This window comes from Dreissena polymorpha, chromosome 7 (assembly GCF_020536995.1).
Source record: "Dreissena polymorpha isolate Duluth1 chromosome 7, UMN_Dpol_1.0, whole genome shotgun sequence".
NCBI lineage: Eukaryota > Metazoa > Mollusca > Bivalvia > Myida > Dreissenidae > Dreissena > Dreissena polymorpha.
The window spans coordinates 33728555-33872733 of NC_068361.1; the positions used below are offsets into that span (position 1 = coordinate 33728555).

The window sequence follows — 144179 nt, forward strand, 5'->3', positions numbered from 1 at the left end:
CATACTTCGTCAAGATGTTAACGGACGACTTATGACCCAGTGATCAGGGAAAAACTGTAAAGCGCCTTTGAACGCACATCCCGAGTATGAAAAGGGCGCTATATAAATGTGGTATAAAGAAAGTACTGGTTCTAGGCCGAAAAACGGACTCTAGAGCGTTTAAAATAAGTACAGGCTAATCAGGGACGACACATTCTGCCTTAACTGGATTTTTGCAAACAAGAGACTTTCTTTATACAAAAAATACCATAAAAGCGGAATTTGTTGTCCCTGATGAGCCTGTGTGGACTGCACAGGCTTATCTGGGACGACACTTTACGTACATGCATTAAACCCCCATTTCACAGAGCATGGCTCACATGTATGTTGGAGATCTATATATTCCTTAAATATTTTTGTATTGATATATGATTTTAGAATGTGTTTGGCAATGTAATACTTATGTCCGCGGTATCTTTGGCACTCGTGTTTAAAGGGATCTTTTCACGGTTTTGTAAATTGACAAAATTGAAAAAAGTTGTTTCAGATTCGCAAATTTTCGGTTTAGTTATGATATTTGTAAGGAAACAGTATTACTGAACATTTGCCATGGTCTAATATAGCCATTATATGCATCTTTTGACGATTTCAAAACCTAAAAATTATAAAGCGTTGCAACGCGAAACGATTTAATAATTTGGAGAGCTCTGTAGTTGTCTTTTAAATTTGTGAAACTGCGAAATTGCTTATATAACGTATAAAATACGCTTTTTATGTATGCTTGGCAGGATAGCTCAGTTGGATAATGCGATTTTACTTCAGGATTCCGGGGGTCGCTGGTTCGAGCCCTGCTGCGGGCTACGTTTTTTTTTCCTTTTTTAAATCTTTTTTTTTACTTTTTACTGGAGCTTTTAAAATTTAATGTTTACATTTATTAATATAAAGCATTTAATGACAAACTTCAAAACATGCCAAAATCTGTGAAAAGGCCCCTTTAATTCTTAATAAAATGTTAACATTTATTATCTGTTACGTTAACATTCTTGTAATTCGTAACGGTCTGAAATCATTGTTGATATAATATCTTTCCATGAAAACGTTCCTAATTCTGATCGATTAACACAGTCAAACACATACACACATTCACCGACCCCGAGGTTTATCAGTCCACCTGCCTGATATATTTAAAATGACACGCGTGGTTTTACCGCGGAATTTCAAGATATTCAACCAAATAATTAGTGTCATACTGACATGGGTTATTCAACTTGACTGCAATCCTCCAACGTGAAGTTGACATTTGTATGAGAAGAGCTTCATTTACATGCAACACTTCTTAAAATGTCATAAGTCTACCAAATTACGGGTTTTTAACAAGAACGTTTTCTTCCTTGTCCTTTGGTAAATATCATGTTACGAAATGTCTTTTTCTCATACTTTTACAAAAACGATAAGTTAGTAGATAATGCATAGCTTTCAGCAAACTCGATGAACTTTATGACTTTGTCATCATTCTTTTAAAAATCGACATTATAATAAGGCCAAAAAATGTCATTTGTTTCCACGAACATCGTCAAAAAAGGAAGGTACGTCGAACAAAGTGTTCTCGTGGAATGTTTCATTATACATTTTGTGTTAACTTGTAATAAGCGCATGCGACGGAATGCATTAATCTTCCAATCTTTATTGAACATTTTCCCTTAGGTACTTTATACTTTATTTAGCGAAAACGACCATATACAGCAATCAGGATCGCAAACTTAATAGTAAATTTAGCGCATATGATGTAAGATAGCAAAAATCGAGAACGCAACCTGAAAAAAGGGTTTGTGGTCAACACAAATTATAGTCGATCTAGGTTAGTAGAAAAAAAACTATTTGCTTTACGTTTTAATTCCCATATATGTTACAAATATGTGACGTGTACTGTTAGTAATTTCATACGCAATCTCCACGCAGAGTTTCGTTCCATGCTCTCGCATACACACTCTGCCATCACAAGAAAATCTTTCCAGATATGAAAGGATTTTTTTGTTTTAAGTATTATACTATGAAAAGTGGTATCATTTTATTTATATTTTGAAAAAAAGTGTAGAAGTTTAGGTTCATAATTAAACAAATAAATTACTTAAATTAAAAAAAAAGTAAAAATAACTTGAAAAATTATTGTACCACTTGACTCGGCTATCATCACGTGGTTGGTTATATCGGCAAAGATTTGATTCAGCTAAGCTCACTCCCGCTGAACTACGTTACAATGAGAGGTGCGTCTGTACGACAACGCGATACGGCGTCATAACTACAACGGTTACGGCTTCTTCCCACAGTTTGTTGACGATACGGGACGTTGTTTAAATAAATGGTAAATAACGGTGATTTTGAATAGTTTTTGTATGTGTAAGCCAATGTTTATTTCAATACGGATATTGTGTTCCTCTTTCATAGCTTGCCATGTAATTTATTCCTATGTTATCGATAAAGTGGAAGTTTTACAGACCTGTACAGACAACTCATAAAATCATTGGAATATAATTCAAAGTCTGATATTAAACAGAAGAAAATGCAAACAAACGTAAGCAAGAACGAATATTGAATCAATATTATCCAGATCTGCCTCAAAATTAACTGCATGTAAGTGTAACGAGATCAATTTTGATGAATTAAAATGTTACGGCGTCTTACAGAGAGTGTTACAGTGCATTTACTACAACATGTTTAAGGTTACGGTATAGTATCGACGGGTACTGGAGGTTTCGGTAAATAACAAATTCGGTAAATTGTATTTATATAGTAAATGTTGTGGAGGTTTCGGTAAAATAAATCTTTATAGAGGTATACCTACAATGAGGTGTGAAGGACACCTTTTATTGGCTTACATTAGGGGCATATATTTGCAAACTGATTAATTGTTAATTGATAAATTAATTCAATGCCTACAGTAAAGAATTTAGGGGCATGAATGAGCTACCACTGAACTTTTTAAAAAGAATAATTTTTGGTACCAAACCAAAAAATGTAGATTGAATTTCAAATGTAACTTTATTGACAGTACATTTACGATTTAAATAAATCAGTACTATTTTTTTTTAAGATTTGGTGCATTTATTTAAAAAAATTAGTTCTTTACATTCTTTACAGTAATTGAGGTAATTAGTAACTAAGTAATTATGTTAATGATTTACTCAATTTACTCAATTGAAGGAATGCACTTTTTACAAATTGTGCATGAAAGAAATAAACTCATGCTATTTGTTTTATTCTTTCATTTAATTTTTATTCATACATATTTACATTTACATAATTTACAACATGCAATATATAACAGTGAAGATACATTTCAATAATATCAGTCAGTTTTTATTATGTTATTTAATTTTTATACATATATACATTTACATAACACAATACAAGCAGATTTTAAACATACAAGTACATGAAGAAACTCATCACATTATTCACTGTCACACAGAGTTCAGTTCAAAATCATTTAAAAGTTCATTCGTCGTCGTCAAACATGGTGCACCGCAGTTGATGGTCCCAGGGCGTTGATGTGACTGATGATCCTCAGTAGGTCTGTTGTCGACAGTTTTTCCTCTTCATAATCGTCCCAGGCTTGGTGAAGTCTCCCATGTATTTCCACAAATTTCTTCCTCCTGATCTTAAAGATTGCCCCTAGAGTTTGTATTATACGGACAACTGGGGCATGAGAACAGATATCCCTTCTGTTTTGTGGCAATATGCGTCGATGTACACGGTCGGGGTTTTCCCTTAGGCACTTCGTTGTTGTTGCAATCAATGATGACCTCCATACTCACGTCCAAAATGCTACTATCGTGAAACGAAATCTCCATAGTTGTAAATTTGACTTCCTGCAGGCGCTGTAACGCTGTAAAGAAGGCACCGTAACATGTCTTAGTCGTAAGAGAAGATACCGTAACATGTACACGGAGTTGACATGCAACAAATATTTTGCAAAATCGGATAGAAATCACCAATAATAGTATACACATGGGCATCACATGTTTGTAAAAGAGTGAACTTGATGCAAATCATTGAAAATAAATATCGTGACAGAAACTGCAAGCCAGAAAGAACGAATTAATTGGATTTCTTTTGTTTAGAGCTTGAACTTCTTTCTTTTATCATGATTTCACGCTAGAAAATGTCTCGATAGCTTAGGTAGCTAGTAAAGAAACATTAATAAATGAAAATAAATGCCATATCCCGTTTTACGTGTAAGTTTAAACAAAGAATGTACCTGTATAAACGCGTGTGTATGTCTAACTGTCAAGACGCTTAACCATTGTAGTTATGACGCCGTATCGCGTTGTCGTACAGACGCACCTCTCATTGTAACGTAGTTCAGCGGGAGTGAAGCTGGTTTCAGTAAAATACTAGCATGTTTTTGTTATTGTTAAAACCTTACACATCGGCGAATGTATCCGACGTCAACTTGCGTAGACGAACTGATGAAAAGCCATTCGTACCGATCAGTAGTGTACATTCTATGTACATCGTTGGTTCGTGACCTTATGCGAAAAAATGTAATGTGTTCAAACTTATTTTGAAAATAAATTTTGTGTTGAGCATTGGTTGGAACGCGTTTCAATAATTTAACAAATTGGCACGTCTGCTCTTAGCTTTCGACAACTGGCGCTTAGAGCAGGCAATCTATCGGTTTGACAACTTGCGCTTAGAACAGGCAATCTATCGGTTTGACAACTTGCGCTTAGAGCAGGCAATCTATCGGTTTGACAACTTGCGCTTAGAGCAGGCAATCTATCGGTTTGAAAACTGGCGCTTAGAGCAGGCAATCTATCGGTTTGAGAACTCAGATCAGCTTGTTTGCATATTTTTGCAAATCAGACCAACGAATCTTTACGAACTTGTACGACATGTATTAAATATTAGCACATTTCATGTTTTTGAAACATAAGTTCATTATGTATGAAAGCTAATTGCAACGATTGGTTTAGAAAACGAATGACAAAGAGCTGTATACAAATCGAAACGAAGGGTAACTGACATACTGTACGTTAATCAGGGTAACTGACATACTGTACGTTAATCAACGAAGGGTAACTGACTTACTGTACGTTAAAAAGGGTAACTGACATACTGTACGTTAATCAACGAAGGGTAACTGACATACTGTACGTTAATCAACGAAGGGTAACTGACATACTGTACGTTAATCAACGAAGGGTAACTGACATACTGTACGTTAATCAAGGGTAACTGACATACTGTACGTTAATTAAGGGTAACTGACATACTGTACGTTAATCAGGGTAACTGACATACTGTACGTTAATCAAGGGTAGCTGACATACTGTACGTTAATCAAGGGTAACTGACATACTGTACGTTAATCAAGCGTAACTGACATACTGTACGTTAATCAAGGGAAACTGACATACTGTACGTTAATCAAGGGTAACTGACATACTGTACGTTAATCAAGGGTAACTGACATACTGTACGTTAATCAGGGTAACTGACATACTGTACGTTAATCAAGGGTAACTGACATACTGTACGTTAATCAACAAAGGGTAACTTACATACTGTACGTTAATCAGGGTAACTGACATACTGTACGTTAATCAAGGGTAACTGACATACTGTACGTTAATCAACGAAGGGTAACTGACATACTGTGCGTTAATCAGGGTAACTGACATACTGTACGTTAATCAAGGGTAACTGACATACTGTACGTTAATCAAGGGTAACTGACATACTGTACGTTAATCAAGGGTAACTGACATACTGTACGTTAATCAAGGGTAACTGACATATTGTACGTTAATCAAGGGTAACTGACATACTGTACGTTAATCAAGGGTAACTGACATACTGTACGTTAATCAGGGTAACTGACATACTGTACGTTAATCAGGGTAACTGACATACTGTACGTTAATCAAGGGTAACTGACATACTGTACGTTAATCAAGGGTAACTGACATACTGAACGTTAATCAAGGGTAACTGACATACTGTACGTTAATCAAGGATAACTGACATACTGTACGTTAATCAAGGGTAATTGACACACTGAACGTTAATCAAGGGTAACTGACATACTGTACGTTAATCAAGGGTAACTGACATACTGTACGTAGGGTAACTGACATACTGTACGTTAATCAACTCGAATCCTAACGCACCTAAATTTTTGTAAATTGATGATAAATTCAGAAATATAAAAGGGGGATTTTCCCCTGATAATAAGATTCTCCTTTGTCGAAATTAACTACAAACCATGCCCTTGATGTGGTATGTGGCTGCTATCGCCCACTAAGGCAAAACATTTATAAAAAGTAAGTACTTGTACTTATGATTTATGAAGATATCACTGTACAAATTGATGAAATGAGGCGAACTTATAAGGTTTAATCGCATTAAAAACGCGAATAACGCACGATATGAGAAAATGTTTAATATACTGTATGAGCCTCGTTAAGGAAAACCGATGCTTAATGCATGAGCATAAAGTGTCATCCAGATTAGCATGTGAAGTCCTCAAAGATTAATCAGGGACGAAACTTCCCGCTTTTATGCAATATTTCTTTTAGAGGAGGTCGACCCGAAATTCGACTTTAGGCGGAGATGGTCTTCCTGGATGAGCCTCTGCGGACTGCACAGGCTAATATGCATGGGACGAAAATGTACGCACATTAATCATTGATTAAGCCCAGTTTTCCAAGAACGAGGCACGTGCTATTAGACCATCTGTAGTTTATCTTGACCATAATCGCGTCTCTGACCTCGTTTTCAACGCTAATCTTTTATGGACCCGACAGATGTCAGACCTGTCTATTTTGTTGAATGAGGCCGTCATTTGCAATCATGCTGTACACGGGGATATTCCTGTCGATTCTCTGTCTACACCAAACATATGGTAAATATATTTGATCCGTGCTCTGTGAAAAGGGGGTTTAATGCGTGTGCATAAAGTGCCGCCACAGATTAGCTTTTGCAGTCCTCTCCGGCTAATCAGGGACGACACTTTCCGCTTTTATGGTATTTTTCGTTTAAAGAAAGTCTCTTCTTAGCAAAAATCTAGTTTAGGCGGAAAGTGTCGTCCCAGATTAGCCTATGCGGACTGCACAGGCTAATCTTGAACGACACTTCGCAGATGCATTAAACACCTTTTCAAAGAGAACGGTCCAATTTATAAATTATTATAGTTCATAAATTATATTGTATGTTTAATGAAGTATAATATTTGTATATCGTTAATACTTGTAGCTCAGACGTTTAATTGTCCTATCAAACCATGTATGAAGGCACGATGAAATTTACCCGTATTAACACAGCAGAGTTAATGCATTTTATGTGAAAGGGAATATTTGCGCAACTCTCGGAAATATTAATTTATCTGATCAGTCGTCAATTAAGATTAACAAATATATATCAAACCACAAATGCCTTCTTTGCAATACATGTTTCTATCTAAAACTCTGACCATGAATAGAATATTAATATCGTTTTATATCGGCCAATAACTGTTTATTAGCCGACACACGATGATACATCGGATCTTATACGTGTTGATGTTAAGTTATACAGTGTATACAAAATAGCTGAGCCTCGTTATAGGAAAACGGGGCAAAATGCATGTGCGTATGCCATATGAGTTATTACAGCCCGAACAGGCAAATCAGGGACGACACTCTCCGCCTAAACTAGATTTTCGCGAAGAAGACTTAAAAAAAACTCATAAAAGCGAAAAGTGTCGTCCCTGATTTGCCTCAGCGAAATGTACAGGATAATCTGGAGCGACACTTAAGCGCACATGATGTTTTTCCAGAGCAGCGCTCATTTGGTTTACTCTTTTCAACACAGGGGCACAGAAGCGACAGTTCACTCCAGGAGGTCTAGGGGGCGCGTCCTTCAATGCCAACGAGCTGAACGCTAACCTTATGGGAAGCTTCAATCCAGGCGCCATGAATGGTGGAATGGGAAACTTCGGTTCCGGCGGCTTTGGAATGACCGGAAGTGGTACATCCGGAACCGGTGGAACTGGAGGAACAGGGTCGTCTAGCGGGTTTGGAATGACGGGTGGGACCAGCAGCGGCTTTGGGAATTTCGGTTCTGGTGGAACTGGTAGCGGATCTTCTTCTGGTATGAGTGGGGGCAGCACATCAGGTATGGCAGGCGGGTCGAGCGGATCCGGAAGCAGCAGTACAGGCGGGACTTCGACTAGTGGAGGTTCTGCATTGAATACAAATGGAGGACAAGATTTTGGTAACAGCGGCTTCGGTGCTAGTGGCAGCACATTCGGGTCTGGGACGACAGGCTTTGGCGGAGCAAACGGTTCAAGTTCAACATCAAACTGGGATGGTCACTATACCGATCCAAACAGTGGCGGTGGAAGCAGTAGTGGTGGCGGTCTTGCTGGGGCCGTTTCCGGTTTGACTGGGGGAGGCAGTGGTGGATTGACGAGCGCTTTGGGCGGAGGCGGAAGTACTGGAGGCACTAGCGCCGGAAGTGGTGGCTCGAGTACCGGTACCGCTGGTTCAGGGTTTGGCGATGCATCAGGTTTTGGGGGATCGTTTGGAGGCTCCAGTTCAGGTTTTGGTGGTGACTTTGGATCTGGAAACGCATTTGGTGGCAATTTTGGATCCGGTTCCGGTTCTTCTGGTGCTGGTTTCGGAGGAACAACTAGCGGTTCGGGGACAGGAAGTACAGGATCAACTTCCGGTGCAGGGTCGAGTTTGCTCACCGGTGGCGGCAGTTCAGGCGGCGGGATAGGCGGGGCAATAAGTGGCGCTCTTGGTGGCGGAACCGGCGGCAGCGGAAAGTACGGCCGAAAGTCTTACTCCGGGCGGGTTTGGCGGCTCGAACGCCACGACGGACGGATTTGGCGGAACATTCGGCAGCACCATGGGAGGTCAGAGCGCCAGCGGCCAGCAGCAGTTTGGGATGGGAGGCGACGGTCAGGCCGGTCAGTTCTATGGCAACCAAAATGGCGGTACAGGCGGCACAGGCGGTCAAGTCGCGTCCGCTATAGGTATCAGTATGATTTGGTTCCCGTTTACGATTATTTTATAACTGTTGTTAATATTGTCGAGTTTCATTTCGCATATTTCTGTCTAACAGTTTATGCCTATCGTTTGTTCGATCTTCGAATCAATTTAACCCATTTATGCCTAGCGTCTAAAAAAGGGGCCTTTGCAAACAGCGTAGACCCAGATGAGACGCCGCATGGTGCGGCGTCTCATCTGGGTCTGCGCTGTTTGCCCTAAAGGAATTTCTGTAAGAAATATTATAAATATAGAAATAAATATACTAGACATCCCTAATTTTAGAAATGCATGTAAATGATCCAATTTATAAGGATGGGAGAGTTCACTAGGCATAAATGGGTAAATATCCGTTCGGGTTGTCAATCGATGATACTATAGCGTGACTAGAGATGATGTTGCTTATTAATTACTTGTTAAATTCGTGTTAATAAAAAGTGCATGTGTACATGATTGGTATAAGCGTAAGAAAATCATTAGGTCAAATATGAAATGAAGTGAAACTTATCTTGCATTAATAAAAGCATATCATTCATGAATTGATCAAAAGAAAATACTTGAACGCATTACTGGCGGTTGCTTGTCAATTGTACAAACCGCTAATGTCGTCTCAGGGTCGGTTGTTGGTGGCGGCAGCGGAAGCGGAAGTGGTCAGGCCAATATCGATCCCATGAAGTCTGGAGTCCTGAACGTAGGCGGTAATGTTCTTACTGCCCTAGACCTATATACGTGAAGCTGCTGAAATTACTTGTTGATATTTTGTAAATAATAAATAATTATGTAAAGTTATGTTTAACTAATAGCGATTAAACCCGATTTACTTTATTAATATTAATTACAAAAAAATTTTGGTCAATTTCTAAAATCTTTTCTAAGCGAAATGACATGGCCGAAATCCAGCTGAAGATGAAAGTAATAACAAAAAAAAACAACACGTAAGACATGCACGTAGCTGAAAATAATAATAGACATATAGGTACGATGTCAGACATAAAATGTTTTCACTGGTCACGTGCACCTGTCACTTTACTGGTCACGTGCACCTGTTTCTAGGCGGTGACATGGTTAACAACCAGGGAGGATTCGACAAGGAGACCGGAAGTTACAAGCCCGCCGCCGGCTCGCAACCCACTTCCGGGAAGTACAACAACGCCGGTTTCACTCCGGACCAAATCGATGGATGGAAAGGTAATCGAACGTGTGCATGTATACAAATTACGTTGTATCTTTCGAAAATCCACGAAAGCGGTCATTGGTTTTACACGCATGAAATGTGTCTGCAATAACGTTATATAACAATACAACGCTTACTTTACAAATTAAAATATCGATTGTGTTAGTGTTATTTGACGCACCAAAAGGATATTGGAGTTTCTTCTTATTCGTGTATAAATTTAAAAATGCAGTTGTAACCTTAATCTCAACATAATGTGCCAATATCAAACTATTGGAGAAACGAAATTATTGCATGTTTACTATAACGAATTGCAAATATTTCCTTTAAGAGAAACTTTGTGTACAATACGCCAACTCTGTTGTCTGTGCACGTACTAAATAAAGACATGCATGTTTTTTTTTGGTATTCCTCAAATGAGATTGACATAATGATGTTATTTTTATGTAGTTGTCGATGCCTTACTATTGCAGTATGAAATGAATCACTTATGAAAACTTCCCAAATTAAGGATAAAAATAAAATTTAACTTAAGATGCTTCTGGAATACCACCCCTGATATATATCAGGCAATATTTACAGGTCGTGACGGCGACATGAACAACGGTGTGGGTGGATGCTGCGAGGGCTACGGCAACGACTCATCCAGCAGCTCAACAGGTAGCCACAGGAAATGACGTCACACTGAACATATCAAAATTGTTGCGTCACTTTGTACACGACATGACAGTAGCGTCATCTTTTTACATGACATCATAATAGCGTCACGTTGGGAGGTCATTGCAGTCGATAAACTATTTACATTTAGTTTAAGTTGTCAAGCTGTACAGATAATCACATAAGCGTAACGTTGTACACGTATAAATAGCAGCGCATGTTGTAAACGTCAATATAAGAGCGTCATGTTGTACACGTCATATAACTGCGTCATTTTGCAGAGGTCAATATAGCAGCGTCACGTTTTACATTTCAATATAGCTGCGTCTTGTTGTACACGTCAATATAGCGGCGTCATGTTGTACACGTCAATATTGCAGCGTAACGTTGTACACGTAAATATAGCAGCGTCATGTTGTAAACGTCAATATTGCAGCGTCATGTTGTACACGTCAATATAGCAGCGTAATGTTGTACACGTCAATATAGCAGCGTAATGTTGTACACGTAAATATAGCAGCGTCGTGTTCTCGTATAAATAGCAGCGTCATGTTGTACACGTCAATATAGCAGCGTCATGTTATATACTTCAATATTTCACATATCGTTACTATAAATAGTAACAAAATGACGTCGCGATAGGGCCGTTATTCGTATCTAGCGGGCCAATATAAATTACATCAGTCCGCAGAGCCGGGCCGATTTTTCATATCAGAAAAGAATGGAATCGCGCGACTGAACAAAATGGCGTCCACATTCAGCCTTAGCCAACGGTGATCAATAAAATTGAGCTACAACTCAACGAGAGAATCGAACATGATTATAATGACACACGTAGCACACAATTTGGATAATTTAATACAAATATCGATTGAAACTGAACATCATCTGTACCTTAAATTGATGCCTCTATTTGTGTTTAACCAGCATTTGTCAAACACTGTGAAACAGCAAACTTTATAGAAAAAGACACACATACCTCAATGACAACTTAAATCCGGTTCTTATAATAATAAAATAACAAAGATTTGTAATTCCATTTTCTGTTATTCCATCTGTTTATCTACTTTGATTTTAAATCACACTTTTAAACGATTGCATCGAAAGCTTAACACTGTCACCATAAACACGGTTTACGAAATCGAATGTCGAAGCGATTATAATAATTCTATTTCTATCGAAGCTCCCAATTATGAATGTCAAACACAAAATCCGAAATACGTTTTGGAATCGTTCGATGCTTAAACAATATTTAATTGTTAAAGTCTAGGTAATTTCGTCATTACGTCACATGAGATACGTCATCAATTGCGTAATCAATTGAATGAAAATAAAAGTACGGAAGGCTGTTTCTGCTTAAATTTTAGTGAAGGACCAAAATAGTATGATATGTGATATAAACGATAACACACGGCAGAGCTGGGCCGGACGTCAAAAATCGGCCCTAGCCGCATAATGGCCCTCGGGCCACAGGCCCTCGGGCCGTTATGTAGGCAGCGGGCCGATTATAGACGCCCGGCTCAGCTCTGCCGTGTGTTATTGTCTAAATAGCAGCGTCAGGTTGAAGAAGTCAATATAGCAGCGTCATGTTGTACACGTCAATATAGGAGCGTCGTGTTGTTCACGTATAAATAGCAGCGTCATTTTGTACACGTCAATATAGCGGCATCGTGTTGTTCACGTATAAATAGCAGCATCATGATGTACACGTCAATATAGCAGCGTCGTGTTTTTCACGTATAAATAGCAGCGTCCTGTTGTACACGTCAATATAGCAGCATCGTGTTGCTCACGTATAAATAGCAGCGTCATTTTGTACATGTCATGATAGCAGCGTCATGTTGTACACGTCATACTAGCAGCGTAATGTTGAACACGTCAATATAGCAGCGTCATGTTGTACACGTCAATATAGCAGCGTAGCTTTGTACACGTCAATATAGCAGCGTCGTGTTGAACACGTCAATATAGCAGCGTCATGTTGTACACGTCAATATAGCAGCGTCATGTTGTACACGTCAATATAGCAGCGTCATGTTGTAAACGTCAATATAGCAGCGTAGCTTTGTACACGTCAATATAGCAGCGTCGTGTTGTACACGTCAATATAGCAGCGTCATGTTGTACACGTCAATATAGCAGCGTCATGTTGTACACGTCAATATAGCAGCATCGTGTTGTTCACGTATAAACAGCAGCGTCATTTGGTTCACGTCAATATAGCAGCGTCATGTTGTACACATCAATATAGCAGCGTCATGTTGTACACGTCAATATAGCAGCGTCATGTTGTACACGTCAATATAGCAGCGTCATGTTGTACACATCAATATAGCAGCGTCATGTTGTACACGTCAATATAGCAGCGTCATGTTATACACATCAATATAGAAGCGTAACGTTGTACACGTCAATATAGCAGCTTAACATTGTACACGTCAATATAGCAGCGTCATGTTATACACGTCAATAAAGCAGCGTAATGTTATACACGTCAATATAGCAGCATAACGTTGTACACGTCAATATAGCAGCGTCTTGTTGTACACGTCAATATAGCAGCGTCATGATGTACACTTCAATATAGCAGCGTCTTGTTGTACACGTCAATATAGCAGCGTCATGTTATACACGTCAATATAGCAGCGTAATGTTATACACGTCAATATAGCAGCGTCTTGTTGTACACGTCAATATAGCAGCGTCATGTTGTACACGTCAATATAGCAGCGTTGTGTTGTTCACGTCAATATAGCAGCGTCATGTTATACACGTCAATATAGCAGCGTCTTGTTGTACACGTCAATATAGCAGCGTCATGTTGTACACGTCATACTAGCAGCGTAATGTTGAACACGTCAATATAGCAGCGTCATGTTGTACACGTCAATATAGCAGCGTAGCTTTGTACACGTCAATATAGCAGCGTCGTGTTGTACACGTCAATATAGCAGCGTCATGTTGTACACGTCAATATAGCAGCGTCATGTTGTAAACGTCAATATAGCAGCGTCATGTTGTACACGTCAATATAGCAGGGTAACGTTGTACACGTCAATATAGCAGCGTCTTGTTGTACACGTCAATATAGCAGTGTCATGTTGCACACGTCATAATAGCAGCGTAATGTTGAACACGTCAATATAGCAGCGCCATGTTGTACACGTCAGTATAGCTGCGTTGTGTTGTACATTTCCCTGTGGAAAATAGACATGTGAAAAAGCATTTGGAACATTTGATAATGCGTGTAAACATATTTATTAAAGCTCGATTACATCGAGAGCCTCACGCATATTTTAAACGCTCTCGAGTCTGTATCCTGGGCCTAGAACAAGTACTTGGTATCTTTAAAAGAGGTCTAAAGAACGCCCCCACAGTGGGGATCGAACCCGTGACTCTCGGTCGCAAGGCGGAAATCATTTCCATTACGCTACAGCAACATTTGATTATTAATCATGACAATATTAAAAGTGCAATTATCGATATTCACAAATACAAATTGGGGATGATTTCCGTGTGTTTAATGTGCGGCGTGAAACCCTACTTATGTGAAGGGTTATATACATGTACTTGACTTTTAAGTAAGTCACCATATATAAAACTACGATAAAAGTCAAACGAAACTAAGTGAAATACACACTTTTTATATGTAACTGACATTATCTGCTATACAATTGTATATAACCAATGTATTCTAGACTGAACCGTAGACAAATATTAAACATTTACATACACGTAGTAAATAACTGTGTAGGTTACACAACTTCCAGAAATGAAGCTATGCAAATGTTCACAGGCGTTCCATTTCTTTCTTTTTTTATTTAAATTATTGAAAATTCAAGCATCGATGACGTAATTCAATGATTAATCAGGTGATTGTATTCTTCGCTGTCAGCTCAAAACATGGGCTGGTCGTCCGGAAACACGAGTAACATCATGGGCTGGGCCGGAAGTAACGGAAACACGTCGTCGAATTCCCACGGGTGGGTTGACGAAAAAACCGGATCCAGCGGGTCTTCTTCCGGTGGCGTAGGAGCCGCTGCGGGCCAGGCGGTTTCCACTGCAGTCGACATGGTAGCGGAGGCGGCGAAAGCGGAAGGTAGCATGTTAGTTTATAAGTGCTAGTTTGATACAAGCAAGATCAATCCATTCTGTATCCTGCAGTTATTAGATATAGGCCGGCGAGTTAATGATAAGAGAAATAATTAAAGTAAAAGAACCTCGAGTTTAAGCCCCAAATTACTTTAACCCTTTCCCACTCAGAAGCAAAGTTAAAATGACAAACAACATAAAACCAGAACAGCCTGCGAGTAACTCGCAGTCTGTTCAGGTTTTATGCTGTTTGCTGCTCATCAGTGTCTAAGACTTGGGAATGAAGCCTTTAAAACTGGAATCTAGTAAGAAAAGTATTTAAATAAATTAAACTTGCTGAGGGACTTCAAATGCATCACAATAGGTATCTAAATCGTTTAATAAACCGTTCTAAGGTTGTGACCAATAATATGTAGTCCTTAATTGTGTGGGCTATTTGACACATGCTGTTAATAGGTTCACCGTTTCTATATTAATTGTAGAACTAGAGGTTAGCTGTTGATAGGGACCCAGATTTTCGTTTGTTTGAAAAATGTCATCAAATGAATTAACTAACAGCGCTATACTATTTTGAATAGATTCTACTAATTTAAAAAAGAAGGATCCAGGCTCGTAAGAAGAAAAGGCTAACATGCTACAACTGACTTCTAAGACTTATGAATTTGAATGGTAGTTTAAACACTATGTGGATAATCAACGTTTGCTTATTTTCGATAAAAGCATTAAACAATGATATGCTATTGTTTTTCAATTCAATTGATGAGTATCAATAAACAAATTTTTCTTAGTCAGAAGTAGTATCGTGATTGTTTAAATATAAGTCCCTTTAACGATTGCGCTTGTAAGAATAGGTAAATGGTGTCCAGTGCGTATTTTGCACAACACGATTGATTAACGTTTAACTTTTACAATTTCGACCCGTGTTAACGCTCCCTCTTCAAAAATGTCTTCCGATTGTCAATAACCTTCGTTTCTTAATAAAGTTTAACTGATTCCGGGTTACCGGTACTACTAGAACTGACCAATCGGTGAACTAAATGCGAAGAAGCGTCTTTGTTGCCAAATCGTAACACGTGCCATCGGTAACACGACGCGTTTATGTAGTGAATTGCAACCTACTCCCCAATTCTCTCCGTAGTGAAGGCTCTAGCGAACTGTTTCAACCCGGTTGGAATGGCAATGGCGGGCGAGATCCTGGTGGACCCCCGCATTACCCTGGCACAGCAGCACGCCGACAACCACACGGACAAGGCGACGGCCTTCCAGGCGACCCTGGACTGGGTGAAGATGCTGCTGCCGCCTAACCCGCCCCAGATCCCACAGCGTTCTAGGTGGGTCACGTGATGTACGCATGTACATGTACAACATAACTACGAAAGCTCTTCACACAGGACTCTCGTCGGAAATAGTGTGCTTCTTAATTTATTTGCATTATTGTCCTTGCGAATTTAGCCATAACGAACTACCGGTAGTTATAAGAAACGCATCTTAAACTTCTTATATATTAGACTTGGAGTCAACTAAATCCAGCATCGTTATTATTTTCTAATCACTAAAAAAACTGAGCTCGTGTTTAATTACGTGGAAATACAGGTTATAATGAGTTATTCAAGTATTGCACGCGAAAATCAAAACACCTACTTGTATGGAGTAACATAAATAAAACATAGTGAATATTTAAAAAAACGTCGAACTTTTTAAGCATGCGTTGACATTTCAAGGGAAAAAGTTATTTTTGCTAAAATAACCATATTATCTATTTCAGGTAAAGTAATGCATTATTTTCATCAAATGCCCAACTATACATCGCTTCAAACTATTTTCTCACTGTTATCATATATCATTTCCAGCTATTCCTGTCCCGACCGCTGCCCGATCCCCGCCCCCGGGCTGTACGGTTGTCCGAGTGTTACCGTCCTAAAATACATCATCAAGCTGGCGGAGAATGGACCAATCACGGTGAGTAATGTTTACCACAAAGCAATATATGACGTCTACAAAGTCATGCCAACATGGTCACTGTTTGACGAATGTTTTTCCCATTTCAACCTAGTCTTGTAAGGTCCTACCAAATCATCGTCAACGTGCCTGAATATTGACTAATCTTACTGTTCAGGTGAACGACTTCTGTGGTGGTTGTCATGACTGCAATTCGCCGCACTACGCCGGGGACGCCGTTGACCTGAAGAAGGATATGATTCGCACGAGCGAGTTCTGGGTGGAGTGCCAAAAGATGGGAGGCTGGTTCTTTGACGAGGGCGAGAGTCTTCATTGCGACTTCCGGGCGAAAAAGAACTGAACAAAGCTGAGCGCGCGCTTGTGTTGAAATTGCTCTCCGAATTCTCAACGACATGTTGGCAGTTTATTGTGCGATTGTTTTTTTTCCTAACAGTGACAAAGTATAGTGATATAATATATTATAAATGTGACTGGATTTGTTTTTCATTTGTCTTTCATTTGTATAGGGTGTGTGTTGGGTTGTTCAGTGTAGAGATAGTTCTGTGTCGCTTGGCAGCAGCTCCCTCGGGAGGACAGACACAGCTGCTTCTCACCTGACACTCAACTCTCACTTGTGGTTTCGGGACCTTTACCCAACAGCAATATGGTAACCGCCTTTTTTGTGGTAGAAAAGACGTGGGCGCCTATTGTACGACCAGCTGTAAGTTTTTGGAGAGGAGACGGGCGCCGTCAAGATTATCTCAAGCCCACTTCAAGGAAATGAAATAGAATCAGTCGGGGCCCGGAATAACAACAACCGTGTACTCCACCACAAGTCTCTATGGAGGATGCGAGTTAGCATGCGCATACGGGATGGAGGTCAGCACGAAAAAGTCGAACATCATGGTGAACAGCACGAACAGCACCACTGCAGACATCACCATGAACGGCAAGACACTGGAAGGGGTGACGAGCTGCATGTACTTGGGAAACACGAACCCCTGCGGTCCGAATAAGAATTGCCAGCGTAGGCCATATTGATTTGGTTATGAATAAGCAGCTCCATCAGCTTTCCCACCGATCACAGGCTCTACAAGCCGTTTGAAGTCTCCATCCTACTTTACGTCTGCGAGACCTGGACACTTCACACTGACAAAGAACGCAGGATACATGCCTGTGAACACAGGTGTCTACGAAGACTGATACGCAGCTCCCACATACAACATAAGACCAACCAGTATGTACGGAACATGACAGTAGCACTTGTTGGCCCACAAGATCCCCTCCTGGCGTCCATCAAACAGAAAAAATTGGCTAGGTTTGGACACGTCACCATGCACGACTCTCTGTACAAGAGCGAGCTCCAGGGCACGCTAGAAGGAGGTCGCTGTTGAGGCCGTCATAAAAAATCCCTCCCCATGGATGAGCTACTCCCAGCAGCCCACAACCGACCTGAACGGCGGGGGGTCTCCGTGTCGTTGTTTCTCATTTTCTCCCTACACCCAGACCAGTCAAGGTATTGATGATGATGGTGATGATGATGATGAGAGCTTATATGGACCACCACCATGCACCTACATGTACCAACTTTGATTCAAACTAACCCAACGGTACAATCAATCAACAAAGTGGACTGTCGGATTAACTGTTTTTATATTGCCGTAATGCACTTGTATCAAGAACCACCTTGTAATGGAGGTTCAACATGACCAGTGGGATAGAATGGAACTATATGGCACATGTTTTCCATTAAATCGTTTCCGTGATATTATTTGAAAAAAAAAACCGCAAGCTCTTATCACGTTCAAATTACAGTATGTTGCCTGTCACTTAACTGGAATTAAAGTGTGTTTTTTTGTCAACTACACATACCTATCCTTATTTTTTTCGCCGACCTTTTCTTACTAACTTAACATTAAATTAACTAAAATTAATTACGGAAATGATATTAAAGCGAGATTTTGAATATTTCTGTAATAATGTAGATGCATATTCTTCTTTAATCGGTTATCGTCAAAAAGATTTTATAAAAGTAAAGCCTACCTAAACCTACCCACGTTTTTGGCGATGTAAAAGGAAAAACATGACGTTTTTGTCCTTGACGTTTGTCGCGTTCCTGATTATACTGGGTTCAAAAATTAAAGACCTGATTTACTTTAAGTAACTAATTTACACATATCACAACCCCAATTTTTGGACTAAAATGCGCCATTTTAATTAAATGGTACACTCAACAGTACACTTTATTTGAAATGTATAAATGTTGAGTAAATTAATTAAAAAAGCTGTTCGTTTATAATGAAAAAAGTGTGAGTTCTTCTAAGAAAACGTAAAGAGTGAGTTTAACGGGGTCCAATATCGTCGATTTAACAAACACTTTAAACTTAAGGTTAACGATTACAGCAGATAAGCGAGAATTATTAGTGTTGTGTAACCTAAAAGATCAGTTTTGTCCCCTTGTTATAACTTCAACATTATATTAAATGTAAACAATACGTTGTGAAGTGCAAGTTGAAGGTAGATCCATCTGACATATGTTATTAAGTTTAAAGTTGAATTTATGATTCTTGGTAATGTTAAATTATGTGTATATTATAATTGAAGATAACATGAATTGATAAAATACGTTGCCTTCCAAACAGACGTGTACGGTTTAACTTTGTAATTTGAGTGTTGCCAACAATGTTGACCCATCATTAATGATAATATAATTTGTATATTTATAAATGTCTGGTCCTTGTCATAGTATAGGATAAAGAAGAGACAGCACACATCTTTATAAGTCATAAGAATTCTAAATGCAAGAGGTGTGATGAAATCTGAGCGAGCTTTGGGAAGTGGACTCCTGTTAGCCACTGGAGTTGTGTTCATCTACTACACGCTCTGGGTCATTGTACTGGTCAGTTATTTCTTCAGTTGTATTATGTGAGCCTCATTAAGGGAAAACTGGGCTTAATGGATGTGCGTTAAGTGTTGTCCGCACAGGCTAATGAGGGACAACACTTTCCACCTAAACTAGATTTCTGTTTAGAAGCAACTTTCTTTAAACGAAAAAACACCATGAAAGCGGAAAGTGTCTTCCCTGATTGTCTTTTGAAGACAACACGGTCTAATCTGGGACAAAACATAAGGCACATGCATTAAGCCCAGTTAATTAGAACGCAATTCAGGCATTTGGAAATACTCGTGCAAATTGGCTTGCTCTATGGAAATAACAAGAGTTATGCACTGTTTTAACCATAAAAATGTGTTCTATTGTAAAAGCTGTTTAAACTGCATTTAAGCTTACTGGATCATAATTTGTTTTTTAAACAATAAAAATTAGTGCATACTTAAGGTTGATGTCGCACTCACATGTTGTATATCTAAAAACATTCTTGAGGTACTGCAGACAATACAGTATTTTATTGCAGCCGTTTGTGGATGAAGATCAAGTAGTCATTCAAAATTTGTTTCCTGATCGTTCGTACGCATTGGGCATTCCACTTCTGGTGGGTGTGATAGGCCTGGCTTTGATAGGTGAGTTGAATGTAGCCAATTTTTTTTGGTACAAGATACAAGAATCTTTATTTTACGTCGGATATGAATAACAGTAAACATTAGCTCATGAGCTATTTTCCGACAAACAAATGTATATATCGTAACAAGTGTACATGAGCTAAAAAGAAAGATTAAGCATATTATATTAAGCATATTATATAAGTATTTAAAGTATAAAGACATAGTTAAAGCACATAAATGATAAAACACAAATTAAGTGCAAATGTACATAAAGAGCATACAATGTTGCATGTTACAAACACATACATATAAGACAAAGGGTAAGATACCTAAAACTACATTAAATAAAGTTTTTTTGCTTTGTTCAAATATTAACGCATATATTATACATATTTTAACACTTAAGACAAAGCATAGCATACCTATTATAAATTAAAGATATTAAAGCAAGAAAAGCACATAAGAACATGTTTAAAAGCATATTAAAGCACATGAATAACAACTACAGGGCTTTTTTTCATAGGTTGGGGATGGGGCCTTTTGCTCTTGCCGTGGGGAAAAATAGCGCAGTATTTTTTGCAAAAGGGGAAGAAAAAAAACCTTGATGTAACTTTGATTTATGGGGAAAACTGCATGATTTTAAAGTATTTTCCAGATGGAAAGGCGCCTGTGAAAGGCCCCTGTTAAAGAAGGAAAAAAAGCCCTGTTGACTGAAATGTAATCAAATTTTATTCATTACCAACGGTAACTTTCATGGTGTACTCCAAAGTGTATTTGCACGGAATACTATTAAATGTCCCTGGTTGCACATGACAATAGGCTAAGAACTGCCAGGGCCCTCTCTTACCGCCAGGGGAAGCCACCCACATCTCTCATGAGGGGGAATTTTCGCGCCGATAACCTTTGATGGGGGATTTTTTTGGCTCTCAGAGTCTCTCCTTACTTAATTTTTCTCTACATGTTTGCACTTCATTCATTGTTAACCAGGTTTTCCGAAGGAAAAAACTGGTTATTAGATTGGCGAATGCGGGCGGGCTGGCTGGCTGGCTGGCGGGCGGGCGGAACAAGCTTGTCCGGGCCATAACTATGTCGTTCATTGTCAGATTTTAAAATCATTTGGCACATTTGTTCACCATCATTGGACGGTGTGTCGCGCGAAATAATTACATCGATATCTCCAAGGTCAAGGTCACACTTTTAGTTCAAAGGTCAAAAATGGCCATAAATGAGCTTGTCCTGGCCATAACTATGTCATTCATTGTGAGATTTTAAAATCATTTGGCACATTTGTTCACCATCATGGGACGGTGTGTCGCACGAAAGAATCACGTCAATATCTCCAATGTCAAGGTCGCCACGACTAAAAATATATTTTTTTTAAAAACAAACTTACAAAGGGGGTTAATTTTGTTTGTTCATTTCAAAAGTTCAGTTTGAGTTTTCTCCCTTTATCAGATTTTTTTTTCACAATTGAAACCTGGTTTTGTGACAATTTTGTCCCTTGTTTTTTTTATAATTTAGTATATTTTACACTCATATAAGCCTATACTGTAATGATGTATTATAAAGTGAATGTCAATATAATAAAGAGGTGAAACTTCTGTTGTTCCAGCAGTATTTCTCCTATATTACCCACATACATGGTCCTTTATTTATGGCAAGTTACCATTATCGAAGGTTAGTAGCACAATACCAGCTGGCAACACTGGCAACATAGGTATAAAAGTAAAAAAAAAAAAATTTTTTTGGAGGGGGGAATTTTTTGCTGAAAAAGGGGTAAAAAGTATACTTTTTTCATGGGGGAAGCCGCCGATATTTGGCGGGAAAAAGTGCAAAACGAAGGCCCTGACTGCCTACTGTATAATAGGGTTATCAAACAGTTCCATGTCACAATTACAAGAGGAAAGAATGCATGATTGAAACCATTAATTTAACAATGGTATGGAACAAATTTCATTTCATTTTGCACTGATATCATTGGTAGGATGGACTGTGGTGGGTGACAAAGTTCAGCATGTCTTTTGTTATTGTATATTTGTCTGTGTAGTTAATTGTTTTTGGCACTCTCAACAGTTTGATATTGGTTCTTACTTAGTTGATGTCATAGTGATTTAAACTGGCAGTTATTTTTCAGTCCCATTGTTGCCCTGCGTAATATTATGGTCTATGTTTTGTTCCGAACAATCTTATGACATGCATCTTGTTGTGTTTAATTCACACTTGCTTTTTGTCAACCATCTTGTTTCTTTCTGCCTGCCAATGATGTGCAGTCGTTTTGACAGTTGGTACTAGTGAAAAGTATGGTTAGTTTTCAGAGTTGAAATACGGCTGAAATAAATATATTTCATTAAAATTTCTTAGAACAAAAGAAAAAGCACTGAGAGAGTTGTTGTACACTCTTTCTTATGAACAGATGCAGTTAAAATCCAGCTTAAATACCGAAATTTTAATGACATTTAGAGCACGTTTTATTTTTAGAGACATCTGGCCTACACATGCCCCAAACACAGGGTCAAAATAAAACAAATAAGATTAATTAATACATAAAAGAGGTCTGAAAGGTGTAGTTTTTATTAGCTTGGCTGTTTTCTGAGAAAATCCGAGGTATTGTTATAGCCAGCTCGTCCTGTCGTGTTGTCCGCGTCGTGCTAAAAACTTAACATTTTGTTAACCTTTTGAACATTGGTTCTAAAATGAAAGTGCTTCCACCTACAACATTGAAACTTCATATGTAGCTGCACCTAAGCGAGTTCTACATGCCACACCCATTTTTGGGTCACTAGGTCAAAGGTCACTGTGACCTCTAAAAAAAATAAAAAAATCTGACAATCTTTCATTTTATATTCAAAACTGCATCCACAGCCGAGCGATGGCACCCATAATGCGCTGCTCTTGTTTTCATTATTACGGTTATCAAGCAAATAAACACATCACAACTTAGATAATTTGTGGTGCTTAAAGTATGTACATGTCATAATGGCAGACATGTTTAAGTTTGTATAAATTCTTTAATTATTGTAAGGGCTTGCAAATTAAAGCAGTTTTTCTCCCCTAAATGCCTGAACATGGTCCATTTTGCCCGATCTTCTACTTCAGGGAGCCACACTTCGCTCATTTTTTTAGACAATTTGTCAGGATTTTTTCTACATGTAGGCCAATACCTTTGTTATCAATGTTATTTCACAGTTGTTTCAAATTGGACTTTGATTTTTTTTAATTTTTCCAATTTACTTACCCTATGTAAATTCATGCGAAAATACACAGCACTGCTCGATTGGTTTTACGCTGCTCACCAGGTTTCGGGTTTCCTGGGGTGGTATTTATTGTTCAGGTGTTTAATGTTTGCGAGATATTAACATTGTCCGATAGTTTTGAGATATCAAAATTATCTGACAGTTGATAGTAAGTTGGCAGCTGCTCATTTGTAGGTAAAGCATTAATATATTTGTAAATGGCCTATGACTGTGCATCAAAATGTTCTTGAGTGACTCAATGAAATAAACATAGTTTCTCAAATAATTTCTTACAGGGACTTGTTAACACATGCCTGTATTTTGAAAAAAAGTAATTAAATAAATTTATTACGGTACACAATAAATATGTTTGGTATGTATGAAACATATTGCTTTTCCAACGATTTAAACCTGTGAATTCTGATGTAAAAGCCAACTCGCTACCATTGCACAATTCAGGCTTGTGACATGAGCTAATTATAAATGCTATGTAAAGTAATAGAACCCAAATTATCAGTGAAAGCATTTCAAAAGCTTTCTTATTTTATTGATTTCTAATGATGATTATTCATAAATGAACCAATATTTTTACTTTGATCTTTGAGAGGTCAATAAGAGGAGTGCTGTTTTGTTTGTTTAAATATAATTTATTGATTCTTTTGAATCTGTTATAATAAGTGTTGTTTTAAATGCTATTTTGCTGGATTTTGAATAAGTCCCTTTTATGAATCTATTTTAAGAATTGTTGTTTAAATTGTCATTTTTCCGGACTTTGAACAAGTCCCTTTTATAAGTATGTCTTATTAATTCAATGCTCAAACAGTATTGTCTTTTTTCAGGTTGTTTTGTGGCAGTTGTCCAGCTGGGACAAAAGGAGAAAAGGAGTTGATAATTTAATGTTGTATATATCCAATAAAATTCAAATGATAATCAAAGCATTAAATCTGCAGTTCAGTTATCATTTTAGTGATTTAACAAAGAATAATTATTTTAATATTATGATTTGAACAATCATAGTAATTTTTATTCTAATGGAAACATAAAGACAATTATATAAACACCCTTCTTGTTTTTGTTTGGTACATGTACATATCCTTCTCGCTCTCAATGCATGTATCCCAGGCCAGCACCAAAACAACAAGCAAATTCGTTGAATTGATATTCCCCTCCAATATGCTTCTGGACACTCATACCAAGTTTCAATGAAATCCGCCAAAGCACTTCCAAGATATGGCTCCCGACACACAAAAAAGCATTTTTTCAAGATACAAAGGGCCATAACTCTGTTACTAACAGATGGTGTATGATGCCATTTGGCATGCATCATCCTATTATCCATATATAAATTCATACCAAGTTTCAATGAAATCCGCCAATGCACTTTCAAGATATGGCTCTGGACGGACAGCCCCAAAACAATATCCCTCCTCCTATGGCGGGGGATAACAATTACAAATGAGCCTTGCTCTGGGACAAAAGTGTTTTATTATTGTGCGCAGTGTGATTGCTTAGCCTGTGCAGTGTTTTATTATTGTGCGCAGCGCGATTGCTTAGCCTGTGCAGGCTAATCAGGGACAACACTTTCCGCCTGAACTGGATTTTTTCACTATGAAGAGAGAGACCTTCTTTTAACTAATAACAAAAAAGTGGGAGGTGTTGCCCGTGATTAGCCTGCGCAAATTAAACAGGCTAATCTGGGATGACAGGTTAAATTACACCATTAAAGGGGCCTTTTCACAGATTTTGGCATTTTTTTAACTTATTCATTAAATGCTTTATATTGATAAATGTAAACATTGGATCATAAAAGCTCCAGTAAAAAATCAAGAAAAAAATTAAAAAAAGGAAAAGAACATTGCCCGGAGCAGGTTTCGAACCAGTGACCCCTGGAGTCCTGCCAGAGTCCTGAAGTAAAAATGCTTTAGCCTACTGAGCTATTCCGCCGAGTACACATTCATGACGTATTTTATACATTATATAAGCAATTTTCGTAGTTTCACAAAATTTAACGACAAAAACAGAACTCTCCAAATTATTCAATCGTTTCGCGTTGCAACGCTTTATAATTTTTAGGTTTTAAAATCGTCAAAAGATGCATATAATGGCTATATTAGAGCATGGTTAATGTTCAGTATTACTGTTTCCTCACAAATATCATAACTAAAAAGAAAACTTACGAATCTGAAACAACTTTTTTCAATTTTGTCAATTTACCAAAGCGTGAAAAGATCCCTTTAAACCAGAGCGTTGTCTCAAAGGGGGGATCATATTATTTGCTGTACAGTAATTAAAACTAGAAAATGTCACCTAAACTTTTCACAAACCTATGTGACTTAAACCCATACACCACTTTGTCAAGGGCAAACTTGTGTGTGAATAACTTGGTCATGAGAAGTATCCTACACTTTGACACTTCATGCTGATGACATATTTGAAGTTTGCATTAACCATTGGGGAATGTGGAAGGAGTTTGCTCAACAAATTTATAACATTTTAAGCTACTGCTTATTTCAAGGGCACATAACTCACGAATGTGGAAGTTATAGGGTATGGTAAATCTTGAACATCTGCATTTAATGGGGACGATGTAAAAGAAGTTGCAATTTTATCACTTTAGAAATGTGGAAGTCTCATTAGAAAATTGTATGGAGACAAGCAGATTGACTCGCTGAGTGACTATATTCTCATACAGTTGCATCAGGTAGATGTCAACTATACCCTTAATCGTTTCTTTGGAAGTAATAAAGCTACTTAAAAAATTAAGATTTGTGTATCTAACAGTCACGACGCATTTAATGTCTACAATAATATTTGATCTGGTTTTGAAAACCACACTAAATGAATGTTGAATTGTTTCTTTGAAAAAAGTCTCTTATAAACGAACCTCCAGTCTAGACGTAGTGTCTGTGCTGATTGCCCATGCTAATCTGGGACAATACTTACACGCACATGCATTAAGCTCTGTTTTTGCAGAGCACAGCTTATTTATTTTTAAGTAGGTACTTTAAGATACATGTTTGAATTTATTGCCTGAAAGATTCATCTTATATTTGCAAGAATACCCGTTTGAGCTAGTGTCATCACCTTGGCGTCGGCGTCCGGTTAAGTTTGCATTTAGGTCCTTTTTTCTCATAAAGTATCAATGCTATTGCATTCAAACTTTGTACACTTACTTACTATCATGAGGGGACTGGGCAGGCAAAGTAAGATAACTCTGGCTTGCATTTTGACAAAATTATGTGCCCTTTTTATACTTAGAAAATTGAAAATTTGGTTAAGTTTTGTGTTTAGGTCCATTTTATTCCTTAAGCCTCAAAGCTATTGCTTTCATACTTGCAACACTTACTAACTATCGTAAGGGGACTGTGCAGGCAAAGTTCTGTAACTCTGACTGGCATTTTGACGGAATTATGGGCCCTTTATACTTGAAAATTTGGTTAAGTTTTGTGTTTTGGTCCACTTTACCCCTAAGTATCATAGCTATTGCTTTCATACTTGGAACACTGGCAAACTATCATAAGGGGACAGTAAAGAACAAGTTGCATAACTCTTGTTGTCATTTGTACGAAATTATGGCCCTTTTTTGACTAAGTAACTTTGAATATATGGTTACATTTTGTGTTTAGATCCACTTTACTTCTAAAGTACCAAGGCTATTGCTTTTAAACTTTAAATACTTTCATGCTATCATGAGGGTACTGTACCTGGCAAGTTGAATTTTACATTGACCTTTGAATGACCTTGACTCTCAAGGTCAAATTATTAAATTTTGCTAAAATTGCCATAACTTCTTTATTTATGATTAGATTCGATTGATACTTTGACAAAACAACTCTTACTTGACATACCACAATAGACTCCACCCAAACCATCCCCCATGCCCCCCCGTATTATCTTTTATGTTTAATTAAAATCATCTAATAAATGACCACCACACCCTCACACTATACCCCCCCCCACCCCCAAAAAATAATTTGTATGCCCCCGGTAGGGTGGCATATAGCAGTTGAACTGTCCGTCAGTATGTCCGTCCGTCTGAAAAAAACTTTAACATTGGCCATTACTTTTTCACTTTTGAAGATAGCAACTTGATATTTGGCGTGCATGTGTATCTCATGGAGCTGCACATTTTGAGTGGTGAAAGGTCAAGGTCATCCTTTAAGGTCAAATGTCAAATTTATGGTGTCTGTCCGTCCAAAAACTTTAACATTGGCCATAACTTTTTCAATATTGAAGATAGCAACTTAATATTTTGCATGCATGTGTATCTCATGGAGCTTAACATTTTGAGCGGTGAAAGGTGAAGGTCATCCTTCAAGGTCAAATGTCAAATATATGGCGTCTGTCAGTCCGAAAACTTTAATATTGGCTATAACTTTTTTAATATTGGAAATAGCAACTTGATATTTGGCATGCATGTGTATCTCATGAAGCTGCACATTTTGAGTGGTGGAAGTTCAAGGTCATCCTTCAAGGTCAAGGTCATCCTTCAAGGTAAAAAAATAAATAAATTCAAAGCGGCGTTCTCATGAAGCTGCACATTTTGAGTGGTGGAAGTTAAAGGTCGAGGTCATTCTTCAAGATCAAGGTCATCCTTTAAGGTCAAAGGTAACAATTTTTTTTTTCCAAAGCGGCATTATCATGAAGCTGCACATTTTGAGTGGTGGAAGTTCAAGGTCATCCTTCAAGATCAAAGGTAAAAAAAAAATCAAATCAAAGCCGCGTTATCATGAAGCTGCACATTTTGAGTGGTGGAAGTTCAAGGTCATCCTTCAAGGTCAAAAAAATAAAATAATTTCAAAGCGGTGTTCTCATGAAGATGCACATTTTGAGTGGTGGAAATTCAAGGTCAAGGTCATCCTTCAAGATCAAGGTCATCCTTCAAGGTCAAAGGTCAATTATTTTTTTCAATTTCAAAGCGGCGTTCTCATGAAGCTGCACATTTTGAGTGGTGGAAGTTCAAGGTCAAGGTCATTCTTCAAGGTCAAGGTCATCCTTCAAGGTCAAAACAATATATTTCAAAGCGGCGTTATCATGAATCTGCACATTATGAGTGTTGGAAGTTCAAGGTCATCCTTCACGGTCAAGGTCATCCTTCAAGGTAATTTTTTTTATTTCAAAGCGGCGTTCTCATAAACCTGCACATTTGAGTGGTGGAAGTTATAGGTCAAGGTCATCCTTCAAGGTCCAAGTGGCACAATAGGCGGCATTGTGTTTCTGACAAACACATCTCTTGTTTTTTTCTTGTTTTTTTTCAAACATGGTTAATAAACACAAATATTTATTTTTATTATTTTATTTTTGAAATACCGTCCAACCATCCCACCCGAGAATCCCCCCTCCCCCCAATGTTTTTTTGGGCATTTTTGGAATATAATGTAATAAATGACCACACCCCACACTATACACCCCTCTCCACTCCACCCCTCTCTCCTTTGCGATTGAAATTGAGAAAGGTCCCTACACCTTTAAAATGAAAAATAGATGAGCGGTCTGCACCTGCAAGGCGGTGCTCTTGTTTAAAATTTGTTATGAATACACTACAGAAAATATTAACACCACAATTTCTTTTACTTTACTTTCACTTATAAAAGGTAATTAATCATATACATTCCCAACATTTCTAATAAATAAAGCTACATGTTAAAGTTAAAATTAATTAAAAAGTGTATTCTATAATAATATTATTTATCTAATAATTATATAGTACTTGTGCATTTACTTTATTGTAAGAGAGTACACTTTCCCATCAAATGAAATAAAATACGATATTAAAAAACAACAACAAATTAAATATATTTTCAAACTTTCTTTTTTAAACTTTTTATGCTGTAATATTTTTTTGCAAATGCAATGGGATTTTGTCCCGAAAAATTAAATTTGTTTCATTGGTGGAAACAGATGTATATAAGAATGTTATTTAAACTGAAAATTATACTAATTTTTACAGGAAAGCTTAACACTTAATCAGCATTTCCACAGTAAAATAATTTACACTGGCATTGTTCAGCATATAAATGCATTTTTTCCTCAAGTCCAGTATTTTTGTTCAAAAGTAGTACCTTAATATTAATATTATAACTACAAATCTAAAACATACTAATTATAAACAACATAGTTAATTTTATTTGTCACATATACACGTTCATTTATAAGACTGGCCGCAGGTCCGTATTTACAGCCCTCCTCAACTCCTTGTGTCAGGGTGAGGGAAACTCTATGAGGTTCTCAATATGGTGTCGAGGGCTTGACATCGACCTGCTATCGTCACCTAAAATACATCAAATGAACCTCTTGTGTGGTTGCTTAATGTATAAATATGATTACAACGGGACAGAAAGCTCAGCTAGTAGAGGCCGTAATCAACCCTTTACCACTTAGATACATATTTTGATGCATTTGTAGCCCCCTTAGAAAGTTAAATTTCATTAAAGACTTCTTACTAGATTCAAGTTTTAAATGCTTCATTTCCATCCCTTAGATACTGATGAGCAGCAAACAGTATAAAGGCAACATAACACGAGTCTGGAATTCTTTATACAGCCATCCCCCTCTTTCTGATTTATGTACAGCAATAGTTAGTAGCTGGCTTAAATATTTCCACATATCCACTTAATACTGGTATACCAGGAGGGGGGGGGGGGGGTGAAAGGAAACAAAATCACATAATCAAAATTAGCCTTTTTAGAATGAAACATGCAGTTACAGCTCATTTATCGTACATGGTGTTATCTTAATGTTGCAGACTAACAAGGGGATAAAATGCAACCTTAAATATGGAGTATTATTTAACTAAAGCGACAATTGACAACTTACGTAGGAGTTTTGAGTGTATCTCGTCCATTCGTTTGTTCAGCAAGGCTTGGGACTGCTTCATACTGTGGATGTTCTCACGGTGTTGGTGTAGCTGTCATGCAGATTAACAAACATAGAATAATAATATGACTAACTATATGAGCCTTGTTCAGGAAATACTGTGCTTTATGCATGTGAGTAAAGTGTTGTCACTGTGCTTTATGCATGTGAGTAAAGTGTTGTCACTGTGCTTTATGCATGTGAGTAAAGTGTCGTCACAGTGCTTTATGCATGTGAGTAAAGTGTTGTCACTGTGCTTTATGCATGTGAGTAAAGTGTCGTCACAGTGCTTTATGCATGTGAGTAAAGTGTCGTCACTGTGCTTTATGCATGTGAGTAAAGTGTTGTCACTGTGCTTTATGCATGTGAGTGAAGTGATGTCACAGTGCTTTATGCATGTGAGTAAAGTGTTGTCACAGTGCTTTATGCATGTGAGTAAAGTGTCGTCACAGTGCTTTATGCATGTGAGTAAAGTGTTGTCACAGTGCTTTATGCATGTGAGTAAAGTGTTGTCACAGTGCTTTATGCATGTGAGTAAAGTGTCGTCACAGTGCTTTATGCATGCGAGTAAAGTGTCGTCACAGTGCTTTATGCATGTGAGTAAAGTGTCGTCACAGTGCTTTATGCATGTGAGTAAAGTGTCGTCACAGTGCTTTATGCATGTGAGTAAAGTGTCATCACAGTGCTTTATGCATGTGAGTAAAGTGTCGTCACAGTGCTTTATGCATGTGAGTAAAATGTTGTCACTGTGCTCTATGCATGTGAGTAAAGTGTCGTCACAGTGCTTTATGCATGTGAGTAAAGTGTCGTCACAGTGCTTTATGCATGTGAGTAAAGTGTCATCACAGTGCTTTATGCATGTGAGTAAAGTGTCGTCACAGTGCTTTATGCATGTGAGTAAAGTGTCGTCACAGTGCTTTATGCATGTGAGTAAAATGTTGTCACTGTGCTCTATGCATGTGAGTAAAGTGTCGTCACAGTGCTTTATGCATGTGAGTAAAGTGTTGTCACAGTGCTTTATGCATGTGAGTAAAGTGTCGTCACAGTGCTTTATGCATGTGAGTAAAGTGTTGTCACAGTGCTTTATGCATGTGAGTAAAGTGTCGTCACAGTGCTTTATGCATGTGAGTAAAGTGTCGTCACAGTGCTTTATGCATGTGAGTAAAGTGTCGTCACAGTGCTTTATGCATGTGAGTAAAGTGTCGTCACAGTGCTTTATGCATGTGAGTAAAGTGTCGTCACAGTGCTTTATGCATGTGAGTAAAGTGTTGTCACAGTGCTTTATGCATGTGAGTAAAGTGTCGTCACAGTGCTTTATGCATGTGAGTGAAGTGTTGTCACAGTGCTTTATGCATGTGAGTAAAGTGTCGTCACAGTGCTTTATGCATGTGAGTAAAGTGTTGTCACAGTGCTTTATGCATGTGAGTAAAGTGTCGTCACAGTGCTTTATGCATGTGAGTAAAGTGTTGTCACAGTGCTTTATGCATGTGAGTAAAGTGTCGTCACAGTGCTTTATGCATGTGAGTAAAGTGTCGTCACAGTGCTTTATGCATGTGAGTGAAGTGTTGTCACAGTGCTTTATGCATGTGAGTAAAGTGTCGTCACAGTGCTTTATGCATGTGAGTAAAGTGTTGTCACAGTGCTTTATGCATGTGAGTAAAGTGTCGTCACAGTGCTTTATGCATGTGAGTAAAGTGTCGTCACAGTGCTTTATGCATGTGAGTGAAGTGTTGTCACAGTGCTTTATGCATGTGAGTAAAGTGTCGTCACAGTGCTTTATGCATGTGAGTAAAGTGTTGTCACTGTGCTTTATGCATGTGAGTAAAGTGTTGTCACTGTGCTTTATGCATGTGAGTGAAGTGTTGTCACAGTGCTTTATGCATGTGAGTAAAGTGTTGTCACAGTGCTTTATGCATGTGAGTAAAGTGTTGTCACTGTGCTTTATGCATGTGAGTAAAGTGTTGTCACAGTGCTTTATGCATGTGAGTAAAGTGTTGTCACTGTGCTTTATGCATGTGAGTAAAGTGTTGTCACTGTGCTTTATGCATGTGAGTAAAGTGTTGTCACTGTGCTTTATGCATGTGAGTAAAGTGTTGTCACTGTGCTTTATGCATGTGAGTAAAGTGTTGTCACTGTGCTTTATGCATGTGAGTAAAGTGTTGTCACAGTGCTTTATGCATGTGAGTAAAGTGTTGTCACAGTGCTTTATGCATGTGAGTAAAGTGTTGTCACAGTGCTTTATGCATGTGAGTAAAGTGTTGTCACAGTGCTTTATGCATGTGAGTAAAATGTTGTCACTGTGCTTTATGCATGTGAGTAAAGTGTTGTCACTGTGCTTTATGCATGTGAGTAAAGTGTTGTCACTGTGCTTTATGCATGTGAGTAAAGTGTTGTCACTGTGCTTTATGCATGTGAGTAAAGTGTTGTCACAGTGCTTTATGCATGTGAGTAAAGTGTTGTCACAGTGCTGCCTGTGCAGTCTGAATAGGCTAATCAAAGACTTTTCGCTAAGACTGGATTTTCATTAAGAAGAGACTCACTTAATTGAAAATTCTATATAGCAGAACGTATCATCCCTGATTAGCCTGTCTAACAAGTACGAAACTTGACGCACATGCATTAAGTCACATTTTTGCAGAGCATTCAATGCATAATCTTCGCTATATCAAGTGACAGGTATGTATTCAATCTCCTTTACAGAAAGTGGACATTGCGTAGGACTTATTAAAGGAAGTGAAGATATTGGCAGCTCTGTGCCAGCAGGCTGAATCATTGACTAAACTTCAGACTCACATCAAGAGATTTTAATGATCCAATTTCAAGGACGGCAAGCTTTGAAACTAATTTAATTTTCATTATTTTGCATTTTTTTTTCTTAAATTTAGGCTTAACATAACAGTTGGAGCAAACTGGGTCCAAGTGAAGTCACTGTTTCTAAAAATTTATAACAAGTTTGCATTCAGTTACTTCAGTTAGGATGGAGCCATTGTTCTAAAATGTGGGTGTAGTTATCTGAATAGGACTGAAATGTGTATGCCAATTACAGATCATGTACCAATCTACATATCAAGTTTCCATGCCCATCTAAATATAAGGTTTTCTACCCTTCTACATTTCAGGTTTCATACACATCTACATATCAAGTTTCCATTCCCATATACATATCAGGTTTCATACACATCTACATATCAAGTTTCCATACCCATACACATATCAGGTTTCATACCCATCTACATATCACGTTTCCATACCCATCTACATATAAGGTTTCTATACCCATCTAAATATCAGGTTTCCATACACATCTACATATCAGGTTTCCCTACCCATCTACATTTCAGGTTTCAATACCCATCTACATATCAGGTTTCCACACCCATCTACATTTCAGTTTTCTATACGCATCTTCATATAAGGTTTCAATACACATCTACACATCAGGTTCCCATACCCATCTACATATCAGGTTTCCACACCTATCTACATATAAGGTTTCCACACCCATCTACATATCAGGTTTCCCTACCCATCTACATAGCAGGTTTCCATACCCATCTACATATCGGTTTTCCATGCCCATCTACATATAAGGTTTCCACACTCATCTACATATCAGGTTTCCTTACCCATCTACATATCAGGTTTCTTTACCCATCTACATATCAGGTTTCCCTACCCATCTACATATCTGGTTTCCATACCCATCTACATATCTGGTTTCCATACCAATCTACATATCAGGTTTCCACACCCATCTACATTTCAGGTTTCCATACACATCTTCATATAAGGTTTCAATACCCATCTACACATCAGGTTTCCATACCCATCTGCATATCAGGTTTCCCTACCCATCTACACATCAGGTTTCCATACCCATCTACATATCTGGTTTCCAAATCCATCTAAATATAAGGTTTCCATACCCATCTACATATCAGGTTTCCCTACCCATCTACACATCAGGTTTCCATACCCATCTACATATCTGGTTTCCATACCCATCTACACATCTGGTTTCAATACCCGTCTACATATAAGGTTTCCTAACCCATCTACATATCTGGTTTCCATACCCATCCATGGCACATATAAGGTTTCCATAACCACCTACACATCAGGTTTCCATACCCATCTAAATACCAGGTTTCCATACCCATCCACATATAAGGTTTCCATACCCATCTAAATACCAGGTTTCCAAACCCATCTAGATATCAGGTTTCCCTACCCATCTACATATTGGGTTTCCCTACCCTACATATCAGGTGTTCACACCCATCTAAATACCAGGTTTCCATACCCATCTGCATATCAGGTTTCCCTACCCATCTACATATCAGGTCTCCATACCCATCTACATATCAGGTTTCCATGCCCATCTACATATCAGGTTTCCATACCCATCTATATATAAGGGTTGAAAATCCCCATGGACCTACATTGTTAAAGTTTTGTTTTCTGGCCATCTCTGCCTGTTGAGCCACCTGCCTCAGGTCTGTCAATGAAGGCAGGTAGGCGTCGGCCAGTTGACGCTGCGTGGAGCTGAGGTCTGAAGACTGAATCACAGGACATTCTGCCTTTCTGGAACAGACCAGGAACCTCTCTTGTTAAACATCATACAACAAATCGCCCTATTGGTGCCTTTTTGCACCCAGGGGGCGCAATTTAAGTTAAGATGCTATTTTGTTTTACAAAAGTAAATGTTTGTAACAATTTATCTGATTATACAAATTTCCAGCAATTCTATTAATCTTTATTTCTTTAATTCAAGCAAAATATTTATCATAAATGGATATAAGAACTTAGCCAAACTTAACAAATGCATGTGGGGCCTGAAAAGGAAAGAGTGACTTCTTTCATGTACAACAAGACCTGCATTTGTGAAACACTGCACTTTGAAGCTGAACAGCATTTGTTTTAGAGAAAATTGTTAAGTCAAAGGCCCATAACTTTGCCAAATATCAATGTACCAGAACAAAACTCATCAGCTCAATATCTGAAAGAGTTGCATAAGGGACCTCCGGAAAGTGTCATATAGAGAACATTTCTAAGTCCAAAGTCTATAACTATGCCAAAAATCAATGGAACAGAACAAAACTCACACTTCATCTGTAAGTCATGTCGATAGACTCACATACCAAAATTTAGATTATTATCTGAAAGTGTTTCTTAACAAGAGGGCCAAGATGGCCCTAGTTCGCTCACCTGAGAGGAGTCGGTTCATTCAATCTTTACCAAATGTCAAACTTGACCTAGATATTGTCCAGACAAACATCCTGGTCAAGTTTCATAATTATTTCATCTGCGAGTCATGATGAAGTTTCATGATCCTAGGCGTAAGCATTCTTGAGTTATCATCAGGAAACCATATTTCTAAGTTGAGTCACCGTGACCTTGACAGCCATTGTGTGAATACGTTTTTTGGCACTGTGACCTTAACCTAGTGACCTGATAATCAATAGGGGTCATCTGCGAGTCATGATCAATATACCTATGAAGTTTCATGAACCTAGGCATAAGCGTTCTTGAGTTATCATCCAGAAACCATTTTTCTATTTCAGGTCACCGTGACCTTGACCTATGACCTGGTGACCTGAAAATCAATAGGGGTCATCTGCGAGTCATGATCATTGTACCTATGAAGTTTATTGATCCTAGGCATAAGCGTTCTTGAGTTATCATCCAGAAACTATTTTACTATTTCAGGTCACCGTGACCTTGACCTAGTGACCTGAAAATCAATAGGGGTCATCTTCGAGTCATGATCAATGTACCTATGAAGTTTCATTATCCTAGGCATAAGCATTCTTGAGTTATCATCTGGAAACCATTTTACTATTTCGGGTCACCGTGACCTTGACCTTTGACCTAGTGACCTGAAACTCACTAGGGGTCATCTGCGAGTCATGATTAATGTACATGTGAAGTTTCATGATCCTAGGCATAAGCGTTCTTGAGTTATCATCCGGAAACCATAAGCGTTCTTGAGTTATCATCCGGAAACCAATTTACTATTTCGGGTCATCTTGACCTTGACCTTTGACCTAGTGACCTGAAAATCAATAAGGGTTATCTGCGAGTCATGATCAATGTATCTATGAAGTTTCATGATCCTAGGCAAAAGCGTTCTTGAGTTATCATCCGGAAACCATTTTACTGCTTTGGGTCACCGTGACCTTGACCTTTGACCTAGTGACCTGAAAATCAATAGGGGTCATCTGCGAGTCATGATCAATGTATCTATGAAGTTTTATGATCCTAGGCATAAGCGTTCTTGAGTTATCATCCGGAAACCATTTTACTATTTCGGGTCATCGTGACCTTGACCTTTGACCTGGTGACCTGAAAATCAATAAGGGTTATCTGCGAGTCATGATCAATGTATCTATGAAGTTTCATGATCCTAGGCATAAGCGTTCTTGAAAATCAATAAGGGTTATCTGCGAGTCATGATCAATGTATCTATGAAGTTTCATGATCCTAGGCATAAGCGTTCTTGAGTTATCATCCGGAAACCATTTTACTGCTTTGGGTCACCGTGACCTTGACCTTTGACCTAGTGACCTGAAAATCAATAGGGGTCATCTGCGAGTCATGATCAATGTATCTATGAAGTTTTATGATCCTAGGCATAAGCGTTCTTGAGTTATCATCCGGAAACCATTTTACTATTTCGGGTCATCGTGACCTTGACCTTTGACCTAGTGACCTGAAAATCAATAAGGGTTATCTGCGAGTCATGATCAATGTATCTATGAAGTTTCATGATCCTCGGCATAAGCGTTCTTGAGTTATCATCTGGAAACCATTTTACTGCTTTGGGTCACCGTGACCTTGACCTTTGACCTAGTGACCTGAAAATCAATAGGGGTCATCTGCGAGTCATCAGTGATTTTTTTTTCTTTAATTTGTTACAGCCTGTGCCTTTTGAATTGGGAAAATAAGTGCGATAAACCGTGAAATTGGGAAAAATAGCACGATAAACCATGAAATTGGGAAAAATTAAGCATTATAAATAGGATTATAAGTAACAGAAGTGATATTGTTTTTAAGTGCATATTCAGGGAGTTTTCTAGAAAAGGAGTCTGGTCAAATTGTTTTTTTTTTAAACAATAAAAGTGGCAAGTTTGGGAATGATTTATGGACAAAAATGACTAAATTCAAGTTATATATTTTGTAAGATGTTTAAAAAATAAAGTTGAGACCTAGATTTAAGAAATCATAATTAAGTTATATGAGACTTCTTTCTAAAAAAAAAAAAAAAAAAAAAAAAAAATTTTTTTTTTTTTTTTTTTTTTGGAAGTTGGGCTTTTTTTGGGAAATTTTGGTCAGAATTTTGGGAAAAAACGTGTAATTTTGCGATTGGGAAGCAGCCGAAATTCGGCTGTAAATTTGAGCAAAAAAAATCACTGGTCATGATCAATGTATCTATGAAGTTTCATGATCCTAGGCATAAGCGTTCTTGAGTTATCATCCGGAAACCATTTTACTATTTCGGGTCATCGTGACCTTGACCTTTGACCTAGTGACCTGAAAATCAATAGGGGTCATCTGCGAGTCATGATCAATGTACCTATGAAGTTTCATGATCCTTGGCATAAGCGCTCTTGAGTTATCATCCGGAAACCATCTGGTGGACGGACGGACCGACATGAGCAAAACTATATACCCCCTCTTCTTCGAAAGGGGGGGGGGGGGGGGCATAATGAGAAAACTGCCCCCCTCCCAGCAGCCATGTTATTCAAAGGACCGGAACCATTTTTAAACTCAACTCTCGTATCAAGGAAACAAATGTTCTGAGCAAATTTCATGAAAATTGGGCCAAAAATGTGACTTCTACTGTGTTCACATGTTTTCACGTTATATATATATAGAGAGAAAAATGCCCCGCCCACTGGCGGCCATGTTTTTTCACCGATTCAGACCATTTTCAAACTTGTCCGAGATATCAATAAAACCAATGTTTCGACCAACTTTCATGATGATTGGGCAAAAATTGTGACTTCTAGAGTGTTTACAAGGTTTCTCTATAGCCAAATAGGGAAAACTGCCACTATATACATATAGAGAAAAATGCCCCGCCTACTGGCGGCCATGTTTTTTCACCGATCTCGACCATTTTCGAACTCGTCCAAGACATCAATTGAACCAATGTTTTGACCAACTTTCATGATATTGGGCAAAAATTGTGACCTCTAGAGTGTTTACAAGGTTTCTCTATAGCCAAATAAGGAAAACTGCCCCGCCCACTGGCGGCCATGTTTTTCAACAGATCGAAACCACTTTTGAACTCAACCAAGATATCATTAAGACAAACATTTTGACAAAGTAACATGGTTTGGGCATGAAATGTGACTTCTACAGTGTTTACAAGGTTTTTCTTTTTTTTGACCTAGTGACCTATTTTTTGACCGGCACAACCCAGTTTCGATCTCGGCCGAGACTTCATTGGGACAAAGCTTCTGACCAAGTTTCATGAAGATGGGACAAGAAATGTGGCCTCTAGAGTGTTTACGAGCAAATGTTAACGGACAGACATACGACGGACAAAGACCGGTCACAAAAAAAAATCTTCGTAAAACTGAAATGTTTTAAAGTCCAAGGCCCATTACTTCTCAAAAAATAAATTGACTGAAACGAACTTCACACTTCTGTTCATCTGTAAGTCATGTAGGTAGACTCACACACCAAATATCATACATGTAGCAATATCTAAAAGTGTTTCTGAAAAAAATCCGGAAATTGGAATGCTGGATGGACCGACAGACAAACAGTTCCACTGCTATATGCCAGCCTACCTGGGACATAATAAAAAAGGTTTACTTTGTAGATTGTAAGTAACCTAAAGGTGCTGTTTCCACGTAAGTACTATATTTGAGTATTAATTCAAAATATAATCCCTGAGGAATGTTCTTTATTAAAAATAATTTTATGATAATACCAAGTCCTACTGTATTTTACTCAATAAATTCCTCAATAGGCAATCAAACACTATGGGTGGATCTGTACAAACCAAGACTTTGACAAATGAAAGAGGGACACAAAAGAGACACACATATTCAAAGGTGGGGAATAAACATTAAAGGGGGGCAACATATTTTAAAACAGTTGGGCATATAAAAGGAAGGAAAGCCCCCATGCTAATTCCCTTTAGCTAGATCCCTATAATATATTTGTTGAGAGCTTAAAGTTTGTGTTAACAAGGTTTTACTATAGCCATAAAAGGAAAAATGTTTTGCAACCAACCGGCATCATTTTCGAACTCGTCCAAGATATTATTAGGATAAATCTTCTGACCAAGTTTCAGACGATAAATGTGGCCTCTAGAGTGTTAACAAGATTTTACTATAGCCATATAAGGAAAAATGCCCCGCCCCTTGGCAGCTATGTTTTTCAAGCAAACGTAACCATTTTGGAACTCATCCAAGATATCAATGAGACAAATCTTCTGACCAAGTTTCATGAAAATCGGAAAATAAATGTGACCTCTAGAGTGTTAACAAGGTTTTACTATAGCCATATAAGGAAAAATGCCCCGCCCCTGTGGTGGCCATGTTTTTCAACCAACCGCCATAATTTTTGAACTCGTCCAAGATATTATTGGGATGAATCTTCTGACCGAGTTTCATGAAGATCAGACTATAAATGTGGCCTCTAGAGTGTTAACAAGGTTTTACTAAAGCCATATATAGCCTTACATGGAAAAATGCCCCGCCCCCTGGTGGCCATGTTTTTAAAGAAACCAAAACCATTTTCGAACTCATCCAAGATATCATTGGGACAAATCTTCTGACCAAGTTTCATGAAGATTGGAAAATAAATGTGGCCTCTAGAGTGTTAACAAGGTTTTACTATAGCCATAAATGGAAAAATGCCCCGCCCCCTGGCGGCTATGTTTTTTAACCAACGGGCATCATTTTTGTACTCGTCCAAGATATTATTGGGATGAATCTTCTGACCAAGTTTCATGAAGATTTGACGATAAATGTGGCCTCTAGAGTGTTAACAAGATTGTTTTTCAAGCAAACGTAACCATTTTCAAACTCATGGCCAGTCATCATAGACTAGAGACATATAGGAAGGACAAGAACTTGAACATCATACTGACATGTACAATCTGCTCATTTCAGTGCCATTACTCTGAGAAAAAAATAATTTAAGTAGAATGGACAGGTAGTATGCAAAGCTCTTCATAATGAAATTTTCAATTACGTTTACAGCACTTTAGCGATGAGTACTGACATTAATTTGGCAGAAATTCGGCTTTCTAATCAAAATTTTACATATTTATATAAGCATTTTAATTAAAGCTAATTAAAAATAATAAGCTTAATAAATTTTACTTTTGTGATTTTAAAGTGAAAAATCCTACACATAGTTATACATGCAGTAAGATGGACTAGATTACTTCTATTATACAGAGATAATCAAAATGTTGATTGTTTTTTTTTCTATCTGAAAACAAAAACAACAAATAAATGTTCATGTAGTTAGAAAAACTTAAGTGAATCTATTTGACTTTTTTAAATTTGTACAATTTAACATTCAGTAATCTTAGAGCTTTTGTCACATAAAATTGGGTTTACCTACCATTCACTAATCTGTAATCTACTCAAGATCTTATTACAACATTGTGAGCAGTGATTTCAAAATAAAAACAAGAGCACCGCCTTGCGGGTGCAGACCGCTCATCTATTTTCTTTTTAAAGGTGAAGGGACTCTCATTTTCAATCACAAAGGAGGGAGGAGTGGAGTGAAGAGGGGTGTATAGTGTGGGGTTGTGGACATTTATTACATTATCTTCCAAAAAAGCGAAAAAAAAAAAAAATAATAAAAAAATCGGGGGGGGGGGGGGTATAGTGTGAGGGTGTGGTGATAATTTGTGAGATGATCTTAAAAAAAAAAAAAAAAAAAAAAAAAAAATCAAAAAAAAAATTTGGGGGGGGGGGGGTGGGGTGGGGGGGGTGGGGTGGGGGTATAGTGTGAGGGTGTGGTGGTCATTTGTGAGATGATCTTATAAAAAAAAAAAAAAAAAAAAAAAAATAGGGGGGGGGGAGGGGGGGGAGGGGGGGGGAGGGCACGGGGGATGGTTTGGGTGAAGTCTATTGTGGTATGTCAGGTAAGAGTAGTTTCATCAAAGTATCAATCAAATCTAATCATAAATAAAGAAGTTATGGCAATTTTAGCAAAATTTAATAATTTGACCTTGAGAGTCAAGGTCATTCAAAGGTCAAAGTAAAATTCAAGTTGCCAGGTACAGTAACCTCATGATAGCATGTAAGTATTTGAAGCTTGAAAGCAATAGCCTTGATACTTCGAGTGGATCGAAACACAAAATTTAACCATATATTAAAAGTTACTAAGTCAAAAAAGGGCCATAATTCCGTAACAATGACAACCAGAGTTATGCAACTTGTCCTTTTACTGTACCCTTATGATAGTTTGTGAGTGTTCCAAGTATGAAAGCAATATCTATGATACTTTAGGGGTAAAGTGACCAAAACATAAATCTTAACCAAATTTTCAATTTTCTAAGTATAAAGGGCCCATAATTCCGTCCAAATGCCAGTCAGAGTTACATAACTTTGCCTGCACCGTCCCCTTATGATAGTTCATAAATCTTGCAAGTATGAAAGCAATAGCTTTGATACTGTAGGAATAAAGTGGACCTAAACACAAAACTTAATCAAATTTTCAATTTTCTAAGTATAAAAAGGGCACATAATTCTGTCAAAATGCCAGTCAGAGTTACATTACTTTGCCTGCACAGTCCCCTTATGATAGTTAGTAAGTGTTGCAAGTATGAAAGCAATAGCTTTGATGCTTAAGGAATAAAATGGACCTAAACACAAAACTTAACCAAAATTGTCAATTTTCTAAGTATAAAAAGGGCACATAATTCTGTCAAAATGCATGCCAGAGTTATCTAACTTTGCCTGCCCAGTCCCCTCATGATAGTAAGTAAGTGTACCAAGTTTGAATGCAATAGCATTGATACTTACTGAGAAAAGTGGAACTAAACGCAAAACTTAACCAAAATTTTCAATTTTTTAAGTATAAAAAGGGCACATAATTCTGTCAAAATGCACGCCAGAGTTATCTAACTTTGCCTGCCTAGTCCCCTCATGATAGTAAGTAAGTGTACCAAGTTTGAATGCAATAGCATTGATACTTTCTGAGAAAAGTGGACCTAAACGCAAAACTTAACCGGACGCCGACGCCAACGCCGACGCCGACGCCGACGCCGACGCCAAGGTGATGACAATAGCTCATAATTTTTTTTCAAAAAATAGATGAGCTAACAATTGCAATGTAAACACTCAACCCTCAAACTTGTCCTTACCTTTGGATTAGTCGCTTAAAATGCTTTTGAAGTTCAGAAACACAAATGCAGTACACATGTTCATCAATTGAATGGCTAATATTTCCAATAATTGTTTGTACAGGCACATTCAAGCCTTATGTTTATTGATTATCTTGTTTGTGTAGGTAACTACATACCTTGGGTTATAATTCCTTGTAGATTAACTGCAACTATCAATTTATTATTGATACAGCGGTGTAAAAGTCACATGGAAGTGGATAAAATGTACATATTATAGTTAAACTTGTTTTAAAACTTAAAAAAGAAAAGAAACTTCTACTTATATTTCCTAATCAATAACATAACTGAACTGCTTGAATTGCTTTAAATGGACTGGTAGATTTGAAAAGATTGTTCAGTGGATTTTATACATATTTAAAACAAGCATTGCACCAAACTGAGTTGGATTAACTATTATGTTTAACATTTAAACCGGACCTCTAAAAGTGCTGACTTTAGTGAAGCTAAAAACATAATAAGTGCAACAATTATTAGAGTGACAATATAAGCAAAGTCCAGTGATTTTAATTATTTCTTTAAATGGTATAGGGCTCCTACAAGCTTGAAGCCAACAGATGTCATATTGAATATTTCACCACTGAAAGCTGATAGTGCTGACTATATAGGAGGTTCACTACATGTCCAGCATGTCAACCTTTGATTGGGACTGAGTAAGACATGGGATCAGGTGTAACTGTCATGAAACACAGGTAGGAACTTCTATGTTTCTAGAAAATCATCTGGTAAATGGACAATACAACACATTTTGTGTTGGTTCAATTTTCATTTACAAAGCATTGGTCTGAATGACAAACCTAGAAGAGATTTTTTTTATATGAAACTAAATGAAACAAACTAACATCAAAACAAGGAACATGTATGCCATATTTGTGCATTGTTTAACACTTCTTGATATACATGTTCTTTGTAAATCTCAAAGTTTACACAATATGGCCTCATCAGCATGTTTCACCTGTGACATTTTCCTACATTGAAATCACTTTTATTTCTTGCCTTGTTCAAAACAGGCTGCACGAAGCTCTAATGGAGTGTGTTAACACTAACTTTGATAACTTTTAAACTTAAGCTATACTGGTTGTGTACGTAATTCCGGCCTGTACGTAAAAAATCGGCCACCAGTGTTAAATCATTTTCATGATCTTAGCATACACATTTTGCTGATTTTTATTAAAATCAACTTGAAAACCAACCCTTTTCTCAATATTTTGCAAATTAAAGAAGCATATCACTGTAAACTTTTATATCAAAATGTCACAATTGTTGGACGATGTTTTTGTCATGTGGGAAAAGTGACATCATCAATATTAGAATTACTTATATTTATATAAGAAACAAATATATTTGTTAAAATTGTTATTATTTTTTATCTAATAAACTTTAACTAAGGTATTTTCAATTAATTGTATAAAAACATATATCAAAACATAAAAATTAGGACCTAATATATACTTTTTTAATATATGAATTACCTCCCTTGATTAGAATAATAATAGGTTATTTGTTGTAAAATTAAATACAAGCATTTACTAAAAATCGACAATGAACTCAACGTTTTATACAAAATGTGTTTAATTTCTTAGCTATATTAATTTTTTTTGATAAAACATATTAAAACAAATAGTTTTTAGGAATTTGCAGTTGCCAATTGACAGTGCTTGTTTACTATATTTATTAAGATAGGTAGGGGGAGTAACTGGTATATAATGTAGCATATATTTTAAGTTTCAAGTGAAAAAAACTTGTTTGTGTAAACCTATATTAATACTCCTAAAATGAGGACATTTGTCTAAAGATATTGCTTTGTAATTTTACCTGCAGATTAAACTAAAAGGTGGCCGATTTTTTAGGTACAATTGCCCTATGAAAATTGATAGTTTATATGTCATTAATTTCTGTTCATAAAAGTAACATACACTGTTCTAATTCTATTGAAATTTTCATGCTAGATGAGTTTTGAACCCAGGATTATATATGTGAAGTTTAGTTTCAACCAGTTGCCTAAAACAAAAGATTTTGTTAAAATAGTCCCAAAAGTGGCCGGAATTACGTACACGACCAGTAGAATTGAAATGTATTATTACAACAACAACATAATTTATACGCATATGTGTACAGTGAATATTTAATATGAATCAGATTTGGTTTTTCATTATGTTTCTAAAGTTAAATTTGTGATCACAGTTTGGTTTTAATGCAATTGTATAAACTTTTATATAAACATAAGATTTCATTGGTCGAGCAAACTCAATTCCAGACTGGCATGTTTTGAAAGGTTGTTGGACTGAATATCCAATGGAATTTTCTGGAGTTTTTGGAGAGCATGTTTTTTCAGAAGCTATGTATACTATATATATAGTTTAAAGTATAATATATAGTATAGAAAAAATCCCCATTCTTAAAATGGAATCAGCCTTGGACTTCAACATTAAAGCTAACCCTTAAGTAAAGGTGGTTTGTAAGCACTGAACACAAATAAACAAGGGCTATTTGTAAAACATGCATGCCCCCCATATGGGTTGTCCGTTGTACTGGCAGCCATTGTGTGAATACGACTTTTGTCACTGTGACCTTGACCTAGTGACCTGAAAATCAATAGGGGTCATCTGCAAGTCACGATCAATGTACCTATGAAGTGTCATGATCCTATGCAAAAGCGTTCTCGAGTTATCATCCGAAAATCATTTTACTATTTCGGGTCACCGTGACCTTGACCTTGTGACCTCAAAATCAATAGGGGTCATCTGCGAGTCATGATCAATCTACCTATGAAGTTTCATGATCCTAGGCATATGCGTTCTTGAGTTTTCATCCAAAAATCATTTTACTATTTCGGGTCACCGCGACCTTGACCTTTGACCTAGTGACCTGAAAATCAATAGGGGTCATCTGCGAGTCATGATCAATCTACCTATAAAGTTTCATGATCCTAGGCATATGCGTTCTTGAATTATTATCCGAAAATCATTTTACTATTTCGGGTCACCGTGACCTTGACCTTTGACCAAGTGACCTCAAAATCAATAGGGGTCATCTGCGAGTCATGATCAATCTACCCATGAAGTTTCATGATCCTAGGCGTATGCGTTCTTGAGTTTTCATCCAGAAACCATTTTACTATTTCGGGTCACCGTGACCTTGACCTTTGACCTAGTGACCTCAAAATCAATAGGGGTCATCTCAAGTCATGATCAATCTACCCATGAAGTTTCATGATCCTAGCCGTATGCGTTCTTGAGTAATCATCCGGAAACCATTTTACTATTTCGGGTCACCGTGACCTTGACCTTTGACCTAGTGACCTCAAAATCAAAAGGGGTCATCTGCGAGTCATGATCAATGTACCAATGAAGTTTCATGATCCTAGGCCCAAGCGTTCTTGAGTTATCGTCTGATAACCACCTGGTGGACGGACCGACCGACTGACAGACCTACCGACAGACCGACATGAGCAAAGCAATATACCCCCTCTTCTTCGAAGGGGGGCATAATAAATTACAATTAATACCAAAGAAGTTAGTAGCAACGGGAATTGCAGCTGGAAATTTGTATGACTCAAATCCACAAGTCCAGAAAAAACAAACAACCAAACATCATTTTTCTACATTTTAATTTACTTATTGTGCAATATAGGGAGCTTTCACTTGGAAAACTAACTACCTGTCAATAATACCCGCAAGGGGAGTAAGACAGTATAGATAGATAGATAGATAGATAGATAGATAGATAGATAGATAGATAGATAGATAGATAGATAGATAGATAGATAGATAGATAGATAGATAGATAGATAGATAGAAAATATTAAAATGTTTTGTGTCAATTTTTAACAAATCAAGAGATAATTACACCATTCTCTATGAATTTAACCAAAACACGTCCTTTTTAAATATTTACAAAATAGATTCGACATGCAAAATTTGACAGATTAACAGAGCAATAATATATATGCAAGGTTTATATTAACAGAATCATACAACCCCTCCTGAATAAATCACATTAAACAAAGAAGGGTTTTTGTAGAATGCTTTTTAGTTTTGTTCTACTGGTCATTAGATACCAGGAATGTGTGTCAAATATTATTCAACATGATTGTGTAACCTACATTTATAAAACAGACAGTAGTCTGCTGAAAAAAACACTGAAATTGGCAAAAGACATCATACAAGATTGTGAATGATTGGAACTTTACCAGGCCTTGCACTGGCCCCTTTTTTTTAGCCTGCCAGTTTTCGAATTTCAGTGTGCGAAAACTGGTTTTCAAATAATAATATATACTATGGACTTTTTTATATTTCTTTTTATGACAACAAGCACATATAACATATCATAATAAAACATACAGTTTGAAATCTAGTAAATAATGATTATGGTTCTTGTTCAAGTACAAACATCATTTACTTAGTTTATACATGTACATGTACATTTATCAGGGGTGTCAATTGTCCCAAATTTAAAATCCGGAAAAATTAGATCGAAGTCTGGGACCACAGGAACCCAACGGGGATAAAAAGTAGAGCCCCCCCACCCCACCCAGAGCCCTTACTAATTTTTTTTTAGCCTTTCTAATTGCAATGTCTGATAAAATATTAGAGACCAGACACTCCGTATCACCGCATATATATTCCTCATTCGATTTTTTCTTATTTATTTAAGTTCAATCACATAATTTGACTAAAATAAATCAATTTACCGCATAATAAATGTGAGATAATAATATACAACTACTGATCCGTGATAAAAAATGATATCTTAAAACATAGTGTTTTGTTGGTGGAACTTTTTTTAATTTTTAAAGAAAAAGCAGTGTTTGAAGATACTGAGTAATCTCCCTTGCAGATACACATGTATGGAGTAATTTCCCTTGAAGATATTGAGTTATCTTCCTTGTTTATTAGATTCAATATAAGCTATAAATATTCATAATGACGTGAAATCATTAGGACTTGCTGTACAAACATGGAAACTAAGCATTTTATTAACTAAGGTAAGTTTCCATAAGAGTTAAGGATTTAAGTTAATTTTTTTTATTAAATGAGAATTAAAAGACTAAATATTTTTATACACCAAAGAAACATGCAGGTTACATTAGCAAAAGTGTCATATAATTTGGACAAAGAAGTTTTATTATATGTTAGACCTAGGAAGAAATTTTATTATACATGTAGGTATTTAATAACTTTCAAATTCATTTTTATAGAAATAAATGTTGATTGGTTGAGTAATATTTGTATGAATGGCAAACTTTTCATCTGCTTTCAGACTAACATGCATGATGTGAAAAATATAAGGACAGCTAATAAAGGACAATTCAAGCCCCTAATCATTAATAATAATTGGTAATTCTACAAACAAACTTCCCCTGCAGTCTGCACAGGCTAATAAGGGACAACACTTTCCGCCTAATCTGTTTTTTTGCTTAGAAGATACTTTCTTTAAACGAAAAATATAAAAGCGGAAAGTGCGCACATGCATTAAACCCCCTTTTCATAGAGCGAGGCTCATATATACATTTGCAACACGTTCAGCACTTTTACAGTGTTCAATAAAACACACTTAAACACAGTATCTGTAGTTCACAAATTTTTCACATGAAAGACACTTCATCTTACTATGAAAGTTTGTTTTGTTTCACCATTTATATCCTGGGTTGTTTTAAGCCATTACATTTACATTTTTGAGTAACTCATTTTTCAAAATTTTATGAGATTTGTTTCTTCTTTAGATAATCTTCGTTTTCTTCAGAACGTCATTGGCAAGTGCAAACAAATCAACAAAGAAATAATGAACACATTTTGAAGACTGATTTTACTGAAAGATAGGGAAAAAACAGCCAATTAAATCACTTGTCACAAAACGCTATCCATGCAGTTGGGTCAGGGGCTACACTGCCTGCTGTAAAGTAACGCAAAGTTTCGTGGTCCCATTAGCGCACAGGGTAGATTCCTGACCAGACTAAGCCGGCCACATATTGTATAAAATCCATTTTTGCATCACGCGAGACAAATGCATCAAGTTTCAATTCAATTGCTTTAATAAATGTGGAAGTAGTGTAGTGTGCCACTTTCATGCTAATGGCAAAATTTTAGGACAGATGACTCCAAATATGTGTAGCATTGTCCACAAAAAGTGTCTTGGCATTAAAACTTAAATTGCTTGAGAAAGGTGGAAGAGGTTTGGTTACTAAACTTATACTTTTTTTTGCAGTCAAACAGACCTACTAACCCAATGACATGCATGACCTCAAACAAAACCTATCTATGAGTGTAAAATGATTAAGTGGATTGCAACAAGAATGAGAACAAAGAGCGGCACTCTGGGAAAACTGGGCTTAATGAATGTGTTTTAAGTATCGTCACAGATTAGCCTTTCGCCCTTAACTGGATTTTTGAAAAGAAGAGTCTTCCTTTAATATACCATTAAAGCAGAAAGTGTCTTCCTGGAAGCCTGTGCAGACTGCACAGGCTAATCTGGTATGACAATTTGTTCACATGCATTAAGACTCATTTTCCCAGAACGAGGCTCAGACTGGTCTAGACAAACTCCTACATTCCTACTAGCACAACACCTACCTCTCCATATTCTGTGTTGCCACAGTCAGTTCCTCCAGGTACTCCTTCCACATAGCCTCTTCATTACCCAGTCTGGAAAATCAGTTTACATCACTTCTAGCGCACATACAGTACAGGCAAATATACTGATAGAAATTTAAACATAATTATACAGATTGGAGGCACACAAACAGTACAGGCAATTATACTGATAGAAATGTACACATAATGAAACTAATTGGACCTTTTTAATGACTACTGATTGGAACTTGCTTATTTTTATCTTAATAGGAACTTATTTTTTCATACTAATAGGTACTTACACAATTTAAAGAACTAATCATTCTGATTGGAACTTACTCATAAATATACAAATTGCATCTTACAGATATTATATTGAAAGGAAATTACATTTTTAATACCAATAGGAACTAACTTACATTGATACTGATAGGGTCCTGCACTTGGGGGCTCATACCTATTTATTATCTCTCATTTATTCCCTCTCCCAGCCGTTTATCCCCTCTCATACTCTTCTACCTGTTTATTCTGGCTCATACCTGTTTATTGTATCATGCCTGTTTATTCTCTCTAATGCCTGTTTATTCTTTCTGATGCCCGTTTTATTATTTCTCATTCCTATTTATTCTCTCACACCTGTTTATCCCCTCTTATACATGTTTATTCTCTCTCACACCTGTTTATCCCCTCTTATACACGTTTATTCTCTCTCACACTCGTTTATCCCCTAATATACCTGTTAATTATCTCATACCTGCTTATTCTCTTCCATACCCATTTAATCTCTTTCATACCTGAGTATTTTTTTGGCATTTTGCTTTGCCTACTTGTTGTTAATTTTATTGTGAATTTATGTTGTCCTCATGTGCCTTCTATGGCATATTGGATAGAAATAAACACCTACCACTATTCTTTCTAATACCTGATTATTCTCATACCTGTGAATTCTCTTTCATATCTGTTAATTTTCTCTCATACCTTTTTATTCTCCTCAATACCTGTTCATTCTCTCTCATACCTGATTATTCTCTCCCATACCTATTTATTCTCTCTTCACACCTGTTTATTCTCTCCCATACCTGTTTATTTTCTCTCACACTTGTTTATTCTCTCCCCATACCTGTTTATTCTCTCCTCACACATGTTTATTCTCTCTCACACCTGTTTATTCTCTCACACACATGTTTATTCTCTTTCATACCTGATTATTCTCTCCTCACACCTGTTTATTCTCTCATCATACCTGTTTATTCTCTCTCACACCTGTTTATTCCATCTCACACCTGTTTATTCTCTCTCATACCTGTTTATTCTCTCCTCCAGCATGTGTATAGTCTCATCCATCTCCTCATTGTCTGGGTTGGGCAGAAGTCTGAAAGTAAAGATGAACAAAAATGGATGCATACATCTGTCACTTGTACATGTAATCAGCTTATAACATTTTGACATATATCTGAGCCTTGCTTTGGAAAAACTGGGATTAATGCATGTGCATAATGTGTCGTCCCAGATAAGTTTGTGCAATACGCATATGCTAATCAGGTACAACACTGTCTGGTTTTTTGTAGTTTTAGTTTTAATGAAGTCTCTCCTAAACAAAAATACAGTCAAGGCTTTGAGTATCTTTTCTGATAAGCTGGCAGACTGCAAAGGCTAATCTAGGACAACACTTTACACACAAACCCTGAGCATTGCTCATATTAAATATTTTATTTATTTCACTTATCTTTGTTTTGTTATCACCCGCTATAGATTGACAGGTCAAGTGTGTGTTGATTGTATACATTGTTGAATCCATGCAACACCATAAAAAAAGTCTTCAAATTTGACAAAGATATTTTTCTTTCCCTACATCTTCCTTCCTTTCCAAGCAACCACCTTGCCAATTAAAAGGACTGTTTGTTAAATTTGGTCCTCTCCTTATGGCATGAAAACCAGGTTGTCCACGGACACACGATCCTACCAACCAACAGACAGGTATAAAGCAATAGACCTCCCTCTTCATGGAACTAGGCATAGTTAATAGGGGGTGTCATCAAATTGATAATTTGACCTGCCTTATATTGAGGATTGTTCGTTGAGAGCTGAATTATATGACCCAACCTTCTATATCACTGATTATTGAGATCAAAATACAATGCAGTTCATTATTGAATACCTGTTGTCTAGAGCTGATTTGTTCATTCTACTCATTCTTATTCCTGCAAAGGATTTGTAGTTACAGCAGACCACCAATTTGGAAGCCATCATTTCCAAGCTTAAGGGCTTGTCCTAATAAGATAGTACTCCCCTGTATCAAACTTATGGGCTTTTTCTAATAAAGGGTGTTTATTTAAAGCACAGCCCATAATGCCCCACCTGTCAGAGTTGCATGCCCCACCCACCTGTCAGAGTTGCATGCCCCACCCACCTGTCATAATTGCAGGCCCTACCCACCTGTCACAGTTGCAGACCCCACCCACCTGTCACAGTTGCAGGCCCCACCCAGCTATTACAGTTGCAGGCCCCACCCACTTGTTACAGTTGCAGGCCCCACCCAGCTATTACAGTTGCAGGCCCCACCCACCTGTCACAGTTGCAGGCCCCACCCACCTGCCAAAGTTGCAGGCCCCACTAATCTGTCACAGTTGCAGACCCCAACATCCTGTCACAGTTGCAGGCCCCACCCACCTGTCACAGTTGCAGGCCCCACCCACCTGTCAAAATTGCAGGCCCCACCCACCTGTCACAGTTGCAGGCCCCACCCACCTGTCACAGTTGCAGGCCCCGGCTATGAGTTCCCTGGCCTCAGCAGTGTTTACTATGGCTTGAACATCTGGAATGAGGGTTCTCATGAGGTCCTTTGTCTCCTCTGACACCACACCATCAATGTACCGGTCCATGCCATGCTGATAGGGGGGGGAGAAAAACAACACATGTACATAAAGAATATCACACACAAAGCTAATTACTGACATTAAAACAAGAGACAGATACAAGTCATATATTCAGTGGTTGTTATTTCATTCAAATTTGGATCCGGAAGGGGGACCATTCTCAAAAGTAAAAACTATAACTTTTTCCTGAAAATTCTCAAATGAAGGTTTAAAAAAAAAAAAAAAATAATCTTTTTTAAGAGTCTCAATTACTTAATTTTTAATCCAGTTCTATATGTTAAACCCTAGTAACTGTTTACATTGAAATCACATTTATTCACAATTTAACAGTATATTTTAGCAAAACAAAACAAAAACACTAATTTCTCAATTTCATTCAAAACAATGCACTTTTTTCACAATCCAAAGGGACCTGTGCCCATTCCCAGAATGGTGCAAAATAAACTAGACATTGATTGTGAAACAAGTTCAAATTTCTTCTGTACTTGAATATAAAATACTTAAACAGCTAAACAATTGTCAAAAATGCACAATAAGATAAAATTGCAGATGACATAAAATCCAGTGTAGGCGTAAAAAGAATCCCTGATAGGCCTGAGCAGACTGAACAGGCTAATCTGGGAAGACATTTTACGCACTTGCATTAAGCCCCATTTTCCCAGAGCGAGGCTCATGTCCAACCTTGATAGCCAGTTTGGAGAGTTCTGCAAGCCGGGCTTCATCCGGAAGACGGCCATCCACAATCTTGTGCAAGCCTAGAATACATGTGTAATGTGGTGCATGTAACAGTTTTTGACCATTTAGTATAACCACATTCTTTGATATTATTATTGTATAAACTATGCAACTTAAACTGAATTCAAACAAATTATCAACATCTTTGAAAACCTCTGCATGGAATTCTGCTTACTTTGAAAAGAAAGATAAACATGTAAATTTTCTTTCAAATTGTTTGTATTTATTATTAAATATTGTAAAAAGAGTGATATACATGTACCAGTACCAATAAACAAACACAAAATGCACTAAACATACATATATTTATGCATCTACAAGCGTTTGGCTAACGGAAAAATAATTTATTCTATCCTACATTTTATACTGCAATTCATTGGTTATATATTTGTTAATAATATACCTTTGCCTGTCTCCAATGTAAGATCAAAATGAATTCTCGCTGCTGCCAGACTTGATCGTCTTCGGCCTTTCTTTCTGTCAGACATCTCTATGTCTCTAATTTCTAAAATCAGAGGCGTACAAATAGTAACAAATAACACCCATTGTGAACTTTGTGTAAGTTATGGGCAATTTAAGGTATTTATTAGTGCTGCAACAATACGCCTAAAACCGTATTGCAATATATTGTCAGTTCAAAAACACGTATTGCAATATATTGCAATATATTGCTTACTTGTACCAGAATTATAACTCGCCAGCTAATCACCAAAACCAACTTAATTACATAAACATAACATTTGTATTGTATGTTTAGGCTTTAGTTATATCCTATTGGCAATTCTAGCCTTTTTTACAAAATGCATTATAAACACAATCAACTCATATTTTGGCTTTACAAAGAATTTTGTTATAAATGAAAGATAAGTATTGTCATTTTGTCCATTGGATATTCCCATTAAACATTAAAAATGCTGCGCAATTGTGTGCTGTATACTGTATAGTGTATACAAAAAATCTCTGGGACATTAACATTAATTGATTATTAATATGCTACAAGTACAATATGACCAAGTCATTACTGTTTTATTCAAACTGGTAAAGCATAGTTATTGCTCAGTTTACAAAATTTTGTGGTGCCGCTCAAGAGTCAAGTGCAAGAACAAATTTGATGTTCCGCCACCACATTTGACACAATCCTTACACCGCTTACACTATTCTACCCCTTCCTCGATCTCATTCGTTTCTCTCTTCCTTTTAAGACTTAAACATGCCCAAAAACAACACCTTTTCCATTGGAATTGTCTATAAAGTCAAACTTGGCGTTCGTTTCGTCTGCCATTTTAAGAACTATTACAAAAGTCGACAAGAAGATTAATAACCCGAAAGAAAATTGTGGATGTTTAAAAGCCAGTCGTGTAACTTATCAGAATACTGTTATGTAATTTGTTTCGGATCATTATTACTTCTGTTTATAATAACATTAATTAACATTTTTATTATGTAATTAATTGTGTTTTGTATCGTATTTACATAAGCTTCATCTTGAATACATGTATAACAGTATGACACGCAAAAGCAGATCTTACGGACTCCCATGTAACAACGCTACTCCGTATACTAGACTTTTAAGAATGCTAGTTTTATGTTACACATTTATTTTTTCTTGTTTTGTTTACTTTGATATCATTATTTCGGATGGCTTTTCTGGGCGAAATGTGGATGATTTTTTGCAGAATTTTCATACCGGTATGATGAAAATCGTATCGCAATACAATATGTGGATTGCGTATTGCGATATATACCGATATACCGGTATATTGTTGCAGCACTAGTATTTATGATTCATTCCTTTACATCTATGTTTCAAGTTTGGAACTTAATCAGCCATTCAATTTTCTTTTTTTTAAACGGTCATTTTAAGAGTTTTTGTTAATATAGGCCCCTTAACAACCTACATGTACGGGGTGCAGGTATTATAGGCCCTTTCAAAATAAAAATGCAGGGCATTTCCCAGGCTGTTTTAAAGCAATGGTCCCTAGGCAATTTCAGTGCATGTCATGTGACTTTTAATGTACTATGTAATTGCACGGTGTATTTTCAGTAACAAAAAAGTTGTTCTCTCTATTTTGATTTGCAAACTCAATTGTCAAGAATAAACATTGACACACATGAGTTTGATTTTCTTCAACAAATCAAGTAATTAAAAATTATTGATTTATCACGAGACATAAATATTCCACCACTCTGGTGGACTTTTGATACAGGGAAATTGTTAGCTTCAGCAAAATAACCTCCAGTGACCTTTATCTGGGGACAGAGGTGAGAGTGACCTTGACCTTTGACCTAGTGACCCCCAAAAAAAGGGTGTGGCATGTAGAACTCATCAAGGTGCAGCTACATACATGTATGAAGTTTCAAAGTTGTAGGTTAAAGCACTTTGATTTTAGAGCCAATGTTCAAAACCTTGACAAAATGTTTAGGTTTTAGCACGATGCGGACGACAATGGACACGATGAGCTGGCTATGACAATACCTCGGATTTTCTCCAAAAACAACCGACCTAATAACTGAACAAGCGCTATCAATCTAATAACAAACATTTCACCTTCAAAGAAGGTTTAGGCACACAAAAGATGCAATTGTCATAAAAAATGTAATAGCGTAGCCATTAGCGATTTACACGGATGACCTAATTCCACCAATCCGGTGCCTACACACCAAAGGGAGATTATTCTATTTCTTTTGGCAATAAACTTGTTGTATTTATACCAGTGGGGTTGTAAGCTTCCATTTGCATATATGTGGGGGACTGGTAGAATGAATTGAATTGACAGTTGAAGTGGACCAATAGAATGATAAAATGTATAGCATATGGATAAATTAAGAATATATAAGGCAAAGAAAGATTTTGAAACGTAGTTGAACATGTTTAACCTCATTTTCGATTTTTGGTTTAATTTAATTAAAATTATTCGTGAAACTGTAACAGGCCTAGCCTCATTTACTTTAGCCATGTTATTCCCGGGATTTAATAAAAATGAAACAATCATTCGCCATGATATTTATTATTTTTCATGAATTAAAATAGAGGCCATGCCTTAACTTGAGACAAAAAATTAATAAAAAAAACATGATAAACAAGAGCTGTCTCCATAGGATGACATATGTCCCTGATAAACACTTTGAAAAAAGTAATGAGCATTTTTCGAAACCTAAACGCAGATTTCGAAACCTAAACCGGGACCCTAAGTTCAAGGTCAAGGGGGTCAAAATTTGTGTGTCCATGGAAAGGCCTTGTCCACATACACATACATACCAAATATGAAGGTTACATCTGAAGCAACATAGAACTTATGCAAAAGCATTTTTTGAAACCTAAACGCAAAGTGTGACGGACAGACAGACCGACAGACAGTGCGATCACTATATGCCCTCCTTCGGGGGCACAACAATTTACAACATCAACTAAAATTAATGAATGAATGAGCCTCCAAGTGGTGATCAGTAAACATCATGAAATCCACGCGGAATAAATGCACAGTTGTTTAATGTAGATCAAAATAGACTGGTGCCAAGGCTTCACAAACAAGTTAGACACAGGATAATTATTCATAAAAACAAATTCTGTAGTAATTAAGAAATAAATCATTGCTGTTACAAAACAACAAGATTCTCTCTCTCAGTGTAAACAAATATCACTAAGGTCTCCACCAGAAGTACTTAGGTCCCCAAAGGATACCATACTTGCTATGTGGTGCATTAAAATATACTAAATTGACTGCCAAATAAACTACATTCAAGGGTTTTTATCTGATTTTGGGGGAAAAGTCTTAAATAATAAATTTATCATATTTTACTGTTTCTAAAACAAATTCCATGCATCAGATAATTTACTTATGCAATATTTTTCTATTTTTGACACTGGATCAGGTTAACTTATATAATTAAATGTTTCAAAAAACAAAAAGACTTTTTATTTTATATTTTAGATATCATTGTTTTGGGGAAAATCTGTGTATAAAAAGGGGAAAATTTCGTCAAGGGGAAGGGCCTATATTCGGCGGGTCTCAAAGAAGGAAAAAACCCTGACATTGGTTGTTTTTTTTCCCCCCAAAAGCTTAAAACAAAAACAATTTCCTGCTTTCTTGAATGTCACTGAATTGGTAGTTCTTCTTGAATGCTCTGAGCTTTTATAAGTACATACGTACAGCTCAGAGTTCTCCCTTGTAACCCATTTTTTAATGTAAAAAAATTATGTCTCATGTATGTCTATAAAACGAGTTTAATCAACCTAATACATCGTTACAAACACAATACCTGTTATTACCGATATCAATTTGCGAGTGAATTGTGCAGAAATACTCAAAACAAAGACTTTATACAAAAACCGTTATCAAACCGAAAACCGAAGTTTTGAATTGACGATTCGATCTATCTTACGGATGTTCCGGAGATAGTCCGTATATTACGATTGGTAGATTAGACACGAGATCTATCTCGCTGAGGATTCCGGAGATGGCCTGTAGCGTATTTTCGAATTCGGAATTACTCGGAATACTTGGCTTTACCCATTGCAAAAACATATACATTTAAAAGAACCGTTGACATGTTTTAAACTTTGGATTAATATCAATTTTATGCGAGCTTTACATATCATGTAAAGTGTTTTTATTTGCGCATTATGGATATATTTACGATCTATTTGTATTTATATATGCCAGAAATTAGTGTATGTGGCTAATATTTCAGATTAAACTGCCGCCTGGATTCTGGGCGGGGGACTTGACATGGAAAATGCCGTAAGCAGTTGCAACTCCCAGCAACCGGGAGGGTCAATAGCTGGGAGTTGCATTATTACGACTACTGAGAAAATCTTGATAATTCATGCATCTGTCACCCAATCCAGAGCGAACATACAAATAAGGTGACAGTCCCTTGATCAGGTGACAATTACAAGCTACTTTTCTTTTCTCTGATGGATACTTTTACGTTTAAGTCTCTTGTTTGGGTGACAGTCATCCGATATGATGACTTTCTCCTTTTCAGTGAATGTCTCTACACTGGCTGAAGTTCATTTAACAACTTTATTATGAATCAATGCGATAAGTTAAAGTTAAAATATAAACATTGACATTGTCCTAGTGCTTAAACTACGTATGTCACGAATTTTGTCGTTGGTCGGTAAAATTTACCCTGCTAATAAGTTAATGTGCTGTGAAATGTCAAGGGAGGAAACATCTTGGGAACGAAACGAACTGTCAATGAATGAGTTACATTTGGACACTTAACAAGTGTTTATAACTAATAAATTCATGTTGTTGGTAATCATATGATATTTTATCTTAACATAAAGAATGCAGCGACTCTGATATCTTACCAAAAACGCTTCTGTTTCGCGAATAGAAAGGTTTGTTTTTGTTTTTCCCGCTTAAATAAGTATCGAATGGCATATCGTTGTCAGCTGAAATACGTTCACTATCGTGAAAATCGATAACAGCAGAAAGACTCCTTTTAAGGCCTGAGTTTTTAAACATAAAATTATACTTTAAATATATATTAAATTAACTGAGTATATGAGTGTGTAATAAATAATAAATTTTTAGACTTTCGCTTTCGGCACCGACCTACACATTCGTACGAGTTTCGACTTTACCACAGGAAGTTTAGTTTCTTTTTATTTTGCAATTTGACATTTGTCATAAATGATAGAGCTGGCTATTTGTAGTATGACGAATCTGTGTCAGGTAAACGGACCCTGTTATGTTACACCTGAATATAAGAAACTGTTTATGTAAAGTAATGAATTAAATTAATATCAAAGTATGCTGTCCTTGAATTAGGAAATGTTTATCTCTTGACGTGAGTCTGAAGTTCAGTCTTCTGGTACAGAACTGCCATTATCTTTAGACTCTACTTCCTTAAATAACTCACAAGCCATGTCCACTGTCTGTAAAGGTGGCCATTTAGATAAAATACATAGCTATTACTTGAAAGAGCGTAGAGCACTTGTCCTTACAACGAGATCTCGTGTCTTGTGCAAGCATCATACACCAGTCTTTCCGAAACATCGTCGGTGATGTCTGGTAAAATGCTTGTCGGTCGGTCAGATTTTCTGTCTATGATGGACAAAATGTCCGGTAAATATTTGATCCACATAGAAATTAATATTTCATCCGATAACACGTTCAAAACAGTTTACATATTCTCCTACAAAACATTTTTCCTTCAACACAAAATATTGGAAAAACATCAATTTTAAAATAGTGCAGCAAACTTATGAACATTCATGCAGTTGTCTACTCTCATAGTCTCGCGAGATTATTATGTCAATAGTGAGGCTATGAAGTGCGCGTTAATTGATCCGATAAGAAAATCAGCTCATCTGGTTCCCTACATTCGTTATTTTTGGTCGCCAAAGCGGGAAAACATTTGCCGCGCTGTGTTTTGACCTCTTATCAAGGACTCTGTGCAAATGTAACAACAGTGGATTAACCCTGTCCCCCATAAGAAGCAAAGTGAAAATGGCTTTTGCAACCATCATAAAACCAGATCAGCCTGCGAGTACATTTGTAACTCGCAGTCTGTTCAGGTTGTATGCTGTTTGCTGCTCATCAGTATCTTAGGGTTAGAAATGAGGACTTTCAAATTTTAATCTAGAAAGAAAGGTATTTAATTAAATGTTACTTTCTAAGGGACTACACATGTGTCAAAATACGTATCTAAGTGGTAAAGGGTTAACGAAATTTGCCCAATATGCCTTGTTTGGTTAATTGTTTTTTCCGTCAGGTAAAATGTTTTTCGGTCTTGTAAAATGTCAAAGTTTACCAAACCGAATGTCCTGTAAAATGTTGGCAGCTTTCGGAAAGACTGCATACACCACAGCCCATTAAAATGGACAAAGGTATTTCTAAATAGAACCTGACATAAGCTTCGTATACAATATATTTACACTATTGTGTGACTCAAATTCAATGACAGGTGTGAGTTATAGAGTTATGCCCAAGGAATCGCGCTCATGACGTCACCACTTGGCAATTAATTGATCAAATAATCCATGAACAATCTTTTTTTTCCATACTTTTCTCTGAAAATAGAAGTAGGCCATTTTTTCAAAGTGCCTGTGACAAATTTTTGCTGCCTTGTTACCATTGTGCATCATACTGACCAAGAAAGACAATTATTTTATTTTATTTTTTATGCCCCCGGTAGGGTGGCATATATAGCAGTTGAACTGTCCGTCAGTCAGTATGTCAGTCTGACCGTCCGTCCGAAAAAACTTTAACATTGGCCATAACTTTTTAAATATTGAAGATAGCACCTTGATATTTGGCATGCATGTGTATCTCATGGAGCTGCACATTTTGAGTGGTAAAATTTCAAGGTTTACATCATCCTTCAAGGTCTAGGGTCGAAAAAACAAAGTCAAGGGAAGTAATAAGCTTTAAATGGACATAGTTATCTGACCTGCCCACGTATATATTTTTGTTAAATAAATCAAAGTGGCGCAGTAGGCGGCATTGTGTTTCTGACAAACACATTGTGGTAAATGGTCAAGGTCATCCTTTACGATCTACGGTAAAAAATACAGATTTAAGGGAAGTAATAAGCTTTAAAAGGGAGAAAATTATTCAATATTGAACATAGCCACTTTATATATTTGGCATGCATGTGTATCTCATGGAGCTGCACATTTTGAGTGGTGAATCTACAGTCACGGTAGTGGCTTTTAATTATTTGCTACTAAAAATAGAGATTTGTTACAGACAATTATTTTCAAGGGAAGTAATATATATAATTATAAATCTCATATTATATATTTCCTTACCAAGAATTGAAGTTCTTTTCACAGTTATTTTACAGATTTATTATTTTGATTATTTATAACCCAAATGATTGATTTTTCAAATTTTTTTTTTGAATGATATAATTATAATTTCTTTCATGTTCATTACATACCTGTGGACTTATGTCCATATATGCATGATCAACTCTGGCTATGATCTCTTTTAAACCATCAAGGGAAGTAATAACCTTTAAAGGGAGATGATTTCTATACCTGCCAAATGATAAATAGGAATTTTATTTCAATGCAACGCAGTAGGGGGCATTGTGTTTCAAACACATCTTTTGTTGAAGTCACATTTTCCACACTGGAACTGTGCATAATTTATAAATCTTCCAGGAATTTCTTGAAGTCTTAAGTTCCGTCATAATAATGTCAATTATTTTACGCAGGAAAGATTTGTATATACATGTATTTTAACATTTTTTAGATGTATTCCCCTTTCATATGAATGTTTGAATTCTTTTGTTTTTCTTCATGTTCCAAGCACAGATTAATTCACAACCATTTCTTAATTTACCGACATACATTTGTCTTATATAAACAATAATGTTTATTTTTTGCAGTGAAATGGAAGACTGGCCAATCATTGGTGTAGTAGTGGTTGCAGATATAAACAAATGTCCTGCTGGTTTCACTACAGTATGTTTCTTTAGTTGCTTAAATTAGTTATGCTTAAATCACTTGACAAAGGTTAACATCAATGAATAATTCCAGGGCTGGCACTTTTGTGTAACCTCAGTGTTTTTTTATATATATTTTTGAAGAGTGCATACAATTTAGAATTCCTCTCTCAATGTAAGCTTTATTTTCATAACAATTTACTAAATTTGGACAACAATTGAAAAGGTTAGAAGCTTTTGTACATGTTCCCTGCTAATTTTATCGAACTAAGTTTTAGCCTCATGTAATTCATCCTTTGTTTCAAAGTATTATCATGCTTATCAGCAAGAATATAATTACGCTTTCATGTCAATATTCACTGTTTGAAGGACCTAGGTACTTTTCCCTGAAATTCAATTCAACCAAAGAACCCAAAGTTGAGTCTGTGTTACCGACATGTTCTATCCAAATTGTTTGCAACAGTCTGAACAAAAGTTCCAGTTAAATATTATTATAAAGCAATAAAAGGCTACTTATAGATTAATTGACCTCTTGATGATGCTTTCCCGTGTACATGGAAATTAATCGTTACAGATCGACCGGACATATGACCGCACTGAGGAAGCAGACCTGTGGAGAGATGGGCTGTTTGGTCGGAGAGTGTGCCGGTACCTGTGTGTACAGAGATCCGCACCACAGCCGGTAGTCAATTGTTTTGCAGGAATTTAAGAAAGAAAATTACCTATTTATTTAAAATCTATAGGGTAGAACCAGTACTTGCTGTTTTTCATTGAGCTACACCATATCCACTACATAATGGTGCCCTCGAATAAAAGACTACACCCCCTGATAGTTATTAATGATCACCAGCATATTGTTATGTGCAAAAAATGCTTATGGTCACATCTTGCTTTAAGGGTACACATTACAGTAAGAATATTTCTGTGGTGTAAAATAAAACATTTTATTATATACCTGCTTTATGTTCCCAAAAAATACAAGTTTTATCTATTGGTAAAATACAACTGCACAGAAATAATTCTCTTATTATGCTACTCCCTAGTTTTCCAATTCCGTATAACCATATTAGCCGGACTACTTTTAATGAAGTCACTTTGAATGCAGAAAATTATAAGAGAATTCTAGGTTAATTATAAAAGCTAAAACTCATTTTTTAACTTAAATGATTCAAAGTTGTATAAAATAAAAGGAATATTACGCAAGTCAATTGTTACAAGTGTTTGTATCAGTCTGGTGGCTTGCGCTATTTCGTATCACACTCGAGGCGGAGATACGTCATCACACAAGCTACTTGACTGATACAAACACATGGAACAATTGACTAGCGTATTATTCCTTATGTATCTACTAACTGGACCTTATTTTTTTGTACCAGATTAACCCATTTATGCCTAGGGTCTTGAAAAAAGGCCTTGGCAAACAGCGTAGACCCAGATGAGACACCGCATGATGCGTGCGACGTCTCATCAGGGTCTGCGCTGTTTGCTTAAAGGAATCTCTGTAAAAAAAAAATTCTAAATATAGAAATAAATATACTAGACATCCCTAATTTTGGAAATAAATTGATCCAATTTAGAAGGATGGGAGAATCCACTAGGAATAAATGGGTTAAAAAACATTTGGTAGCTAGGTTGAGTTTTTGACAATTTTTTCTGCTTTCGATCATAATGTAATAACAAAATTAACTTTTACAAAATCAAGAAATATATGTCGTTAAGAGATTGAACATCCTTTTGCAAGTTGGAACTGACTTAATTAAAGAGTAAAAATTGAAACAAGAGAGGAAATGATTGACCGACCTATGTACCCTGTGCTTTTAGATGTTAGTGGAAACAAAACTCTTATTCTTTTGGTCATATATGTAAGGATTTTGGGATAATTTCATTTATTGCAGACTCCAAGAAACATGTCAGACTCATCTGACAAAGAACTATGTACCCATATGTTTGTGAGGCACAAAGTCTGTCTAGAAATTTGAATAGTCCATTAGGTGCAAGCATGATTGGCTGGAAGATGGACTAAGTGTCTGACAAGATTTCATTCTCATAAAACTATATAAATGACTGGTGATTTAAAGGTTTTGCTGTTTGCAAATCTTATAAGAAATAATCATTTTCTGATATTTTGTCTTTTTTGTTAATTTTCTGTGTTGTTTCAACTATGATAAAAGAGGTCAAGTGAAAATCCAAATGAGCCTCAGTCTGGGAAAACAGGGCTTAAAGTGTAGTCCCAGCTAGCCTGTGCAGTCTGCACACACTAATCAGGGATGCCATCAAAGAGAAAATGTGTTGTTCCTGATTAGCCTGTGCAAACTAAACAGGCTTATTTGGGCCAACACTTAATGCAATGCATTAAGCCCTGTTTTCCCAGAATGCAGCTGAAATATATATATATATATTACCTCTGCAGGGTAGAGAGGTTTTAGTGGACATCAGCATCATCACAGAGAAGGAACAGGTGCCGGCTGGGTTCACCACCCTGGAGTTAACACATGACACACGTAAGTAGACTTATGTTGTACCAGGGGATGAAACATGCCCCATTGCATAGATCTGTAATTTAGTAATGCCATTCACCTCTCTGGCAGAACTTCTGTAATATGTATACAGCAGTTAAAAAACGAGGCATAGTATGGGAACAGTAGTGGCAGGTGGCATCCAGGAAAACCATGTCCTCTCAATATCTCAAAAAGTGTTATGAATTTATATGGGCATACTGTCATAATGTCATGTTCTGTAACCAGACAGATGGCACAAAGCCTAACAGAATTATGGCCCTTGAAAAAAATCAAAAGGAATGCTGTCTTTTCTCCAAATCAAATAGTCTGTATCATATCATCATCAAACTTGGTGACAATATTTATGGTCATTATATCTAGCACATGATATGGAGTCAGATCACCTGAAGCACTTATGAGTTATTGCCCTTGTGTTATAACAAATTTGCAAATGTCATGTGTTATCTACTTTGTTATAGGTTGTTGCAGTATATAGTTTTGGTTTGCATAAACCAATGTGGATGACGCTACAGATATAGAAAGTTAAAATGGATACCTGGCATGTGATTGTATTTGGGACTAGCCACATCACTGTTACTAAAAGAACGGTTTCTCCGCAATAATTTCAATTTGGATGGGGGTAGGGCATTCACATTTTGTTTGATTTAATTTTTCATGTAGATCTTCCTTGGGATTGCATTTGGGTTGGTCTGTTCAAGGTCAAGGTCACTGTTACAAAAAAATGTAATAACTGAAAAAAATGTAAAAACTGAGGACATTTATGTAGCTTACCTTCAGATATAGCTTTAGATTGCATTTGGTGTCAGTCATGTTCATTTCAAGGTTACTGTTACAAAAATCTGATTTTTACCAGAATTACCATTTGATTGGATAATCAGCTATGAGAAACAATTATAGCTAGCGATAAAATATGATATTGTGGATCAGTGCACAGAGTGCAATATTGCATTAGGGGTCAGACATTACATTAATTAGGCCCATTAATTGTACACAAAACATGTACACCATTACACAAAAGTGTTGATTGTGAAGATTTGCCAAAAAAATGATGGACATATGAGTGCATAAGTTTAAATAAAAGGGTAAAACCACATTTAAATATGAGGATGATTGCTAGAATTTCAAATGCTTTATTTAAACATGAGGATGCTTGCTTGAATTACATTGCCTTGTTAAAATATGAGGTTGATTACTAGATTGTACAATACCATGTTTAAATACAAGGATGATTTCTAGACTGTACAGTGCTATGTTTATATACAAGGATGATTTCTAGACTGTACAGTGCTATGTTTATATACAAGGATGATTTCTAGACTGTACAGTGCTATGTTTATATACAAGGATGATTTCTAGACTGTACAGTGCTATGTTTATATACAAGGGTGATTGCTAGAATTAACAATGCCATGTATAAATATGAGGATTGCTACAGGTGAAAAGGCGACAAAGAAGAAGGTGATTTGTGTACGCTGGATGAACGCCAGTATTACTACCAGCGCCCTATCTGAGCTCATCTTCATGGGTCGTGGGAGCAAGAAACCACCCCAGGGCTACACACTGGTCGGGTACGTAATGGGAATTGATAATAAGAGTTTGTTATGTTTGGAATATCTAGAGTTAGAAATAATCCCCCCCCCCCACTCCGGCTTTCAAGGGTACATGCTAAACATGGTATTTTCTGAAAAGATTTCAACTTGTTTGGAAGGCTGAATACAGCTAGAATTTGGGCCGTGGCTGCAAGAGATATTCACAAATGTAGCAAATATATGAAACAAGTAGGTTTTTAGACTGTTGTTGAGTATTTTGTAATCGAAGAATCTAATCAGATAGTAGCAACTAAAACAGCTGTATGATCACAATGAGAATGTGGAAACCTTTGTTTGATGATTATATAAAATATATATAAATGAATAAGATTGGGTTCATGAAGACTGGCCCTATATTGCGAGCAATACTGTCAAAGCCTTGGTTTTATGGGAATGAAGTTGCATATATGACTAGCTTATTTATATGCAAGGACATTAGAAATCACCATCGTTTGCTAGTTTTCAAACAAAGAAAAATTGAATTGAATTAAAGTGATGCGTTTTTAACAAATGTTTGTATTTATAAGATATAATTTGCTTTTGTATTTTCAGTGAATTGAACAACTTGATGCTTTGCTACAAAATGTCGCCAATCAAAACTGTGTCAGCAATTAGCTCCCATAACAGCGTAGAATCATCCCTTAATAACATGTAAGTCTGCCTTTATTCTTGAAACAGGTGGAGCACTGCTGGGCCAAACTGGGCATAATGTATATGTGTAAAGTGTCGTGTCTGATTAGCCTGTGAAGACTGCTCTCTCCGCCTAAACTGTATCTTTGCTAAGTAAAGACTTCCTTCATATGAAAAATACCATAAAAGCGGATTGTTGTTCCTAATTAGCCTGTGCAGATTGCACAAATGCATTAAGCCCCATTTTCCCAGAGAGTGGCTCATGGGATAATCACCTGTTATAACAAGTGAAAGTGCTTAAAACTCAAACTTGTAAATTGTAATAGTGTATTTTTGCTAATCCTGTCTGGAACTGGATGGCACTGGTGTTATATTTTAGGGTGGTTGCAATATATATATATATGTTATATATGCGCTCTGCAAGAAAACATGGATCACTATCCAAGGTTAATAGTTCATGTTTTCTAAGCCTTGCTAAATAAACTTTTATGTATGTAACCTAGTACTCTCTCTGTATTCTTGCAGGTCGAACTTGTCCAACAACTTGCCCTACGCCCTCCACCCGGCCACCACCCAGGGTTATACACAAGGTCAAAGTGCCCCCTATACACAAGGTCAAAGCGCCCCCTATACACAAGGTCACAGCGCTCCCTACCCGGTCCCGCGCCAACTCTCTCACGCCTTTGGACCCCCAGAGAGGGGCTACACCAGTCTAGGGGTCACAGTTGCACGTACGTGTACATGTTTTGTTCTGTTCAATATTTTTTATCGTTGATACGTGTGATAGGGTAGATGGCATCCCGCTTAACACCCTACAGAGTTTACAAGGAATGTAATATCATTCACATTTGATACATTCACTTTTAATAGCTCATACATTAGAACATAATCAATTTTTGTTAAATAAAATAATTGAAAGGCCCTTAACACAACTACTGGAAAAGAGTTAAAAATACTTTTCATTCTTTACTTGGTGCAAATCATTTAAATTCTAAAGTTCGTTAAGTACTTTGAATGCAATGACAGGTTCTATTTTGTATATGTAAATGTTGACTCATACAGTAATTGTAGTGTACAGCATGCCTGGGTCTCTTCAAAAATATGTTTTAAACATTTATTGACTTATTAGGACCTGATCTGAAAGACCATGTTATTTAAACCTTTCCCGCTCAGAAGCAAGGTGAAGAAGCAATGGTTATGTGCAAGCAGCATAAAACCAGAACAGCCTGTGAGTAACTCACAGCCTGTTCAGGTTTTATGCTGTTTGCTGCTCATCTGTATCTAAGGGTTGGAAATGATGCCTTTAAAACTTGAATGTAATAAAGGTCTTAAATTACATTTAACTGTCTAAGGGACTACAAATGCGTTAAAATACGTATCTAAGTGGTAAAGGGTTAAGTCAGGGGCTCAGGGCTTGTTTTGGTCTGCGGTAGCTCTGATATACGCAGTTATTAAGATTATTTTGTCTTCGAAAGTATTGGTACAACATTTGTCACCTCTGTGGAACCTTATCTTGAATACCATTGTAATAAAGTCAGTGTTGCTTTAGCCTGATATGGCTGATGTACTCAATGATTGAGATTCTTTCATAATTTCTACACTATAGTGAAGGCTTACCGGGCTGATGTACCGGTACTCAATGATTGAGATTCTTTCATAATTTCTTCACTATAGTGAAGGCTTACAGGTACTCTTCCATTTGCCATGTTAGTCAATAGCTACAGAATGAAATTATTTAGCTGTCGAAAATTAAATTAAATTTGGCCAAAGCTTTTTTTATAAAGCCCCATAAAACAACCAAAATGAGTTGTTGTTTTTTATGCTCAACTGAAAATTTGAAGACATACATTTTTAGCCAGAAAATCAATATGTATGTTTTCTATTTGCAGCTCTGTCGGGAGTCCCATGGCAATTGAGCTCCAAACTGCAGGCTCTGTCCAGTCTAAAACAAGTAAGTGACACTTAACCTTTCCCTCTCTGATACACAATTTGATGTGTTTTAAGTCCATAACAAAATCAAAACAAATTAAAGACCTTTCTTACTTTATTTAAGTTTTAAAGGCTTCATTTTCAACCCTAAGATACTGATGAGCAGCAAACAGCATAAAACCTGAACAGACTGTGAGTTACCCTTAGGCTGTTCTAGTTGTATGCTGGTTGCCATTTTCACTTTGCTTTTGTTAGGGAAAGGGTTTAGGGTTTATGTTGCCAGTAAGTCTATATTTATTGTATCCCTGCAAATGAATTTTATAGCCCCAGATATGGATTGGATATGATTTGGAGTCAAGATAGCATTGATTTGTTTGAACACATATTATGTTCTTAGTTTGTGAGGCAAACTGCTTCAAAATGTCTCAATCCATTAACCCTTTCAGTGCGGGAACCAAATTTTGAAGGCCTTTGCAAACAGTTTGGATCCAGATGAGACGCCACAGAACGTGGCGTCTCATCTGGATCCAAACTGTTTGCTATTCTGATAGTATTTTTTTTTTTTTAAATGGAAGAAATGCTTATTGTAGAAATTCAGCAGACAACATTTTAGCAGACGACAAATTTCCCAGCATGCAAAGGGTTAAATTGTGACTTAAAATATGTCAGCTCTCTGAAGTGTACATGCTCAATACATGTTTACGCAATTATCCACAGGTTTCTTAATTATTGCAGGTGCTTAAAATGTGCGCAGCAAACTTCTTCCACATTTTTTAAGAGATTAAATTGAAACTAGAAATATTTCATCACCAGGAAGTTTATTTGTGCGTAACACAATGTTCACAATAATCATGCTCCTTATTTATGTCCTCTTGAACTTAGGCGTGGGTATGGTTGCCATACAATATGTTATAAGTTTGTGGAGTAAAGTTCTTCCATAATTCTTAAGCGATTTCATTGACACTTGTAATATGTCATCACCATGAGGTTTATGTGGGCATGACTCTTATTGAATGTCCAGTGATCGAGTGGATGAGTTATATGTCCTTGAATCTTTATTGATGCTGAAATATAAAAACATGGTCTTCTTGAAAATGTATTGTGGGTTTCTGTTTTGTTGTGATCAAATGTTAACATCCCTTTCCATTGTTTGATGTTAGTTTAAGTTAATTTTTTTCACCAATTTTCTCTTACACTGATGTGTTTTTAATTTAAAATAAATGAATACTACTGATAGTAGTTAAGTATATTGATATTACTTTCTTAAATTGTAAAAGTTTGTAATTAAGATTATTGTAAATTCTTTGTTTCAGATCCAGATACCCACAATACGATACAAAAGTTATAAAGATATAGAAAATGAAGTAAGTTCTGTGTCATAGACAATAACTGCAACAACTCTTGTGGCTGTCAGCGCCTTTTTTTAACCCATTTATGCCCAGTGGACTCTCCCATCCTTCTAAATTGGATCAAGTTATTTTCAAAATTAGGGATATCTGGTATATTTATTTCTATTTTTAGAATATTTCTAACAGAATTTTGTTTAAGCAAACAGTGTAGACCACATCTGGGTCTACGCTGTTTGCAATGCCCTTTTTTCAGGACGCTAGGCATGAATGGGTTAAAAACAGATTCTTGTCTGTGAGCAACATTATTAGACTGTTGATGCTTGATACCCTACATGTATAATGCAATCCAAATACATTGTACTGTTTGGAACAGCAACCAGTCAATTATTGCGATGGGTAGGGTCTAGGTAATATTCACATAACCAGCTTTCATTTTACCACTCAATATTTTAGCAGCATGGCTTTACCACTTAATTTGAGAAACTAAATCTTACAAAGGAGGACTGCAAAGAAAGAAAAGTCAACATTATTTTGTCAGCTGGGAGCTTTGCAGGGCAAATAGCTTCTTAAATATTTTACACCCCTGGTACGTTGTGTCTTTCCTTATGTGAGTCTCTAAGTCACGTACTCCCAATCATAGCCTGTAACAGTTTCATCAGTTGGTGGAGGGTTGGACTATAAGTCAGGTGAATACAAAGACACGAGATTAAAATAGGGGCATCATAAATATACCAGCATTGGTAATAAAACTGATACTTGAATGTGACATTAGTTACTGATTTACCAGCACCTGTGTATGTTTGATCTAAATATATCAACACATGTGTATATTTGATCTAAATATATCAACACATGTGTATGTTTGATTTAACTATACCAACACATGTGTATATTTGATCTAACTATATCAACACATGTGTATGTTTGATCGAACTATACCAACACATGTGAATATTTGATCTAACTATATCAACACCTGTGTATGTTTGATCTAACTATATCAACACCGGTGTATGTTTTATCTAAATATATCAACACCGGTGTATGTTTTATCTAAATATATCAACACATGTGTATGTTTGATCTAACTATATCAACACATGTGTATGTTTGATCTAAATATATCAACGCATGTGTATGTTTGATCTAAATATATCAACACATGTGTATGTTTGATCTAAATATATATTAACACATGTGTATGTTTGATCTAAATATATCAACACATGTGTGTATTTGATTTAACTGTATCAACATATGTGTATGTTTGATCTAACTATACCAACACATGTGTATGTTTGCTCTAAATACATCAACACATGTGTGTATTTGATCTAAATCTATCAACACATGTGTATGTTTGATCTAAATATATCAACACATGTTTATGTTTGATCTAAATATATCAACACATGTGTATGTTTGATCTAACTATACCAACACATGTGTATATTTGATTTAACTATACCAACACATGTGTATGTTTGATCTAACTATACCAACACATGTGTATATTTGATTTAACTATACCAACACATGTGTATGTTTGATCTAACTATACCAACACAATCATGTGTATGTTTGATCTAACTATACCAACACATGTGTATGTTTGATCTAACTATACCAACACATGTGTATGTTTGATCTAATTATACCAACACAAGTGTATGTTTGATCTAACTATACCAACACATGTGTATGTTTGATCGAACTATACCAACACATGTGCATGTTTGTTGTTGCCAGTGTAGTTTTGGATCCAGCATAGCTTTATAAACTTTATTTTTGTATGCTTTCAAATGGGCATTTTTAAAATTTAAATGTTTTATTTCTTTTCATATTATAATAGTGCCAGTCAGTTACATTTTTAAGGGCAACAGTGTTTGTTTATTTAAACAACCACTAATAATGATTTTGTGTCTTTCAGTATTGCTACCAGTTTGATGTTGAACGGACTGCAAAAGCAAACAGTGGATAAGTCAAATAATGTATACAGTGTTTCTACTACCTGTACTACAAGTACTTTCAGACCAAAGACAGTAGAAATCATGCCAACACTTGTATCATGTCGTCCCTCTATATGTACAATACTATCAATGAAGAAATGCTCAACACAAGGGATAACAAGTCAAGGTCGCATTGACTCCTTTTATTTTTAAAGGATTCTTGACCTTGACAGGTGACCTTTGATTCATGATTTTTAAACATGAACTCTAGACTGTAGCATTTGCATGGACTGGTTGTTAGCAAATTACATTTTTGACTACTTATAATGTCTATTGAACTTGATATATGTCATACGAAGATTTTGGCAGTGAGAGTTGATATTGCAATTACCTGATATTTAATATTTTGTTTGTTTGTAGGTTGTGCTCCTGGTGGCATTTGTATTTTTATATTGTACAGAAAACATTTATAACAATAGATAAGAATTACTTATGTAAACTATTTACTTTAAACTAAATATGAAGCACTATTATATTCATGTAACTTAAATACTAGATTTTAATGATTTGTTTTTGTAAACCTGGTGTTCCCCAGGTTCATTATACAAAAAAAAGCTTATGTAAACATAATATCGTGTACATACATAGTGCAAATAATCCATAATATGGTGACATGACAGTTTAATGCTCTACTTGAATTTCTGTGATTAATAAAATTTTCGTGCATTTTATTAAAAATGTAAGCTTTACTTGCAGTATTCGCTTCAGTGTACATGGTCACATAGACACTATGTTTGGTCTTTGAAAAGGGGGTTTAATGAATGTGCGTAAAGTGTCCTTCCAGATTAGCCTGTGCAGTTATGATATTTTTGGTTTACATAAAGTCATTTCTTAGCACGAATCAAGTTTAGGTGGAAAGTGACTGTGCGGACTGCACAGGCTTATCAGGGACGACACTTTAAGCACATTCATTAAACCCCCTTTTGACATAGTATGGAGGAATTATGTTTGTTTTGTTTACGTGGATTGTTCGTCGATTTCAACAGTATTTCAGTCATATAACAGGTAATATCACATTCGGTCTGTTGACCAACTCACACTTTTCCTGGGATAGCTGGTATACCAGCACTGAGTGTGCATATTTATGCCAGTAACTGCCATCTGCACAACTTGAAACAGACATAGTAGGCAAATAGCCATAGAAAAGATTGCATGACCAATCTCGACCAAACTTTTGTTGCTGGGCCGGGGATCGAACCCGCCATGATTGGATTTGTGTTTAAGTGATCTACCATCTGAACAAGCCGGAATGTCGAAATGTATCAAAGAAGAATGTTCGTTAGTGTAGTATAAATTTGTTTATGTTATTTATGTTTGAAAACACATTTTTATAAATGTGATATTAAGCCCATCTTCATTTGTATGCAATAAACGATCATCAGGCAATTCAATTCTGTGTTTATTTTATTTCAACTCCTAACATTATAGACCACATAACTCCTTTATGGCATTCACAAATGAATCATAGACAACGTGTAGCAGGGTTGAGTTTAAGAGAACTTATACTGAGCTATATGAGTTAGCTTTTATAGCGACGCGGTAGAGTGCCTGCCTGATTTGGAACCCGGAGTTCCCGGGTTTGTTCCTCCTTGTTGTAAGGAATTTTTATGGCTGGGTTACAAACGCAATAAACTCAATGTTATACCACACAACTATTTGACAGACCTTACAACTCAATTATAGACAACACAAAATTTTGATAGACCTTACACTTCAATATACGATCGCATAACTAAGCAAACAGCCTTGCGATAGGCCGAGAACTCTGCAATAGACCGCACAGCCTTGCGAAAGACCGAAAAATTTGGCGATAGACCGCACAGCCTTGCAATAGTCCGGAGAACTGATAGGTCAGAGAATTCGGCGATAGACCACACAGCCTTGCGATAGGCCTCAGAACTTGGTGATAGACCACAACACCTAGCGATTGGCTGGAGAACTCGGCAATAGACTTCACAGCCTTGCGAAGGACAGGAGAATTCGGCTATAGACCACACATCCTTGCGATAGGCCGGAGAACTCAGCAATAGACCGCACACCCTGGCGAAAGACCGGATAACTCAACGATCGACCACAGCCTTGCAATAGGCCGGAGATCTCGGAGATAGACCACACAGCCTTGCGAAGACCGGAGAATTCGGCGATCGAACACACAGCCTTGCGATAGGCTGGATAACTCTGCGATAGACCACACAGCCTTTTGATAGGCCGCAGACCTCGGATATAGACCACACAGCCTAGTGATAGGCCGCAGACCTTGGCGATAGACCACACAGCCTAGTGATAGGCCGCAGACCTCGGCGATAGACCACACAGCCTAGTGATAGGCCGCAGACCTCGGCGATAGACCACACAGCCTAGTGATAGGCTGCAGAACTTGGCGATAGACCACACAGCCTAGTGATAGGCCATAGACCTCGGGGATAGACCACGCAGCCTAGTGATAGGCCGCAGAACTCGGCGATAGACCTCACAGCCTAGTGATAGGCCGCAGAACTCGGCGATAGACCGCACAACTTTGCGATAGGCTTTATCGGCAAAAGACCGCACAGCTTTGTGATAAGCCGCAGAACTGGGCAATAAACTACACAGCCTTGCGATAGGCCGGAGAACTCGGCGATAGACCGGAGAACTCGGCGATAGACCACACAGCCTTGCGATAGGCCGGAGAACTCTGCGATAGGCCGGAGAACTCGGCGATAGACTACGCAGCCTTGCGATAGGCTCTATCGGCGAAATACCGCACAGCTTTGTGATAAGCCGCAGAACTGGGCGATAGACTACACAGACTTGCGATAGGCCGGAGAACATGGCGATAGACCAGAGAACTCGGCGATAGACCACACAGCCTTGCGATAGGCCGGAGAACTTGGCGATGGACCACACAGCCTAGTGATAGGCCACAGAACTCGGCGATAGACCGCACAACCTTGCGATAGGCTCTATCGGCAAAAGACCGCACAGCTTTGTGATAAGCTGCAGAACTGTGCGAAAGACTACACAGCCTTGCGATAGGCCGGAGAACTCGGCGATAGACCGGAGAACTCGGCGATAGACCACACAGCCTAGTGATAGGCCGCAGACCTCGGCGATAGACCACACAGCCTATCCGGTCAGAAGGTGTTTAATGATTGGATGTTAATCGGAATCAAGTATGAAGCCATACATGTCAGTAGAAACAAACTATTTGGACCGTGTTATGTGAAAACGGGGTAAAATTCATTTTGTTAAGTGTCGTTAAAGATTAGCCTGTGCAGTTCGCACAGGCTAATCAGGGACGACACTTACTGCTTTATGGTATTTTTCGTTTACAGAAAGTCTATTCTTTGCAAAAAGCCAGTTAAGGCGGAAAGTGTCGTCCCTGATTAGCCTGTTCTGACTGCACAGGCTATTCTGGGACGACACTTTACGCACATGCATTAAACCCCTTTTTCAAAGAGCGCGGCTCATTTGATACCATGATGTATGATGTTAAGACACAAACAGCAACAAAAACAGCAAAAACCTATTTTACAAATATTAATTACAAGTGCTCATTATATCATGATCAACACGTCAAGCGTCAAACAACATAATTATTCCCGCTCAAAATGCAGAGTCTCAGAGAATACGTACCATTATTTGTGTAAACCTGTGTGAAAAGAGGTATGCTAAAAAGGAAAACATGTTGCTGCCCTATTGTTTCGTAACGTAACAGGTTCGGTACGAATAAAAAAGGACTCAGTAATCCTCGCGGTAGCTTACTATTAGCCTGATATATTATAAAACGGCAGGGCAGTATCCTGTCATTCTCTGTGAAACGGTTGTAGAATAATAGCAGCATGATTAATGCTTTTGCACTAGCGCAGAGATGTTGGTGAAAAAGATTGCGACTGGGAAGATTAGGATGAAGTAACTCGAAAGTAGAATAATAATAGAGCAGTTAATAATAATAGAGCAGTTAATAATAATAGAGCAGTTAATAATAATAGAGCAGTTAAGGACCGGGTGAGACACTTATTCTGTGCTGTTTGGTGCCGATTACACTGGTCAAACGCATACCGTCAAACAGTGTGGTAGAAATCTGTAGCAAAATAGCGAACGCTATGGTCTTCCATTCAACTGAATACATTTTTTAGAACATCGCGGGTAGAATGTGTGTACAGTACGCATGAATATGCAGGATAATAGCGCCACGGGGTAACATTTAGAGGCATCGGCTGGACGTCCTTCTTCATATTGAAATTGTGCAATATTAAAAACAGTTATGGAGAACTAGTAGTTAACAGCGTATATATATTCTGTCCTTTTAAACCTTATCGATTAACGAAACACACTGTTTAAAAATATGCGTTCCTAAAGAAAAGAACAAACATGACCGATACCCGCTTCGTTCCACTCGACAGGACACGCGCCTAAGGCTATTAGCTGTTCGATAAAGTTGTTATAGTTGAAGTACTCCTCGGATATGGCGAACGTATTCCAAATAGTGTTTTGTGTTGGACTTTACGTGGTTCTTTCTGCCGCGCAAGGTCCCTCTGTCACCACGTCTTATGGGGAAATTCGTGGCGTCTACGGCGAGGTAGTGTACACAAATCCGGCGATGATCACAGTACACAGGTACCTCGGGATTCCTTTCGCAAATCCGCCGGTCGGGGATCTGAGATTCCGCAAGCCAGAGCGTCTGACGATGCTCAAGACACCGTACAATGCGAGCGCCTTCGGATTTACGTGTCCACAGTTAGGAGACGCTTTACCAAAGACGCCGTTGGAAAGTCAGTCTGAGGATTGCTTGTTTCTGAACGTCGTTGTGCCCGACAGATCGCCGGCACCTGACAAGGATCATGCCGTCATGGTGTTCTTCTACGGTGGCGGGTTCACCACTGGGTCATCGACGACTTACGACGCGCAGTTTTTGGCGGCCTACGGCAACGTAATCATCGTCACTGCAAACTATCGCGTTGGCCCGTTCGGTTTTATGTCGACCGAAGACGAGAACTGCCCGGGAAACTTCGGGCTTTGGGACCAACAGCTGGCTCTGCAATGGGTGAGCTCCAACATTGCTTCGTTCGGGGGTGACCCCAAACGAGTTACCATCTTCGGCGAGTCCGCTGGCGCAATCAGCTGCAGCTACCAAGCCATGTATCCGCCCAATCGTGGGCTTTTCCAAAATGTAATCACTCAAAGTGGAACGTTTGCAAACACTTTATCGGTGCCAGTCCCCAATGCTAGAAAGTACGCACTTAGGTTGGCGAACCAATTAGGGTGCGCTTCAGACAACACGCTACACGCAATGGAATGTCTTCGGAAAGTCGCCTGGAAGGATCTGAACGACGCCCTTGTGCTCTTAGGAAAGACCGACCCCACATTCACGATGTTCTCGCCCGCGGTGGACGGCGATATAGTGAAAGGGCACCCGTTACAGCTGCTGGCTATGCACCAGAATAAATACATGGAGGAAGTTGAGTTCTTCAGGTCTCTGCACTACTTGAATGGAGTCAACCAGTTCGAGGGCGCGTTCATGTTTCCTATCTTAGGCAATCCCGCGGCTAAAAATCTGGAGGAATCGTTGTCCACTTTTTTCTATGCTATTGGCGTCTCACCGGCGCGCAAGGCTCTAGTTGCAGCGGTGGTCCACGAGTACAAAAACTGGAACCGGCCGTTTAATACCCAGGAGGTACCACTGCAGACGGTGAGGATCTTTGGAGATTCTACATTTGGTGCGTCGGCTGTTGAGGCATTACTCATGCACGAAGGTGCGGTATACTGCGTATTGCACGCTCATTATAAGTACCCGTGTGTATATCGCTTTAAAGAACGTAATAATCTTTAAGCAGTATTTTTAAATTTGCAATAAATGTAATTATTCAGCAGAGCATTAATCCGAAAGGGTGCGATCCAAACTCTTTAAAAGATCAGACAATTCCAGTTGTTTAGTCCCGATTTCCCTTTTGGCAGAGTAGGCAACTGCCTTTTGGCCCCATGGCTTTTAAGGTCCCCATGAGACCGTGAATACACAGACTATAGTGATCGTTTTCTTTAATTCTTAATCTAATAATTACAGTTTCGTATTAGTATTACGGTTGTATAATGCCATGTTAATTATAAAAGGTTTGGCACTGTTAAGCTAAGTTAAACGTTCTTGTAAACGGGACCTGGAGGGGATGGGCACCAAACGCTTCCTTGCCTATGGGCCTCCGCGGTGCTAATCCGGCACTTCAGGTGTTCCTTGCACCCCGATCGTAATAATGATGTATTGTAATATAGACAATAGCAGGCTGTCCTGTATTTATATTCCAATAAGGCACATGGTAAAACACATGTGTGTAATTAGGCCATTGGATTTCCTATTGATAAATATACTAAGGGAATATACTTGCCATCGGACTGAGAGTGATACCAAACGGTATCGCATTTAACATTCCGAATTTTTCGACCCGGGTAATATAGATTCTATTATATTGGTATAGATAAGACTTAGGGGTCATTGGAAGGGCATATAGCCTACTCCGTTTCGGAAATCTAGATACATGCGCTTTGTTCTGGTTAGGATTTGTGTTAGGCGTCATTAAAACCAATGATAAAATATAGCATCAAATTCGATCCCTGGAGCCAGCATGTCCCTTCTTTCCACTAACTGGAGTAAATATAAGACACCGATCCTAGAATAGTACCAATAATATTAATTCACTCATAATACATAAATTTAGTCTTCTAATAATGCCATCATCAAGCCGACATCGGGCCGACATGAACATATTTGATCGGGACTTTGATGTTGTTGCTTAAATATAGTTTAATGTTCAAGCGGGTCCTGCGAACTCCTACGCCTACCGATTCATGCCCAGACCCAGTGTAAACATCATGGGCACACCAGACTGGGTGCCAGGAGCCAACCACGCGGACGAGTTGGGCTTCGTGTTTGCCTTGGGGATGCTCCTTCAGCAGCCCTGGGAGGTACAAATGGCCACACACCTGGTCACCTACTGGTCAAACTTCGCAAAGACTGGGTAAGGTAGTGAGCATAATCTATTGTTTTAAGATGTCGTTTGTGCATGTTGACATGTACTAGTCATGTATTCATAAAGTGTACGTGGTAAGCGTAAAGAAAATTACATATAACAAAGTCAACATGTGGTTATTCTCACAGGAATCCTAATACCCAAGCCACCCCTTCTGTAATGTGGCCTGTATATAACAAAGTCAACATGTGGTTATTTTCACAGGAATCCCAATACCCCATCCACTCCTTCTGTAATGTGGCCTGTATATAACAAAGTCAACATGCGGTTATTTTCACAGGAATCCCAATACCCCATCCACCCCTTCTGCCACGTGGCATGTCAATAACAAAGTCAAAATGTGGTAATTTTCACAGGAATCCCAAAACCCCATCCACCCCGTCTGTCACGTGGCATGTCAATAACAAAGTCAAAATGTGGTTATTTTCACACAGGAATCCCAATACCCCATCCACTCCTTCTGTAATGTGGCCTGTATATAACAAAGTCAACATGTGGTTATTTTCACACAGGAATCCCAATACCCCATCCACTCCTTCTGTAATGTGGCCTGTCTATAACAAAGTCAACATGACCTACATAGAGCTGGACAAAGACGCTGTCACCGCCAAACATTACTTTTTGGTGAGTACACAATGTCTTATATGGTATACGTTGTAAATTGCAATAGACCGACTTTTGCGTAGAGGTTTACACAATAATTATTATGCTAACAAAACATATTTGTAACATTTGCAAAATAAGATTTAACTAGAGAACCATTTGTTATGTGCGTTAAAGTATGAACATATTTAGCCTGCATGCTTATAATCAATGAATCTCTATTCTATTTCTATTTAAGGTATTTGTTTAAGTAAATCATAAACATTCACTCAGTATTAACATAAGACGGGTACACAACTGTATATATTAGACAGCTGATCATTATCTGTTAAGCCATTACATGTAGTAAGTATTTTGTTGCTTTAAGGCGAAAGAGCACCACTTCTGGAACAACGTCATGGCACTCAACATGGAAAGTATGGATTCAAATAAGTGTGACATACCTGTGGCGGCTGCTGCGTCATTGATGACGTCATTTGTCTCCAAGATGGTCGCTGGGGTCGCGATGCTGTTCGCTGCATTATTGTTTAAGGCATTCTAAAATGGATGTCAACTGACGATCGAAGATGGATGTCATCTGACAATTTAAGGATACAAAATGAATGTCACACTTTTTCGGATTAGTTTGAACACGCTATTCTATTTGTTATTAATGGTTTCGTCGTGGTGTATTGTGTCTACTGTAATAAAACTAGAACTTTGACACGAACACATGATTCGGATAACAATTTTTCGGATTTGGAGGAACATCTTGCCTGTACTTGCTATACATTCGTTCTATTGGGTTATTGTGTTAGCTGTATTAATTTGAATTTTTCGTTTAACTGTGTGCATTTATTATTTTACATTTGAAATGCATTCTTCAGAAATTAAAATCTTCATTGCAAAATATTTGACATTTAAATGTAAGTATTGTTGATAAGAAAGTATATAAAAGTTGCTTCAAATAATTATATTTTTGAGAGCTTTTTACACCTTATTTTTTAAATCTCAAATTAAATGTGTGGCTGAAAAGAGTAAGATTTGTATCGGTGTTGTCGGTCACATAAAATTTATAAACATCGGTTTCTTAAAATGTTTCCAATGAATTGTATTTTATAGTAATGTTTCCTTTCAGTCCATTTTTATAGCTGAAGTAAAGCTTCCTACCTTTATTTCATCAGCCCAGTAAATTAAGCAGTTTTAATGGAAAAAGTGCATGTTGAAGAATTGCAAATGAAATCAAAACAAGGCCCAGCGTTTTCATAAGGAGGCGGCCGGCGGCCGATTTGACCGCCTCAAATGTTATTTGGGCCGGCTCAAATTCGGAAAAAAAATCGGCAAATGCTCAGGGCTTCCGCTGCCGTTTGCCAGATTCGCCAATGGCGAAAATTAAGCAAATTCGGCGAATAAAATAATCGTTTGGCGAAAACGTACGGCGAACGATTTTTGTCAGGAAAAAAATCGTTTGCTGGCATTTTTGCCAAACAATTATTTTCCTGACAAATGCCATTCCAGATAGTAAACTCTTTCAGCTTTAGACTGTGCTTCAATACATCGCCGTATTATTGACCCGCAAAATTGATTCGCAGTCTGCATTTACACCTGTCAGAAACCGGATATCGAGACAAAGGAAACTAACTGGTGTAACCGTCGATCTTATCAGCTTAAATAAACAATAACATCTGATTAAAGATTGCTGCCGATTTCAATAAATTTGAGTAAAAGCCGTTAGCGAATTATCAACTTAGTCACACAATGAACGTAAGTAAAGAAGTTAATAATTGATTTTAATTTCGAGAAGTTCGTAATGTTTGTAATGATTAAAGGCTTAATGCGTTACAATTGTGAATGACGATAGATGAAGGGGTATAAAACCCTTGACATTTACGGCGAAGGTGTCGGAAATTGTGACTGCCATAATGGCGACCATAGGAAATAAGCGTCCTTTGGACTCTGACGAATCTAATGACCCGGTCTCAAAAAAAAAAATCTGATAATAGATCATTTAAAGATGTTTGGCTTTAGGAATTCATGTGGTTAGATTATAATGCAAAATCAAAAACGATGTATTGCAAAATATGCATACAGTTTCAAAAATCAAATTCATTCACTTCTGGGTGTATTATGTTGAAAAAAGACAACATTTCAAAACACGAACAATCTTAATGTAATAAAACAGAATGACAATCATTAATATTAAAATGTATATACATGAATATTTTTATATTATTAATAATATATTAAAAATAACAATAATAATTTATGTTCATAATAAATATATATTGACACTTTTCGAAATGAGCTTTTTGTTTTGAAATTTAGCATATTTGATTTTGTTTATTTCAGATCACAAAGAGGCCTCAGAAGCGTCTAGTCTGAAAACATCCATGACAAATGCGCAGGCTGCAGCAATATCCAAAAGTAAAGCGGCTGTAGTGTCGGCTATGACTAATGTGTACTTTGATGCACAACTGTGTTTCTTTTGTTATGCACACATGATGATTATAGTAATAAACATATTAAAGCTTCTTTGTTAAGTTTCTTCTTTTTCACTACTGTAGCCTGTACTTACAACAGGCGGTTCCGAATGCTTTGCTAATACTTTGGCTACAGTTTCTAAAATTTGGCTACAAAAAAATCCATTTAGCTAAAATGTTGGCTACAGAAATTTTTGGGCCAGGGGGAGCCCTGAATGCTCACGACGATGACAAGATATTAAGTATTCGTTTATAAACTAACTGTCTGAAATTGAAGTAAACAACCGTAACCGATATATGTTAACTGTGTTCTCATTGATCGTTTTGGTATAATTGTCCAATTGCGAAGCGGGAAACATGAGTGTACGACTTTGATTAAAGGTTACAAATTGACAATGTCAACATGTCTAAAAAAATATAAAAAATGACTTTTTCTTTTGTGTTTCGAGTAAGAACGATAGTTCGCTGTTGAAGTTATTTTGTTCCAGTTTTGTTAACTTTTATCATTTACCGGCACCTCCGGATGAATGCACTTTCCTGTTACATTTCGATTTTATTTTCGACAAATTTCGTTGATGGTTCCGATCATGCCGATGTTTGGTTTCTCGCAGAGTTTTTAACCTCCGAATGGTAAGTGGATTTATTTATAACCACATTTTACAGGAGAAGAGTCTTTCATTAGGATAAATGAAAATCTCGAGCCCTAAACTCTCCTGATATTGTCATGATTACGGTTGGAGTTTGCTAATTATATTGAATTGGCACTGAAATGTTTAGCTATGTCCAAATTTGTATTGGAAAATATTGACTAAAAGAAGCTTCCTCTGCGACATATTTAAATCCTACGATTGCCTAAGCTGGGGCAACCTATGCTCGATTTTTTTTTGGGGGGGGGGGAAATCTGCATTGCCAAACTGTCAAATCTTTCTTAAAATTGCTATGCGAGGAGAACCTATGCCCAATTTTTATGCATCTTTTCCAGAGGGCTTCTGACAAAATATTAATGTCATCCATGGTCTTGCACATTGTCTTCTATAGTAAATGGGCCATTTATACTCTTCTTTAAAAACAAATAAAGTTCAAAAGTAAAATTTAATCTGAATTGAAGTTCAAAAGTTAATTTCAATCTAAAAAAACCTGCTACATTTCCATATTATTTCAGCAGTCAAGCTGTGGCTTGACATAAAATAGAGGCGGAAAATTCCCCCGAAGCAGCCAAGGGCCTCAGCATCAGCACCAGTTCTTACTCTTGTGGATGCTGGGGTCCAAACCGATATTACTGAGGGGAATGATGAGATGAGCCTGATTCAGACAGCTGTTGATATAGCCATACAAAAACTTAACCTGGCATCAAAGAAATATGACCCAGAATCAGATTAGAATTACATCAAACTCTGTTTTATTTGTAAAATTAATTATTAAAAGTCGAATTGGTGTTACTTTTTTAATGTTTTTTATACATTTATATCTGTTTTTATTAAAATCTTGATAATTGCAGAGTTGATGTAAACTGAGGACTTTATGTTTTCTTTGCCATTCACATAAATATCCTCTATTTTAAATGAGCAAAATCATGTACATTATGTGCCCAAAATCGCTCAGAGGCCATGATTTGGCACCTTTATTTAACAAAAATTCAGGGGAGCATGCCCCCGGACCCCCTAGCAACTCGCACCTTCGGTGCTCGCTCAAGTTGGCCTCCTCAAATAACTCAAAAGCCTGCTACAAAAAATCCTAATGAAAACGCTGAATTTTAGGCCGGTGACTTTTTTTTTTCAAAATATATTTTTATGCATTATCCGTAACAAAAGATTATCTAAAAAATCTATTACTGTCAGAAAATCACCTACAATGGCGCAACAACCCTTAAAACACACGCGAAATAGACACACCAAGCACAATTACAAAAGGAACTGAACGTCAAATGGTGGGTGAAATGGGCGGCAAGTATATTTAACTGTTCTTAATCAACACACTGGACTTGTAAATAACATGAAAATGGATTGCGACATTTCGCAAACTCTCTTTGTGCTTTAAATAGATTGCACTATTATGTTACAGACTATTTCAAAACATTCTCAATTTGCAAATAACATGAAAATGGATTTCGACATTTCGCAAACTCTCTTTGTGCTTTAAATAGATTGCACTGTTATGTTACAGACTATTTCAAAACATTCTCAATATTTGTAAAGGAGATTGAATGGTGGGCGTGTACTAGTTTATGAACTAAATAAAAAGTGAACAATCAAGTTATTTAAAACAAAATTATGTTGGTTGCGGGTTATTCTTATGGCTAGGGTTAAATAATTGCCTGTGAAAAATGTTCAATCTATTAACTCGTGGTGGTTTTGTATGTGAGAGGTTTCAGACCACTTAGACAATCTTTTTTATGGCTAAGCTATGTTCATTGTCCGTAGAAAGTGTAGATACGACCAAGTGTTTAACTAAACACATGTTGGTGGTATTCTAATATTGTCCATGGCTGATTATAATGGGTGTGTGTAAGCATTACGATATTACGTTCCCTTAAGTTATTAAATAATGATGGTGGTGGTGTTTTATAATTCGAAAATCTAAATACGTGAATTAAAATGTCATTTTGGTGGTACTTTTAAGTCACGTAAGAAAATTCAAGCAGTTCAAAACAGAGTCATAAAATAAATTGAAGAAAACACAAACAACAAAAACACAATTTGAACATGAATTAAATGCGTGTCATATATTTGATATTATGCACTATTCATTTTTTTCAATAATTATAATTATAAAATTAATTATAAAATTAATATTCGATAAATCGGTCAAAATAAATCTGACGTTTTTTTATACCTAAGTGTTAACATTGCTTAGCATACGTGCCAACATCTATGTTTTCCAATATAATAGGGAACAGGTTGCAGGTTCACGTTACTGTGCAGGGTTAAATGTTTACGTTTAAAACGTTAATGGATGTAAACACACCGTTAAGTGTTTTTTTTTTCAAGAACATTTTAAAACAAATTTTATTACGAATTTCAAAAAGTGCATAAAAGACAGATTTTTATGCTGCTTATGACAAATTCAAATACATCACAATTACTATATTTAATAAGCCTGTGTTCTTGTTCAAAAATGCCAGGTGTACTGCACAATTATGCTTCACGCAACGTGAAATTTTGTCATCGATTTCAGACGTATTCAATGATTGATTCTTATACCTAGAAGGGACTTTTCCACAGATTTTGGCATGCATGGAATATTGTCATTAAATGCTTTAGATTAATACATTTAAACATTGGATCTAAAATGCTCCATTAAAATCAAGAATACAAATAAACAAAGAAAAAAAGTAACCTTCAACTTGGCTCGAACTAGTGACTCCTGGAGAAAAAGTTTAACGCTTAGACCACTCGGCAATCCGTGTTCATACATTGAATGATTTATTTTATACTTTATATAAGCAATCCTCGTAGTGTCAAAATATATCGACAGCAACAGAACTCGCCAAATTATTCAATCGTTGCGCGCTGCAGCGCATTATAATTTTAAGTTTTTTTTAATCGTCAACAGATGCCTATAATGGTTATTTTAGAACATGGTAAATGTTCAATATTGTTCCTCCCAAGTATCAGAACCATAATTAAAATTTGCGAATCTGAAACATTTTTTTTTATTTTGTCAATTTGCCAAAACGTGAAAAGGTCCCTTTAAGATATCGGCAAAAAGTTTTTTTATGCACAAAAGATGTTAGCAAATGTATTACAATAACTTGAGATATTTGAAAAAATAAGGTTCATAACAGTGTGTTTACATTCTATCAAGCCCGTGTGTAAACCCCTGAAAACCCCGTCGATACTGCGTCATGGGGTATTCACGCTTTTACAAATCTCACGTTTGAACTTTTGTGTGTGCACAGTTAACGACACTCGGATGGGGTCAATTCGCTTTTTGAGCATCCGATTTTCTTTAAAAAAAATTAACAATAGGGTATCTCATAAAGATGGATTCAAGTTGAACCACAATTATCGGAAATTTGACCTCGTGACTTAGTGTTTTACGTCATGTGACTCAGTTGAAATTTTGGCAAAGATATGACGAAGACAAAAAAATTAATTTAAGCGACTCGATCACAGATTTTTGCAGTTGTATAAGTTCGTCATTAAATGTTTTAACTTAGTATATATATATATATATATATATATATATATATATATATATATATATATATATATATATATATATATATATATATATATATATATATATATATATATATATATATATATATATATATATATACATCGAACCTAAAGTATATAACAATAAAAGAATATAAAAAGTAAAACAAAGAAGTTTTCACGTCATTTGGATTCGAAAAACTGACCTTTGGGTTCAAATGCTATCGCCTCAACATCTCGGCCATCCGAGCTACTTCATGCTTTGTACACTCTATATGAGCAATCCCCAAATAGTCATAACATAATGGATAATGGTTACGTGCTATTTAACAATGGTTTAAAAGTAATTACGCAATAACAATAGTTAAAGGTAGCCCACTCGAATGCTGCAGCGGCTACATAACCGCGAAAACAATCGTTTATTTCCCCCCAGGCGGAGAATTAAAAAGACCAATAAATAACAAATCGGTTATTTCATTCTAGCTAGGTGCTAAGTTTCGTTTGCTGAACTAGCTGTTTACTATGCTACCACGCTGGTCTATAATCTTGTACGTTTCAGCTGTAAGTAAATGTACATGGTGGTAAAATTAAACCGTATTTTGAACATGTTTTAAATTTGGATTTGTCGTTAACGTTGGTGTTCACACCGGCTGGACAGAATGAAAACCGACCGTTAAGAGCTTTATTTTTGCAAATATCTCAAGTGATTGAAATACGCTTTCAAAAATCTTAAGTGCATAAAAGACAGTTTTTCTTTGGTTTTAAGTACTCATACACGTTATAAATTTAAAACAATTTAAATACATGCAATACAGCGGTTCCACGTGACCAATTTACAGTCAATTTTAACGTTTTAGTATTCATATTAGTTGTTGAATTAAAGGAAAACGAAAAGTAAATCAAACTTATTAAACAAATCTATAGATGCTTTCAGACACACCACAGTACGCAGGTTGAGGTTAATGATCAAGAGCCAGAGGCGTAGCTAGCATTTTTTTAGCTGTAGACAAATGGGGGGTCCGGGGGTCCTCCCCCTGAAAGTTTTTAAATCCTATAACGACTGTGGTGAGATTAAAAGCACATCTAGACAAATAATAAGATTAGAAAAAATCAGACTTTGGTCTGTTTTTCTTTGAAAATTTACTGTTTCATCTAAATGTCAACATTTTAATGCGGTTTTCGAAGTTGAAGCATTTATATTTTTTAATGTTTCAAAAGAAATTGTAGGCCCGGGCCTGCTGTGCCTAATAGCAGCTACGCCACTGAGAGCTATTATTGCAGAGAACCGATGTTAACATGGGAGTCGAATCATTTCTAGCTGTCCCCTTTGTTCAAAAGATCCTCGTAAGAAACTCGGTTGTTAACTGGTAGGGTCTCTGCTTACGTAACTTGTATTGTCTTTCTGTTTCGCCTCGAAGTCGGTTTACAAAATAATTCGAAGTCAGACCCTCCTCATTTGCAGATGTTTTCACGAGTCATGTCTCACACTTTTTGTATAACTTCTGTAGTTAAGAACTATTTATTGTAAACGCTATATAGAATAATCCACAGGCGCTTGATTGAATTCGCTATTTTAGTTTAAAAAAAATCTAATTATTTAATGACATTCGAAACAACGTTATTTATTGATATCTTGAATATATAACATTATAATTCCAACAATTGATTAATATTTATGTTGTTCTTGTTGCAATTGTTATTGACTTGCGAATCACATGTAATAATAAATGCGTCAGTATGGACTGACATTGTTGTCAATTATAAGTAGTCATATGGTAGTGAAAGAAAGCTGGAAGTATTTAAAAGAGCACTTATAACGCACTTAATAGAAACGGTTGCAATATCTTTATTTCAAGAATATCAGTTGGAAATATCTGCCATGGTTGTTTCAATATAGGTGCATATGTTCATACCAAAATATTGCAAGCAAATACAAACACATAGTATTTACGTGGCGAATGCGAATTTGAAACCCTGAAGCCTTTTATGATCAGTGGTGTGTTATAATTTTAGCTAGTATGAATCTATACAATTCGTTTTGATATATAGGTCAGAAAAGTCCACAATCATTACCAAGCGCGTTTAAGGACAGCAAACGCCATGAAGGTATTCACTCCTAAGCCCACTAAAAATGCTATTGCCCGGCTCGGTTGGGGAATGGCGTTCAGATAGATGACCGTGTGCAAAAGCCGGGAGCCGGCAAATATCCGAAACAGCAGGACCGCAGTTGCTACATCCGGGCCAGTGAGCACGTAGAGCAGCCCAATCAGAACGAAGGGAATCACGTTCTCAAGATCGTTCTGGTGGCAGCTGTAAAACAACCACAAAATTATTTGCTACCCAACTGTGCATGGCAAACAATTGGCTTACTTACAGCTAAAAAAGAAATAAAAGAAAGATGAGATTGATTAAATATGTATGAAATTGTGGCCAAGCTCATTTAATCATTATTTTAAGAGAATGGAAATGAAAAGCGTGTTTTTCATCTTCAGCTAAAATAGCTATTTTCATAAGAAGAAACATAAACTAAAACAACAACTCATGTTTTACATAGTTTACTCAAATAGATAAAGCACTGAAGGCACTGCAGTTGTTCTACATTGTGTAAACAGATAGCAGATTAACAGTGCACTTTGTTTGTAAAACCAACGTTGGTATTCAAAACCAAAGTGCATCCGCTTTTAGTAAACACCACAGTGCGTTGAAGTAGTGCATATATATGGGCCGTGCTCTGTGAAAAGGGGGTTAATACATGTGCGTAAAGTGTCGTCCAAGATGAGCCTGTGCAATCCAGTCCGCACAGGCTAATCAGGGACAACACTTTCCGCTGATACTAGATTTCGACTAAGAAGAGACTATCTTTAAACGGAAATAACTTAAAAGCGGAAAGTGGCGTCCCTGATTAGCCTGTGCGGACTGCACAGGCTAATCTGGGACGACACTTTACGCATACCGGTATACATTAAACCACATTTTCACAGAGCGCGGCTCATATTGTGAAACGAAACGCACTTTAGCTGTGCCTAGTACATCAATATTTTGACAGTTCAATCATCATTATGATAGTCGTCGTCATCCTCTTCATCATCGATGCCTTAAGTTGACATTATGATAATTAACATGATGTTAGGGTTGTGTTTTGCTGTTGCTGTTGTTGTTGATGATGATTGTGATGTTCTACGGATGATGATGATGATGAGGAGGAGGATAAGGGTGAGGATAAAACTGGAAAATGTTGAGGAGATGGATTATGTACCACTGCAATACACTTTTACGTTATGACCACTAACAACAAACAGCGAACACAATTTACGGTGTTCATACCAAAAGTAGTGCTGACAGCAAAGTGAATTCCTACTTTGGAGTTGAACACCAATGTTAGGTTGACGCCACAGTGTGGTGCAAAAGGAAACAACTCATTTGTTTACAATTTGTGAAGATTAATTCAATAATTCTATAAGTTAAGGAGTGTTTTATCAATCAATTGAGGTTTCGTACTTTTGATTTAAGTTCACTTTGAACATGTTTTATTCTAACCCGGCACGTGCCAAATTTCATATAAACAAAGAAGAAAATGGTCTATGGGTTATTCTGCTATAATTATGGGTGGAAGCACGCGCTGTAACTAAACCAAACATGCCGATACATTTTCCACCAGCGTAATAATCCGGTATATTATGAATGAAAGTTATTAAGGGCGGAGATCCGATCGATTAAACAGCCGAAAATATTTTTATGGTCGAAATTATTCGTGTATGTTATAGTTTGTTGTCGAATAAGCCACGGCCGGAAGTTAAGATGCGTGGTTTCAAATCACTCGTGCTTCGCACTCGTGATTTAATCCCTATGCATCTAAACTTCCGGCCGTGGCTTATTAGACAACAAACTATAACGTCCACGGATTATTCCTTTAATAAAACACATCGTTTATATATCTAATAAATTTACTACTAGAATCGCCTATATTGTAAAATAATGTTCACTTATAACAGGCGTAATAAAATATGATTTAACAGTGTTGCTAAACTGAATTGATTGCTATTCGTGTGCAACTGTGAACATGCAGTAAAAAGCAATCGTTTTCATGTGTTAAAATATGTACAAATGTGTTAATCCACATGTACACAGAAGCGGCATGTCATGTGTCAAATAATTATTCATTTTCCCCCAATTATTGATTACTACACGTCAACCACACATTCACCGACTTTAGGATTGTCATAAAAAAGCGCCTTTGAACGTGCACACTTGCATGAAAAGGCCGCTATATAAATCCGGTATAATAATAATAAAAAAAGAAATTTAACCCATTTATTCCTAGTGGACTCTCCCATTCTTCTAAGTTGGATCAATTTATTTCCAAAATAAGGGATGTCTGGTATACTTATTTCTATATTTAGATCAATTCTTACAGAAATTCCTTTAAGCAAACAGCGTTGACCCAGATGAGACGCCGGATCATGCGGCGTCTCATCTGGGTTTACGCTGTTTGCAATGTCCTTTTTTCAGGACGCTAGGCATGAATGGGTTAAGAACTGTTAACATCGTATATCGGCCCGTCTACAGAGAGGTGGTTGATTTTAACCCATTCATGCCTAGCGTCCTGAAAAAAGGACATTGCAAACAGCGTAGACCCAGATGAGACGCCGCATGATGCGGCGTCTCATCTGGGTCTGCGCTGTTTGCTTTAAGGAATTTCAGTAAGTAATATTCTAAATATAGAAATAAATATACTAGACATCCCTAATTTTGGAAATAAATTGATCCAATTCAGAAGTATGGGAGAGTCCACTAGGAATAAATGGGTTAAGCATAACGCGCTGTTCACAGCCATGGGAGTTTATCGCTGAGGGTAGCTTCATCTTGACAGACCTATTTATCAGGGTGCATGATCGCGTGACTTTGTGGGGTTTCCAATTCCAATTAAACGTTAACCCATTCATGCCTAGCGTCCTGAAAAAAGGACATTGCAAACAGCGTAAACCCAGATGAGACGCCGCATGATGCGGCGTCTCATCTTGGTCTACGCTGTTTGCTTAAAGGAATTTCTGTAAGAAATATTCTAAATATAGAAATAAATATACTAGACATCCCTAATGGAAATAAATTGATCCAACTTAGAAGGATCGGAGAATCCACTAGGCATAAATGGGTTAATGGATGTAAACACACCGGTAAGTGGTGCTTTTTGTCCAATAACTTAAAAAAAACAATTTTAAGAATTTAAACTAGTGCATAACAGACAGATTTTTATGCTGCTTATGGTCAAGTAAAATTCATCACAATTAATTTATAAATTAATTAATAAGCCTGTTTTCTTGTTAAAACATTCGGCATCAACTGCATTCATCGTACACCGTTAAGCTTCACGCAATTTTTTTTCACCGATTTCAGACGTATCCAAGTATTTATTCTTATATCCTAAGATATAGGTACAAACTGCAAGAAAAACTGTCTGCATTAATTTTTTTGCAAATGTATTTCAATAACTTGAGATATTTGCAAAAATAAAGTTCTTAACGGTGTGTTTACATTCTGTCCAGTCCGTGTGTAAAACCCGGGAAATCTCGTTGATTCTGCGCCTTGTTAAAGCCTCAGATTCGTCATGACTACACGTGCTTCGTAACTTGCGTATTTCTTTCGTTAGATATCAATCCCGATCAAATGAACAGATTTGAGACTAACATTGTAAAATCAACTTTAATTAATCGATAAATGAGCGAAGTAATCACAAGAACGAAAAACATTCTACCACGCTCTCGCCGATGAATTTATCCTTTATTCAATGGACGATCTCTGCATACTGTCCTACTTTCCTTCACTTTCGTTATGACTCAAAAATTGATAATGCAAAGAAAGAAAAAGAAAGACCTTTTTACTTTGAAATAGTTTTCAATATATCATGTGCTAATAAACTTCGTCATCATAACGATTGATGCGTTTTCCAAATTATTTATCATTCTAAAACGGCACTTCTTTTTGTCGCCTATAAGAAACGGTGCGATTGCAATATTCGTTGACAGTTTGACCATGTGTCTATGATGTATGGTATAGCACTATTTTGCATTTATGTATTCCTTCACAACAAAGTGCATAAGTATTTTATGTTTTAATTGTGTGTTTTGTTAGTTAAGGACATTATATTCTTTAAATTCTACTTAACAGCTTATTCATCATCGGAATGTACAACTTAGACAATCAAAACTCACTTAACAAGGTGCAGAATCAACGTTTTTTTAGGGATTTACGCACGGGCTGGACAGAATGTAAACACAACGGTAAGAACTTTATTTTTGCAAATATCTCAAGTTATTAAAATACACTTGCAAAAATCTTTCGTGCATAAAAAACAGATTTTTCCTGCAGTTTTTGCCGATATTTTAAGGTATAAGAATAAATCGTTGCATACGTCTGAAATCAGTGAAAAACGTTAACGTAGCGTGAAGCAAAATCGTGCAGTATACATGGAAGTTTTAAACAAGAACACACGCTAATTAAATAGTATAATTCTGACGTATTTCAAATTGCTATAAGCCTAAAACACTGTATTTAATGCACTAGTTGAATTTCTTAAGAAAAATTGTTTTAAAATGTTATTTAAAAAAATAGCAGCACTTACCGGTGTGTTTACCTCCATTAATCGGGAACCCATCAAAGTCACGTGATCCTGCACCCTGTTAAAACGGAACTTCTTTCTCGAAGCGAATGCGTATTGAGTATGAAATCATGGCTTCTCTCGATGACGTATAAACAGAAACAGCATTTTGCAAGCAACCATCGATTTGTGTGTGATTTGGTGAATCGTAGAAAATCCATACTATGGCCTTAATGTTTTTGATAAAGACATTTGTTGTTCGCAAGCGAATACATAGAAACGTATGAAACGCTCTCTGCAAAGTAATTGTAAATGTTCGCGTTGAAGCTTACTCACCTTCTGACCCTTTCAATGTGCGGGTCCTGCTTGCCTGACGCAGGACCTTTCCCGAAGGCAACATAGTCCTCAGCAGACGCGAACACCTGGAAGAAAAACATTCGGTTTGAAATTACATGTTTTATAAATCAAGACATAAGTACACAATTAAATCACTTCTTTTTTCTTATTTAAAAAATAACAATGCACATCTAACCTTATGCTCTAAGGATATTCTTTGAAAACGGATGCATTAACATTATCTGACATGTTAATTATAAACCGTTAAACCATGCATTAATATACATGTACCAGGCCGTGTACCAGACCATGTTTTAAACGTCAGGTAATAGAGATAATATAATCTAGAACGTACAATGCAACATACTGGTTATGAATATGATATACCAGACTCGGACATGATCGCGAAAGATTATGCATATGGTATTGAAGATCATGCTATGCTACCGATGTATAATGTATGCAACATACCAGAAAGGCCCATGCTACCAACAAATTATGCATTTGATATATCAGTTCTGGCTTTGCAACCGCTATGTTATGGATATGATGAACCAGACCGGGCTATGCTACCAAAAGATTATGTATGTGATATATCATAGCTGGCTTTGCAACCGCCATGTTATGTATAGGATGAACCAACCCGCCCTATGCTACCAACATATTGCGTATATGATATATCAGAGCTGGCTATGCAACCGCCATGTTATGGATATGATGAACCAGGCCGGGCAATACTACAAACAGATTATGTATATGATATATCAGAGCTGGCAATGTAACCGCTATGTTATGGATATGATGAACCAGACCGGGCTATGAAACCGAACTTCAATACCGGTAAATTATGTACCATGAATATAACATGCCATAGCCGGCAGATTATGTATATGATAACCGAGCCGGGCTAAACGAACAAAAGATTATGCATATGATATATCATGCAAACAGGGCTTTAATACCTCTAGATTAATTTTAATGTCATGTCATCATATGTTAAATAATAGTTGGTTTAAATGGAAATATAATGAAGTTATTCTTACTACGTTTGTAAAAAAGTAATTAACACCTGTGCTTACACTGGCCAATTGATGATGCATTGCGCATGTACTAAAGGGTTAAACTTTAAAACGATATAAGCAACGTTTGGTTCTGAGTATAGGTCATACAATTCGACTCTGGGTTCACGGAATATTCGAAAAATATAGTCGTTGTATCAAGATTGTTCGAATCCCTGCCGTCATAACGCACCATCGTTATGTAATATTGATGGTTTTATGTATTTAAAAAAATTATATTCTGGAATGATTTTACCTCTTACGACAGTAGTAACCGACTGAAGTATAAGGGAGGTAACCTCTGCGAGAAATTTAGGCAACAAGACAGTACGAGTCGCAATTTGTACGCCGACGCTAATTGAGTCGCGTTCTGAGAAAACTGGGCAAAATGCATGTGCGTAAAGTGTCGTCCCAGATTAGCCTGCTAATCAGGGACGACACTTTCCGCCTAAAAGTGATTTTCGGTAAGGAGGGATTCCTAAAAACTAAAAATACCATGAAAGCAGATAGTGTCGTCCCTGATTAGCCTGTGCGGACTGCACAGGTAAATCTGGGATGACACTTTACGCACATGCATTAAACCCAGTTTTCTCAGAACTCAATTGACTATTTGTCTGTCTTTTCTACCTTTATTATGAGCGATAACATTTAACAACATACGCTAAACTAACATGAATCTTATATGCCCATGCGATAATAGGTTAAGATTCACCCTTAGATTGTTTTTGAAATTGAGTCTCGCTCTGAGAAAACGGGGTTTAATGCATGCGCGTAAAGTGTCGTCCCAGATTAACCTGTGAAATCGGAACAGGCAAATCAGGGACGAAACGATGCACTTGTATGGTATATTTCGTTTAATGAAAGTCTCTTACTAGCGAATTGCAGTTTAGTCGGAAAGTGTCGTTCATGATTAGCCTGTGCGGACTGCACAAGCTAATCTAGGACGACATTTTACTCACATGCATTTAGCGCCACTCTCCCAGAGCGATGCGTCTTAAATCGTCTTACCTTGCGCCGGATCCTATGTACGGTAGTCCACGGGCTCATCAACATCGTCTTCAGCAGCACCACCCCGGCGTAAAACGCAAACTTGCTGAACACTTCATTGTCAAAACTCAGCCCTGCAGCCATTATGTACCCGATCCTACTTGTAAAAACAGTTTATGAAACAGGTTTTGTAGTATTGTTAAGTAATGCTATTTATTTAAACAACTGACAATTTGTTATCGAGTCAAAATAATTATGTTCCGCGTTATGCATCCGGGTTGTGTTTCACCTGACACAGAGTATATTGCGCGGTCTCACTGTAAATGTCAATGCCCCGTGTATACAATTATACCACAAGGTTTATTCTGAATACACCAGTGTTTTGGTGAAGTGGATGAAGTTACACTGTGCTAATTGAAGCATGGTGTTTAGGTTTTAGAATTTAAACCTTTAATGAACTATGTGCAAGATCGACTTATTTCGTTCATTTCCGTAACCATGAACGGTCTCCGAGTATTTGTCGTCGTGGTTTAGACGTACATCATACCGAGGGGTTAGAGCCAGAACGTGGTAAGTGCACTTTTGATCAAAAATCATTTTTTTGCACGTTTAGAAAGCTATTCCAATACTCTTCAATTTGTACTATTCCCTGGATCATATCTTTTATACAACATAGTATATCCGACAGAACCCAAGGTGCACTAAGTGCTTATCGACAAATCCCTTGTATGCCAGAATGCTTTATATCCTTTTCATGACTGCAAGAAAGCTTTAATAGCACTTAAGTCTTTTTGGCACAATATGTTTTAATACATATTGAGAGGGAATACATGTGCCAAAAGGATTTAAGTGCACTTAAATCATTTTAACATAAGCCAGTTGTGCCCCTTACTCAAGGTAAAAAATAAAATATGAAGCCCTAACCTTGTAAAGGAGTTACTGTATCTGGTTTATATCAACAGGAAACACAAACTATTGTGCTAAGGGGTAATTAGATGGGGAGAAATATGACTTTATCGGTGTTTATGTTGATAAAAGACACTGTTCTCCCACTAAGATGGTAAAATAATATAATTGTTTCAACACCTTTCTCATTGAAAGTTCTTTCTTATAGAAAGAAGATGTTTTCTAAGAAAACTACTTTTACAGTAAAAGGTATGATTCTTAGGTAATATATTTGTGTGTAAAAAGATGTCTATTATAATTAAAATACTAAAATGTTTCAAGTTTGGACTTGAAAGGCAGGAAGAAATTAATGCTTATCTTTCTTTAGATTTTGAAGTAATTAATTTTATACTTGTATTACAGGTATATGTCTCTCTGACTTCAGTGCCATTTGATATGTTCACTATAGACAGGCTTTATTGCAGATGTATACTTTTATGGTTATAGCTTTCAAGCAGTTCATTACACATTGAAAGTTTGAAAAGCATGTTAAAAGCTGTGCGTCTATTATCTTATTTTCAAATAAATGTTTAACTTTCCAAAGTTGTGCTTATATTTTTACAAAGAGTTCATATCAACGTCAGAAGAACGTCTTATGTTCAAACATAACGGCATAGGGTGCTACGACTGCTCTGATTCGACGTTTCACTTTTAACGTGAAGAATGCGGAAAACCTAATTGGTAAATATTCCAGTGATCATAAATTGGAGAAATGGTAAGTGTGCGAAAATGAGACCTCCTTAAAATAATTGATTCCACAGTATGACGTCATTGGAATGTGCGTTTAAAAGCGTCAATTGTTATGTTTAAAAGTATAAACTGGTGGAAAATACTTGTCATAGTATTCGCATCGTTATAAAAAAAATTCTAATGATTTATGATAAACACATATTTGTGGATATTCTGAAGACATAGAAAAATATAATCATTGTTCTTATATGTAGTGAATAACATAATATCTTTAAATTTTTCATTGAAAATTAAGAAGTGAAACTCCATGTGCTGGAGCAGTATTGCATGTTAGTGACATGCAATTAGTTGGTAATTAATTTAAGGCAAGTGACCAATTGCCATATAGTACAACACAGCACAATACAAAACAACATAAACATATATAAAGAATAAAGCTTGGGTCACCGCCTTGGAACGGTCAACCTCACACTTGGCCCAGCAATATTCATGATACATATAAGTGTGAATACAATTTAACCTCATAGCATTGCAACTCAAATTACAATGGTAGGGAGGAGACCAGAGCAACAGAGTTACAAACTTTTGAGGAACGATGAAATGAAATTACGAACAAGTGTCAACTACATTCCTTTTTTTTAGAAAAAAAGATTTGAGAATATAGCAAACCAATTTTTATTTGAATAACATGAATCTTTACTCAAATTAAAATATATAAGGCGTAGGTTAAAACTAAACCCATACATTCCAGAGTAGGTAAGCAGCTAGAAATTCTCGCATGATTTCTTGGCTTCCTCAACTGACTTTTTTTCTCCTGGCAGTATTTGATGTAACATTATGCAGTCAATTTGTTTACTTAAAAGGACGAACACATTTTTTATAGAAAATGTTTAAAGATATATTCATGTTCTGTCATCAAATCCCTTATCATATAAAACAAGGCAACACTTTTTCCCCATACATGTTGCAATCTGACACAGATTGAGCAATATTTAAAGGACACGTTCTTGATCGCTCTTGTTGATGCCCTGTGTTAGTGTCATTTTCTTTACATATAAAGATGGAACAATAATACATAAATTGGTTAAAAAGTTCGCAATTTATTTTAACAAATATTATTAAAGCGAGGCTTTACGATTTTTGTATGTGTTTAATTGTAATATATTGATTAAAATATGTTACAATAACGCAAAATAGGCAAGAAAAATATACATTGTAGACGAATTTCATAAAATGCAGCAAAGACAAATTAGCGCCCCGAGCCGATTGTGACGAATATATTTCGTACATATTTTCCTACAATAACCGAAGCATTCATCTTTTTATTAGGTTCGGAGATAGTGTTCGTGTGTCGTATGATTATATATCGTTGCAGGAATTTAAAATGATCCGTAAAACAAAATTTAGATTCACATCGTACATGCATGATATACATGCTGGCGAACTCGACTGTACAGACATTGTCGACTTCAGAATTAAATATCAGGCTTATTTCGCATTTTTCGACACATGTCCTTCTTAACTTTTATTTTAATTTGTATTGAAATATATGTATAATAAGTTTTTACACGTTTTATATAAATTCATAAATATTTGAAAAAATCGTACAGTCTCGGTTTAAAACGGAAATAATACAGTTTATGAAATGACATAAAATAAATATTAAACAAAGATACGCATGTCTATTAAAACATGCCTACTTAAAATAATATACAGATTAAAAAAACAGTAAAAGCATATTACGATACCATACAATATGTACTGCTATATATTTGTATAATTTGTAGTTACCGGTATATGTCTGTTTTTGTTTAATTTAAATTTGTTGCTGTATTAATTTCTTTTAGTTTTATCACTGACTTATGTCAGTCAACCTTCTCACAAAATATGTGAACAAGTCCCTTCAAAATCTTACACTTTCTTCCTTCCATGACCACCCCAGCCCATATGACAATAAAAATGACCCACAGGTCAGTACAGGGGCAAGATTGGGGCCATCCTTAACATGGTTAGAAGAGGCAGAATAAAAAAAAACAATGAACAATTATTCAAAGCAAACTTAAATATATCAATATGCCTAAATGTATTTTCAAACGAATATAACTAGTTTATATTAAATGATTGAGAATAAACTAAATTTATACAGACATGTTTGCATTCATATTTAGATGTACAGTGGTATAGAGATGACATTTACTCCTCTTTTTTATAAACTGTACTCCTCTTTTTTCTATCTCGTATGCATTAACTATGTCGTGGGAATGATTTATTAAGTGGAGAGAACCAGATACAAAAAAGAGTAGTGCAAAACTAAATAAATGAAGAGTGCAATGAAAAAAGAGCAGTGCATTAAATAAAGGAGAAGTGCATTAAACACTAAACTGCACCGCTCTTTGTTTCGTTGCACTCCTCTTTTATTTAGTTTTGCACTCTTTTTTTTCTATCTCGATCGTTCCCTTAACTTAGTAAGTTGTCCCACAACATAGCTTACTCGTTGCCACGAGTTAGTAAGTCGTTCCCTTGAGATACTTTAAATGCTCTCTTCTTTTGTTTAATGCACCCCTCATATATTTACTGCACCGCTCTTTTTTGATTACACGCCTCTTTCATTTTAAATATGCACTCCTGTTTTTTTCTATATCGTTCACTCGACTTAGCTGACTGTTCCCTCGAGTTCGAGTAAGTAGGTCGTTCTCTCAAGTAAGTATGTCGTTGGAACGAGATAGAAAATACAGGAGTGCAATGTAAAAAAAAGAGGAGTGATTAACAAAAAGGAGTGAATGTCACCTATATGCGACCGTACTACTGATGATCAATACATGCATCTTTCTGGAACAGTTTGAAGAACTTTGATAGAGGATCACCCATTGATCATTTATGTGAAGGTTTGTTCGAATCTTCCCAGTGGTTGAAGTGGAGATTTGAAGCTGATTGTAGACAACACAAAGAGAAGCCAATAACCACGTTAGCTAACTCTCAGTAGAGGACCATAATACAAGATGCAAGGCAAATACTAAAGCACAGAAGATTTAACAGTATGCAGTCGATAAAATTGTGATCAACCTTCAACTAAGGTAAGTCTCGGTTAATCTCTTAATTTTGTTATACAAATTATGTGAACCTCGTTTTGTGACCAGCTTTTACCACTCTATTCACATTTAAACAACTGCGTTAGAGAATCACCATGCATTTACAACATAGGCATCAATTTACATAACCTAAGTGACAAGGCGGTTCAGAATATAATAAGTTATAAGTAGTTTTTGGTTTATCGATGTGTTTAAAAGGATGTTGTCCCTGGAGTGCGGAATGTGAAGACTCCAGGATCATAATTAACAAGGATGTTAGTCAATATATATAATATGAAACCTATTGGCATTGCATTTTGAATGCGCTGATGTTGAATATTATGTTGATATTTATAAAATCTATATAACCCATGCGACCCTTAACCATTCAGGCTATATTTCATTTGACTAAGTTAAAACAATCAAAGCATTTATAGTTTTTTTCTTATAAGCTTTTTCTTATATTTGACATGGTAACCTAAGTTTTGAATACACTTTACTTAGATTTTATCTTTGTTGTGATATTGTGATGATACAAAATTCTTACCAAATGTGTTCAGCATTTAGTCATAAGGGTAGCTTCTACAGTTGTTACAATTTTAGCATAATCTTTAACCTGTTGACCAGTTTTTTTTATATCAATTGGCCCAAATTTTACTTTGATTTAAATATTGTCGACATAAACATTTTTACTTTTACATTTTATTTGGCCTTAACGTAAAATCGGAGTTTGCTTTATTAGATCTGTACTGTAACTTTGCTCTACTATGCTGTAGACTATGTCATGAACTGTAATGACATCCTTGTAGGTCCCGAATTTGATGGCATGAAAGTATTAAACTTTGCATGTTTTGTTGATTTACCAAGACAAAATGGACATGAGTTAATTAGAAGCGAATTAATAATTGTCTTCGTGAGGTAATCACCAACGGTTTGGAGTTCCGATGAATAGGAATTAATTACAAGCATCAGAATAACAAACCGTTGGTTATTACCTTAACAAACAACGTAAGCTATATATAATTTTAAATCTAACATGATTGTTTATACATAATATGCCCTTTTTCCACAAAAAATACATACATTTGTTTTCATGACGACAACAATCTTAAATTATAATAACTTTTGTCAGGTTCATTAAGATTATTTGAGGAAATTACATTCAATAACAATATTAAGCTAATCATGCAAAATGTATACCAAGGCAACAGGTTTGGTAACTTATGTATGAACATTTTACTACTTAAATGTGGTTTCACTTGGCCGAATGCAGAAATGATATGTTTGTCAAACGTCTCCTATATCACATATTTAAGCATATTTAAGGAGGCATATTTTACTGAACTGAACATCTGGGAATTTCTTGAATTACCATGACAATAGATGGCTCTCTTTCCTTTTTTGTGAAGTAAAAGTAAGACGCTCAATTTATTTGAAGAAAAAAATCCCAAAAATTTCAAACTTGTAAGAAATTTAGTCACAAACTCCTCAAAATTTTACAAACAATATTCACATACTTGTAGAAATTGTAAAATGATGATTTTTATGCATAGGCATAGTAAAATCTTTTCATTGGCTGGACACTTTTTCTTTCGAAAAATAAAATCATACATCATATGAGCAACTAAATTCTGACAGGTTTAACTGTATCTTCAATGATCCATAGTCAATACTTTTACACAAACATTAAAATGTTTGTCTATGTGATTTCTGTTGTGTGGCTAGACACATTAGTTATACATTGAATTTTAGTTCCCGTGTGAGAAATGTAAGCCATATAATTTTTCCAAGTTTAAAACCTTTGTCAATAACAATTGTGCCATGTCACATGCGCATAGGATTCCCTATAAATCATACATATTAACAATATTTGACATTAAAATGCATTTCATGAAAATGCAATTTAATCTATTTGAAAAGAAATTATTCAAGCTTTAAAGAATATTTACACATATAAACGGATAAGAATACGAAAATCTACTCCATATTGCTACCCTTTCCTCGCTCTCTGCCAGTACTACATTACTCAAGTGTTTTCACTTTCGCCACATGATCTTTCTTATTCAAGGTATTACCGTTGTAAAAGTGCATGCTTAAATCTTACTGTGATATCTTTAAAGTGACTCCTCATTCAAACAAATCTGGATCCCCATGCTGACTTTTTAAACAAAAGATCTCAAGTTTTACTATACAATTTACTGACGGTCCAATATACTGGTGTGGTTTTTTAGCCGAACTAACGTTACAACACTGGTTTCACCAGTTTCATACTTGTAATTCCCTAACAACAAGCAAATTGATATCCCCCTTCTCCTCATTTATATATAGACACCTATGAAGTTTCATGTTAAAAAACTTAAATAGTTTCTGAGATATAGCTCTAAAAAGTTTGTGACAGACAGACGGATGAATTGTACTTTTGAATATAAAATGTCTGTTAAATGTCAAACAACTTACAAAGGCTGGTTTTGTAAAATAGTGTGGATATATTAGATTTGTGAAATGCTTGCATCAAAACTGTGAGATGGCTGACCCAGGCCACACGCAAAGAAGGAAAAAAGCCCTACAACATTTACAGGTTTTGATAGCAGAATAACTCCATAATGTATTGCAGTATAACCACATGATTTGTCGCAAAATAACCTTTAATTTCAAACTCTGTCTACATAAAATAGGTAAGGGTGGTGGAAGAATGATAATTCATTAAAGCAAAGTTAAAAATGATTCTGTAAATTGCAGTGGAATTGTAAACTTGTTAAAATCCATTTTATACTGCAATTTGAACCAAAATGTTTGCTCATGCCATTTTAATAAGGCAAAAGAAAATTATTACTTATATTGAGGTATAAAAACCATTGAAAACAAATGATTAAAATTTATATGCAGAAATATGCAAGTACTATACTGCCATAGATGATATAGGAGATAACATAGCACATGTATGTATTCTATATGATTAAACTATACATGTCAGTCAATTTCAAATAATTTGCAAAGTATCTTGTGGAGCTTGCTTAAAATGGTATAATAAGTGTACGAACTGATGTTCTAAAAACAAACCTTTTTAACCATTGGTGGGTTTTCATACTCATACTTTTTCCAAGTATATAATCACAATGATGGTATTGTTAAGTTGAGTGTGTCTTTTAAAAAACACTTTAAGTTTCAATTAAACTTTTCTCATTATGAATAAAATCTTCCTTGTTGAGGAGAACACTTCTTTTTATTAACTAGTGGTTGAAGTATGCATTCATGACTCTGTATTGAACCACTTGAGAACAATCTACCATTCATCCTTCTCCAGTCTGAATGTTAAATGCTTAAAAGTGTTTTTGGAAGAGAGCATAACAAAATTGCCAACTAAAATGTTTTTTATAGATTAAACAATGTCTAGCATTAATATTTCATATACAGTAAATTGTGGCCTTCAATGGTTTACGTAAAATCTACTTAAGTTTACGTGGAAGGCAGATTGTTTGCGTGAAATCTACTAATGCTGACATGGGAGGAAGATGCACATAGGATGAACATACAAAAAACATGAACATGTGCGCAATTATATCTGCCATCAATTTTCTCGCTGCATACAAGTATGGAAAGGAATATAGGTCAAAACCTCTGGATAAGACAGCTACAGTAAAACAAGAAGGTCAACACACACCCTTGTTGACTGTGAGTACTTAAATAGTGGATGGCTGGAAATAGCAATTAATAAAAATTGCATCCGTTTTCTGAATTAGTGGCTCTTGACTGACTTCATAGAAATACATGTTGAATGATATTAAGCACGAATCTTTCCCCACTGCCATGTCTTGATAAAGATACATTATTATGTATATTGGGCACCTATTATACATATTTCCATGTGAGCTGGTAGGGTGTTGGTAGTGAAATTCTGTCTAAAAAAGGACTTTAAAAACACATGATGAGATAGCATACTTTGCACAAGAAACAGATTTTAAGAAACGATGTATAGATCAGTATTGTTAAGTCAGTAATAAGTCACTAGCCTTAAAGGGGCAGTCAACCAGATTGACGAAAAATTAAAAGTTCTAAAATACCGTTCTAACTCTAACCCTGCGAGTAACTCGCAGACTGTTCAGGTGTTTATGCTTTTCGCTGCTAATCAGTATCTAAGGGTTGAAAATGAGGCCTTTACAACTTGCATCTTGTTAAATAGGAATTTAATTTAATATTATTTTGTAAGAGACTACACATGTGTACAAATATGTATCTTAGTGGAAAAGGGTTAAACAAGAGATTGGACTCTGCATTAGTCTGAACAAAATGTAGGTCAGCGTCAACAGCAACATGAGGTAAGGTTAGAGTAGGTGTGTTGATAGTGTTCAAGGAAAACATCCATGCAAGTATGAAAGCTTTGTAGGAAACATAATTGATATTCTATGGAATGTGTCATTTTGTGTTAACCATGTAGAGATGGAAGGATGAGTCAATCATTATATACCTTTCAGTCAGTCAATGCCGGTGCATACACAATATTTTCGGATTGGGTCTACTTTTTAATATATTACTGTAAGTACCACATACAATTTGGTGTCACAATCAAGATCAACGGAAATAACTACTTGTGAGGAGCGGCAAGCAGATCTGGTAAACGAAAGGGCATACTTAAATGTTGACTGTGAAGGACCGATAGTTAAGTATTGCTATTATGAACATCATAGTTCATAGATACAATAACAACCAAATTAAACACGATAAGAGTTAACAACTTGATATATCAGATAGTCACTAACAAATTGTCCTATGTATATTTCGCTCCGGAGTCATACAAACATTGCTAATTTAGACCGGAAAACACTAGTTGGACTGCCACGATCATGCTGACAAGCAAAACTTAGAAAGGAAATATACATGTTATAATATTATCTGCAATATAGCACTTTTTTAAATTGCCATACCCTTAAGATGTTTCCTATTGATTGTTTATATTTGTAAGACACGGAAGTTTTGCCTTACTGCTCCATGCCCTGCAATGTTGTTACCTTCTAGCACTTAAACAATATATCAGTGGAAGATAAAACGCTGTAATTTGAAAAACTCGGATATCAATAAGAAGAGCGAATGAACGAAAAATCAAAGCATACCTCACTGTTAAAACTAATTTCTTTGTCAAGGTATGAATGGCCATGATTTAGTTTAATTATGCAGAGAACACATTGACCTGATTGTTGTATAAAGCAGGGAGCACATTTACCTCAGTGTTGCTTTATACAGATAACACATTGACCTGATTTTTGTATTATGCAGCCAACACATTAACCTGATTGCATTACGCAGCGAACACATTTATCTGATTTTTGTATTCTGCAGCAAACATATTGGCCTGATTTCGTTGCATTTTGCAGCCAACGCATTGACCTGAGTGTTGCATTATGAAGCAAACACATTCACCTGATTAAGTTGTGTTATGCAATGACCACATTGACCTGATTTAGAAGTATTATGCAGCGAATACACTGACCTGATTTATTTACATTTTGCTTCAAACACATTGAAGTGAGTGTTTAATTATGCAGCATTCACATTCAAGTGATTTAGTTGTTTAATGAAAAACAACGCATTGACCTGATTGTTGTATTATGCAGTGAACACATTGACCTGTTTGATGCATTATGCAGTGAACACATTGACCTGATTGTTGTATAATGCAGTGAACACATTGACCTGTTCGTTGCATTATGCAGTGAGCACATAGGCCTGATTGTTGTATTATGCAGTGAACATATTGACCTGTTTGTTGCATTATTCAGCAAACAAATTGACCTGGTTGTTGCATTATGCAACAAACACATAGACATGAACGTTGCATTATGCAGCGAACACAATTTGATCTGATTGTTGTAATATGCACAAAACACATTAAACTGATTTAGTTGTTTTATGCAGTGAACACATTAACCTGATTGTTGCATTATGCAGCAAACACATTGACCTGATAAAGTTGCATTATGCAGCAAAAACATTGACCTAATTTAATTGCATTATGCAGCGAACACATTGTACTGTTTGTTGCAATATGCAACGAACACATTGACCTGTTTGTTGCGTAATGCAGTGAAAACATTGACCTGTTTGTTGCATTATGCAGCGAACACATTGATCTGATTGTATTATGTAGTGAACACATTGACCTCATTGTTGCATTATGCAGCAAACCAAATTTGACACGATTTAGTTGTATTATTCGGTGAACACATTTACCTGGTTTAGTTGCATTATGCAGTGAACATATTTACCTGATTGTTGTATTATGCAGCAAACATATTGACCTGATTTATTTGTATTATGCAGTGAACACAGTGACCTGATTTGGTTGTATTATGCAGAAATCATATTCATGTGATTTAGTTGTTTTATGCAGCGAACACATTGACGTGTTTTTGTTGTTTTACGCAGCGAACGAAATGACCTGGTTTAGTTGTATTATGCAGCAAACTCATTGACCTGACATAGTTTTATTGTGCAACGAACACATTGACCTGGTTTAATTGTTTTATGCAGCAAACACGTTGACCAGATAAAGTTGTATTATGCAGCAAAGGCATTGACCTGATTTTCAAAATCTCAATTTAAATAGGTTTATGTTAATTCATTATCTACAAGGCTATCCGGTTACGGTTAGCGCAGTGGTTGGTACATGCACTCCTCATTTCTGAAACCGGGGATCAATCCCATTTCACAGGGCACGTGAGTTTGGTAGATAGTCACTATAACGGACAGTTGGGTTTCCTCTGGGCAATGCGGTCCCCCCCCCGCCCACAGCATAAGACCACACCAAAATTGAATAACTTTCAGAAAAACCTAAAAACATATGTAGCTGAAAACTGAAGCTTAATTTTAAAATTCGTTTCAACTTTCATGAGTCTTGTAATTAAATTAGGTAGGAGTGGTGGGACACACTATGGGTCACCGCATAATGCAGGCACTGTTCCGGAAGGACCTCATGCACTTAGAACATTATCTTTGATTATAATCTTTTTTTTGTAACACCCGCATCAATTTACGTATATCACTTGTTTAAGCAATGAATGATTATCAGCATGTTTCTCAGCATATGACATCCTGCCAATCTCTCTTAGAGTAATAGTTACGTCTACCTTAAGTATCAAATAGCATCACGCACATCAGGGTGTTATACTTTACTACGCATGTATCACTGTTACCACATAGTTGTTTTTTATATTTTAATGAAGGACATGACCACAAAAGCCAATAAGAAACATACAAATATATTTAAACACAAATAATGCTACATTTATGAATACAATCAGTCAATATGTTAGGGTCGAATGGCATAACAAGGAGGTATTTTACTCAAGTTCAAAATGTAATTCACGCACATGAAATGGAGAACAAACATAAGTTTCCCCCCTACCAGTTTATAATACACACATTATAATAATTTTAAACAAAGTAACCAGACTAGTATTATGGATGAGGAATTTGAGATAAAACCTATGTTACTATTTTTTTATACCAGACAATGGGTATACAATGTATTAAATATTATAGTCTGATCGGGATATATATTAATCCAACCTCATTCATATTCACATAATTCAGGGATTGTTTTCAATATTTTACAATTGCCATTAAAGGGTAAGGACACACTCATCAAAGCGCAGAGCTATTTCCAGAGTAATTCACTTAGATACGAAACGTGTTTGCAAAGCTTTCTTCCAGAAGACGTAAGTTTTTGGTGACAGAATGATAGATACAGCACTGAAATCACTATCTTCAGGAACATTTGCTTCCTTTGACAGGCGTAAAAAGCACACTCCCCATAACAAAACCCCAGATGCAATCATAGAAGATGTTCGTAATCATATAGAATCATTTCCTACTGTAGAAGCACATTACACACGCCAAAACACTAAAAGGCGTTTTCTACGATCTGATTTAAATATTAGTAAATTGTATTAATTATACAAAGAAAACTGTAAAGAAACGGGCAGGCAATATATATCAAGTTTAATGTATCGTACAATTTTCTGTGAGGAGTTTAACTATTCATTCCATATAACCAAGAAGGACCAGATTCAGACATGCGCTGTGTATAGAAATAAGGAGTTAGCAGGCGAGCTAACTACCGATTAGAAAATTGCTTTTGAATACCATATCAAAAGAAAAAAACAGAGCTAGATATGAAAATAAGTTTCGTGGAAAACCAGACAAGTCATACAATGTTGCAATATTTGATCTAGAGGCTGTTTTACCGATTCCATGTTCTCTTGTGAGTAAAGTTTATTATAAAAGAAAGCTCAATTGTTACAATCTTTCCTTTTATTATATACAAAACGCAAGTTCGACATGTTTTTTGTGGAATGAAACTGAAGGAAAACGGGGCTCTTTTGAAGAGGGGACTTGTCTTTTGACTTACATGAAATCTCTTCCTATCACAGTAGAGAATGTCTGTTTTTATTCTGACTGTTGTTGTGGTCAAAATCGAAATAGGGTTGTTACTGTTGCATTGATGCATGCTTAAGAGAAATGTAAAAACATAGTGACACTATTGAACAAAAGTATTTAGAAAGTGGACATACTCAGATGGAGTTGTGATAGTGTACATGCTTCGATAGAACGAGCAAAGTAACTTACATCGGTATATGCACCAAGCCAGTGAGAAACAATTGCGAAGGTTGCACGAAAAAGAAATCCGTATGTGTATGTTGTAGTGCCGATTATATACTATGGATTTTTAGATATCAAGCATGTAGCCAAATATGTACTACCGTTAAACGTTGTAAATGTAAATGGACATAACGTTTTATGGACAAAAATAACATGGATTAAACTGCAAAAAAGTGATCCGGGGCGTGTCTTTTTTAAGAGCAGTATTCGATGACACCAGTTTTCAGTGTGTGCAACTTTAATCCTCAAGGAAAGGACCTTCTATAAAATGTGACTTAAAAACCCTTGTATGATGCCAAACTTCCAATAACAGTAGCAAAGAAAAAAGACCTGCTATCACTTTGCTCTGATGAACAATTCCTTCAGAATATGACCAGTATTTCAAGGATATTCCATCTGATAAGACAACTAGGGACAGTCTTCCAGAATTAGAAAAAGACACTGTTTTTCATGAAACGTTCGTTTGAAACAAAACTAAAAACACGTTTTTGGCAGTTTATAAAGTTATTTTGAGAAAAATAAACGTATTTCCTGTTGATATTAATTGATTTGGTGTATTTATTGCCTCTGTAAGCAAAATTTTAGCTATACATATTGTCTTTATGAATAGTGTGCATAGAGTATTTTTCTTAAAGATCCCTGTGGTTCGGAAGTGAAAGCAGAGCATTATTAAACAACGCAGGTACACGCATTTTATTACACATAGATGTAATACGAAACACTGTTAATAGTTTTGAAGTTAATACAATATTACATTTAACATGTTAAAACATGTTTTTTGTCATACAAATGTAAGAATGCTTGTTCTGAAATAATTTCATTCTTCCGCGGACTTTATCTTAGTAAAGTGTGCTTACGCATCCATATGGAGATGACAAAACGTAGTGACCTTAGGGTATGTATGCAACGAGAAATAATTAATTGTTACATCCGTAATACTTCATTTGATATGTGTTCAGCGTTAAGGAGCACTTGACAGCCCTCGATAAACGCTGTAGAAAGAGACTATTTGGGTCAGGATATAGCAACACAAGTATTTCTCGAAAGATTATGCGACCATCATACATAGAGATATGGCGAGTTTCCAAACGATGTTGCTAACGCAATTTTTGTGTCTTAGCTTATGCGTTTATTCTGTTTGGACTGATCCTCCTGGTAAGTGCCTTCATATTGATTCACCCGATTAAAAAAGTGATTTATGTATTTCCTAAATCACGTAATACCAGCTGAGAGTAACACTAATTATTCGTCTAATAATGCTGCTAAAATTGCAGTATAACTAAAATGATATCATATGAACATAACTAACGATATACGTGTACAGCAAGAGTAAGCACTCACTTCACTTTGCGTTCAGAAACAGGAAGCTGTACTTTGGAGGCTGGACGAAATTTGACATACTGGCACATAATGACCAACAAGCAGATGTTTGAGAGGGAAACGGCAAGTTTTTATTTTGTAAACGAATATATACTGAAATCAAAATGCTATATAATACCTATGATAAAGCAGGCATTATTATGCAGTAATAACACGCATGTTAATATCTCGCTGTCGGCATTTTTTTGTGATATAAGTTAATTCGTGAACCTGAATAAACCATCTCTACACTCGTAGCCTGTGATGAAATTAAGTCGACCCAAGATATTACATATATCAGAATAATGCATAAAAGAGGGGAAAGTTTTATTTCATGTCTCTCATGTCTCATTCGTTCTGTGTGTTTGTCTTTGATTAGCTATAGTGATCAGTTTACTGGCATTATAAGAATTTACAATCATAATAATCATGAAAATCTGAAAATTAAAAGAAAAAAAAAAGCTATTGGCCATCTGCGGTCCATTGTATAAATCTGGATAAATCTTATCCAGCGGATAACTTTTGGTTATCTTCAATTTTATGATAAGGTAACCAAAAGTTATCCGTTGGATAAGAGTTATCCAGATTTATACAATTGGCCGCAGGAGGATGAACCCTGTGTCCAACACCATTCAAATCGGTATTTTATTTTTTCGGGGAAACTGTATAAGGGTAAATGAGTAAATGAGTCAATTTAGTTTTGACAAAGATTTCTTAAGATAGGTATGTGCAACGTAAACATTGAACGCCAAAAACTTGTGCAATGAGTTCGATACACACATTCTTTCTGACTTTGTGCTTGTTTATTTCAATAAAATTTATAATTCTATCTTATAATATATTTGGTTTAGGTATCTTTGTTTTCGTAAATTGCATTTATGTAAAAATATTTAGACTCGAGTATGAATCCAATTTCTACTTTAGATGGTCTCTTTTAATTGTGTTCGCTTTGTGTGATTTATTCCAGAAAAACTTCGTAAATAGATATTATTCAATTTATAATGTAAAATGCTTTTCATACAAGTACAGTGTCGTCAAAAGTGTTCATTGTCGGCGAAATATTCATATTAATACACACTTATCAAGCAGAGTGGTCGTTCCAACCTCTCAATTCATATTGCAATTTGCTTAATAGCTAGAATCTTGACAAACCAAAACAGATGTACTTAATGTTCGTTTACGTCGATTGTATGGACTTAAACCATTAAAACCTGCATTATTGATCTTTAAATTATGATATAATATGATAATTAGGGACAAATCTTGTTACTTTGCATTTTTATTTCAGGAACGTATATCTTGGCCGTATTCGCCGAGTTAATTATTATATAAACTAAACAGAATTTACGATGAACACAGATAAATGGTGGAACATTTAAAAACGCTTACATTCGTGTAGTTTTGATAAAGCAATGTAACACAACATTGAAATACTAAATGTAGAAATCTGAATTAAAAAAAGAGAACAGTGCACATCACATTTTATTACATAACCTTAGTAATTGATTACGCCATACGCTTTCGTTTATGGCAATAACGCACGTTCATATTCATTAATATGTGTTAAAAAAACGTTGCTTAAACGACGTCCGTTTATTTTGCAGGTGGCAAATGGTGCAAAACTTCGTGTAAAGTGTCCGGTTAATGATTACGATTACTCGGTCTATTACGATAATGACAAAACGAACGGTGAACATGTATCACAAGAATACATTGAGTGTGTTGATGGCGCATTCACAAATCATACGTTGGCATGTGAAATAGGTAAATGCTAAAATATTGTCTACATTTGTATTGTTATGAGATAAACATCACTAGACGATGATTATTGATCAAGAGGCATATCTTTCAACTATATATATATTTTTAATATGCCCTCTTGACGAAATGCTTAACGTTGCGTCTTTTTTCAAAGGAAATCATATCTTTACTTTACAACTGTTAAATTCCTTGTTTTTTTCTTATTTGTCTCTTCATTTCACATTTGAGCATAGAATAAAAAGATGTTTCAAGAAAACTCAAATTATTTTATAATTGAATAACAACGATTTTACCAAGGTTTTAGCGGTTACCTTAACAAACCTTTATAATAATTAACTTAATACTTATAATACTGTTTTATTTTAAAGACACTAAGTCACCTCCTGAAGCGCAACCCAGCCCTAAAAAGTGTACAGCAATCGCCAACGGACAGATAACAGATCGTGGTAAATCTTTCACATGTAACACAGACTTCAAACCTTCGTTCAAGAACGGAATGGATGCTATTCTGTATACGAGATACTCGTGTACGTGCAATCAAATATCCGGTAGATTACAGTGCATGGGAACAGAGGTAGAATGCACTCCAAGTATGTACATAAGTTTAATTCTGTCTTCGTTTTCTTTACCAATAATAAATCTACCTGACCGAATTGCAAACCATCTCTATACAGATTTCTAAAAAGCAATATATCCTCAAAAAAGTTTAACTAGCGGTAGTATTATAAATAGGTGCAGAGACAGAAAATACACTTTGCTTAAATAGACCCCCCCCCCTAACACACACAGACTATTTTCGTATTAAGTCAAAGAAATTCTTGATTTCGATTTAGTTGGCTGCCAGATACCATCACATGTGCAACAAGGAATGACTTTATATGATCCGCGCGAACGACGAACAATCTCCGCAGCTAACCGCTATGAAATACAGCACAATCAATCTCTGATATTTTCTTGTGAACCATCTGACGTGTTTTACTTCGAGCCAAACAGAAGAATGTTCGACTGTGTCAAAGGTTCATGGGTTTTCAAGAAACGCTCCGACATGGATACGTGGGAGTTTAAAAACAACGGGTCATTCCCCGAATGCCGAAAAGGTAACTGGCAGTCATATATTAGAAATGACACATTTAAAAATTAATTTGATTGTTACACCATATATCTAACGACTTTGTAAATATTCGTTAACATTTACTATGGACATTGACTGTATTTCTCGTTTTGTATGAGGCTCACGCATTCCTGAAAAATAAAGCGCACAGCTGTCCATAATGCCAATGATGTCAAATAATAATAAAAATTAAAATAATGTAGGTATATGATATAAATAAGTAAATTAAGTAAAACATTCGCACGCACTGCTATTTTATGATTGTTCTGCAGTTGTGTGTCCAGCAGATTATTGCAAGTTTGGTGGTCACTGCATCCGAGATCATGAATGCAAATGTCCGGAACAAACGATCGGGAAACAATGTGAAACACGTAAGTTCCTGAGCCATGCGTTATCAAAGATCATATCGACATATTTAAGCTATGTCTTTCTTGTTTAAAACAAAACAGAGTTTGTCAGAGTGTCCCTTTAATATCGAACATGTGAACATAAAAAGGAAAGCAATCAAACAGAACAACTGTTTTTAACAATTTGTAAATGTTGGTGCCTAAACCTTATTCAAATTACAAATCGTATGGTATTTTACATTTCTCTGCGAGGTCGTTATTCTATGATGTGCCTATTGGGTATGATTGTGTGAAAATCAAATCAAAATAAAACTTTCATCATCATCGTTTTAGAAAAAAACGTGAACACATCGAAAATGAAACATTACATTCGGAAGTACTCCTCCCCAAGTATACATAAATTTGAAAATGAAAATAAACTTGACAGATTTTTGAAAGTGGTAAAAATGTATGTTCATCTGTATACCTGGCTATTATTAAATTCACACATTTATCGGACTGATGACTTTTACACATATATTATCACTATTTCATCTATTATCCAAGTACAAGTGTTTATTCCAGCACTGTGCAATACTGAATGTCAGAACGGAGGAAAGTGTGTATCACCTGACAGATGTCAGTGCCCTGAGGGATTTGATGGAGGACGATGTGAAAACGGTGATTTATTGAAAACACCTAAACAAAAATGTTAATCATCTTTCCGTCTATAAATATACTACTACTATCTTTTCTTCTACTACTACTAGTACAACAACAACAACTACTACTACTACTACTACTACTACTACTACTACTACTACTACTACTACTACTACTACTACTACTACTACTACTACTACTACTACTACTACTACTACTACTACTACTACTACTTCTACTACTACTACTACTACTACTACTACTACTACTACTACTACTACTACTACTACTACTACTACTACTACTACTACTACTACTACTACTACTACTACTACTACTACTACTACTACTCTACTACTACTACTACTACTACTACTACTACTACTACTACTACTACTACTACTACTTCTACTACTACTACTTCTACTTCTACTACTACTAATAATAATGATAATAATAATAATAATTATTATTATAACAACATCAACATCAACAAAAATAATAATTATAATAATAATAATAATGATAATAACAACAATAACATCAATAATAATAATAATAATAATAATAATAATAATAATAATAATAATAATAATAATAATAATAATAATAATAATACTAGTAATAAAAGTATTTGTCCGTCCCAAAACTTGTTAAATACATGTATAGATATATTCGTTTAAATATCTAAATTGAATGCGTGTCATTTTTGTTATAAATGTTAGGTGTGAGTGTTTCTCGTAGTTTCACGTTAATGCTTTTAGGCGATAATTAACTGGAAACTAGTCAGAAATATACAAATGCATCCAGTATCAGCATAGAGACTCTATTGATATGGCGCCAAAAAATAACAAAACATGACTTTATATGACGATCATAACTGAGGTATTTCTAAGAGAAGGGTAATAACAAACGCATTTATACATCTAAAATATTTCGTGACTATGGCTAGTCTTAATAAGGATAGTCGAACTTATTGTATGAAAATGTTTAAACGTTAAACTATTGCTTGCCACAAACAATATCGACCCGACATTTGAGTCGTGAAAACGTACAGGAGAAATGTAGCAGTGCATAACATGCTCTGAATTTATACATCCTCCTTCGACAGTTCACATAAATTGTAATTGGGCCGGATATCTTAGTTTGTGGAGAGCTGGGCGACCTCTCTACCACTCTCCCTTTACCTATGATTCAAGAAGGGCCAGCGGTAGCTACTGGCATAAGTGTACGCACATTAACTGGTTAACCAGCTTATCAAAGCAATGTGAATTTTATTAAACCGCCGGGGTTAGTGTACGCACATTAACTCGCTAGACAGCTTATCAGACCTTTTGTTAATCTAACCATCGTGATACGCCTACATCATGGTGTAATTTTCGCAAATACAATGAACGCTAAATGTGTTAAAGTGTTATCTTTGAAGAACGAGTTGCAACTTTCTACATGTGTATATTGTCATTAACAGTCTTATATAAAAACATGTCGGATTGCGAATACAATTAAAATGAATATACAAGAATGTGTAAGTATTATGAATCAGTACGAAAGAATAAGCCATTTATGCGCACGAACAAGTCGTTTACATGATTCTAATATTAATCTTAATTCACATGCATACGTTTCTGAAGTTATTTTTGTAAAGTAGTTTATTGTAAGGTTGGATGCCATTGCATCAGGGATTATGATTGCCTATTTCTGGACCAAACACGCTGGAAAAGTGTGAAAAAAGTATGATCTAGGACACCGTCTTATTTAAGATCTTCCGATAAAGTTCAAATATGTCCTGTATTTCCTGAAAATACGGGACATGTGATCATGCAAGTATGCACCTTCATATTTGTATGGCATTTAACATCGTCCTGACGAGCATATCGCAACATTAAGCTAGGGGACATGTTTCCGAGGAAGAATCCAAATGATGCCGGGCATGAATAATTGAGGCTTTTGAGAAATTCAAGATGTCGTCCAAGATGGCTGCCATTTTAGGTCTTATTTTGTTTAAAGTATATACATGCATAATGTTATGTATTATGAAGTTATTTGAATATTATTGCATAAACTCTATGCACAATGCCCTCTGGCGGGGTGCAGAAACTTGGCAAAAGGAGGGCTTGAACGGGTGAAATCGTTTATTAACAAGGCGTTTTCACGTGCCGTTCAAGCCCTGTTATGTGTTTTTCATATCCACAAACTGGTCCACGCGCAGTTACTTCCAATTTTTCATTGGATTCAATGGGGAACTCAATAAATGACAGTTTCCTCATGCATGCAGTGGTATAGGCAATGAATATTTCAATCCACTTTTCAAATTAAACCATCTGCACTCTTGACAACAACTTTATTCATTGGCAATGTCAATGAAGTTAAGGTTATTTACTCAACACATTCAACAGACTATGCTGTAAATGTAAGCGTTTATGTACCTTCAACGTTCCTACTGTATGCTTGAAATACTTGACAATATGTTGGCAGTATTAATTTTTAGAAAATTGAGTTGGAACGAAATAAGACAGACCTGTATGAAAGAAACTTCTATGAAAACAATGACTTATTCTGACGATATATGTATCCGTCATGACCAGTTAATTCCAAAAATAATTCCCCCAAATAATTCCTCTTTTCTTCCTTTGCGCGGCTGCATTTCAACATTGCATTAAGCCACTGTTTAAACACATTTTAAAATCGAAAACTGCTTATCCGAACGTAAAGCCTCATCATTTCTGATGATGACTGTGTAAGGCATATGTAAAGCCTAACTTTGAACTGTATGACGCCATATGAAATAATCGAATTATTTTGTCGATGTCGAATGAACAAGGCAAAATATTTTCAATGTTATTTTAATTTGTTTTGGTATGTGTGATTTGTTTATGCAATAATAGCGAAAATACACATTTTCTCGGACATGATCATCTGCGGGCGCTGTCAAAATCCGTTCCTGCCCGACTGCGCAGCACGGATTTTTCGAGCGCCTCGCAGATGATCATGCCCTCGACAACGTTTATTATCCCTAAAGTGTTATACAGTTTATACATGAATAAAGGATTGAAAATTTATGTTTAAAAAAGATGAAGATAGCCTAAAAATGGCTGTCAAAATTAAGATGGCTGCTCAAAACAGGATGCTTAGGATCATATCCGAATTTTGCACAAGGGAATAATGATATGTACACATAGAACACATGTAGTAGCATGTACGTGTTAAATAAGTGTCTGATTAAATGAATTTCAATAAAACATGTGCAGAGAATGGTATAACTTGAATATATCCTGACCATTAGATACAAATTATATTTTTGTATAAGGCACCTTTTTCGAATATATGTTTTGTGTTGTATGAATAAATACCGTTGTAATGTCATTAAGCAAGTACTAATTCAAGAATGAATAGACTGTTGACTCAATCAGCTCTTCAACTATACGCCATAATCGTCCCCACTTACCCGACACAACTCATCACGCTACCGAGACGTAGTATTACAACCTGAAATTGCCCCGCCACACACTCTCACACGCGTGCATGCGCGCTCGTCTCACAGTTTGGATGAACTAACCTGTTTTCTGTACAGCATGAACACACTAGGATTATAAAACTGACAAAATATCCACAGTTATTAAATGTCAAGACATTTGGGTTATGAAATAGTATGGGAATATAAGATACTACATAATGCTGTTGGTCTTACCATTTAATCTTAATTTGCTGATTGAGCTGAATAAACACTCATCAATATTATTTTTCTTTCAAATTTTCGGCAGAAACAATCAAGGTGTTGTTAATAGTTATTTACTATATTCAGAAAAAAATAAATAATTTTGATAAATCAATTGTGTAGTCCATGCTTACCCTATTTTAATCAAACTTAACATAATTTGAGCTCGACACATATATGTACATAATGTTCGCACCTAGTGTAAAACCTGTTATGAAGAAAATGCTAATGTAAAATGTGGCTTTTTTTTCGTTTCGTTAATTTGTAGTGTACAACAATGTTTGCACATGAACACGAGCAACATTGTTTCAGTCACTTTAAATTAGTATTCGGTGGCTATATGTAACAATTTTATGTCATACGAACACTGTAAAGCAATGGCTTTTTATCCTAACACATTGTCATACAAATCCATTGCGTAACGAATTGTATTTCCAATTGACAACTTCATAAATTCGTTTAATAATGGACCTGTCGTATTTGCTAATAGTGTATTGTCACCACTAATGCATAGACTACGTTTTATGCTCAAAGTCGCAACTTTGGCGCACATGTATAAAACGAGCACTGTGTTAAGACAGCTATTGCTAAATTTAATATTAAAGCCCTGTGACCAATAAGTTACATGTAATATAAGTGCTATTGCTCAATTGAAAGAAGGGAATGTAAACCTGATTTCAGATATCAACGAATGCGCTACCGCTCCGTGTAAGAACGGCGCCACGTGCAGCAACCTTCTGAATGCCTACTTGTGCAAGTGCATACCTGGCTGGCAGGGGAAAAACTGTGATCAGGGTATTTCTGTTTTACGGTCATCTTATTACCGGCTTCTCTCCAGTTGACGATGTAGTGTTTTCAAAAATACAGGACACGTTAACATAAAATGCAATTAATATAATAAAAATACTTTAGTAAACGGATTGTAAATATATGGTATTTGTCGATTGTCGAGCGATGCAATTAGATTATTCCGTGTCAATTGGGCAAGATTGTGAGAAAACAAATAAAAATATAACTTTTAAAGATTTTTTTAAGGAAAAAATCCCACAAAAAATATCCGGAGGTGTCACATTGACGAATTCTCATCCACCTTTCGCCGCATATTGTTATATGAATTATGTACTTGTTTTAACACAAATTCTGAATCATCTTTTATCGTGTCCAACTAAAGGTGCTAAACTTTAGTTGTTGATTTAAATATCGTACATAATGACAACTTTCTTCCAGCACTGTGCAATCCTGAATGTCAGAACGGAGGAACGTGTGTATTACCTGACGTGTGTAACTGCCCCGATAGGTTTTGTGGAAAACATTGTGAAATCGGTAATTACACTATCGTCGTTTTATTAATATTGTAAATCATATTTCCTATTGTGCCCAACAATGAGTTTACATATCGAGGGCTAAACGGAAAACTGTTGTAACTCACTTTTTTAAATTTTACAGTAGAGTGTATAAAACTGTTTTTTTTTAACATTATTAATTCTATCTTTAATGAAGTGTTTAACCAGTAATAGGTAACTTTGTATTGTTTTATTATTTAATCTATTTCAAATGATAAAAATATAATATTAGATTTTATATTTGATTGTTTTTAACTTGCAACAGTTTTCCACTGAAATCTGTAAAAACTTCAGTATAAAAGATAATGGAAAACTTTTGAAAGTCAACTTACAACACTTTTCCAATGTAATCTGTTTAAACTACAGTATGAATATTAATGGAAAACTGTTGTAGGTGAAAGGTTTGAAGCTTTACAATTAAATTTGTTTAACTAAAACTTAACAATAGGACTTTGTTTATAGAACAGTAATCAACACTTTATAGAAAACATGTTTTATGTTTATCAACTTCATCAATACAACGTACAAAATGGAGAGAAAAAAACTGCAGTAAACACCTGTTATTATAGTTAAATGATTTCATGTCTTTAAACACAATACATACATTATAACAAGGCAGTATTTCTTAAAATTATTAAATTATTTATGATGATTATACAAATTAAATGGTATTGTAAAGCCGACTTGTTTAATTGTGTCTATACTTCAAGGTATCTTTTCAAATGTTTACAAAACTATATCAGTTATATTTTTGTACACATGACACTCACACTTTGCAACAAAATGTAATTAAGCATGGTATTAGTGTACAGAGCAATTGTTATATACATTTTAAAATAATATGAGAATATACATGGTACATTGTACAACTTGTATGGTGCATTGTACATCATTGAAATGCAACTATTTTGTACAAAATGTTGTATGATGTAAATATCAGTATTAGTATCTATCTTCATGCACCTTACACCAAACAAATACCAATTCTGATCTTTAATTTTTCTTCATGCACCTTACATCAAACAAATACCAATTCTGATCTTGAATTAAAATTAAACTTTAAATAAAATTTAAAAAACATAATTTTTAATACTTATAATCCATTAAATTGTACAATCATTTGCATAAAAATTCATTCAGTTTCATGTGGTAGTAGCAAAATGTAAAACGGGTGGTGAATGAATTTAATGATTTGTTTTCTGCACAGAAATATTAAGTCCATATATTTTTCTTTAGAAATAGGCTTTTTATCCTCGTGGAGGTGTGGAAGTTAGAGTATAATTGATGAGGGATCAGGACTGCTTGTCCGTTGTTTTTTTTTAAGTAAGTCAATCTGGAACATTTGACACTCATAATGGGGGGCATATATGTGAGAGAGTTCAGTTGGACCAAATTCAATTTAAGTATCTTAATTTGGTTCCTGAACACCCTTTTCACCTTCTGTGTTTTGCTCAAAATTTTAAAGATTTTTCGAAACCAACTTAAAATAATATAAAATCTGTTAAACACATTTCCTTGACCTTGAAGGGCTGGTCACGCCTTGTCGATCTACCATTGAAAGGTTGTGAATATGGGAACCTTTTTGGAAACTGATTCTTTAGTGGCACGGATAGCATTGTTTTCATTTTTGGTGTGTCCCTTCTCTAAGTATTTGTGAGTAATGGAATTTATTTGAAACATGTGAAGGGAAAACCAAAGCATTGAGGCCTAAAACTTATTTTTATTTTGGCCACAGCAAATATGAAATCCTTTTTCCCTTCAGCCACTTTGCTTTTAATAAACTTATACACACACGAGCTTACCTTACATTCCCCTCTTTTTGAAAAAGTCTCATACCAGACATAACAAAAACCATCGCTGGTGCCCAAATCATACACTGAAAACTTAAATGTATTAAATCCACGCTTGTAGTATACGCAACTTTCAAAACTTTTGGGGGTTAAAAATATTTGCTGTAGGTCAAAAAATGCACAAGCAAGTGATTGGTTTGATTTTGCATCATTTTTATCTTGTGCTTATTATCACGTGATAGATTTTAGTTTTCTTAATGATTTTTGTAATTTAACTCCATGCTTCCCCTTTGTTCTAGAGGACAATTTTTGTATACCACGCAAATGTCGCATTGGTATTTACTTGGGCTATGGAACGTATTATATTCGGTGTTAAAAAGTTTTTCAATAAACTGTAAAGTTACAGAAGTTTTCAGTGCAAAATTCTTTGTACAAGGAATACATTTTTGTAACATTAAGTTCAGGGCTGAGATATTCTTTTTTTAGAGATTTTACGACAATAATGACTTTTTTATTTGGCGAAAGATTCAATATGTTTTCTTAATAATTCAAGTTGTGATTGACTTGTTTTGTGTGGTCTGTTGTGATGTTTTCCCCTGCTGTCTACAGCAACAAAAATGTTGTGCATGCTTTCTTTTCCACAGACAAATCATTTTCATCATTTTTGTGTGGAAGAGTGTATGAAATAGATTTCGTTTTGGTTTTTGAAGCACTTTTGTTTTTCAACTTTGGAGCTGCAAATTTTGAAATAAAATGTCTCTGCTTATTCACGGTGCCTATACCACGTGACTTTTTAAGATCTGTGTTGTGAGAATAAAGCGCGACCCAGTTAACATTTTCAATAATGTCTTTTTTTTAAGTATTTCACCATTTTTAATGGAATAAAGTGGAGAGCCCGCTCATTCGTGAGAGTTTTCTATAGGTAAGATGATCGTTTTAAACAAATTAGTATTTTTTCAGTGAAGTGCAACGCACGTTTGTAATATGAAGACCCCACACTGATCCGACATTTTTCTAACCGTTCAAACGCGCGGTTGCACTTTACTTACAATGTTTAATTACAAGGACAAATTATGTCATCAATGATGTCATAAATGATATCATATTACATATTATTATCATATGTTCAGATTGTTACTTCCCTTACACTATTATGTGTATAGGGTAAGTCGCCCTTGAGTCGATTTTGCACTTGTGTCGGACATTTTTATCTTGTAGTTTTCAGAGATCAGTTTTGTTTAGCATTATTTGTGACGTTATAACGAATACTTTACCCTTCATACTCAAAATAAATAAGATTACGAAATAAAATATTAGTTAATATATTCTCACGATACATTTGGATGCGTTTCAGAATTAATAACTTCTGGTGACGGAAAATTTAGAATTTTCAATTATCGATTATCTGTATACCATCGGAATTTTTGTCAGAATCGTTTCAGAGCATTTACAAATGACTTTATATTGAAAAAATAACCTTATTCTATAATAATGATAGGTAATTTTCAGTGGTTCGCTCTATTGCATATGTTTTACGGTACAAAATGAATTACAACTCAGTTTATGAGTTTATGTACCGGCAGAGGCATACGAATGGGATTAACCACATATTCATTCCAATTAACATGATTCAATCTATTATACGAATCCCATAGCTCACAAACAACAAGAATCACATGATCTTTTATCTTTGTATGTCTGTTCTTTTCTTTGTCACCACCAGTGTTACAAATGGCTCCGTTGTTATAAAGGTTAGATAGACACTGAAAGTGACCATGTCATTTTTCCTATTTTGATAACTTATTTTCATCAACATGTTGACGATAGAATAAACTTATAAAATAAACACAGGACTATTACTGTGAAATTGTTATTTTTATAAATATAGGGAATGTACTACCAAATAAATGCTAAATAAAATCTGTCTCCGTGTTAATGGCGAATGTGTCCGACTCATGGGCGAATCCAGTGGGTATTGTTAAACAATTTCTTTTCAATGAAATTAAGCCGGGAATCAAAATATTATGTGTAAAATAGATTCATATGATAAGAAAGTTAAAGCATGCACGCGCTGAGTTCGGGCTTTGATTACAAATATTTTTATTATAGCCTTATACCGTTAACCCGTTCAAATCAAGGGCGAGTTACCCTATTCATTTTCAGTGCAAAACGGTCACAACTGCAGATACGACCGTTTTGCAATGAAAATAAATTCATTTTCAGATAGGACCTTTTGCCAAATGATGGTGTTTTTTTTTAAAGCAGAATTTAGTTTTAATATTTTCAGATTATAAATATTGACATTGCAGTAGTACAAAATATGCAAAAAGATCATTTTTGTAAAAAAATGTCAATTACGACCGATTTGTTTTTACTGCCTTTCAAGGTTAAGAAATGTTAAGTTTAAAGACATCATCATAATGCTATGACATCATTTAATTGATAAACAAAGCGCATGTAATAACTATAGTGCTAAGTAAGTACAGTTTTCCATTAACAATAATCTACCTTGTAGGAAGAAAGATTCATGTTACAACAGTTTTCCATTCACTGAAATGGGCCATTAAAGTTACAACACTTTTGCACAAACCGTGTTTTAGGCATTTATTCAAAGAATATGGTAATTATAAGTTTTGTTCATATGTATTAGTAGAAGATATAGTGAAAAAAAGCAAAAACGTGATTTTTGGAAAAAAAAAGTGAGTTGCAACAGTTTTCCGTTCAGCCCTCGATATCTTGTAATTGTCACAATAAATATTGGGTTTCCACCGGGTGTACTGGCTTCCTCAACATAACAAGACCACACCAAAATTGAATATCTTTCAGTAAAAAAGTTAATATCTTGAAATTGCAGCTATGATTCTACATTCGCCCAAAACTGCCTGATAATAGTAAATTAATTAGGCACAATTTCTGTGAAACGCTCCGGGTCCTCATAAACTTTGAATACACTCATGTGCCCAATCCGTTACTTGGAGAACTCGAGGCAATCAGTAAGATCATTGTTGTTTAACCAAAAGTAATCATTTGATATTCAATGTGTTATTTTGCAAAAATTTAGGTGACCGTTATTTAAACCAGTATAATATGGATTATGATTTTAATTATAATGAATTTATAAACGTTATTCATTCATTTATTCTTTAAACGATAATTATTCTTCGAATAACACATCAATTAACCTATGTTTTATTTAATGCAGTATATATGTGAATCTATTGAAATTTCACCGTACTGATACCGGCCAATTTTAATGGTTTTACTCTTGGTAAATTAAGTTTATTAATTGGGCATAACATTTCTACATGACTTTAACAAAATCGTATTATTTTTGCAAAATATTTAGTTTAACAACCGTGTGTCAGAATGCTGTGAATGCTACAAACAGGTGATCTTCGGAAACAGTTCAAAGTATAGGTAGATGTACGCTTGGATCGATTAAACTCGCCTCTAGTCTTGACATTTATTTATTCGTCACAACGGTATTTTTATTTATTAGTGTATAAAGGTCATTTACAGGTTAATATTTGCGACCAAACCATGAAGTCGTATATGCTTGATTGAGTGCCAAGTAAATTGTTTTGTAACGACAAATAGGCATGTTTTTTTCGACATTGACACTGCAGAATACACGTGCATAGCTTCGTATTGTCTTTTGGCAGTAAGATCCGTGTGTGTAACCAAGGCCAACGGAACGGCACAATTACCCGATGCCTTAAAGATGCCTTAAATGGCCGTTTAATAGATTTTGGCATGTGTTGAAGTTTGTCATTTAAATGCTATATATTGATAAATGTAAACATTGGATCGAAAAAGCTCCATTAAAATCAATAATAAAATAATTTTTTTTATAACCCTAAGCAGAACTCGAGCCACTGACCCCTGGAGTCCTGGAGTAAAAAGTCTACCACTTAGACCACTCGGCCATCCGTCCTCATACAATGAAGGATATATTTTATACTTTATATAAGCAATCCTCGTAGTTGCATTAAATACAACGACAACAACTGTACAGAACTCTCCAAATTATTCAATCGTTTCGCGTTGCAACACTTGATAATTTTCAGGTTTTTAAATCGTCAAAAGATGCATATAATGGCTATTTTAGAGCATAGTAAATGTTAAGTTTTAGTGTTTCCCACAAACATCAGAAATTTGCGAAACTGAAACATTTTTTTTTCAATTTTGTCAATTTTCCAAAACGTTAAAAGGCCCCCCTTCAAAGAAAGTACGTATACGACAAGTGGCACAATTACTATGTCATAAAGTGCCGAGGAAACAAAATGTTTTCGCTTCATTGGTCCTAAAGCCAGTGACTTTCAAGAAAACAATCATTTACTTACAACGTTGTATCAATTATGCTTTTAAATATAATTAATCTTGTTTGTGACACAATACAATTATCGTAGTTTAAAATGATGGCATTTATTTCAGTAAGAGTGTGTTCCACTGATGAATATTTGGTCAAGAATGACTCTGCATTGTCCGTATCGTCGCAGTATTTTCACCCATTGTACCCGACTGAGTCTGAAATGTTTGGGGCTGACCAGGGACGTCTTAATTCAGTGGAGGAGGGATGGGGAACATCATTTCGAGCAGGGATATGGATGCCAGCTGTTAATGACACGAACCCTTACATTCAGGTCGCAAACTTAACACGTGAATGTTTATATACAGATCAAACTGCATGAAATAAAAATAACTTATCGAACTAAATGTAAACGTTCATTAACATGTAATAACATAATTTAATTAAATACAATTATTAAAAAGAACCAAGTGAATAAACATCTATATATGTTTTATGTACAAAGTTGAATAAGAACGTGTTGTTGTATTCCTCTCTGCGAACCAGCTGGGGTTTTTTACATAATAATTTTCTTTGTTTCTGTTTTGGTCGCCTCTAATACTTGTCGCTATGAAGTTACCGCACCGTGCAGCAGTGCATGTTTAATGAGTGTAATATTTTGGGGCGATGGTGGTAGGGGTGGCTCAAATAAAGTAGGCTTGAGCTACGCCATTAAGATTTGATTCGCATACAATAAGTTCTTTGCTTTAAAGGTAAACTTCACAGTCCTGAAAATAATCACCAGCATTGTAACGAAAGGCAGGCCCCGTTCATGGCATCAGCTTTTTGCCCAGTGGGTGACGCACTACCGCTTCATGTACAGCATAGACTGTAAGACCTTCATCACGTACACGGACATGACTGGTGCTCCAATGGTAACATATGTTTGTTTTACACGCAGATGAACAAGTTCACGTCCTGACAAATGTAATGTTTAAAAAATTCACCTCTTGATAAATAATCAGGATATATATTTTTGAAACCACCGGCACGTGTTATCTTTCATTTAAGATACGATATTGTCTATATACACTGCGCAACATTCAATCTAACAAATGTAATAACAGCTAAATTGATTGCGTTTATTATTATTATTATTATTATTATTATTATTATTATTATTATTATTATTATTATTATTATTATTATTATTATTATTATTATTTGCAGTTCAGTATAATTGCGTATTGACAAGCAGCCTTGAAGAATAGCATTGGACATTTAAATTTTTATCTATGTACATAATATGTTTTTTTAACATATTGTATATACTTCCCATCACACTGAAATATGTTTAGTTCAGTGGCGTTTATTTCGGTACACGTTTATCTGGAGTTTAATTGAATGTTTGTATGTTTAAAAAATAGTTATGCCAATAATTAGACTGACTGGACCTCCCGGTCTAAAGGCTTACACCACTATCAACACTCCAGCGCATACTCATACCAATCAGCCATGACAAAATTTAGTGTGATACTTAAAAACCTTAAAGTCTCTATAACGCTCAAAATCAACGAAAAGTTCGTAAAGTATTTCTTGAAATAAAGTCAACACCTAAACAATCAGTGTTCCTCATAGCAAAAGCAACAATTTTAACGCTAGATGTGGTATGATTACATAGATTTTTGTAGATACAAAATGCTCGTTTTTATGTTTATGTTAAACAATTAATTCCATTTTAATTTCCCGCGACTATATCTATTCATACTACACACGAAGACAATGTTAGTGTTCATTGTGTCGTATGAATGGATATAGTTGCGGAAAAATAAAAATAGAATTAAATATGCAAAACATTAATAAAAACGAGCATTTTGCATCTACAAACATCTATTTTACCAGACTACATCTGGCGTTGAAATATCGGCAATGCCAAAAGGAACACTGATTTTTAATTGGTTAAGTTTATTTAAAGAATAATTGTAAGAAATTTTCGTTGATTTTGAGTAGTAATGATACTTTAATGACAGGCATTCATTCTTTACAAAAAAGCTTGATGTTGCATCATTTTCACATCTTTTGTTTTCTGTATTTCATGCAGATGTTCTGGGCAAATATAGACGGGGACTCCATACAAGCCAACAAATTGCCTTGTCCTGTGCTAGCCAAGTGTGCAAGAGTGAATCCAATCGGTTGGCGCATTTCTATCTCCATGAAATTTGACATCGGGGGTTGCGATGTATCTTCATTAACGGATGTTTAAATACGTTGCTAATTCATTGACAATGCCAATCAACGTAATTCGTGTCATCAATACGAAAACAAATAAAAGACACATGTGTAATAATGAATCCATATAATGAATGTTTAAAATACGTATATAATAATATAGCATGTATCAACGTCGTTCTTGCTTTGAATTTAACTAACTGTGTTATTCAAACATATGAACGTAAGGTATCATACAAAGGTAATGCAGATATTGTATTCGGGATTTGTCAAGAAAGTTTGGATATCATATTCTATCGAGATATTAATTCATTATTGTTATTTGTTTAGAGGTATTGAACATGATGTTAGTTGTAGATTAATTGATATATATTGAAAAATTGAAAATAAATGCGGAAATAAATAATTATAATTGGAAGTAAACCACAAATCAAACATTAATACGACATGCTAAATGATTTAATAAATATGTTTTCCACACTTTGGGAACACTTTCCATATAAGGCGTGCGATTAACGTTTGCCACTTATGTTGACTATGGCAGATAACACAATTTTAATTGTTGAAAAAAAAAGTTATATCATTGTATTTACAGATTGTATACCAAAACATGAGTGTTGTTCAGTTCTTACGTGCGTGTCATATATATCTGTCTTACTTTTAATTGTTGTAATTATTTAATCGCTTATGTAAATAGAAATTGTATTTGCATCGGTGAATTTGAAACCATTGATGTAGATTTGCCCTCAATTAACTTAAACTTGAGTGTTATTGTCTCCCAATTTTTACGCTGCATAGTTATTGCAAGAATATCTAAATATCTCGATCAAAAGTTTTATATGTCTACCACGCCGAAAGAAAAATCACTCATTTATTCCAGTTTGTGCAATAAGTTTTACAAATATATTACTGTTACAGGAATGTAAATACGTGAACGTCATTTTGGGTACCATAGGACACCGACACTTTTCTTGCAAAGTTCATCAATACTTTTACTTTCTGCTTTGTATGATTATCACTACCTAACTATCCTCTTACATTGATGACAATTCGTTGAGTGCATAATACATAAACAAGTGTAAATCACAACAATACTAAGTATGTACGAACAATAAATAAGAAGTCGATGTATATTGCTTTGCACCTATCCGTCGGTTGATCGGTTGGTTTGAAGGTAGGACAGTTGACCTGCTCGTGACCGTACAATATCTTGATAATTAGTTGACCTGTGATCATGCACAAAGGTTTTAGTTTACATAAGAAGAAATTACGACTCGTTTTACGATTCTGAGGTAAATCAGTCAAAATTCAAGGTAAAAGGGGGTGTAATGGATGCAGTAGATGCGTTAAAGTATGTAATTCCCATCGGCATCGGTTTGATATATAAAACTCTGAGCCAGCCAGTTTCATCACTCGTTAATTTATTGTGTTATTGATGTATGGTGTCTTACGGTGGTGGATTTGCAATTAATGTCATTTGAGGAATGATACACGTGATTTACCAACATCTCTTGTTGATCCACCTTAAGGGTTAGTATAATGAAACGTTAGTCGAATCAACAACTATTATTTTGGTCTTTATACACTTGTAATCGTGAATAATTTTAGTTATAATTGACCACTGATTTCGTTATATTAATTTTCTACAATGTGCATATACATCGAGACTATGAAATCCTCAACACCTTGCGTAGTGGTTTCTTCATGGCATGCATAGCGATGAAGTTGAAATTTGTCCTGAATTCTTGTTTGTATCTATGAATAAAATTCAGAGATTCATATAATATAGCAGATTTAGAATATATACATCAAAACAGAATTGACAGTAATGCCTCTTTATGTGTAACATTTAAAAATGATTTTGAGTGCAACTAATCCTATTTAATATTATATTTTTGTACGAATAAATCACGCGTATTTCACATTATGTTATGTTTATAGTCTGAATAATGCTTCTAACCTATTTGGACCAAACTTGCATATGACGATCTAACATGACAAATGTTTTATAAATGTAATCACACATGATAAGCTACTTAACAACTTTAATTGCTAGAACTACTACTATTACTACTTCGACAGGAAAAGCATCAGCAAGTTCGACTTTGCTCGAAATCACAAATGAGCATGGCCTATGCACAACAGTCACAAAAGGCCAACTGCCAGCTAGATTTAATCAATACCATCTAGGTATTATCTGCTAGTCACCTAGGCCAAATGCAACCGAGGAAACGCTTAAGCAATAATAATTAAAGGGGCCTTTTCACGTTTCGGTAAATTGACAAAATTGGAAAAAAGTTGTTTCGTATTCGCAAAATTTCGTTTTAGTTGATATTTGTGAGGAAACCGTAATACCGAACATTTACCATGCTCTAAAATAGCCTTTATATGCATGTTTTGACGATTTGAAAACCTGAAAATTATAAAGCGTTGCAACGCGAAACGATTGAACAATTTGGAAAGTTCTGTTGTTGTCGTTATATTTTGTGATACTAAAAGGATTGCTTATATAAAGTATAAAATACATCTGTAATTGTAAAAGCAAGGATGGCCAAGTGGTCAAATGCTCAGACTTTTTACTCCAGGACTCCAGGGGTCAGTGGTTCGAGTCCTGCTGAGGGTTAGCTTTTTTTTCTTTTTTAAAATTTTATTCTTGATTTTTTACGTGAGCCTTTTAGATCCAATGTTTACATTGATCGATATAAAGCATTTAATGACAAACTTCAAAACATGCCAAAATCTGTGAAAAGGCCCCTTTAACAGGTAATTCATTCGATATGCAGTGTGCACAAGTATGAATGATTTGTAACTATATTAAAAAAATACTGTTATTTATTTTTACTTATTTTGATGGTTTACTATAATGAACAGTTATATGACATTTATCGATACATTTTTTCAACTTAATTTAAAATAAAAAAAAGTATTCCCTGGTCGGCAAGGAAGAAAATTAAAGAGACTAATTACCTGATAATTTCCAAAATATGATAATTCATCTTTGATTAAAAACATTTATTCCATGGTTATGCAATAAAAAATTAAGCAGTATATACTGCTCACTGTTACTATATTCATACCATACCGCAGTTGTAATGTATTTTCAGATCCCTCACGCTTTCTCGTTTGTCACAATACTAAATAAGCAATCGCCGATAGGGTTATTTAGTTTTTCATTTTGGCATATGCAACATTATGGTACATTGGAGAATAATAATCCTATAGTTACTAAACTGCCCTTTCGCAAACGAAATTTGAAAAGCGCATGATTTATTTTGCGTGGAACATGTATTTAAGGGTGATTATTACATGCTTTTTATGTCAAATGTCGTCATATAAACCTAAACGTGTGCGATTTCACGATTAAAAAATCCATTTTTGAATAAGGAAAACTACATTAATGAAAAGGTATTATTTATAAATCAACGCATTTTACATGCGAACATTTTCTCAGTATAGGTCAGAAAATGAAGAATAGCTTGTTATAAGTAAATTGGTTGATGCTTTGTTAGACCTCTTTACAAAAAGTACTTTTTACAATTGATTTTAGGCATACAAAAATCGTTATTCGTTACAAGCGTGTGCAAGTGTTGAAATAAACGATGCAAACAGATTCAATATGCATACTATACATAATATAACAATCTTCATAATTTGCATAATATTACATAGATATAGTTGAAATGCTGTTAATAAAATATATGTACTGATTGAATTATCCTAATTTGACAAGAATATATATTTTATTTATATGCATAGAAAATGCCAGAACAGTTGCTCGTGCATAGTGGGACCCAATCAGACCGAATTAGACTTACTTCTATCGTGCCTTATTACAAGCTTGCATTTGCTACTTCTACTACAGTTTCGATTCTAATTGGGTAGTTGTTGAATGCCAATAAGTTTAAGAGTAAACAAATGGTATAGCAAAAAATGCATATATATATTATATCGAGTTTAACAACTACTATTTCCGTTAAAAAAAAACATACGTGCAAATGCATCTTATTTCCTAAGAATATATGACCAATATCGGTCCATTATGATTTCGTACATGCACATAAATGGACTATTTGAATGTGTATCGTGTATTCTATTGCCACAAAATGTGTTCGAAGGAGTATAACAACTTCGATTGAATTTGACGGAAGGTTCTATGAGTTTTTCGTTGTCATCGATTCAATTGATTTTATGAAGAAACCACATTTGCTCCATTAGACTTGGTTTATCTGACACTTGGTTTTTGTTATTTAAACAATTTAGCATTTAGAATGCACAAACATATACGGGCATTGAAATCGCAACACACTTTCAATTGCATATTAAATCACAACTTAAAACAATAACATTTTTTTATATAAATAATGGGTCATCATGAATCTCATTTGATTTGAAAGCGATCTTCCCAATAAACCTTATAAGTCAATATATATCTGTTAATCAGTTTGAATTTAATGCTGACTGAAAAAAATGTGTTTTTTAAGAAACGAAATTATCAAAAATGTCAGTCAATTGATGATACATTGGGCATTGTCTATAGCTCACTTAAATGGCCCAGTCGTGTTAACATACTTCATCATATTGACTCTGGAATAATTGTTTTTTCGCATAGATGAAAATGTATTGTTTATTTTGGCGAAAACACACACACACACACACACACAAAATAAAAAAAAACAATAATTGTTTAATTGACAGCAGTGCTCTCTAAAGCTGTCAAATTTCATAGTTTGCCGAATATGTAACAGGCATTTTCGATTTTCCATTTGATATCTTCGTGGTTTCAATTAAGAGGCCAGTTCTATTTCTTTTTCAAAAAAGTTCAGGCGGGTAATTATGTGTGACTATACTGAATGTTTTTAACTACAAACAAATAAGGTATTCATCGAAAATGTCACTCACATACATTTGTAAAGTACATCCTAATACATCTATATTACTAGATTTAACAATATAGTATGGATGGATCAATCTGTCCTCAACCATCTCTCGCAATGTATTTCAGGGGTTAAACATCATAAATAGAAGTACTTCTTATAAATAACAGTAAGAAGTCGAAGCCACATACATAGCGTAGCAACAAGGTTTGAAATAAAATATCCCTGTATTGCATCATGCGTTCCTTTAATTTCGATAACAGTTATTAAAAGAAAATAAAGATCCATTGAATCCTTACGACTCTCATTATAATCATGGTGATCCTATTTGGTAGGCAAGTAAAATGATTATTACATGTTCGTGTTTTGTTTTAGAGTACATTCTAAGGAAAAGACGTGGAAGAAGAGTCGTTGAACATCGGTAAGCTGGCTTACAATATACTTGATGGAAATGTCGATAAATAAATACATGATTTATTTACGTTTGGACTTGGATATTGCATATTTATATATGCATATCTAATAGAAAGATCAAGAAAGAAAATACATTTACTTATTTATATTCAGAGCTACAACATATGACGGTATCTACTGTATCAGTACTGAGTCAGTATTGGCATTTTGTTTCATATCCGATATTAATTACCTATTGCTTTCCCAAATAACGCGTTGTATAGTATTTTGTATTTGATCATACCACATAATGATTTGTATAACACATCTCAGTCGTTTTATAATTATTAGTCTACGTCTAATACGACCCCTAATATATATACGAATCTAAACGGACATAATATAAGAGAAATGGCTGCTTGGTTGAATGCGTGCTTAAATATTAAATTAGTAACTTTTTAGTCGCTCAGTTTACATTAAGGTGAATATTTAGTATGCAGGTTTTACTTTAATTGCATCACGATGTTGAGTGCTTTCAAATGTTACTCTGTTGTCAAATGAAGCCCTCGTCGGACATACATATAAACGTATTGTTGATAATGTCAAACACGTTTTATTTTAATAAACAGTCCAACGACTAGTTAATTGTTGGTCAATAGATTTCCTTGTTTTCACTTAGCAAAATCAAAATAAACTTTAATTGCTCCCTTTCTTTCGTTTTCGCTTATATACTTTTATTTTATTTAAAAGCAACAGTATGATAGTAAAATTAAATTTTATTGTGGTATATATGATATGATATCAGCAACATCAGTTCATTTCTTATCCTCAATATGAATACAAAACAGATATTGAATGGCATAATTAAATCACTACTTGCAATCCATTTAAGACTATGTAAAAGTAAATTAGATCATTTTTTTTAATTCAATCACGCGTATGCATTATTTCCCTTTACTATTGCGACAAGTAAGTTCATACGATCATATGTGTGTTTTGCCAGCAAAATGTAACAGTATACGTTGGCATATGTGCAGGCCTTTTAATTATAAGGATGCAATCAATTTGGTCATCACTTTAAGGCTTCATTTATAAACATTAATTTAACAAACAAGTAATCAAATATGTTATTGTATGGACTTTTTCACCCTTTTTCAATATAATAGTATAATCATCAACATTATGTATAGTGTATTATTATTATAATTATTATTATTATTATTATTATTATTATTATTATTATTATTATTATTATAGTCTCATCCAATATTAACAATTTTCCTAATTTTGCATATATAAAACATTAAGATAAAACATTGGCCATTCATAAAATGAGTTATAAGAGACTTATTCTGTTTATCAATGTACTTTACATGACAATCAATATACATGTCAAAAGGTATATTGCCATCACCAATCTTTCCAATTGTCATACAAATTTGTTACCGTATATTATCCATAAATGTGAATTGTGACATTATTGCACAAACAGTTCACCAACTACAAAGAACATTCAACCATCATGGCATATCGTGATAAAATGATAAGTGGTGATAGTATATACTTCTAACCTATTATAAACTCATATTCAGTTATCAGAATATATACTTCTCTATATCAGATTGAAGGGAAGTAACTCTTCACACCCTATCGTTAAAATATTTACTTTTTTAGCCCTGCAGAGTCACCTTTCCTTCATTAACATTCAAATGCGCTAAGAAGCAAGTTTAGTGCATTATTGTAGTCCCAGCATATACAATGTACTATACAATTGTCTTTTAATAATCATAAAATTGATACATTGCATATGACCACTGTACAAAAGCCTTATAAACATATCAACATATTGTCTGTACAATCAAACCAACTAACCATTGCTAATCATTGTGCAAACAGTGTTGGAAAATTGGAAAATGAAGAGATGCCTGACAGCAAAAAAATTTTTTGGCCTAAATCAGACAAGTTGACATTATAATGGTACTAAAGGCAACAATTATGGATAATTTAAGAATTTGATGTTGAAGAAGAAAGTGTAAAGACACAAGTCAGCTTTTGATACATCATAGTTTTCCAGTTTATATTGGTAGGAAATGAAGAGCAACAGTTAACTATAAAACCAACAATTCATATCTACATCCATGATGAAAACAATTGCTTAAATATTACAACATATAGTATTTCACACAGATGAATAAAATACAAGTTGACCAGGTTGTTAAAAATCCTCTATTTAGTCATTTATATAGATAAAATACGCGTAATTTTAAAGTTTCAAAACAGGATTTAACAACTTACCAAATATGTGTGCTGACCTGTATAGCTTGTGTGTCATTTGCTATTTTGAAAATTGCATTTCAAATAAAAACTTTAGTTTATCTTACATTATATTGCTCGATCAATACATACATACACATATAAATATATATATATATATATATATATATATATATATATATATATATATATATTGTTGATTCTATTTAGATTTCAAATATATCTTTCATAAAATGTATATTCTAAATACGTGTTTATATCTATATCTACCGACACTTACCTTTATCGCATTGTTCATATCACTGGGTCGAGACGTTTTAAGAATACGAAGACGTCCTTTTTCAAATTGCTATTTTAACACTTTTTAACACTTACATATATTGACCATAAGCTGTTTCCTTTTACTACATAAAAGTGACACTAGCTTCATTTATATAAAAATTAGCGTAGTGATGAAAGTGTTTCATGATGTACTAGTATTGTAAATCTTAAACATTTTCAAGGGACAAAAGCAAATAATTACACAAAACAATTTGTTTATTTTACAACAGTTTTATTAAATTGTACGCGTACATTGTTAAAAAGAATACAATTTTCAAAAATGCACACCACACAACTTCTTGCCATGAATAGATATTAAAATAAAGCCGTAACTGAGTGTTTTATAAACAGCACATTATAACGCATTTCTGATATCTGCGTTTAAACAGTGAAATTAAATATTCTCATGAAGCCCTCTTTCTACCGTATAAGCAGTAACACATCCAGAAAAACAAAACACACACAATTTCGGAATCGATAAATGAAGTGTGATAATGTAATCGGTCAACGCAATTCGATCATATACACACATACTAGAGTGTACAGTCATATATTTTACACGTTACAAGTGGAAGATATGAATTTACATATTAGACTGTCTACGTGTATTGCTGATGAGGGATGTTTGGCAATGTGAAAATATGTAACGTTTAAAATGCATATTTCTTTATAGTTTCATATTTAATGATTGAAGACAGATTATTAATTATAATCGCTATATCACGGCCATTAATCAGGGCGCCACGTTATAATGAACGAATAATGTTGAAAATCAACACATAAAACCTACCCATCCTGCGGATTTCTCCATTTAATTGCAATAACTACGGTCCTTATCGCAACCTCGAAAGTAGTATCGTCTCGTTTGTTTACGCTGTTTTGCCTATCTAATAGATCCTTTTGCATGTTTTGCTTTAAGCCAATGCAAAGGAGATGGCGTTAAGAACTAGAGGTGGCGCCAACACGAGATAACTTGAATATCGTATCACCACAATGTCATAACATGACTTGAATTAGATATATTATGTTTCTTTTTCATATGATTGTTTATATTTTTAAACGTAAATAAAAAACTGTACAGAACAGAACATCCACGCGTTCTGTAAAAACACAAGATGAAAAAATATCCAAGTATCCAAGTTTATATATCCAAGTATCTAAACGTAATTATCGGGCTTATATAATACTTCTATTTAACTTATTTTTTAATAAAGTACACAACAAACGTATAAAATAATCTAAACGTATATTTGTCTTGTTTAAGAGACACGGAACTTAAACGAGAAGTCTTTATAAATAAGTAAAAACGTACAGTTCAAACAACACAAGAACTTGTGAATGTCACCAATCCTATTTCGATCGAAGCCGCCAGGATGCCCTATGTTGCCAGTGTTTTCAGCTGTTCCTTTCAACCGAATACACCCGTGTCCGTCTGTATCAGCTTCAAGTATATGAGCAGTGACAATTTTATAATCCGTAGCTAAAATAAAAGCATCAACATAAACAAGTGAAATAATGAGTGTGTGGAGTGTAAACAGATGAAAATAAATACATGGGTACATACAGGATATTTTAAAACAGTGCGAATCAAGATCGATAAAATATACCATTGGCGCATATTGGTTGTGCACACATCGACTCTCGGAAGTTTTCTTATTTTCAAGAAATGATGTGATAATTCACCAATATGTGCTGGGGTCGAAGTTATTCAATGTGTTACCTAGCATGGTATTGTGATCTTAAATAAATGAAAACAGTGGAAAAAGGATGAAAATCAGCTTTTCACATCGTGAGTAAACTTAATTTGTTTTGTACTTTGAACCGTTTATACCTATAAACAACTCTAAACAAAAAGCCATACAATTTGAACATTTACAGCATGCCATTCAAATAGTGTGTCCGAAACGTAACAGTAATGGTCCAATCTGTTTCGAATATGAATGTGATCTAAACTATGTTTATACTTAAGCAACACTATTTCAATGTTTTTAAATTTGAGTTTACTGCTAAAACATGACGAACTGCTATTTTACTATTGACTTAAGGAAATGTAGTTTGAGTTTTGCATTAATAATGGACGTAGTCTTATGACAGCAAAATATTGTGAACTATTTTTTATCAAGTGGCAATGCACGGAACGATTGGATTAAAACGCACATACTAAAACGTAAGGAAACAACAAGGTGGCTAGAATACTATTCCATTATTCTGTTCAAGAGTGGAGATAGTTTCGTTTTAATGAATAGCAACGTGGCCGTAAAATACACCGCTTTATGTCGCAGTTCAAGCGTCAGAAAATAAACGTACCTTCGTCGAAGATGTATCTTATAACATTCTGGTATGTATTCTCAGGCTTCTGTCAGTTTTCCTGGAAAGATCTACCATTCGCCATGTTTAGACACGTCCGGACATTTAAAAGCATAAAAAAAGTCGTTGACAGTGACTGTATAGCTTGCATTGCTTTTATACATGGTCATTCCGCAATGGTAAAGTGATTACAAAGTTTTTGAAGTAACACGCACTAATAGAAACCTGTTACAAAATCACGATTTGTCCATTAACAAAGATTATGTCATGTTATTATTTATAACAGAACTGATATCAAGTTTAAAATTTACCACACAACATATTAAAGGGATCTTTTCACGCTTTGGTAAATTGACAAAATTGAAAAAAGTTGTTTCAGATCCGTAAGTTTTCGTTTTAGTTATGATATTTGTGAGGAAACAGTAATACTGAACATTAACCATGCTCTAATATAGCCATTATATGCACCTTTTGACGATTTTAAAACCTAAAAATTATAAAGCGTTGCAACGCGAAACGATTGAATAATTTGGAGAGTTCTGTTTTTGTCGTTAAATTTTGTGAAACTACGAAGATTGCTTATATAAGGTATAAAATACGTCACGAAAGTGTTCTCGGCGGAATAGCTCAGTAGGCTAAAGCGTTTTTACTTCAGGACTCTGGCAGGACTCCAGGGGTCACTGGTTCGAAACCTGCTCCGGGCAATGTTCTTTTCCCTTTTTTAATTTTTTTCTTGATTTTTTACTGGAGCTTTTATGATCCAATGTTTACATTTATCAATATATAGCATTTAATGAATAAGTTAAAAAAATGCCAAAATCTGTGAAAAGGCCCCTTTAATACATAAAATAAAAAAAAATATAAACAGCAAAACAGGCCCTCGTTTTGTAGCGTGCACAAAATGCATCATCTGGCAGTCAAATCCACAAAAATGGTTGTATCAAAAACAGAAGACGTTTATATAGAATTCTCGTAAAAAATATATATTATAATACATGAGAAAATAACCATACCGTCGTGGATCGTTTTACAACTTCATTTTTAATGTTCTACCTTTATAAATTTATATACAATTTTGCATAAATCAGACACACATTTTGTATCTTTATGGTCAAAAAGAGAAGGTGACACTATTCGCACACATGGACTTCGACACGAATTTTTGTGATTAGGCCTGATGCTTTTTAATAGAACAATAAAACACATTTTCTGAGGCAGAAAATAAATTTGCCTTACAGAGAGACATCTGCAGTTACCTTAAAAAACACGGACAATTATCAAACGTTCATTTTTAGATAAATATAATTACTTAATGTTTATACTACTTCACCAACTATGATTAAAACTGTAGAATCCTTCGTTTGAGGATGTTTTGCCAATAAAACAAACGAGCACCATTAACTTAAAAAGAAGTTGAAGTATGTCAAAGTTAACATTGATTCTTACACAATGTTGGTGATACTAGTAAGACGGATTATTTAAAGTAAGGTAATACACATGTATTGCATTATATGTAAATTCTTACGAATACCCCGCGGGGGTTCCCGCGGGTTCATATCGCCGTCCACGCTGCACAATAGCCTGCTCGGTCCTTGTAGGTCGTAATCGCGGTTGCAAGCAAACAATGCAAAGGGTCTGATAGTCTAAACATCTATCATAAGAAGGAGGACTCAAGTCATCTCTGCAATAAAAATAGAAATATGGCCCGAGTCTTTTATAAAATTGAAACCACTGGGGCACTTGTACCAGTGAAAGAGTCGATAATTGAAGTTAGATACTGGTTTCTACTAATGTACTTATTTTCAAAGACTTAAAATAATTATGCCAACAAATGATTTAGGCGTTTTTAAAGGATGCTTATTATAGTTTGATACCTCATTTTTAAAGTATGTAAATTATAGTTTGATACCATGTTATGCTCCATGATATAATTTATTGAGTCGAAGAGAAGTTTAACTTGCCAAAGGTATTTGAATACTATTTGATAACCTGAATACAATAACTTACAATAAATCGGGTGTTTGGATCTAAAGTGCCTACGGTTAGCTTTCGTGGATGATCGCAATGCTCAATTTACGTTAAATGGTCAGTGACAATTATTGTAATAGTTGGGACTGGGGGCACATACAATTCAATGCACTTATACTGCCTGAAGCACAGGCTCACAGTCACAGGCTCCGGATCACAGGTCCACACTTATCCTCTTGGTAATACTCACCTATGGGCAACACATCTACTCACGTATGTGGACTGAGTAGAAAGAGACCGGGGTCATTCGAGAATGCCCCTAGCAGATATCAGCCATTATCGGACTGGTCGCGCGTCTCCACATCAGGCAGCATGATCCGACAGCATGTGCGTGTCACAAGCCGGTTGTCAACTCTGCATTGGGTGTGTCACCGGATGGACAGCGGCACTACACTCCCCCACTTTTTTTCCAATTGGGATGGCGCCCCACTCGGAAGGAGTATTGCTGCTGCAGACGTCCCGTCGCACCCGAGGAAGTACATACACTATCTCTCGGACCCAATGCCCCTTTCGTAAGCAAGGGGAGCGCCTTTGCCATGCGACGTTCTCCTGGACCGCAGCGACCAAGCTGATACTGTGACCTTGACCTGACTCCCCGAAGTCAGGTCTGCCTTCCGACCGGCTTTCGTCCGACCACCATGTTGGCCTAACACACGCAATAGACCACAATTAAGGTATAATACCCTCCATACAATGTCAGTGATCACTGGTCTGTACTAAAATGATAAAAGCAATACAGGAGAACAGATGTTTAATATCCAGCGACATGTCACCTCACGACCATCTTTCCTGTATATATTACGAAAGACTACACCCAACACAAAACAGCAGGTACAATTAAAAAGAATGCATCCTCTACTTAAGTGTCTAAATGTGCCTCAAAACTCAACTCTCTCAATAAACCTGCAAAATCATAATTTTCAATATTTTCTAACTAAGGTCTGGTAACTCCTGCCCTTTGCTTGTCGACACAATAAATGGACAGGAGCAACCACCCTAACATCTACCGACAATCACTCCTGCTGCGCAGCCCACATGAGAAGGCCTCCGCTCTCTGCAGGAGACTGTCAACTGCAATGTCCGAATGTGATACATACGAATACTACGTAGGTAAACATTTTAATAAAAAAGACAAAATCTTATTTTAAAAGTTTACTCAATGGTTTGGATCTATTTGTATATAAATGTATTATTTACTTACTAATGTGAACTTTGCAAGAAGTTCCCTGCTATAATAAACGGCAGTCTATTTTAGTTTCTTATTAACGGTGTTGACATTAAACATTTAACACAATAGTGAACCAATTAGGCGGGTCTACTTATATCCCATCGAAACCAGCGGTTATTTCAAATACATGGTAAACATGGCGCTGGCTAACAAAATAAGTCTGTTCAATCAACTTTTTAACATTAAAATTTATAACAAAATCACTTCATTGACATTAAGTGGAGCGAAACACGACTAAAATAAATCTGAACAACAAAAACAGGGAAACTATTAAAGGTTCCCATCCCCACCCTTTATAAATTGCCGCGATACAACCTCTGGGCGTCTGCCACCGTGGCCGTCAGCACATTCCCCGTGCTCTCACCTTTATCTCTAGATAAATACCTCCGGCCCCGATATTAACCGAGATATGTACTTAATTTCCACCGCGGGGATAGCTCCCAACGGCGAGAATTTGAGGGTCGCACCCTTCAGAGCCACGCCTGAAAGGTCTTCGAGATCCATCATCCCGACGTTTAGGGCCAAACATAGCCGTTCTTCGTTCTCCAGTCCCCCAAGAGCTACCTGGGGCGACTCTGTAACCGGACGCCTCCTCCCGGCACCAGTGGAGCCTCGGTAACCGCATGCATCGTTCCGGCAGTCTTCCGGGGTGACGTCATAGCCGGAAGCTCTGTCCCGACGGTCTGCCGCGGTAACAATATAACCGGACGCACTGCTCCGGTGGTCTGCCGCGGTGAAACCATAGCGGGACGACTCCTGCTTGCTGTTGCCGGTTGGATTACGTACTATGGACACCTCACGGCTGTTTGCCGCGGTGACGTCAACCGGATCCATGTGGCCGGCGGTAGTGATGACCTCATCATTAGTGTCCATTTTGGGGCAATTTGCTGACTTCCTGTTCAGCAGCCGTTCTGTAGGCTACTACGGCCGCCTCCTAGTCAGCATAATGGTTGTCTAAAGACTTTGTGTTTTCAAGACAAGTACGCTGGAAATGTCCCAAACAACCACACGTTAGGCACGATATGTCCACCGAGGATACTCGCCCCAATTGGAATCATATCTGTCTCGCTTCGATCCCTCAGGATGGAAATTTGAACCATGCTACCCAATATGGTAACCAATGTTTTGCCTGTTTCCGGCTCCCATTTCGTAAGCATTGGGACCAGGACCACTTTGATAGACTTTCTGTTTCCGATTCCCACGTGGACCGCCGCTACCGGCAGCAACAGGATACCTATCCTGGCGTTGGTCGTTGTACCACCGGTTCCGGACGTTCCCTTAGTAGGGGCCCTCTACAGGGTATACTGCGTAGCCTTCTTCATTTCGGAGCGGCTGACCCGGTTGTCGGACACAGGCATCATCGCGCGAACTTCGAAAAGAGTTCGACAATCGGTCAACAGCATCCACTAGCTGCTCGACCACCTGGGTTAATTTGTCGACCGCCGACCCACTGACCCCATCTGGAGTGGGTGCCTTTTTCACCTCGTGAACCCACCTCGACTCTTCTTGCTCACCATCTTGGGGATCCATAAGAGCCGCGGCACAAGCCGACTGAACATGGCTATATATTTTCATCCTGTTCATTGCATTTCGTATTGATGTGCGTAACTGCAGGCTAACATGCTTGCCGGACTCCTTGTCAAGGAAACCGTGACAAAACTTCGTCCCTGCCTGTTCAGCGGCGTATGCATAGGGCAGATCACGTCAGCGTCCGATCAGTCCAATCGTCTAGGGACTCGCCTACTTCCTGATAGGCAACATGGAAATGGCCCTGCCCAGTGGCGGGTAGCTCCCTGGCGCCAAAGCGCTCCTGCAGCCGCTGCATAAGCTTGGCGTAAGGCACCGTCCCTCTCCCTTCGGTAAGCAGCGAATAGAGGTCAACCGCCTTACCTGTGAGGCACCAGCCCGGACAGTAAGCGCCTTCCATTTCCGACTAGCCATTAATCTTGGCGTACCGCTCAAATTTGCCTTTAAATACAAACCAATTGCTCCTCCCATCATATAGCACGCTCTTTGGAAGTCTGGTCAGAACATCCCGCTGGGTCGGGGAGTTAATTGGGACGGCAGGATTAATCTGAACAGGAAGAATGTGGGGGACAGGGTGGGATTGCGTCGTCTCCATGGAAGTTTTACTGGATATCGCCTGCACTTCGCGACCGTCAACCGCGCTCTGGTGCGTACCTGACAAAAGGGCCGTGGAAGGTGCCTCTAAGAAAGCACAAACCGGACTACATGGACTAAAACCTAGAGACTTGAGCGGTACGAGGACGCTTGAAGCGACATCAGCGGCATCTAACGGTATCGAAATGCCTGTCACCACCATAAGGTCCGGCTGCAACAACCGACGCTTGGAGAACAAAGGCTTTGCAAACTGGGAAAGGAAATCGCTCCATATCCCCGGGAGCTCATCCCATCGAGTGATGTCTGTCTCTAATTGTGATATCTTAGAGGTCACTCCGGTCAGCTCCGCTTTCCTGGTCCCGGTTGCGGTATGGAGTGCTGCATAGAGGCGTCCAATCAACCAAATCCTCCTTTTCGCTGGCTGTCGACTCTGCGACCGGCGATTGATTTGCAGCAAAGTCCAACCAATGTGACTCCCTTTCACCGAGGGGCAGCTTAATCAGAACCTCGAGATTTTCCGGTTCCAGGTTGCTTGCGGTCTCCCTTAGGTAAATAATATCCTGGGCCAATTTGGGCCCTACACCGGATATGGCGGCGAGTGCTTGAGGGGGGTCGAAATCGACACGTATCATGTGTGAGGCCGGCGAGCGATTTCGGCTACTTTGGCTACTCATGTTTGTTTATTAATTTTATAAGTGTGTTTATTATATTAAGAAATGTGTTTATTAATTTGAGAAGTAGAACACAACGCCAAAGATTTATGGCAATCAATCAGTTTAATAGTCAGATGATGAAATTTAATTACCAAGTAATAAACAATTACCAATAATAATGTATCAACACAATCAATTTGCATCAATAAAAAGTTCACACAAAACTCACAAGCAAGCCTCTTTAAGGTGCCTTAAGCACCGATTTCCCAGCAACCTGTTTACATCAGAGTTGCTGCAAGCAAATCTAGGTCAAGCTCCCGGTCAATTAAATTCATTTAATGACATTTACAAAAAACGGACACCGGTAAACAAGTTCCTTTCAATTAATTGGCATACATGTATTATTTTGTTAATCTAACACATGGTTGTAAGAAGCATGCCCTGATAATTTTTACAAGTTGTTTTCTAATTACCCATATCGTTTGATCATTAAATTTTATTAGAAAATATTAATTCGGTAACCGTTTCATTCTGACAAAAACGAAAAGTAAAAAGAGGTTCATGTATGCTGTTAAGTTTTTCCTTTTGAGACGTTTCACTTTTGTTATAGATCTGTAGTGCCAGTGACCATCCGGTGACACACCCCCATGCAGAATTGCGATACAATTATTAAATGAATTAACTTACATATATTAAGATTTACTCTGTTTGATCCAATAAAATGGCTAAATCTCAAGCATTTAATAATTAATAACATGAACTTAGCGCACCCTTTTAATGGCTTTCGATTTGTTGTACTAAACAATGCCTTCTACGAAGCTGTAGTTTATATGGCTGCCATATCGCCCCATAGGAGGGTGACCATGCGCCTTCTAATTTCAATGTCACATGATACGTTTTTGCACCAAGGGGGCGATATTTAAAAACAACTACGTTATATATGTTCTCTATTTCCATGTGCCGAATCAATCAAATTGAAGGATGTATTCTACGCAACTCCGCTCCTTCTCAACCCATAAAGCGGTTTAATTACAGCTAATGGTCTTTGTTGAGATTCAAAATTGGGAAAGTTGAAAGCAAACTTGATCGCGCTTCCACTGGCCCATTTAGGCTCATATTGTAAACGCTGTCTTAGTTAAAGACATATTTTCAAAACTAACATAACATATTTTCGGCAAACTCTATACACTCTTAAACCAATAGTTTTAAGATTTGTCGTAGTCAGGATTTGTATGAAGCTGCTATTTGAATCTATACCACGTATTGTGTTTGTTATGTTTCCAAACTGTTAAGTCGCGTTAAAGTTATTAATGGTGAAAACTTAACTGGATCAGTGCTAATAAACATTCAAATAAACAGCGCTGTAAGAACA

At 36.0% G+C, this 144179-nt stretch overlaps 7 protein-coding genes and 1 long non-coding RNA gene across 11 annotated transcripts; 5 read left to right on the forward strand and 3 right to left on the reverse strand.

Annotated features, from left to right (window-relative positions):
* The first annotated feature begins 6752 nt into the window (after positions 1–6752).
* On the forward strand, positions 6753–17366 carry LOC127836952 (uncharacterized). Of its 2 annotated transcripts, XM_052363622.1 has the most exons (8): positions 8738–9001; positions 9629–9712; positions 10068–10202; positions 10771–10848; positions 14741–14944; positions 16076–16268; positions 16788–16896; positions 17054–17366. In XM_052363622.1, exons 1-8 carry the CDS (start codon positions 8875–8877, stop codon positions 17234–17236), a joined length of 1113 nt encoding a protein of 370 aa, XP_052219582.1. In that variant the 5' UTR covers positions 8738–8874; the 3' UTR covers positions 17237–17366. The 2 variants fall into 2 exon arrangements, 1 of the variants encoding a protein (XP_052219582.1); XR_008029014.1 differs by lacking the exons at positions 14741–14944; positions 16076–16268; positions 16788–16896; positions 17054–17366 and adding an exon at positions 6753–6886 and having other exon boundaries at positions 7834–9001; positions 10771–10784.
* Positions 17367–19464: 2098 nt separating this feature from the next.
* Positions 19465–24552, forward strand: LOC127836958 (uncharacterized). The gene is made up of 3 exons (XM_052363630.1): positions 19465–19774; positions 20289–20394; positions 24449–24552. Exons 1-3 carry the CDS (start codon positions 19688–19690, stop codon positions 24496–24498), a joined length of 243 nt encoding a protein of 80 aa, XP_052219590.1. The 5' UTR covers positions 19465–19687; the 3' UTR covers positions 24499–24552.
* A 5160-nt stretch (positions 24553–29712) lies between these two features.
* Positions 29713–58480, reverse strand: LOC127837949 (uncharacterized). Its single transcript, XM_052365413.1, has 9 exons — positions 58353–58480; positions 53436–53537; positions 52979–53052; positions 52170–52309; positions 50725–50793; positions 49422–49493; positions 34907–35048; positions 30426–30516; positions 29713–29880 (listed from the first exon to the last, which is right to left on the reverse strand). The coding sequence occupies exons 1-9, from the start codon at positions 58423–58425 to the stop codon at positions 29810–29812; spliced, it is 834 nt and encodes a 277-aa protein (XP_052221373.1). The 5' UTR covers positions 58426–58480; the 3' UTR covers positions 29713–29809.
* On the forward strand, positions 42986–72852 carry LOC127837950 (multivesicular body subunit 12B-like). 3 transcript variants are annotated; one of them, XR_008029567.1, is made up of 11 exons: positions 42986–43541; positions 61385–61460; positions 62016–62123; positions 63852–63942; positions 65396–65528; positions 66102–66200; positions 66705–66910; positions 68069–68130; positions 69422–69472; positions 71388–71587; positions 71640–72852. XR_008029567.1 is itself a non-coding variant. In XM_052365414.1 (10 exons), exons 1-10 carry the CDS (start codon positions 43510–43512, stop codon positions 71436–71438), a joined length of 909 nt encoding a protein of 302 aa, XP_052221374.1. In that variant the 5' UTR covers positions 42986–43509; the 3' UTR covers positions 71439–72852. The 3 variants fall into 3 exon arrangements, 2 of the variants coding, with proteins under 2 accessions (XP_052221374.1, XP_052221375.1); XM_052365414.1 differs by having other exon boundaries at positions 71388–72852; XM_052365415.1 differs by lacking the exon at positions 42986–43541 and adding an exon at positions 58581–58719 and having other exon boundaries at positions 71388–72852.
* A 2932-nt stretch (positions 72853–75784) lies between these two features.
* Positions 75785–80020, forward strand: LOC127839461 (cholinesterase-like). Its single transcript, XM_052367841.1, has 4 exons — positions 75785–77201; positions 78254–78455; positions 78980–79091; positions 79438–80020. The coding sequence occupies exons 1-4, from the start codon at positions 75914–75916 to the stop codon at positions 79609–79611; spliced, it is 1776 nt and encodes a 591-aa protein (XP_052223801.1). The 5' UTR covers positions 75785–75913; the 3' UTR covers positions 79612–80020.
* A 7499-nt stretch (positions 80021–87519) lies between these two features.
* Positions 87520–95006, reverse strand: LOC127839253 (microsomal glutathione S-transferase 1-like). Its single transcript, XM_052367535.1, has 3 exons — positions 94687–95006; positions 92621–92706; positions 87520–87999 (listed from the first exon to the last, which is right to left on the reverse strand). Exons 1-3 carry the CDS (start codon positions 94807–94809, stop codon positions 87759–87761), a joined length of 450 nt encoding a protein of 149 aa, XP_052223495.1. The 5' UTR covers positions 94810–95006; the 3' UTR covers positions 87520–87758.
* Positions 95007–109021: 14015 nt separating this feature from the next.
* On the forward strand, positions 109022–127241 carry LOC127838624 (uncharacterized). The gene is made up of 12 exons (XM_052366477.1): positions 109022–109178; positions 109381–109466; positions 110987–111146; positions 111512–111733; positions 111977–112240; positions 112527–112625; positions 113166–113261; positions 117640–117753; positions 118186–118281; positions 124526–124734; positions 125153–125314; positions 126481–127241. Exons 1-12 carry the CDS (start codon positions 109097–109099, stop codon positions 126640–126642), a joined length of 1752 nt encoding a protein of 583 aa, XP_052222437.1. The 5' UTR covers positions 109022–109096; the 3' UTR covers positions 126643–127241.
* An 8458-nt stretch (positions 127242–135699) lies between these two features.
* LOC127836824 (uncharacterized) lies at positions 135700–137097 on the reverse strand. Its single transcript, XR_008028940.1, has 2 exons — positions 136778–137097; positions 135700–135911 (listed from the first exon to the last, which is right to left on the reverse strand). It is a non-coding gene; the product is annotated as an uncharacterized LOC127836824 (long non-coding RNA).
* Between the last annotated feature and the right edge of the window lie 7082 nt (positions 137098–144179).

Bases quoted from the DNA above. Each gene is read 5' to 3' on its own strand.
- LOC127836958 (XM_052363630.1), top strand. From the start codon at position 19,688: ATGAAATCTGAGCGAGCTTTGGGAAGTGGACTCCTGTTAGCCACTGGA. The intron at 19,775-20,288 runs GTCAGTTATTTC...ATTTTATTGCAG, and splicing joins CGCTCTGGGTCATTGTACTG to CCGTTTGTGGATGAAGATCA. The intron at 20,395-24,448 runs GTGAGTTGAATG...GTCTTTTTTCAG, and splicing joins GATAGGCCTGGCTTTGATAG to GTTGTTTTGTGGCAGTTGTC.
- LOC127837949 (XM_052365413.1), bottom strand. From the start codon at position 58,425: ATGCCATTCGATACTTATTTAAGCGGGAAAAACAAAAACAAACCTTTC. The intron at 53,538-58,352 runs GTAAGATATCAG...CTCTGATTTTAG, and splicing joins GCGAAACAGAAGCGTTTTTG to AAATTAGAGACATAGAGATG. The intron at 52,310-52,978 runs GTTGGACATGAG...CCCCCCTATCAG, and splicing joins TCTCCAAACTGGCTATCAAG to CATGGCATGGACCGGTACAT.
- LOC127837950 (XM_052365414.1), top strand. From the start codon at position 43,510: ATGGGATCAGGTGTAACTGTCATGAAACACAG. The intron at 66,201-66,704 runs GTAAGTCTGCCT...GTATTCTTGCAG, and splicing joins GAATCATCCCTTAATAACAT to GTCGAACTTGTCCAACAACT. The intron at 69,473-71,387 runs GTAAGTTCTGTG...TGTGTCTTTCAG, and splicing joins ATAAAGATATAGAAAATGAA to TATTGCTACCAGTTTGATGT.
- LOC127836952 (XM_052363622.1), top strand. From the start codon at position 8,875: ATGGGAGGTCAGAGCGCCAGCGGCCAGCAGCAGTTTGGGATGGGAGGC. The intron at 9,713-10,067 runs GTAATGTTCTTA...ACCTGTTTCTAG, and splicing joins TGGAGTCCTGAACGTAGGCG to GCGGTGACATGGTTAACAAC. The intron at 10,849-14,740 runs GTAGCCACAGGA...CTTCGCTGTCAG, and splicing joins CTCATCCAGCAGCTCAACAG to CTCAAAACATGGGCTGGTCG.
- LOC127838624 (XM_052366477.1), top strand. From the start codon at position 109,097: ATGGCGAGTTTCCAAACGATGTTGCTAACGCAATTTTTGTGTCTTAGC. The intron at 109,467-110,986 runs GCAAGTTTTTAT...TTTATTTTGCAG, and splicing joins AGATGTTTGAGAGGGAAACG to GTGGCAAATGGTGCAAAACT. The intron at 118,282-124,525 runs GTAATTACACTA...CATTTATTTCAG, and splicing joins TGGAAAACATTGTGAAATCG to TAAGAGTGTGTTCCACTGAT.
- LOC127839253 (XM_052367535.1), bottom strand. From the start codon at position 94,809: ATGGCTGCAGGGCTGAGTTTTGACAATGAAGTGTTCAGCAAGTTTGCG. The intron at 92,707-94,686 runs GTAAGACGATTT...TTTTTCTTCCAG, and splicing joins TACATAGGATCCGGCGCAAG to GTGTTCGCGTCTGCTGAGGA. The intron at 88,000-92,620 runs GTGAGTAAGCTT...GTTGTTTTACAG, and splicing joins CACATTGAAAGGGTCAGAAG to CTGCCACCAGAACGATCTTG.
- LOC127839461 (XM_052367841.1), top strand. From the start codon at position 75,914: ATGGCGAACGTATTCCAAATAGTGTTTTGTGTTGGACTTTACGTGGTT. The intron at 77,202-78,253 runs GTGCGGTATACT...TTAATGTTCAAG, and splicing joins GGCATTACTCATGCACGAAG to CGGGTCCTGCGAACTCCTAC. The intron at 78,456-78,979 runs GTAAGGTAGTGA...ATTTTCACACAG, and splicing joins TCAAACTTCGCAAAGACTGG to GAATCCCAATACCCCATCCA.